Source organism: Panthera tigris, chromosome B4 (genome assembly GCF_018350195.1).
Source record: "Panthera tigris isolate Pti1 chromosome B4, P.tigris_Pti1_mat1.1, whole genome shotgun sequence".
Lineage (NCBI taxonomy): Eukaryota > Metazoa > Chordata > Mammalia > Carnivora > Felidae > Panthera > Panthera tigris.
This window is the reverse complement of record NC_056666.1, coordinates 121,895,965-122,040,143: the sequence shown is the minus strand read 5'-3', so window position 1 is coordinate 122,040,143 and position 144,179 is coordinate 121,895,965. Positions and strand designations below refer to the sequence as shown.

The window sequence follows — 144,179 nt, the reverse complement described above, 5'->3', positions numbered from 1 at the left end:
TGGCAAGCCTCCAGCACCACCTTTCTATCTGGTTCAGGAAGATAGGAGAAACGGTTATTGCAGTGACATTTCTTGTGCTGTCAGCTCTAAAGCCCTTACGTTTTCTATTTACCAAGAGAGGGTGTTATCCTCATTTTCCAGAAGAGCAAACTATAATTGACTTCTTTTGCCAACGCTCTGCTAAGTCATTCCTAGCTCAAAAAGATGAAGTGATTCTCCAAAGTTAGGTCCTGAACAGACCTAGGTCCACCTCTGACCTAAGAAGTTTCTTACTGACAGACCTACGAGTCCCTGGAAATCTTAAAATGAACACATCCTGGAGATCCTGTAGAATAACCAGTGTACCAGCCAAGGTCAACAGGACCGAATGGCACACTTGAAAAGGTAAATGAAAGGAGTTTAACGGGGAGACAGAGTTGTGGGTGGGACTAAGGGAAGCAAAACCGTGCAGCACCCTGAAGACTCCCAACAAGGGGGAGCCATTACCACCTCTGTGCCTGAAGGAGCAAGAGGAAGAAGCTGTTACTACATCCCAGCAAGATCTGCTGTCGTGGGAGAGAGGCCTCCTGACAAGAGCCGTGGCCTTAGACCAAGGAGCAGAGCCACGGCCAGAGCAACTGAGCCCACGCTGTGAGGAGCAGGTCTATAAACCTCCCAGCCTACCTCCCCTACTACCTCTCAATCTCCTCTTGGTGCCTCCCACTGGCCACACCCAGCAGAAAGCCGGAGGGCAAGGGAGCCCTCCTGAGGAAGTCCACAGCAACCAGCCTCCTCAAACACAAAGCACAGCAGAGAGGGGGAGGGGGGAGACTGGAGGAGGAAAGGAAGGTTAAGCAGCTCGGCTATGAATCCAACAGGGCAGACCATTCAGTCAGCAAATACCTATCTCCACAGCAGGGGCTGTGGAGATTCCAGTGCGCAAGACGGGTAAGGTCCCTGTCCTCATGGAGCTTACTGTCTAGCAGGGGGCGACTGACAGCAATCATATAAACAAAGATATAGCTTTCTCACATAGTAGTAAATGCCAGGAAGGAGAAATAGCGTAATGGGTAGAGAGTGACTAGGGCCAGCGGAGAGCTGCTTTAGATAGAGTGTTCAGGGAAACTTCTTGGAGGAGGTGGCATTTGAAGTAAGGTGACCCGAACTTCCCGGTAAAGCGGACCTTAACTGCATGTCGACTCCCAGACTTCTTTCTGTGTTATGGGTAAGCCTCAAATCTAGGCTGTGATTTACACGCATCAGCTGACCGTTCCTGTGGAAACTAGGGACAGGACTGGAAGTCAAGAATTCACAACCACAGGCTCTGCCATTTCCATATAGCTTGTAAACTCCCCCACAAGGCAAATGCTAACTGCTTTCCATTGTCTCCTCTTGCTGCTGTGGGGACCATCAACACCAGGTTACAAACAAGAATACTGAAACTCAGAAGGAATCGAATTGCCCTGGCTTCTGTGTTCTACCAGCCCCAGCCCTGCAAAAACAGCCAAGTGGGAATGCACAGCCACTCCTTTCTTATTACATCTCAGCCCTATTCCTTTGATGCTCTGTGCAGAGAACAGACCCATTTCTTCACTCTCCCTTGGGCCAGCCTAATGTGAACTAGAGATAAGTTCTCCACACACACACAGTCGTACTGCCAATTAAAAAAAAAAAATCTTTTTTAAGGCTTTGTTTGCCAGGGAGGTGCAAAGTGTGTCCCAGCAGCTCCAGCTCAGCCTATAACACTCGCGTTCAACAGTTCGGCCGCCAGCGAAAGTCTGCTTTTTTCTTTAGGTCCAGCACTTTGCACTCCTCCTCGTCAATTTCAGGCGTGCCTCCAGTCTTAACTCGGTGGTCTCCAGGCTATTCTTTGAATAGGTAAGATTTCTCAGTCAATAAAGTCAAGGCAGTTTTCTTCTCCAGTTACCCCTCTCCAAAAAAAAAAAAAAAAAAAAAAAGTGAGGTGGGGGCTAGGACGGGGGAGAGGCCGCGATTGCTAGTCGCTGGGGTCCACATTTTGTATTTCGCTGACAGCCCAGGGCCGCTGCAAAGCCCGCGGCGCAGCCAATGGGCAGCGGTGATTTATGGAGCTGACTAATGCTGGCTGAATGCGGCCTGTCAGAGCAGTGTGAATGGCTTCCCTTCCCCGCACAAGCCCCGGCTTTGTGTTGCTAAGCGATTAGAGCAGATGTAATGAGATTTTGCCCAATCCCCGCTTTGCCCTTTCCTAGCTTCGGCAAAATTGTGTGTGTTTTTGTGAATTTTTAGAGTTTGCCTTCGCATTGTGGCAAACAACGGCTAACTTTGCCTCGAGTTTAACGAGACTGGATATTTCCCATTCAGAAGTGAGTAAAAGAACACCTGTCTTCACGAGGAGAAGGGGGGAAAAATCCCCTTTGTGGGTGCTGAAACATTATCCTAATGTTATATTCATAGCCATAAATGACTTGCTACACTTTCTTTGCATACCTTATCTGGAAACTTGCAAAGGAGCTAAATTAAAAGAAAAAGAAATTGGGGGGGGGGAACCCCAGCTCTGGTCCTCCAAATGAGAAGATAAAAATAAAAGCAGGCATCACAAAGGCATTACTTCCCTCAAGTAAGCTCTAAATTGGCCCACTGCTGGCAGAAAGTCCGATTATTTATGGCGATGAGGAATTTACTGATTTTTTTTTCCCCTTAATTACGCTCATCTCTTTGAAAAGGACTGAAGCTTCAATGTGCATTCTATAGAGGGTCATTTACCAAAATGACATCAGACGCTGTGGCGTGCTCCGTGCATCGCGGCTTTAAAAAATGATTATTCTGTGCACTAAATGGTATAGATGTACCAACACAGACTAGATTTTTAACTCTGGAAGACATGCTGGCTCTCCGTTCTTTGTTGGGTTTTGTAAGATGCATTTTGCGCCTGGCTTTCCGCTTGGCTGGAGACACGCAAACTGAATCTGCAAGTAATGCAGGCAGCGAGCGAGGAGCCAACGAGAGAGGGGGTAGGATTCTGATCACGTCCTTGCTAACTGACAAGAAGCAAGCCAGCCAAAAACCCACCAATTTCTTTTTGAATCTTGGTAATTGGGTACTTTTACACGCAGCTCACGCTATTCGGATAGAGTCACAAACGTAGATAGGCCAGTGTCTCAAAGCGACCACACATTTCTAAGGCTTTTATTCATTTAAATCTAACTCCTTCTGCAAAGAATTCATATCATAGGTGCTCCTTACTTAAAATCAATATGGGAAGTGTGTGGAGTGGGGAAAAGGAACAGAAAATGTGTGCCTAGAAGTGAAGGAAGAACACACCCACCACTGGGAGCACAGCAAAGACTGCCTCCCCCCCCACCCCTGCCCTGCACAAGCTCCAGTACCAGCAGCTTTACGCCCACCCCTAATATCCATTATCTCATCCAGCTTTTCCATGGTTTCACAATGAGAAACTCTCCAAATGGGGCTAAGGGTTAGAAAGTGAAGGTGAGGATCCTCTCCTTCCAGTTCATTTTTCTGGGAGATTTTTTAAATATACAATCATTTCATCAAAAGACATTGCAGTCATTACTCACCACCTGTTCTCTCGGTGTGTGTGTGTGTGTGTGTGTGTGTGTGTGTGCACGCTTGCGAGTTTGCAGCATAAAAGTGGAAGAAAGTTGTCTTTACTTACCTATCTTTTCCCTCTACGTTTGTCGTAGAGTCACCTTGGGTAGGACTGGTTATAGCACTTATCTTTGTCAATTCTGCCACTTAGCATGCTGTATACCACCCTCTTCTCCCCCACCCACTCCTCCCCTTTGGCATTTCGAAAATAACTTGTGCAGGGACCGTGGAGTCAAGGAAGACGTGGAGGAGGCTGATTATTTTCATTTGTAAAAAAAGAAAAAAGTTTTATTACGAAACTAGTTTGTATAAAACAGGGTTATACACGTTTCTTGTAAGTCTGTAATAAAACAGTAAGGAAAAAAAAAAAAAAGGCAGTGATAGAAATTTCCCAAAAGGCAACCTATCAAAACCAACTGGCTGCCACTTTACGTTTGGACAGTAGCTGCATAAACTTTGTTCTTCTTGAACAGTATTTAATAACATCATTAATACATTAACAAAGTTTCTATAAAGTAAGACACATTGGTGCTGAAGTACATCTGGTGGCCTCTTGATCTCACCTGTGAGGAGAGTTCTTTACAAAACCACGTGGGGAAAATGGCAGTTGTAAGGTGAACTACACATCTAAGATAGGCAGAGGTAATAGCATTACATGTTAAAGTATCAAGATATACACATTTTAAACCATTTGTACAAAACTCTATAAATTTTTTCTCTCTTTCTCTCTTATGTACAAAAATATCTTAATATATCCCCAAACTGGTTAGGATAGATACAAATAGATTTTTCTTATAATAAAAAAATTCACAAAAGATTGGAAGCATTCTATGATGAAAATGGTAGAAAAGATGGTGTGAGGAAATGGGGTTTGGGGAGGCCCCCCCCCCCCGGGGAGGATCTGGGTTTCGAAGGACTGAGTATAGCATAATTTCACTGCAGACAAATGTCCACAGCATATTGGGATGGGGATAATGAGAAGAAAGACACCAACCCATTTCTACAGGGCTTAGAACTGCACTTTCAGAGAGGGCGGGGAGGTGAGGGCACCCTAGCAAGTGCTTTCAGTTCTGCCTGTTACTGGTGGGTGGGAGTTTTCTCTAGGGCTGTGCTGCTCCCTTCCGCCAGGAGCCCACTGCTTTTGCACGCAAGCTGCATTCTGCACTTTGACTCAGGTCCTAGTCACCCTTCATATCTCCGTAAAGAATTGGGAGTGCAAAGATAGAGTTCTGAGCGCATCCCTGTTTCGAGAGAGCCTTGCTTCTCAGGCATGCGCTGCTTAGTTGGTCTTGCGGTTGGTTGCCTGAATTTATTTTTTTCTTTCCTTCTTCTCTTCTTTTTTCTTTTTTTTTTTTCCTCCCTTCCAACATCGCTGACAAGAAAGCACTAAAGATGTAGGTTGTGCGGTGACCCTATAACTTGAGAAGAAGGGGAGAGGTTAGTATGAACTTGGAGGCTGGCAGTGGAGGAAAGTGGAGGTTTGAGGGAGGATCTGTCAGGTGCAACACCTCTTTTGACAGGTCCTAGTACTCGGTTCTCCATCGTTCGCAAAACGCCCCCCCCCCGTTATCCCCCCTCCAGCCACTCTTAGAGGCCAATACTGAAACTAACAGACCAGGGTTTGAAACCGACAAACTTTAAATTAATTTACAAATTCTTTAAATCAACCCCCTCCCCCCCATCTCCGTGGAGACAGTCCCCCTCCTACAGACACTAAGACGGAGGAAAAAGAATGAAGGTAAGAATATCACACCGTTCACTCCCAAATGCAACCTACCTGCTTCCAAAGTCCACTCGCACCGGGGCCAGGACAAGGCCGAGCCCCTCAGAACCAGTTGGTGAAGTCGAGCAGCTCTTGCTCCTCGGGGCTGAGTGGGTCGTAAGAGCCCTCGTCGGACGAGTAGGAGGAGACCGGCGAGCCGGCCATGGAGTTCATGTCGTTGGAGTAGTTGGGGGAGATGGTGGGCGACAGGACGCCAGCCTGGAAGGCGGCGCTCACCGCATCGTGTTCGTCCAGCAGCTGCTGTAGCGCGCGGATGTACTCGACCGCGGAGCGCAGCGTCTCCACCTTGCTCATCTTCTTGTTGGCCGCGCCGTTGGGGACGTGCTCCCGGAGCGTGGCAAAGCCCAGGTTGACCAGTTTGACGCGGTTGCGCTCGCGCTCGTTGCGGCGCGCCACGGCGGCCGGCTGCTGCTGCGGCAGGCTGTAGCCAAAGCCGCTGAAGTTGAGCCGGCGTTTGCAGCGCATCAGTTCGGGCGAGGACGAGCGCTGTCGCTTGACTTGCTTGGACGCTGACTTGTGACCGCCCCCTGAGGGCTGGCCGTCGGCCGCCGGGCTCAGCTGCGGCGCCTGCTGCTGCTGCTGCTGCTGCTGCTGCTGCTGCTGTTGCTGCTGCTGCTGTTGCTGCTGCTGCTGCTGTGCACTCTGCGCCGCTGCCGCCGCTGCCGCCGCCGCCGCCGCCGCGGCCGTGGCAAAGAAGCAGGCTGCGGGCGGCAGGAAGGGCTGCTGCGGCTGCGGCTGCGGCTGCGGCTGCTGGCCGACGCTGCCGCTCTCCATCTTGGCAGAGCTCTCCATGCGCAGCGGCCGCCAAAGAGTCGCCGAAGGGGAGCAAGCGGGGACGCGAGGTGCGGGCGCGCGAGGGGACACAGACAGGACTTGGGTGCACGAACAGAGAGGGAAAGAAGGGGAGAGATGAAGAGGCAGCCCGGAGGGAAGTTAAAAAAACAAAACAACAACAAAAAAAAAACCAAACAAAATCCCAGGGAGACTTCTTTGGGTGGGAGCAGCGAAGGTGCAAACGCTTTACCTCCTCCCTCCACTCCTCCTCCCTCCCCTCCTCCCTTCGCGGGTTGGCTTCAGGAGCCTCGCGTGGCGCTCGCGTGTGAGCCTGCCGCTCGCGCCTTCTTGTTTTTTTTGTTGTTGTTTTTTTTGTTTTGTTTTGTTTTGTTTTAAAGGCAGAAGGAGCAAAAGTCAGTGGTGAGCACGCTGTGCTGAGTCTCCCGTTCCTCGCCCCCTAGGGCTGCGCTCGCTTGCGCCGGGGTCTCGGTCTCTCCAGCCGTGGCTCAGGCTGTTTTTGTTTTGTTTTGTTTTTTTAAATTTTGTTAACTCCCTTTCTTTCTTATTTCCTTCTTGCCCTCGCCCTCCCTGGCCGGTGCCCTGTCGGTGCGCCTTCCACGTTCCCTGGCCAGAAGTGAGAGAGTGCTGGGCGGCCGGAGTGCGGCCGCCTTTTCAATGGGACACCCAGCCCCACGCGCAGCGCTGGCCCCGCCTCGCCCCCCACTCCCCGCTGCTGTAGCGAGCGGCTGCAGCCCCCACTCCCCCCTCCTCCTCCCTCCTCCTCCCACCCACTCCCTAAACTCTCCCTCCTCCTCTCCCCTCCCCCCGCCCGGTCCCTGCGCCGGCTCCTTGCAAACTCTCCATTCAGCCGGGTTTGTTGTTGCAGTGCGTGCGCCTGGCGCGTGCCGGACTCCCGGCTGAATAAACAGGCGGCGCGCTTAGGGCGGGCTGCAGCCGGGGGTGGCTCTAGAAAGGGGGGGCCGGCGTGTCTGGACGGGCAAATGGCCCTGGGAATTGGGGGTGTATGGGTGGAAAGGTTTGGGGTGAAGTGCCTCGGGATTCTCCTGAGAACTTGGAGCAAAGCTCAGGGAAGGCTTTGAGCAGAAAAAGTGCCACGAGGCGGTGTGCGGGTCGACGAGACTGGGGCTCCATTTTTCCTGCTTTCTTCTACCTACTGTCATTCTCTTGGGGAGGGGGTCTTCGCCTTTCTTGGGAGCTGAAGCAAATTTTGGATCGAAGGTTAGAAAGATGGGGAGAACTCCGTGGGAATTATTGGACTGCGAAAGTAAATAAAAGTACCGTTAAGGCTGGGTTCTAGTCCCAAAGCATCCTCTCGCTAGCTCTGTGGCCCTTGGTGAGTGGAATCCGCTCCGAGCCTCAGTTTCCTCGTCTGTAGCAACAGAAGTTTGGATTGGATGGTCTCTAATGTCCCATCCAGGTATAAAAACTAGGATATGCTCCTCACAACTGAACAACTGTGGAGGGGGCCGATAAAGACGGGAGGTGATCTCCTTGAGGGTTGGTTGGGATCAGAACTATACGTAGGTGTTTGGCCGCGATGCCCCCCAGGATGACCTCAGTGGCTTTATCCCAGAGGATGATTTCCGGACCGGCTGGGGGATGCATAAAGAGCGGGGCGCTCTGGGGTTTCCCAAAGTGGGTCTGAGAAAAGAGTTGGGGGTGGAGGTTGAGGGGCCAGAGGAGTTTCTCTGGTCGTTGGGCACCGCCGCAGTTACCTCGGCTGCCTTGGCGCAGCCTCCATCCCGCCCCAGGCGTGTGCCCGGCGGGCCGGTGGCAGGCGACTGGGAGCGGAGCCCGGCGGGGCCGCGTGCTGGCGCCGCGAGGGAGGGGGAGTCGCTTGCAGCCGTCGCTCGGCCGCTGGGACTGCGCCCACCCAGGCGCCCTTCCTGGGCCTCGGCCCTGGCGCTCTCCGGCCGGAGCCGGGTCCAGCTTCGGGGCGCCTTGGGAAGCGGCCCTTTGGAGAATGCGGACCCAGCCGCCGCTCCCATCTCTGCACCGCTCTGCTGGAGGCGGGGGAAGGAGGCTGGGGGCACGTCTCAGGTCGCGTCGTAGACAGAAGAAGAGGGAATCGTCCGGCTGATTTGTGCAGTAGAAATAGACAGTTTTGATCGGAGACCTGCAAGCAGGGACGATTGTGGAGAATTACCCAAATAATTGCTTCTCATTGGACTTCCCTTTGGGGAGATGGGTCTTTCTAAAGGATCTATGGGGGTGACCCAAAGAGCCACCTTTGGTTTGTGTGCCTAGCTTCCAGGGTTGCCAGAACAGTAGCGGTGGCGGTGATGGGCAGTGAGGACGAATGGCTCCGAGATGAAGCACCTGTCTTCTCTGCCTCAGTTTCCTCTTTGAAAACGTGTGGGTTTGGGAAGCACGGGACCTAACCGTGCCAACAGAGACCAGTTCTGTAACCCTCTTTCCCCACCCAGCCTCCTTCCTCACAGTAACCTGTGGCTTGTCGACCCCACAGGACTGATGGACTCGGTGGCATATACACTTCTGTCCTCTCCCCTCACCCCCAACCCCCGCCCCCCACCCCGGGAAAGGAGTTGAGAGGACTCCAAGATAACTTTTGTCTTCATTTCTGGGAAGTATAGGAGGCTGTGAGGCCTAAAACAGCCACATCACCAATTTGGTACCCGAAGAAGCCCCTGGTAGACCACCTGACGAAATAGCGGTTATTCAGGCGTGTCTCCCCACCCACACGCCTCGGCGGTGAGCCCCGGGTGCAGGCCGCTAGGAGGCGTCCACGAAAAGCCGCCTGTGCCCCATCCACTCCTCTTGAGCAAAATGAGCGGAGTCGCCAACACGGACCCATCGAAGTGCGTTTTCTTTCGCAGGCTGATTCAAGCGCCCTTCCAATTCAGACTCTATCACTCCTCATTTGACAAAGCCTGTGGTCCTGGCTCTAGCACTGTTTCTGCGTTTTAACCTAGAACAAGCTCCTCTTTCTCTGCGGCCCTCAGTTTCTCCATCAGTGCAAGAGCGGCGACCACCAGCCCATTTCCAGTGGTGTGCGGAAAAGTTGCCAATAGCCCGAGCGCGTCCTCGGTTTCTTTTTCGGGTGCGGACTTCACTCGTGCGCGGAGATCCTAATTGTCAGAGACTTCAAGGCCACAGCCTAAGCCCAACCCCCAGCCCCCCCCCCCACTCCATCACATGGGCTCCCGAATACTCCGACTAGTGAAGCCATGCATTGTAGTGGGTCCTGCGTGTTGGCCTCCGCCCAGGAGAAAAGACAGCGGGCGCTGGGATCCTTCCGGCCAAAGCCACCGGAACGTTTGTCCCTTTTCTCCCCGCTCCAGCCCAGAGCCAGCTCCCATTCTCAACCCGCCCCACTCCCGCATCCTCAGCCTGAGTCCTTACCGGCTTTGCAAAATCTCCAAAAACCCAGGCGTTCCCTTCTGCCTACTTGAGTGAGCGCAAAGCAGGCTCCTCCTGCCACCCACCCTTCCCAGCCGGGCAGTGTCCTCTCCATCTTCTCCGACCGCAAGGTTGAGTGGGCTAGCTTCCCTTTCGAGGGGCTTGGCCTCTGTCTTTGGGGGATTGTGCACCACCAGCAAGAGTTTGCCACGGAAATTGCCCTTCTGGTTGTTTCATCAGTTTGAAACAAACACTGAGGCTTAAAAGGCCATTGGAATCCTGCTTCTGACCCTGTGACCTAGATTAGGACCCACCCCTGCACACACACACACATATACACACACACACACCCCTGAGAGAACTGCCATATACTCTCTGAGGCCCAGGGAACCTAGACTTTGCACTGGCAGATAGAACAAATGGATTTGATTTGCTATCCAGGCTCTATTGCTTAACAGCTATGACTTTGAGCAAATAGCCTCTGTTCTAGTCCTCATAGCTAGGACTTGATATAGTCCTCACCTGCCCCATGCTCGGAGTTATGGTGCCTACTTCCAAGAGTTGTGAGGTTTCAACCAGATGTATGTGGAGCGCTCTGGGCCAGGGGTAAATAGGAAGGGATTAATGAGAATAGCCTTTCTAAAACTATGAGGAAGTCACTGCTCACACAGCCCATCCAGGAAAGGGATTGTGGGAGGATGCTTCCTGGTACCACGCTGTGATAATCGCTGTAGCCATTGTCCAGCCATCGGATCTTCATCACCACCCTGTCCCACTGTCCCAGCATCTGGAAATGGGTAATTCCTGTCATTTTAGAGGAATGGGGTGATGCTCAAAAATCAAGGTGGCACTGAACCCAACATTTTAACATAAAACAGAAGCAAGTGAGGTCAGATACGGACAAGCTTCACGGCTTGCGCATGTAGGGGCTTTAGCAGAACCACCGGCCCTGACCTCTAGCTTTCTGTGGCTCTCTTGGCAACCAGGGGGCCTGCCTCTGAGCAAGTCCCCTGGGCTTTACTTGACTAGGACACTCAAAATGCCATTTATCTAGATGCGGAGGGAGAAGAAAACTCACAAAAGGAGTGTTTAATACCTTCATCCATAAATGGAGTAGTGACACTTTCTTTGCTCATCTGTCAAGGCTGTCAGGAGAATTAAATCTGATGTTTGTGAATTCACTTTGTAAATCCCTCCACACATATCAGGGATTGCCATTCTTGTAATGGGGTGGCAGGACATTGACCGCCTTTGGTGTGTATTACCCAGAATATAGACATCCCAGAAAAATGGGAAGATTTCTCTTTCTCCTGCAAAACAATGAAAGCCGTTCTGTTCTAGCATTGCAGGCCCCTCTTCTATGTTAGGGAATCCTGGAACTGGACCATACTTTAGTTTAATCCTGGTCTGCTTTCAGCACTGGCATCTACATGGGGAGCGGCTTTCCTGGTGATACAGGAGGATCTGCTGCCCCGGAGACCTGAGGCCCTGGTACCCCAAGTCTGTTACCGTAATTTCCACTCACAGTTAAAGGCCAGACCAGTGCTGCCTTTGCTCACACACTCTCCTCAAGCTCCAGAATTGTGCACCTTCTCTCCATGGAAAGGAGATATGCCTTATGTCTTTTAAAAGGTTCCATCCATCCTTTTTGTTTGGGGGGAAGGGAGTTAACATTAAAAGTAAAACTAGATTTTCCATTGAACAGATCACTTAACAAAATTACATTTAAGTACAAAGATGAACACAGGCCTTGATTCTTGATTTGGAGACAATATTTTTAGCATAAACCTCAATTTCAGTGAGTGCTAAGTCCCAGAAGTCACAGATGCTTCAGGAAAAGTGGGTATACAGAGTATTCATGGCCTGTACTCGACACTGTCCTATCCAGGAAAAATGAAAAGTTTATTAGTGCTTAATCTGTTGTCTCCAAGCTCACCCTTCCCAAGGTAACTTCAGAAACTGTTGCTGCCCAGCCCCGAGTTAGGTCTGACCGGCCTGAGATGGCCTGGGGAAGTGGGGTGGTGGTGGGGGGGAGGGGGTGTGAGGCAGAATAGCATGAACCACAAATTTGGCTTGGCTTCTTGGTCACAGCAGCCAGGCCTGCACCTGCATTAAGGAATCCAGGCTTCAAACAAATCTATTTGCTTTTTCAATACGCCTTAAAAAGGAGAAAAAGAAAAGCTGGAAAAAAAACAAAACAATAAAAGCACAAACTATTATTTTATTGTGGCTTTTTGGTTAGGGAGGGGGGGTTTCGGGCGGGGTGAGGGAGTAATTTGCAGCCACTCTCACAAGTCCTTTTGAAGTTCTCCAAATAGGAGAACTAACGCTGCTAAGTCTTTATTTTTTCTAAAGCCCCATTTACATTATGATTAAATACCTTCCTGGGATAAGCATAAAGAAAGTCGTTAATCTATATAGCTCTCCAAAGAATCAATACATTCTAAACTTTTGTAGGATTTGTTACACTCTATTTTGTTACAGTAGGCCAGCTCCTCTCCGTCTAGGCACATGGCTCTCTGTCCCTCCCCCCCACCCCACCTCCTCCAAGAATGAAAATAAAGTAAAGGTCTTTCACGGTAAACAAAACCAGCTGATTCTTCACAGAGACCCCATGAATAGCTGCAGAAGAAAAAAAAAAACTTACAATAAATGGTGCATTTTTTTCTCTGCTGGGTATAGTATTCAAGGATCAGGGCAGTATTCAAACAGAGGTCCATTTTTTGCTCAGCAAGAGAGTTTAGAAAAGAAGCGTGGGGTCCATTCAGAGCTTTCCCCCTTCACAATCGCTGGGTTCTATGAAACCTATATTCCATGCCTTGTCGGAGTGTTTCTGGGGACCAATTATTGCTTTGTTGCACGGCTTCTTTGCTGAATCTTTGAGCAGCAAGAAAAAGAGCTCTCGAGTCTACCCTTATTTTGACCATTTCAGTCATTACTCAGTGTAATAATTAATATGACAACTGGACGCTTGAGTTTGTATAGAAACACCTCAGCTACAGGAGCGAGCGTGCAGTGGGTGGTAACGAGCCGCACATCAGCCAGGGAAGCCACACACACAAAAAAAGGAATGAATGGCCAAAGAGAAAGAGAAGGAATAAAGATAAAATAGTTGGCACAACGCAGAGGAACATAAAACAGACTCGAATGGAGGGCGGGAGGGGGAAGGGGGGACAATTAGAAGGGGAGAGGGGGGGACACCCTACCGAGGTTAACTTATTTTGAAACTGTTTTCTGAATAGAGCCCTGGACATGAGTGGCCGGCTTGCAGCCGGGCGCCTTTCCCCCCAATTTACCAACTCTCTCGGAACGCGGCGGGGGTAGCGGTGGGGGAGAGGGGGAAGAGGGCTCCCCCAACCTTCGGGTTCTCCCCAGGGTCCTTCTGGGCGGTGCACCCAACATACCACCCAACCCAAGCTCCAGCTCCTTGTTCTTTTGCAAAAATCCTGTTTCCTTCCCAACAACCTCGGTCTTTAGATTTGCTAATTCAGAGACCGGGCGCAAGTATAGACTCGAGAGGTGAGGGCTGCACCTCGTCACTGGGATGGATGCGGGGGGGGGGGGGTGCTTTCAGGTAGGCCCCAATAATTCTGCCGCGTTGCCCTGAGGAACAGCTCCCCGCGGGGCTCCTAGCAAGGAGGATCTCACCCTGGTAGCTTAGAGTCGCACTGGGCGCTGCGCCCCAGCGGCGCGCAGTGTCCGCCTCTGCGGGTCCCCGCAAGGGCGCCCCGGGGTTGCGACCTGCTCCGTGACGGCATAATAAATAATTAGAGGGTTTAAGCGCGTTCGCCACAGCTCATGCTAATGAGCCAGATAAGGGCTCACGCTAACCCGAAGTGACAGTTTGCATATAAGGAGGGAAGGAAAAAAAAAAAAGCCTTGCTATTTTTTTCCCAACTTGATCGCTCCTTCTCAAATTCATACGGCCTCCACTCCCATCCCCCCCTTCCTCTCGGTTGCCTCTCCTCCTATCCCTCCCCCCCTCCCCCCCACCTCCCACAACACCCTCTCCACCCTCTTTTGGCCTTTCCTCTGTCTTTCGCCCTGCCCGGCCGCGAGGAGGCGTCACCTAGTCCCTGGGTGCCGGCATCTGACACGCGGGGAAAGTTCGTTCCCAGCACGTCCTGGCCAGAATCAGCCCCAAGAGGAAATGGTCCTTGTGCCTGTCTTCACACAGTGTGCACCGCATCAAGGCTCCCGTGCTCCAGGAAAGGCTTTAAAGCTCAGGGTGAGGGGCCTCTCAGAGCTCTGGAGGGGGTGGGGGATGAGCGCCCTTGGGTGCTCTCTGCTCTCAACAGGGTGACACGAGCTACGGGCTGGGGCGAAGGACGCAGGCGCCCAGGGTTCCGGAGCTCCTGAAGCTTTCCTGCCGCTCTCCGAAAGCAGGGGCAGTTTGCCGAAGTGACTGAGGTCAGTCGTGTGTCCCCATTGTGTGGCCACGTGTCCTGTGTCCATCATCACCTCCCAAAGTCCGAGCTCAGCCCGACTCCTTGCGGCGCGGCCCGGGAATGCGCTGGCCTATAAATCAGCCAGGCGGCTGTGAGCCGTCTCCACCTCGGTGCAGACCTGGCCGTCTGCCCCAAGGGCCAAGGGCGTTTGCTCACTTGAGGTGAGGAAGGAGGCCACCGCCAGGGTCCCGGAGTCTATTTGGGAGACTGAGCCCCCAGGTGGGCCAGTTAACTCTTTCCTTTCCCCCCAACACTTTTCCCTATGCCCAGTATTGCAGGGTCTTTTGGGGGGGAGGAGGAGGGAGAGGAAGAGGGTGATTTCTGACACATGGATGTTTATTGACAGGGAACCTTAGAGAAACAGCAACAGAAACGAAATGAAATGAGTTAATATTTGTAACATTCTGAGAACAGTGCTTGGCACAGAGTGAACACTATATGCATTTGCTAAATAACTGTGAGCATACTGAGTACATAACAGGAGGAATATGCTATTCATCTAAGGTGTTAGAAAATGCCACTTTGATCCCAAAGTGATCAGGGTCGATATGCTCATTGATGCATCAACTAACTATAGAACATAGAAGTAACTAAGACAAAGCATTGTCTTCACTAAGCTTGTAGTTTAGCAGGCAGAAAAGGAGGTGTGTAAGAAAAGGAGGTCTATTAAAAAGTCAAGGTGGGACAACAATGGCGAGCCCTCTGACTCAAGTTCCATTAGTCTAGACTCTCACCCTCCCTCATCCGCCAGCCTACCCCCATTGGGTAAATACACAATCTAGTTAGGAAGGGGAGATTCTTCTTGGAATCCTAAAGTCAAACAGCTTCTCTTCCCCAACCAAATGGTCATCCCTAGCTTCTCCCATATGGCAAGTCATGAGCAGACACTGGTGAACTGCAGACACATGCATACCCGTAGTGTTAAGGACAGTGCAAAAGCAAGCCACTTGAATTCAAAGAGATAGACTCCAGGTTCTGGAACTTTCTAGCGCTGTGTCCTCAGGCAAATTGCTCACCTTCTTCCTAGACTGGTTTTCATCTACAAAATGAGGGACTGAGTAAGATACCTCCCTTCTGGCTCTGACTATATAGACAATACCGACATCACCACGTGACCCTTTCGTGGTCATGGCTCGCTTCTTTGAGCAGACAAACATCTTTTCCAGTTTTTTATGGAAAGAACCTTCAGGGGGCAAATGATCTCATCCACAACCTCATGATGTAGACCAGTACCTACTGATAGCAGTACCTGCCAGACCAGTACCTGCTGGCTCGTGGGGAAAGGGAAAGACGTGGGTGGGCCATTGCTCATCAGGAATCTGGTGTAAAGGGAAGTAACTCACCTTATCACTAACAGCTTTTCTTAGGAAACAGGATTCTTCTTTATAGGCCTGAGCAGTTTTTGATCAGGGATTTGGGGACCAGGAAAACTCACAGTCCTCCACTGCGGGTTGTGTGAGTCGCTCGCCACCTGCCGGTTGTTTCTAAATCTGCAGGGAGTACTGCGTGAAAAACCTTGGCAATTCGATTCATTCTACTGATTCTACTCTGTACAATTGACTTCCACCATAGAGTTCTGTGCGGCTTGTATCGGGTCCCCACAATACCCACATTAGAAACACACGAGGGGCGCCTGGGTGGCTCAGTAGGTTAAGCGTCCCACTCTTGATTTCCGCTCAGGTCATGATCTCACCGTTTGTGAGTTCGAGCCCTGAAATGGGCTCTGTGCTGACATTGCAGAATCTGCTTGGGATCCTCTCTCTCTATATATGTGTTCCTCCCCCACTTGTGCTCTCTCTCTCTCTCTTTCTGTCTCTCAAAGTAAATAAATGAACTTTAAAAAAAAAGAAACATACGCGGTGATTGTTAACGTTCAGATTCTGAAACTTCATTCCTGACCCATCAAGTTATAATCTGGGGCCAATTGGCCTTTTTAAAAAATGTTTATTTTTATTTTTTTTAGGGAGAGAGAGAGACAGAGAGAACAAGGGAGGGGCAGAGAGAGGGAGACATAGAATCCAACACGGTCAGCACAGAGTCCAACGTGGGACTCAAACTCAGGAACTGTGAGATCATGACCTCAGCTGAAATCAGGACTCTGGTGCTCAATTGACTGAGCCACCCAGGTGCCCTCCAACTGGCCTTTTTGACAAGTTATAGAGTGAAATTTTTGTACTCTGAAAATGGAGTACTCTAGAGGTATTCGAGATGATGAGACACAGTCCATTATTCAGAGCTGTGAAGAAGGAATCTCTTCTGGTAAAGAAATTACACTAGTCCCATAGATACACTCTCTTTGGGTAAAGGGGATGCCCTGGTGACTTCTGAAGGGGGTGGAGAGGTTTGGTAAGTTATTACAGAGATGGTCTTTGATGACGGCATGAAGAATGGTCAGAACTATTCAGTCTGAATAAAAGGGCCATGGGAACACCCAGTACCCAGCTTCCTTGACTTTTGAAACTCAAGCAAACTTCACTTCCCCTTTGGCCACTCCTTTTGAGGCTACATCTTGGACTTTGCACCCAGAACAGCTCCACCTTGGAAACCTTAGCTTTCCATTCTCCACTTTGATTCCTTCTCATCCTTATTCCTACTGGATGTCTCTCCAACCTCCTTTCCCAAGTTCTATTTCTTCCCAATCTGGTCTCTCCCCAGCTGAGTCTGGAAGGTGTGATTGATTATTTCATAAACCTGTAGCATAAAATGCTTACCTTCCCATCCTAAAAATCAGCCAACCCACTCCTTGATCTTATGACCACCCTAAGCTGTCAATCATATTTCTTAGAACAGTAGTCTACACCACAGTTCCATTTATTTAATTCCAACTGATGCTCTGAGGTTTGTCCCCAATATAGATGGGGAGCACCCAATTCACTGAAGGCCAGAATAGAACAAAAAGGGTAAGTAAGGGAGAGTTCCCCCCCACCCCCCTCTCTCGTACTCTCCCTGATTGTCTTCAAGCTAGAACATTGGTTTTCTCCTATCTCTAGACTTGGACTTGTACTGGAACTTACACCATTTGTTTTGCTAATTCTCAGGCCCTTGGATGCAGGCTGGAACTACCCCATTCTGTTCTCCTGGGTTTCTAGCTTGCTGACTGCAGGTTTGAGGACTTTTCAGCCTTCATAACCACTGACCAATTTCTTATAGTGTCTCTCTCTCTCTCTCTCTCTTTCAGTATTTACCTATCATCTATCTATCTATCTAATCTAATCTATCATCTATTTACTAGTGTAGATATAGATAGATACATATATAGATACAGATCTCTCCTACTGGTTCTGTTTCTCTGAAGAATACAGACTAACACACTCACCAGTACTCCACTTTGTTGAATGTAATAGCTACTTCCGGTCCTACATTACTTGGCTGTCCCAATGTCCTTGGCCTTGTTGATTGCTCACCTCTTCTTAGTGTTCTCTCCTCCTTTGGCTACCGTGATTCTTATCCCTTGGGTAATTTTTTCTCAGTACTAGTTTTTAGTTTCCCATCTCCAGTTTCCCAAGGACACATGTTATCTGTAGATTTGAGCTTCCACATCTTTTGCTGACGACTCTCAAATTCCTTTTAAACTTTTAAAAATATTTTTAATGTATGTTTATTTTTAAAATTTGTCTTTTTGAGAGAGAGAGAGAGAGAGAGAGCATGAGTGGGGAAGAATGGCAGAGGGAAAGAGGGAGAGAGAGAGAGAGAGAGAGAGAGAGAGAATCTTTTTTATTTTTTTAGGTGAATTCTACGAAACATTCATTTATTTTTTTCAGGTCTTTAGATTTTAACTTTTTTAATTTAACTAATCAATTAATCTTTAATTTTATTTTAAAATAAATAAAATTTATTTTTAATAAATAAATATAGTGTAATAATGGTTTCAGGAGTAGAATTTAGTGATTCATCATTTACATATAACACCCCGTGCTCATCCCAACAAGTGCCCTCCTTAATGCCCATCACCCATTTAGCCCATCCTCCACACCTAACACCCCTCCAGCAACCCTCAGTCTGTTCTCTGTATTTAAAAGACTCTTATGGTTTGGGGCACCTGAGTGGCTCAGTTGGTTAAGCTCCTGACTTGGCTCAGGTTATGATCTCACAGTTCCTGGGTTCAATCTCCACATCAGGCTCTGTGCTGATGGCTCAGAACCTGCAGCCTGCTTTGGATTCTGTCTCTCCCTCTCTCTCTGCTCCTCCCCTGCTTGCACTCTGTCTCTCTCTCAAAAATAAATAAACATTTAAAAAATGTTTAAAGAGACTCTTATGGTTTGCCCTCCTCTCTGTTTTTATCTTATTTTTCCTTCCCTTCCCCTATACTCATCTGTTTTATTTCCTAAATTCCACATATGAGTGAGATCATACGATATTTATCTTTCTCTGACTGACTTATTTCACTTAGCATAATATACTCTAGTTCCATCTATGTTATTGCAAATGGGAAGATTTCATTCTTTTTGACCCCTGAATAATATTCTGTTGTGTGTGTGTATATATATCTATATATCTATATATCTATATATCTATATATCTATATATCTATATCTATATATCTATATATCTATATCTATATATCTATATCTATATAGAGATATATATATATATATACCACATCTTTATCCATTCATCAGTCAATGGACATTTGAGCTCTTTCCATAATTTGCCTATTGTCAATAGCACTACTATAAACATGGGGGTGCATGTGCCCCTTCAAAACAGCACACCTGTATCCTTTGGATAAATACCTAGTAGTGCAATTGCTGGGTCATAAAGTAGCTCTATTTTTAATTTTTTGAGGAGACTCCATACTGTTTTCCAGAGCGGCTGCACCAGCTTGCATTCCCATCAGCGGTGCAAGAGGGTTCCTCTTTCTCCGCATCCTGACCCACATCTGTTGTTTCCTGAGTTGTTAATTTTAGCCATTCTGACAGGTGTGAGGCAGTAGAGAGAGAATCTTAAGCAGGCTTCACACGTGAAGCCTGACGCAGGGCTCAATCCCATGACCCTGGGATCATGACCTGCGCCGAAATCAAGAGTGTGACGCTCAACCAAGTGAGCCACCCAGGTGCCCTGACTCTCAAATTCTTATTTCTACCCTGGACCTCTCCCTGGGATCTCAAAGTGCGCCACCAACATGGCTACTGGGGTGTTCCCCTGGTGTATCCACTACAACACGTGTAACACTGGGCTCATCATTCCGACTCCCTCAAATCCTTACCTCCTTTTTGTTCCATAATTCAGGGCTTGGCATCATCCGTCCACGCACTCAAAACAAAATCATAGGAGTCGTCCTACATTCTCACTGCTCTCTCACGCCCTCTCCACAATGGCCAAGTCTTAACTATATATAACCTCTTTCATCGTCTGTTTGTATAATTTATATATCGTTATATCGATCAAGGTATATATTTAATTATGTATTTATATGGATTTAAAAATATATATTTATATAAATAAATATTTCCCTCCCGTCTAGTGCTAATATCATTGCCCTATGACGATAGTCTTCCAGTTGGTCAACCTGCTTCAGGTTTTTTCCTGCTTCCAGTATAATCTCCCTCAAACATCGTCACTGCTGCCAGAACGATATAAGTAGATGACACAGTCAAATGCATAAAAGGCATCAGAGTGCAAACAAATGGTACTTTATGTCGCAGCTCAGGCAAAGTAAGTTTTTCAAAGTGTAACGTAACCTATTGCTCCTCTATTCAAACCTTTCAATAGCCTCCCAATTTTCTTAGGACAAGAATCCACTGCCCTGACTGCTCCATAATAGTAGGGGTTCTGCTTGGCCTCCTTTTGCGTGCTCAGCATGGTATCTGGAACAAGGCAGGTGCTCAATAAATGCTTGTTGATTGAATGAATGGACTTGGTGGAACTAAAGCTGCTTGAATGTGTGCATCTGTGATACAGAGAGTGGCATGCAAAATGCTCTTAATGAAGAATTTAAAGGATTCAGAGAAACCATCCCCCTCCTTTGGGGTGTCTGTCCCCTCACTTCCACTTGCCCTAGGCTCCCTAGAGTCAGCAGTGATCTTTTATGTGAATAGCTTCCTCCCCTCTAGGAAAGCAATCAGATCTTCTCTCCAAGGAACACACAGAACCTGGTATTTAGCAGGTACTTAGGATTCAGCGTACTTGACATTGATGGGGTCACATAATGAGGGTTGTTAACGTGTCAGAACTCTTCGTGTCTGTTTTCACACACGTGTGAGCAGGGGAAGATAGGGAGGAGCGGGGGCCATGTTATGGTGAGTGGTAAGGGCTGGGTTGGGTTGGTTTGGGCAGGGTAGGCTGGGCTATGGGAAGCCTTGAATGACCGACTGATGGTCTAAGTGTGGTGGTCTGGTACATTTTAAAACAGGAGAGTGACACCATCATATCCATGGGGTCAGTCTGGAGCTAAGGAAGAGAGATGCGTGGGGACAGACTTTGATTAGCTCAGTTCCCTTTCCTAACATCTCTTTTAGTGAGCTGTTTTAACATACACACTACCATTCGTTCATTCTTTCAACAGACACTAGAATGTAGGCCCCAGGAGGGCAGGGATTTTGCCTGTTCCGTTTATTAGTGGGTTTTGGTGTCCAGAACAGGGCCTGACACATGACAGGGGCTGAATAAATATTATTTGCAAAAACATTTATTGAATACCTCCTCTATGCCAAGCATGTAGTATGCTCCAGGATGCAAAACTTGAAAAAAGACTCAGTTCCTGTGTTCTGAGAGCTCACGTAATATTCCTTTTTGCAAGAGGGCAAGCAAAAAGGCAGTTTTCAATGCAAGACCAGACCGAAGTAAGGGGCAGTTGACTCTCCTTGGTGAAGTTGGGCCAGGTAATTCAGGGAAGCAGTAAAGGAGGAGGAGCTCCCAAGCTATTTCGAGTCATCAAAGCTTTCATTAAAAGCCATTCATGAACCTTAGATCAGCTAGTGAAGATTTCATGTCACACTTATGTGAGCTCAGGCTCTTCTTTCTACCTAGGAAATTCTCACCTCACCTTGCTGCTTGGGTACCAGGGTATCCCCTTCCTTTCCTAACCATTCCCATGGACCGTAAACACGGTAGGGCGCTTCCGATGCTCTCCCACACCACTTGGCCTTCACCTAGCCTAACCTGTACTCACCTGCTGCTACTGCTTGTTTCATGGTCTATTTTCTCACTAGACTTTACGTTGGATCCAGGCAGGGCACTTTTTTTTCCTGTCTTAACCACGTAATTCCTATGCGGGGACAGATCCAGATTAGGGGACTCTGATGCATATAAAACTTTGGGGGCTCTATTTAGGAAAAAGATAAAAAAAATTATAAATATTATGTAGAAAAATGAATATACCTTTAGAGAATAAATATAAACAAATAACACATTACATAAAGCTAGCAAAATGCCACACAGTTCAGACAAATTAACATATTTTTATAAATTAAGTGCCTGATAAACTTCTACAACTTGTTCTATATTTTTGGTGAACACCCTTATCATCTCATCAAAATGTTTACTCTTACCTACAGAGCAAATGAAAAGATAAATCATTTTTTTTCTATAACATATGGTTGATGTTTGTTCTTTAGTTTTGATAGTTTGGAAGCTTAAAGCATATTACTTTACAAACTAAAGTTTACAGAACTGCTGTAGATTTGTGCCATAAAAACACGAGAAGTCTGATAAATTTATTTCACAAAATTCTTATTGAAAAAGGAAAAAATGATGTGTTAATAATTTTCATGCTTTACTGTCAAGTATATTCCTAATAAGGAAGGAAATTCTGATTTTTTTAAATTAGGGGAGGGGTTATCCAGGCATATGATATTTTTCTTCAGCTTTATTGAGGTATAATTGACAAATAAATACGGTGTATATTAAAAGTACACAACTTGATGCTTGGATATTTGTAACACCACAATCAAGTTAATTAACATACTCAACATGTCACATAGTTACCACTTTCTTTCTCTTTTGTGCTCCTTTTTTCTGTGTGTGTGTGTGTGAGAGAGAGAGAGAGAGAGAGAGAGAGAACACTTAAGATCTACCCTCTTAGTAAATTTCGTGTATACAACACAGTATTTCTAACTGTCGTCACGTTGTTGTATGTTAGATCTCCAGAAAGGAAATTGTTTTGACCAGGGTTGGAAGAAAACTGGACACTTAGAACATAGCCTCAAGACTTCTGTTCCCAAACCTTAAGACTCCCTGACTTAAGAGGGTGGACAGTGGGAGTGTTCCTGGAAACCCTTCTTATATCCAGACAACCAGCAATAAATCTCCATGAAAGCGACCACAAAGATAATAAATGCATCCACCAAATGCAGATAAAATGCACCTTCATCTTAACTTCTCCTTAGGTCGATCTCAAAGATGTCTGGACCACTGGACACAACAAGTGTGATACAGAGGATGTCAGAGTAGAAAGACAGGGCAGTCTTGTCTGACTGTGGTATAAGTATCTTTGGAAAGCTTTACAAAAATAGAAGCCCACTTATGGCCAGATGAAACTATTGCTAGGGTCCCTTCCAGGGCCATGGAGGGGTGTTTGTAGGTGCAGAGCCCCGATGGAGCTTTAGCGACATTAGCTCTGTGACAAATCTGCCTTTGGTGCCTGTGAGTAGGTGGTAAACATAGAGAATGAATGGCTGAAACAAAGTTTTAAAAGCATGGAATTTGGATTCAGATGGCCTGTGTGACTTTGAACAAATCACTTATATATTCAGGGTTGATTTCCTAAATTTTTAAAACAGGAAGAGTACTTCATATCTTACTGATAATGTGTGTGAAAGTACTCTATAAATAATAAAAGCAAAATACACATAGAAAACTTGTTTTTAGAAATACAGCAAGTAAAGGGAGATCTAGCTTCTCCACCTTTAATTTAATATCCCAATGAGTTCCATTTCCACAGGGATCTTCTCAGTGGCTAGCTAGAGAGTCCAACTCTGATAGATCTCCTTGGTCTGTCAAGAGCAGGGACACAACACCTCCAAGAATGGTACTATCTTGGTTGACTCGGCAGCTCAGGATTCATCTTTGACCTGTTACTCCCCTTCACTCCTCGTATCTAAGCTGACTCCTTTTTTCAATCTTCTGACTCTCAAATCCATCCCATTTTCTTCATCTCCGCCATCTGTCATCGATGCCACTTTAATCTGAGGAACCATGGCCATTTCTCACCTGGACAACTCTATTCATCTCTTAACTGCTCTTGTTGCCCTCCCTCCACTCTCCACACTGAAGCCAGAGTGGCCTTTTGACCACTTATGGTCAAATCTCAGAGAAGCACCTTCTAATTATATACCTTGCTGGCTTCCCAACTTTCTCAAGATGAAGGTTTTTAAAAAACCAAAAAAACATGGAGTTCCTCGGTGGTTCAGTTGGTTAAGCATCCGACGTTGGCTCAGGTAACGATCTCATGGTTTGTGAGTTCGAGCCCCACATCAGGCTCTCTGCTCTCAGCACAGAGCCTGCTTCAGATCCTCTGTCCCTCTCTCTTTCTGCCCCTCCCTTGCTCATTCTCTCTCTCTCTCTCTCTCTGTCTCAAAATAAATAAATAAATTTAAGACAAAAAACCCTCAACATGGTCTACAAAGCTGTCCCTAGTTCTCCAGTGGCATCTTCAACCATGAATCCTATCGTTTATACCACATGAATTTTGCATACACTGCTTATTTTGTCTGGAGGTGCCAGGCAGTTCCAGGTTCTTCTCTTTCCCTTTTGTTTGGGGATTTTCTACTTCCTAAGTTTAGACTGAGAGTACTTCCTGTGGTGAAGTTCTTACAACAGCATGCACATCTCTTTCATGCCATTCATTGCAGTTGTAAATTTAAATGTATTCCTATGGTTTGATTAATATCCATTCTAAAAGAGTATTCTAAAAAAGAATATAAATTCAGGGAGGCGGTTACATCCTTGAACCTAGAACAGTGTTTGTCTTATAGCACAAGCTTCATAGATATTTTTAGGTTGTATGGATGAATCTCACTTACTTCTAGTTCCCCAAATGTCTTCTCAATCTTAGAGTTCATCCACCTGCCCCCCTGATGAGACAGAGGCAGAAGAATCCAAGCTGCAGAGCACATATTTGTCTTATCAAGAAACCGAGCATTCCATGGTCTGGTGGATTGAGTGCCTCAGTAGATGTTTCCCAAAGTTATTACTCAATGAGTAGTGACAGCGGCCTCCAAGACTTAGATTTCAAATGGTCAAACCTACTGAGGAGGCTCCACAGGGGCCAGGAGTGTTTCAATGGACAGGGATGTTTATACCACCGTCTTCTTCTGCAGAGGAAGGATTCATGCAGGAGTCAGAGAGAAAGGATAGGAGGTAATTTTCCCAACCCTAACATCACCACCCCAGGTCTTTTGCCCCCTATCCCACAAGACCACAATATCCTCATTCATCCAGTGAGAATACTAAAAATCTATCTCATTGGATTGTAGAAAGCATTAAATAAGATGACCTCTGCAGTATGCCTGGTACTAAATAAATATTTAAGTGCTGAATAAATATTTATCCCTTTCTCTCCCCAGAGAGGATGAGATGGAAAGAATAATGCTGAGGGATGGCTAACTAGAAATCCAGTATGGCTTTGGGCAAATTCTTTAGGTAAGCTACTTTTTCTCTTTGCAACTTTTCTTCCATACAAATATAAATGTGAAAGCATAAAGATAACAAAAAAAACCTCTTTCCTAATCCTACAATCTAAAGAAAACACCTCTTTCCCCTCCTTTTTTGTGGTTGTATGCCTCTTTACATATTTGCACGATGGGAAATACAAGACTTTATATTTTATCAATCACCAATTGAATTGTGAGCATTTTGAGATACACAAATTTTTAATGATTTAAAAAATAATTTTTATGGCTGAATCTGAGAATGAACTGTAATTTAATTATTCCCTTACTGCTGAAGTTTTAATTTCTCCTTAAGCTTTTTTGTCCCAGACATTTTTGTGTATGTTTTTCTACATTTCTGATTAAACTAATATGAATTGGGTGCTTAGTATGCACTAAGCATCATGCTTAGTCTTGGAATTTGAAAAGACTAAGATTTGGTCTCTGGTCTGAGAGCTCTTTATCTAGAAGGAGGAGACAGAAAAGTGAAAATAAGACATGAAAGTTGATGAGTTTAGTTATAGTGGAAATTTCAAGATGCTGTCTGAGTTGACTGGGGGCAGTGACAGAGAAGGCTTTTTGGAAGAGGTCGTACTTGGGTTACGAATTGGAGTACTAATTACCTACTTGGTGTACTAAGCCTTCCTCCTGAGTCCCACCATTGAGGTGCCTTCCCTAACTTTGACTTTGGATTTTTCTTCAGACTGAATCTTACCCTGATCTTCTTAGATTTGATGGTGTTACTCCACTGACCGGTGACTGAGTTCATTCTGCCCTAAAATGTCTTCAATCACTGCGTGACATTGCTGTCCTGCCCTCTGAGGTATCTGGCTTCAATCCGGTTCTACTTGTGGTTTTGCTGCCATAGTTATGGTCAGTGGGATGTGGTAAATGTTTATTTAGCAAACCACTGACTCTACCCCTGATTTGTAGTGTTGGCTGATTTCCCTGGTGTAAATATTCCCGCTATGGCAGATTTCACGCTACCAATATGAACACGAAACTGAGAAGGGGTATGCAGTAGCATTTAATACAGTATTTCTACCACACAGATATCATAGGCATAAATAACCTTGAAAGCATGGACAATGAAATTGGTAAAATAATTGTGAAATAATGAATTTTGAGTATTTATTACCTCTGTTTTTAATACACTTCATTCAATTATAAGTTTACGTAATTTAGTTTTTAATCATGGGTATGTTTAGCAACAGGCTCACCAAACCTCTGAAAAATCAGCTCTCACAAGTCTGTATGAGCTGACCTTCGGACACCACTGGTCATAAATACAGGAACTGGTTCTGCCCCCTCTCCAAACTCAGTGCACACTTCTTTCCCCTCCATTCTTTCTACTTCGACCACTACTGGCCTCTGTCTGCCCTTCAAAGAAGTCCCACATGTTCAATATCTCAGAGATTTTGTACAGAAGTTCCCTCCACTGGGAGCCTCTTCCCCCAGATCTTTTTATTTAGAATGAAGCCTTCTCATCATTCAGTTCTCAGCTCCAACAATGCCTTCTTGAATAGGTCTTCCTTGTGCGTCCCGCTGAAATCAGCCTCTCCAAAACAGTCGATCTCTTTTACAATACCTCTTTTTAAAACTTTATTTCTACTCGGTGCATCTTGCTTTTTTTTTTTTTTTTTTAATACTGCTTGTTCACTGGTCATGTTCCCTAATAGAATCAATGAGAGCTTTGACTGTCGTGCTCGTTACTATGTGGAATGGTTTCTGACACCTAGTACATTCTCAACAGATATTTGTTGAATCAAGTGAACGTATGAATGACAACACTCAGTGACCTTATGCTGATGTTGCCAAGAAGGAAGGCTAATGTAATGACTTCAGAGTCTTCAGACTACACATTCATTCACACACACACACACACACACACACTAAACCTCTGATCAAATACACTTGATTTACCAGCTGATTTTATTATAATCTGAAGAAATATCTAAGTTTTCCTAAGAATTCCAGGAAGAGCCTGCTTTAAATTTTATTTTGGTTAAAACCACAACTTCACATGTTAATTGCATTTAGTTTGTGTGGGCACCGGTCGGCGGTGATCTTCAGATTTCTGGATCGTCTACGTGGGAAAAGCTAGACGAAGAAGAAGTGTGCCACAGAAACGAGGATCTGAAGAAGCTCACAGTTAACTGATTTTGCTGGGTGGGAATTTCCCAAGTTCTTCCAATGAGACATTGCATTGTTCTCTAAATTCTGATGACAAAAGAGTGGTTCTTGGACAGAGAAATCCATCTGAAGTATCATTTCCATGCTTCTCATATTCTTAGAATTAGATTTGGCTGTGAATGACAAAAATTTCAAAATAAAGGCTTGAACAAAACAGAAGTTAATTTTTTTCCTATATCAAATAAGTCAAAAGTCCAAGGCTGCCGGAGTGATGCTCCATGATGTCAAGAACCAGGCTTCTTTTACCCTTATCCTTCTCTCTTCTTACTCTGAAAAGCACAGCCCCCACTCCTACATTTACCTCATAATCCAACACGGCTGTTCCGATTCCAGTCAGCACTTCTGCCTTCCAACCTGCAAGAAGGAAACCATAGAAGGAGAAAGGCATGCCTCCTGCAGATACACCTCTCCAATGTTGCACAGACCTCTATTCCTTGCGTTTCTTTGGTCAGATATGAGACCTGCAGTACGTCTAGCTTCAGGGAAGGCTGGGAGGTGTGGGTTTTTATTTTGGGAAGTCTTGGGGCTGGCTAGCTAAAATTTAGAGCTTTTGTTTCCATGAGAGAGAAGGAAGGAAAATGCTAGCCATCATATGCCACATCTCTGTGCTTTCTCTGTCAAGTAGGTCAAGTGGTTCCTAAACATCAGTGTGACTGTTGGGATATTTGCCACACTTCCATGAAATTGGCCAGCAGGGGATAATGAGCCCAGTGGTTTAAACAGTTTATTGTTCAGAGCACAACAGACAACGTGTGCGTCATATTTACATGACTCGTTGCCCACGTCCTATGGATGTCAAAGCACAGTGGACCTGGTGAATGCTGAGCACCGACTGGATCTGTGTCACAGATGAGGAACACTGAGCTTAGGAAAGTTACATCTTCTCTGGGGCTGCTGGCAACTTCTACAACCTTCTCTCCAAAGAGAGGCGTTTTCTTTACTCTGGGATGTAAGCACATTTTCTTCAGGGAGAGGGGAAAGACTTTATTACCATGGGATATTTTGAGGGATGGATATCTTCTCTATCTTTCACACTGGTCAGGAACCAAATCTGCCCTTTGACCCAGAAGGAGATACCATCTCCTTCTTCCAAGGCTGTTTCTGTGCAAAGATCCTTGAAAAGATGGTCCAAGATGGGTACAAATGCCAGGGAAAGTATGTCTCAACTTTCACCTTCTCTAAATTCTGCATACATGCATAGACTTCGTTAAATATTTAAGGGAAAACCTCAAATTTAAAAACATCCATCAGTCCAGTTAATACTCCAATTATATGTTAAATGTGATTGTTTTGGAATATGAGACTTTCTATACAGGACATGGGGAAGCCCATTTTGCAATCCTTGGCTCAACACTTACTGTAAAGATTTATAAAAGGAGACTAAGACACTAACACAGATGACTGGAAAGAGAGAATTTTATTAAAGAGAGTTCTGTTAGTGTGCTGTGATATTTCTCTTTCCTTTCCAGAAATCCCTCTCCTTCCCACTAAAACCACTAAAACACTCGTGGTTTAGTGTATCTGATTTTGGGGGTGGAGGTTAGGGATGAAGCCTAGGCCAACGTGCCGCCTGATGATTTTAAAAATAAGTGGCAGGGATATAATCCAAGGTATAGGTGGTCCACGGAAAAGTAAACGCAAAGACAAACCTTGCTCAAAATAAAAGATATTGTAATGAAAAGTATAATGAGTTTTTTGTTCTCCAGATGGTCAGGGATTTAAACATTTGGTAAGTGCAGGAGCCTCATGACTGGTCTAAAGGCCACATGTCTGGGCATCTAACATTTGTTCTGGTCCCACAACAATAAATTCTTAAGTGTTCTTAGCTCAAGCAGTTTATGTTGTTAGTGTAAGGAGTTTGAATGTGATACATGGGAAATTGGTTCTGAGTTTTGTGCTATATATAGCCTCTCCATCAGCCTGTGGAATGTATGGCTGAGATTAATGAGTTATGTCTATTTTAGAAAAGACTCTGTCCAGAACTGCTTTAATCTCATGGCCATTAGTTGGGTATAAAGGTGGTGGTGGCGTTGAGCTTCCAGAAGGGGTGATACATCTCTCATTCCCTCCGGTGTTACCATCCACAAGTGTGTGCTCCTTGGTGAGAGTTATGGGCTGGAAACGTAGACTCCTGCTTGTCCCTAGATAATGTTGACGATCTTTTTGCTGTGACTGTTGACTCAGCAGGCTTGTTTGATTTGCCCAAGTGATATCTGGTCTTTTTGTGTATCTGAACCGATCTGTTGACCTTTCTTTTTTCTTTAAACAGAAAAGCACTACATACGCTTGTTGACATTTCTTAATACTGAGGTAAGCAACCTCCCATGGGGTGGAAACGTTATAAAGAAATAGAAGCTGTCACATTTTTGTTGTCGTGTGTAAATTGGCAGAACACGTGTGTATTGGGAGACCATCCATAACAGTTTGCCTGTGATAGTCCCAATTTATACCCGTTGTCTCACTATATATACCACGAGCGCTTCTTTTCACTCTCAAAAAACTCCAGTTTGGATACTAAATTATATGGGCCTCCTCTGGAGGATTATTTGTCAATATCTACTAAAGTGGTAAATGCCCATATCCTTCGACGCGGAAATTCTGATTACAGTATGTTTTCATACAGACATATCCTTCCATGTATATAAAATGTGCACACATGTGCACACATGAAATTATTCATCACAGCATTAGTCGTAATAGCAAAAGATGGGAAACAATAACATTAACAAGTACTGATTAAATTATGACAACCCATACAAAGAAATACAATGGAGCTATTAAAACAGGTCGAGGAAGATTTGCATGTAGCAAGCAGGTGATCTCAAGATATACAAATTAAAAGTTTGACGTGGCAAGGTACATAACCGTGGCTGCTATGCTGCCATTTGAAAGGGAGAGGAACACAGGCGCACAAACACGAACACAGATGTGCTTAAAAATCTCTGAAAGAAACTGATAGCACTCGTTGTCTTTGGGGAAGAGAATCGGGTGTCTGAAGGACAGGAAGTGTGAGAGAATTTTCACTATGTATGTTATAACTTTTTTCTTTTTGATTCATATGAGTATTTAACTCTTCAAAAATAAATAAATGACATAAAAATCATGTCTCACTTAAAAAATGAATAAAGACTTAGAGATAACCAGTTTCTTAAGCAGCGTGGGATGGCACGTTTAAACAACAAACATTTATTTCCCACAGTTGTGGAGGCCACCAAATCGGAGACTGAGTCGCTTGCAGATCCACCCTTTGGTGAGGGGCCCCCATCTGGTTGGCAGATGGCCATCTTCTTGTATCCTCAGGCAGAGAGAGAGGAAGAGCAGAGGGAGAGGAAGCAAGTTGTCTCTACTGGGAAGGGCACTAATCCCATTTATAAGGGCTCTGCCCTCATGACCTAATTACTTCCCAAAGTCCTCAAATACCATCACACTGGAGATTATACTTTCAACAGAGAAATTTGGTGGGGTCAGGGGACAAACATTTCAGTCCATCATGACCAGCAAAGGAATTAAAATAGAAAGGAGAACTTTCAAATCAGCAAAAGAAAACTTGACCTATTCCTCCAGTGGAAGGCTTAAAAAGAGAAAATGAAGCAAATGGAAGTGTGGGAAGTGGAAAATATGAAATAAAATGGCAGAAATATGTACTAGCATAAAAGTTTTTATAACAAAGTAATAGGCTAAACTTACCAGTAAAAAGAAACTATCAGATTGGATTAAAATACAAGTTATACACACACACACACACACACACACACACACACACATTTGTATCTGTATAAATGTATGTTCTGCAACTTTTTTCTCTGATTTATATATTAATTTATGAAATAGGGATTTTAAAATATAATAGATATATGTACACACACACACAGACACACACACACACCACATATATACCTTCAAGAAATAAAGAATACCCATTCTTTGCTAGTATACCTGAACATTTACACAAATGGACCATATGTGCCTGGTCACAAAGCTTTGATAAATTGCAAAGAGTAAAATCGTGAAGACTGGCTTTTTAACTATAATGTAATATAGTTAGAAGTTAAAAGAAAAAGAAAGAGAACCAACAATATCCCAAATACCTTGACTTTAAATAATACACTTTTAATAACTCTTGGGTTATTGAGAAAATTACATTCCATGTAATGTAATTCCAAAATTACATTAGAACTAAACAATGATAAAAACACTAACTGTATCAAATTTATGAGACACAGCCAAAATGGTACTAATAGTACTTAAAAAATATTTCATTTTAAATGTTTTCTTTAGGAAACAAAGAACTTTGAAAACAAATAAGCCAAGGGTTCAACTCAAGAAGTTGGGAGCAGTGCAGTAAATAAAGCAAGCTCAAGTAAGGAAATAATAAAGAAAACTGGGGAGAAACAATTCAGTAGAAAACAGCACAAACACTAAAGAAGATCAGTCTTATGAATGCTGAGTCTTCACGGACAAACATCTGGCAAATGGGGAAAGACACAAATAAAATATGGAACTAGAAAGAGAGAATAAAGCAGACAATATAACTTTTAAAAACAAGGAAAGAATGTTATGAACAGGAATATGTCCGTTTTGTTGAGACCTTGATGGACTGAATTAATTTTGGAAAAATATAGAATGAGAAGAAATAGAAAGCATAACTAGGTCAATAATAGTTAAGTAAATTGAAATATAATCTACTACTTTTCCTGGCCCTTCAAATTTTAGATCCATTGTATTTATAAAAAATATTACCAAATTTTCAAGAAACAAATAATTTGCATCTTCTGTAGTTGTTACCAAAATTATAAAAACAAGGAAATTTTTTTTTACAACTCCTTGTGTAAGGCTACTGTAATCTTGATTTCAAAATAAAATAATGATGGAACAAGTAGTAAAATGGTTTATCTTAGTATGCAAGGAGAGCTTAACATCCAAAAGTTTTGCCAGTATAATTTTCCATCTTAATAGACTAGAAGGAAGCCATCGCGTAATTTTCTCAGTAGATGCAGAAAAGGCACTTGCTAAGTTCAACACTTCGTGATGAAAACAAACAAACCTCAGCACATGAGGGACAGAGAGGATTTCATAAATTTAATGATGGTTCCGACACCAAAACCCTATAACACACATAATAGGAATGGAGAAACTTTGGCTGCATTCATAATAAGCTTTGGCTAGCATGTATGTCTGCTATTAATGCTATTATTTAACACAAGCATCCCCTGATGAAGCCAAATCAGAACCAAATTCAGAGCCAAATCAATAAAAATTTCAGCTGGAATATGGAAGAATAAATGTGCATAACAGATAAGTACACTTCGGGAAAAATAAGAGAAGAAGGGGGACTTGCCAACTTGATATTAAGATACATTACCAAACCATACTGTGATATTAATAAATGCAGCAGGATAATGACACAAAAGGAGGCATAATAGAATAAACCAATGGAATAAAAATTAAATCTCAGAGACAGACTCAAATATAAATGGCAATTTGGAAAACTGTACATGTGGTACCAAAAGTCAAAGGGGTGTCTCTTATTATGCATTTCTGAGAAGGAGTCATTTCATCTCAGCTGAGAAAGTTCTGACATAAAAAGTCAATGAAGAAAAGTCTTTGTCCATGTTGTTGAAAAACTGACTCATGACATGAAGAGAGGAGAGACAGAAAAACAAAAACAAAAACAACTCTGAGTCAGTACTCTATCCCACCCACAAAGAGATACAGATAGATTAAAGATCCAAATGTGAAAGATAAAACCAGTGATGATGAAAGGAGAGAATATTTTTGTAACTTAGAGATGAGGAAGGACTTCTTAAACAAGACACTAAGAGTACAAACCACAAAAATTTTAAAAGATCGATCTTTATTACATCAGAATTATTTTTTTTCTCAAGGAAGAACACCAGTTGACGACTGATGGTGATAGATTAGTGACTGAGAAAGGCATATGGCTGACATCTAGACTATACAAGTTATGCCTGCAAGTCAACATGGAAAGACAGGAGTCCTAGTAGAAAAATAGGCAAAGGATATAACGAACTATTGACAGCATGGGAAATCTAAGTGGCATAAGTGTCTAAAGAGATATTCAAACTCAGTGGTCACAAGAGAAATGCAAAATAAAAACAGCAAAGGCATACTTTTTTCAAACTGACCAGATTGACAAAGAATCAGACATTTAGAAGATGCCAGGTACTGGGGATGCTCAGCAACAGGAACTATTTGGCCCTTTTGGTAGGGTTGTGGGCTAGTACAAGCCTTTCTAGTGGGCAATCTGGCAGTAGTTTGTGCAGTTAAGAATGCATGTTCCTTAGGATCTAGGATCCCACCCCTCTATCCAAGACAAATTCTCACACAGGTCTCTAAGGGGACAAGGAGGAAGGTGTTTCTTGCAGAATTGTTTGGGGTGGAGGAAAGTTAGAGACAGCCGAGGTGTCCATCACTGGGGAATGGAGAAATCAAATATGGTGGAGTAGTCCACACCAGTTAGGAAAGCAAAGAACTAGATGTACATTCACAGCATGGTTAGATCCTAAGGATATGGTCAAAGGAAAAGTTAGAAACTGTGAAATCTATAGTCCATCTATGTTCTATAGTAATACTATACCACAACATCACTCATATCCACGAAAAGTACATACAAGCACCAATATTTCCATACATTCTAAAAATCCAAGGCTAGGGGTGCCTGGCTGGGTGGCTCAGTTGGTTAAGCGTCAGACTTCGGCTCAGGTCATGATCTTGAAGTTTGTGGGTTTGCCCCCCGAAAGTCAGGCTCTGTGCTGACAGCTCGGAGCCTGGATCCTGCTTCAGATTCTGTGTCTCCCTCTCTCTCTGCTCCTCCCTCACCCACGCTCTGTCTCTTTCAAAAATAAATAAACATTAAAAAATTAAAAAAAATAAAAATCCAAGGCTAAGTATTAAACACAAGGATGATACCTCCGGGGGAAGGGAGTAGAGGTAGGGAATGAAGATGAAAAAGAATGAATAAATTAAACAAGACAGGACCTTGTAGGTTTTGATTATGTGCCATGAATTCATAGATTATGATTAACTCAGCTCTCCGCATATGAGGTTAAATAAAAGAGATTGATAACCTGCAGTGGTTGGGAAATCTTCACCTTCCAAACCGGTGAAGGTCAGCTCTAAGTGTACCATATACACAACTTGCAACATGGTGGACCTTTCTGTGGCCATTCACAATATCTCAATGGTCTGCACACTGCATTCTTGGATGCTCCTTCTAGACCTGCACCGGGGTCCAAAGCAATTTTTTTTAGGACTCAGCACCACCCTTGTTATAAGAGCAACACATTATATTCCACACACATTTAACAAGAAGACAGCTTAAAAATCACCTACAAAATTTATATAACAACCATTGGGAGTTTTTATCTTAGTGCATAGAGAAATGTTCTCTTTTTTGCCAGAATAATATTTTTAAAAGAAGGCATTAGTGTTTTTCTCTGAAGTAACTGAAAATTAAGTGTGCTCTAAAACCCAGGTCTGGGGCATTTTTATGTGGGACTAGCTGTCATTGTTTGCTTTTATTTATGGCATGCCTGTTATATGGCAGTTGCCATCACATCCGTTGCTGTCCTTAGGATGCCAACAACATCAATGGATGAAATGATGCTTGTGACGCAGTCCTGGGGCTGAAGAAAACTCTTCATCTCATGTCTACCGTGCTAAAAAAAATATTGACATTAGATAAAGGATAGATTCTCCTGAGGGTGGAAGTCAGGGTTTGCCCTTTCAGGTTCAACAACATTGATCTTCCAGTTTACCGTAGGAAATTCCAATCAGACACTCAAAGACTCCTTTTGGACCGAAGTCACATTTAATTATGTCTATATTCTTAGCAGCCAGTAGAAAGCCTGGCACGTCATAGAGGCTCAAGGAACCCTAAACAACAACCCTTAAAACCCCCATTTTGAAGACGAAGAAACTGAGGCATGGATTTGTCCAAAGCTACATAGCATGGCTAATCAGTGATGGAACCAGGAGTTAGTCCATTTGTTTTGGATCTCAAATAGGAGATTTTTTTTTTTTTTTTTTTTTTTTTTTTTGGCCGATGTTTGATCATTCTGTCACAGCATGGTGGGATAGGAGGGGGTGGATCTCTAGCAACCTCTATTATTGGCTTGTTTTCTCTCCTGGGTAAATATTAGGCAGGCCCTCGAGGCCTTGTTGCCCCTGATTTTTTCACATCTCTTCTGAACCTCTGACGTGGCTGTGTCCTCGTTATTTTGTTTTCCCGCTGGCAACGAATGCTTCATCTCAGATTCCTGCTCTGAAAATATGGCAGTGAATGACATCTTCCTGCTCATTTGAAGGAGTCCAGTCTCCAGTACCCACCAGCTCTGTCCTAGCCCGTCTCCTTGTTTTATATTCTTCAGAAGGCTTAGCTCTGCCTAAATTTATTTATTAACGTATTCTCTGTCTGGCTCACAGAAAGGCAGCTTGGCCGGGGAGGCGGGGGGGCCTCTGTTTCATGCACTGCTTCACCCTCAGTGCGGAGAATACCTTCCCACACACAGTACAGGTGTTCGATGATTATTTGTGGTCACATACTTTTAAACAGGATCTTCCATTTATTGAGGGTTCAACTCTATGGCGAGAACTGTACTCAGTGCGTAATACGGTACCTCGTTCTCATTCTTACTCCTATTCTCACCGCATCCCGGCCAGGTGGCTCTCCCACTCTCCTTTGGGCGCTCCCGGCCCTTGCGTGAACAGCTCGAGGGCGTGCGAATGCATTTCTGAAGTCCCAGCACAGAAAGTCTTGCTTTCTGAAGTCCCAGCACAGAAAGATGGTTGGCTTAATGGTGAATAGAAAGGACCCCGCCCCCCACCAATGTAAATCTAAATTAAGATCCTGGCTGTGCTCCTATGGGGAGGGGGGTTGGGGAAGAAAGGATTATTTCTTGCAGGTTTTGTCATCAGGGGATCGCGGGGTTGTTCGCACTGCACAGAACCCGCTTCCCGTGCTCTTGCGTCCTGGAGGTGCCAACCCTGTCTCATCGCCAGCGCGGAGGCGGCCCCGCGCCCCACCGAGGGCCGGCAGCCAAGTCCTGCCTCCCCGCATCCGCCACACCCTCCCCTCTGGGCGGTCGGGCCAGGTGACCCGGAGCCCACTACGTCAGGACAACGCCCACCTGGGGCTTCACTGTGGCCGGTACGTGGCAGGGGACATCCTTGCAATCTCTCCTCTCCTCCTAACGCCAGGTTAAAAACCTCAGGAGCAGCACTTGCTGTTTGCGAAACCGCCTGCCACCGACGCCCCGGAGTTAGACGCCTCACTCGCACGGGGAGCCAGCATGTCGGCTGTGGTCCTGGAAAACCGAGGTTTTGGCAGGAAACTCTCTGACGGACAGGTGAGCCGGGGCTGGCCTCAGGGAGGGAGGGACGTCTGGTCCCCGGTAGGAAAGGGTCTGAGGAATGTTGTTCTTTCCTACTCTCTTAAGCTCACGGAGAATTTGAAGAATGATGGAAACGTCCAGGAAGGCAACAGATAACACGTGTCCTCAAGGACCGTTCCCTAGGGAAGGACATCTGTCCTGTGTGGCTTTCAGGGAAAGAGCACTGCTTTAGGAGATGGGGATCTGGCTTCCAGAGCTGCCCCCAGTAGCTGTGTGTCTTTTGACAAGTCACTGGCCCTCTCTGTTGCCTGCTTTCTCTTTCCTACAGTGAAGGGGCTGGTTCTCAATGATCCGGTATGGGAGATGGGATTCTTCTAGATCTGCTCTCCTGTGATGTTTATGTAGCGCTCTCAGCCAACTTTCAAAATGGCAACGTTGTAAGAAATTGTATTCTTTTTTTCACCTTTGGGAGAAAAGGAGGCATGAAGAAGTCTTGGACTTACTCAGACCTGGGGAAGGAGAAAAATTAAACAGAGAGGGAAATGAACAGGACTTAGCCTTGGACTTGGAATGTGAGAGAACCCTAAACGTGACTTGGGGATAATACTCAGGGTGCATTCTGTTCTTCGGGACCCGTTGCCTTTCTCTTGAGGTGAAAAATGGCAGCATACATTCTTGAATTGACTTATCACACTTGCAGACTCTGGGGTTCAGACGTAAAGCCCAGCCCTGGGAGATAACGTGAGCTTACAGACAGCTGTCATTTACAAGATCAATGAGACCCGTCTAGAGAACAGAAGCTGGAGGGGAGAGGATAGTTGATGTTTTAGCATAATTAGAGAGACCACAGAACTTTGGACTGACTTTTTTTTTTTTTTTTTTTTTTTTTTTGAGTCCAGTGAGAAAGACTTCCTTTGGAAAGGTAGCACTTGGGAGACAGTTTGTGTTGAGGAGGGACAGTGTGGTTGTCAGACGGATCACAGAATAGATTCTGGCCCGGTCATCATTCAGTCCTGGTGTTTCTGGCAGTGGGGCCCCTACAACCATGGGAGGAAGTTAGGGGCTATGATCTGGTTAGGGAGCCATGGGGGCTTAAAGCTTTCTTCATAGAACACTTAGAAGATTGAGAACCACAGATGATCGCTCTTGATGACTGGGGGGTAAAAAGTGAGAGTTTACAGCATGTCTTACCTTTGCATGGAAAGCAGGGTATTTAACTTTGCAAAGCTGCAGGTTTATTCATTTGAAAAATTAGGATAAAAATACCCATGTCCTAGGGTTAGGATGAGAATGAAATGAAATAGTGTCTGTCAAGCTTTTAGCACAGTTCCTGGAACACCGTGTCTAGCCAGAACCGACTGACGTGTTCCACAAACTGGGTATGGAACATTGGCAAGAGACACAGGCACTGAGTCAAGCACAGTGGTTGGTATGGCTACACCATGGAAGGATGCTGGACGTGGAGTCAGCGGACATGGGCTCTTGTCTTTGGTTTACTGAAGCTGTGTATCGGGGAAGTCGTCTAACTGGGGCAAAGAGGCTCAGTTTGGTATTTGTAAAACTGAGGGCGGGGCAGTTGGACCGCAATAGTCTCAAGCATTCCTTCCAGCTCTGAAAGTCTGCAAGAAAGACCTACTTTCTGCCCTCTCGAAGCTCCCGACCCAGATGAACAGCACGTGCTGGACGTAATGCTGACATAAGGCTGGAGAGCATGTGATGTGTGAAGTGCTCTACCCACGCCACAGGGACAACAACCCTGCAGGAGATGTTCGGCTCATTCATTCACCCAGTAGACCTATTGTGCACCTACTCTGTGCCAGGCGCAGTGGAATTTCTGCGCTAGTGAAACTTACATTCTAGTGGAGGACAAAAGTAATACGAAACTAACCAAATGAACAAATAATTTCGTGTAGGGGAAAGAGCTGTGAAGGAAAATAGAACAGGGCAGTGGAATACGGGATAAGAGGAACTCAGAAATCATAGCTCTGAATGGTGAAGCCAGTGTTCAAATGTAGATCACACTTCAACACCCTGGGCGCTCGCTGCCACACTTCTTCCTCCTGTAGAAACACGCTGGAATATGGGGTGTAGTGTGTCCATGGCAGGATGTCTGCATCCTTTTTTCTGGTTGTCTTACACTGTGCCTGTGTATACATATAATCACACTTGCAAATACAGGCCTCCTACCATGACACTAAGATTGAAGGTGCCCTTAGAATACCTTGCTAAAGAGTATTATTGTTTGCAATTTTGAAAAATGCTCTTTTCCAAGGAAAACGGAATGCATTTGTTAGATACAACCATAGGGAATATATTTCTGCTGTTAAATGTATTGCCCAGCGATCAAAACTCTTTCCATCCTGGGCGCTAGTAAAGTTCATTTTCCCTGCACTATTTCTTCCTATCTGGTGTCTGAGCTACTTTTCTCTACCTTTGCCCATCCCGGGTCTACATGCATTTCTAAGCCAACTCATATGCTTTTGGGAAACAAATAAGGCATGGATGATGAGCCAATACAAATATATTCTGGGAGAGACTTGCCCAAGGTCCCATGCTGGATCCACATAGTGATGTTGGAATCAGAATCTACCCAAGGCCACCTTATTTCACAAACTCCCTTGAGCTTCTTTTCATTTAAAGTCCCTCAAGTTTTGCAAAGGGAAGCTATATGTTGTCTCCCTCGGGTCTGTCACTGGGAGGCAGAATACGGATTTCGGAACTGTTGGACTCATGTTCAAATCCAGGCTCTGCCACCATTGGCGGGCTGTCCTTGGACAATCCACTTAAGCTGGCAGAGTCTGTGTCCTCCTTTGCAAAATAACATCACCCACCTCATGGGGCTATTGTGAAGACCAGATGAGCTACTACTTGTAGACTCTTATAACAGTACTAGCTGCTGGCAATGATGATGCTTATTAACTATAAAAATCACCAAGTATGGCTCCTGGCACATAGTGGGGGTTCATTCAATGCCACATCCTACTATTAATATTAATAACAATAAAGAGTAGTACCTTTCCATATGGAAAATGTGAATTTGCAGACATATTTGGGAAAAGTCATAATTAAAAAAATTGGGCTGTATATTTATCAGTGGTTTCAAAATCTTCCACGGTTAAGAATCATCTGGGACCTTTTGAAAATGCAGATTCTAAGATCCTACCCCACATACTCAGATGTGATGGGCTAGGGCAGGGCCCAGGAATCTGCATTTGAACAAAGACTCCCCAGGTAATTTTGGAATGGAGAAAAAAGGAACACTCATTGACAATCTGATCTAGAAAGTGAACCGGGGGAAAGAAGAAAGTGAAGGGGGCAGGTGTGGATTAGAATGGGCTGTCAGGAATGATATTGGATAACTGGTCTGCAAGACACAGAGGCCTTAATGTGGACATAATGCACATAGCAGAAGGAATTGTACAGAATGATACTTAGGAACCTGGGTTTTTGACCTGCTACCCACCACCTGTGTGACTTCAGAGGAGTCATACCTTTCTCTCTCTAGCCCATAGTTTCCCCATCTGCAAAATAAGGGGGTGGAACTAGATCAACTCTAAAGACAGGGCCAGCTCTGCCAGTCGAGTCCCACATGGACATCAGAAGCCAAATGGAACGCATAGGTCAAGGAGGGATTATTCACTTCAGCTGGGGAGGACAGAGGTCTTCCGACAGAAGTGAGACCCAAGAGGGCTTTAGAGGCAGACTTAGATATTTGAAAGGGGAGCGTGGAGACTGGGGTAGAGCATCTGTTCTAATGAGCTGAAAAGGCAAGAAGAAAGATGATTTGCTAGAGAGGCAGTTCCTGAGGGCGGCCTCGGGAGATAAGGTACCAAGGAACTCTTGAATATCAGAAAGAGGTATTTTCTCCTGCTGGCCTTTGGAGCCTTTGGGGAATTCTGAGTAGTAGAAGGACACAAGCAAAATTCTGTTAGAACCAGACTGATACAGATCACTAAGGCTGGATCACAGCGGTGGCAGTAGAACAAAAGAAGGACCTGACCCCAAGGGTCACTTCTAGAGGTCAGGTGGGACTTGGACATGTACAGGAGCGGGAAGGTGGTGGTGACAGAGTTTTGAGCCCAGGTGCCTTCAGGTCTGAATTGTCCCAGTTATGGGTGGCACCTGTTGAGATATATCTGGAATGTGTTATTTTCTTGGAGGCCAACAGAAGAGAACGTTGCCAAGTGAACCAGAAATGGAAATCTTTTGTCATTTCAAAGAAATCAGAAAAGACTAAGGACTCAGTGTTCTCTGGGAGGAAGAAGATGTATATCAGACACTCCTCTGCATGTCTGTGGCGGGGTTTAAAAGAGGGAGAGGCAGGATAGAGTCTTACAAGAAGCCGTGATTCATGGATGAATGCTGGGCTCAAATGGCGTGGGGTCTCACCCTGGCTCCATTGCTGACTGTATATCTCTGAGATTTCATTTTGTCATCAGTAAAAGCAGACACCTGCTGGATAATAAAACCTGCCTCCTAATGGTATCAAAATTAAATGAGATAATCCAAATCAAGTGCCTATTATAATGCCTGGGACATTACAGGCTCTTAATAAATGGTAGATTAACTCTACTGGAATTTTTTAAAAAGACAAAACAAATGTTTTTTAAGAAAGATAATATCATGGTCCATATAGGGATATATAACGGTTCAGTCTTACAGTTCATTTGAAGCCCTCTCTAATTACACCTGCTGATAATTTAGAGCCTGGGTTATTGACCTGCTACCCAACACCTGTGTGGCTTTAGAGGCATTGCACCTTTCTCTCTCTGGCCCACAGTTTCCCCATCTGCAAAATAAGGGGGTGGTTTCCCCACCTCTGTGAGGCTCTGGGAAAATCTGAAATTTCTGAATGAAAAGAATTTCATCCTAAAGGTCATCAATATTCATGCAAGGGTTATTATGCTGTCACTGGTAGAGTCTGCCCAACACAGCCGTCTCATTGAGATGATGTAACATCCATCCCACCAATTTCATTAACTTGCTTATAAGAGAGTAATTGTTCTGCATGGTTTTTCCTTCATAGTTTGGGGTATGTGCTATTTAGTGTCGGTACACATGGAGCTTTGTATATTATTATTGCAAAACTTTATAATTTTTAAAGGTTTCAGCTAACCCTGAGACGCCAACCCTAATCCCACATTAGTTTGCTGACATGTGCATGTAGAAAGTGCTAGATCCTTGAGAAGCTTTGCTATATAGTTTAGGACATCCCTCTTCTGGTAGGTTATTTGTGTTTCTTTTATGCATTTTGTGACTTTTTCAGTAATTGGATATCATAGATCCCAACATACAGGACAACGCTTTCCTGAGCATAATGCTTCCCTGGGATCTTTGCCAAGGCTAAAGAGTCATTCTTGTGTATTTACAATATTTCCATCATTAAAAAAATTTTATTGTTATTTATTTTATTTTAGAGAGAGTGTGTGTGAGAACAGAGTATAGGGGCAGAGGGAGAGGGAGAGGGAGAGAGAGAGAGAGAGAGAGAGAGAATCCCAAGCAGGCTCTGTGTTCAGCACGGAGCCTGACATGGGGCTTAATCCCATGACCCTGGGATCATGACCTGAGTTGAAATCAAGAGTTGGACGCTCAACCAACTGATCCACCCAGGTGCCCCGTATTTCCATCATTTTTATATGTAAACTGTTTTATCTTTTTTTTTCATCATGTGAATATTGCTTTGACAGGGTTTATTATTAGCATGATTTTCCAGATAAGGAAACTAAAAAGGCCAAGCTATTGCCCAAAGTGTTTCAGTTGATAACTGGAAGACAGAGGGCTCCAACCGAGGTCTTTGGTCTCAACCACCCATTTTTCGAACTTTCCACACCGTATTTTTCAGTGTTTTTCTGGACACTTTTTGAATTGTATTATACTACCTCTAAGGCTCTTTGTGTTATGTGTCTATTAAGCCAAATATAGAGCTCCTGAAGGATGGGAATTGTTTTATTCATTTTTGTATCTCAGAGCCCTAGTAGTGCCTGGCACTTGGTAGATGCTCATTAAAAGGTACTGGGTCTATAGGGTGACTGGTGATATCAGTGAATAATGAGAGTTTTCTAAAAGTGAATCCTGACCTAGGAGCATCATTGTAAATATCACTCCCCTTGACTTACATATTTTCTACCAGAAATCATATACTTACTGTGTAGAATATATGTAACTCATCGCATTCCAAGCCTTAACTAGAAGAGAGGGTTTATGCCGGCCTCTTGCTTGCAGATTTCATAGGAAAACATTTTAACCGGGAGCACTTCATCTTGTAGGAAACAAGCTATATTGAAGACAATTCCAATCAAGATGGTGCCATATCACTGATCTTCTCACTCAAGGAAGAAGTTGGTGCCCTGGCCAAGGTCTTGCGCTTGTTTGAGGTAAGTATTCATTTCCGCCTTGGATAATGCAGAGCAGCCTTCTGTGTTATTTCCTAGTTGGATGCAGCGAAAAGAACATGGGATCTGGAATTGGAAGACTTGCTTTTCAGCTCAGGCGCTCACGTTAACCAACTATGAGACCTTAGTGACGTCTTTCATTCTCCCTGGGCTTCAGTTTCTCCGTTCATAGTCAGAATCGTTCAGAATCACTGGTTGCACACACGGGAAGCTGGCCCTGATTTCAGACTTCTTTTACCGAGCTTTCCTTGAATGAATTACTATCTTCTCAGTGTTCCCAAAGCACTTTACTTTTAACCGCAGCACGTATTTGCCTGGTTATGCATGCACATTTTCTGTCCGGGCCTGTTTCTTCAGGCAGGGAACCTTGGCTCAGCCATCTTATATCCTCTACAGACCAGTGTTATATATATTAAATGTTCAATTAAGAGTGAAATTAAATTTAAATACAAGCAAAGTCAATTAGGCTTTATTTTTTTCTTAAAAATTTTTTTTGCCCTGGATTTTAAGAAGGAATGTTTTTGAACCAATTAAACTTTTACCCCAGGTAAATTTTATTCTTTAATAAAATTATATCTGGTGACTGAATACATAAGTAAATGGGGTACAGACACATGTCCATGCAGAAGATTTCAAATAATCTAAATAGATATTCTGTACTTACAGAAGAAGAGTATATGCACTCTTTAAATGTGAGTGGCACAGTGTGACTTTCTTCCAAACCAGATGGGATGGAAAGGGTGTGGGAAGCCCAACAAACAGTAGCTCAGCCAGGTAATCAAGGTCAATACCAGCAATGATGAGTCATGTAGATCGTATGAACCTCTGATACGACATGATGAAAATGACACTTTACCTCTGTGGTCTTCCTCCCCTAAAATCATAACCCAGTCTAGCTATGAGAAAAACGTCACACAACTCAGTTAAAGGACATCGTACAAAATACCTGACCCATACTTCTCAAAACTGTCAAGGTCATCAAAAATAAGAAGCGTCTGAGGAATTGTCACAATCAAGGGGAGCCTAGAGGAATGTAACATCTAAATGTAATGTGGTGTCTGGAATGAGATCCTACTGCAGAAAAAAGGACATTAGATACAAAGTAAAAAAATTCAAATACATTATGGTCTTTAGTTTATGAAAAGGCGTAAGTGTTGGGCGCCCGGGTGGCTCAGTTGGTTGAACGACCAACTTGGGCTCAGGTCATGATCTCATGGTTTGTGAGTTCGAGCCCTGCCTCGGGCTCTGTGCTGACAGCTCGGAGCCTGGAGGCTGCTTCGGATTCTGGGTCTCCCTCTCTCTCTCTGCCCCTCCCCCATTCATGCTCTGTCTCTCTCTCTCAGAAATAAATAAATGTAAAAAAAAAATTTTTTTTTAAAGAAAATGCATAAGTGTTAATGCATTAACTCTGACACATTCCACACTAACACAAGATGCTAATAATAGGGGGGTCTGGGTACAGAGTGTGTGGAAATTTTTCATACTATCCTTTCAATTTTTCTATAAATCTAAAATCTACCTAAAAAGTAGGGTCTATTTTTAAAAATACTGAACTTGGCTATCCAAAGGAGACAGGGGTGGGTTGGGGAGGGGAAGGTCTGCCTGAGTGAGAGCAAGAAATGAGAAAGAACAGAGAAGAGAGACTGAGTACTTTCTGAATGACAAACTGTTCACGAGAAAGAATGTATCTGTAAAATGCTCCTATGCAACATTTTAGCCTTTGTATTATATAGTTAATCAGCATTTTCCCCTTGAGAGGTCAGGCCTTAATCAGTTAATAAATTAAATAATAGCAAATTAACAGGATGTTTTCAACCTAATTAATAAACCACAAGTAACTAAATTACCAGGACTAGATAAAATACACCCAAAGGGTCTGTGTGTGTGTGTGTGTGTGTGTGTACTCTGGGTGAACTTTTTAAAGCATTATCCCAAGTCTCAACTTCCATGGTCAGTAAGTGGTATTATTCTACACATTCACAGAGGAGGAAACAGAGGTCTCTCTATCAGTGATTGGTGAAGGGTTTTTGTTGCTGTTATTGTTAGTGTGTGTTGATTTTTTTTCCCAAATATATTTCAGAAGCTGCTCTAGACATTGTATAGGCCAGCATGCCTTCTACCCTTCTTTTTTTTTTTTTTTAATTTTTTTTTTTAACATTTTATTTATTTTTGAGACAGGGAGAGACGGAGCATGAACAGGGGAGGGTCAGAGAGAGGGAGACACAGAATCTGAAACAGGCTCCAGGCTCTGAGCTGTCACCACAGAGCCCGACGCGGGGCTCGAACTCACGGACCGTGAGATCATGACCTGAGCCGAAGTCGGCTGCTTAACCGACTGAGCCACCCAGGCGCCCCGCCTTCTACCCTTAACAGCCTGGCAAAACGCACAGTTAAGTTAGAATCATTCAAAGTGTTGAGGGAAGATAGAAAGTCAAATTCTAGTGTCCGTGGAACCACAGTATGTGACAAACCAGACACGGAGCGGGCGGGATTTGGGTCCCATTCAATTTGGTGGAGGAGGTATTACTCCATTTTATGCATGGAGGAGCTGAGGTTCTGAGAGGCTAATTTGTTCAAGATCACGCAGCTAATGTGTAGTGATGATGGGAGACGGGATCCCGGTTTTCAAAGCCGTGAGCTTTCCCTAGAGCCCCACACCTCTGCCAAATACAGCTGTCCCTGCCATCTGAATACCTCTGGAGGGTTTTTTTAATGCAGATATCCTGGCGCCATCTATGGGGACAGGGATGCTTTCCTATTCTTTGGGGAAAGGGATCTGTCACCAAGTATTCTTTTTTTTTTTTTTTAATGTTTCTTATTTATTTTTGAGAGACAGTGAGAAAGCTCAAGCTGGGGAGGGGCAGAGAGAGGGGCCGGGGACAGAAGATCTGAAGCAGGCTCTGTGCTCATAGCAGAGAGCCCGATGTGGGGCTGGAACTCATGAACCTCGAGATCATGACCTGAGAGGAAGTTGGACGCTTAACTGACTGAGTCACCCAGGCGCCCCACCAAGTATTCTTTCTTTCTTTCAAATTGAACCATGTATCAAAGTGCAAAAAAAAAAAAAAAAAAATAAATAAATAAATAAATAACTATCCATATTGCCCTCATCTGTGTCAACCACTGTTAAAATTTTGCCAAGTTCATTTTCATTTTTTCATGTTTGATTATGGTTTCAAAAATTACAAATTAACATACTGTTTCTTAAAAAAAGAAATACAATGTTAAAGATACTGCTGTAGTCCTTTCTGATTTCTCCTCAATCCCGTCACGCTGCAAACTTCCTGGCCAAGGCAGCATGAAAATGAGTTTAGTATACTTCTTCCCATATTTCAGTCCTTTAAAAAATGATATTGATACTAACAGCTACTCCCCTGTGCACACGGTTTTGCAGCCTCTTTGGGTCAGGTGAGTAGAGCCGTCAAAAGCATGGACTCTGGAGAGACAGAGCTGTGACTCTGGGAAAGTCGCTTGACATGTCTGTGCTTTGGTTCCTCATAATAATGATAGTATCTGCTTGAAATAGTAGATCTGAGTATCAAACAACTTAATGCATGTAAAACCCTCAGAGTAGATACACATTAAGTGTCCAAGAAGAATTGCTACATATATTTTTTCTGAATGCAGTGTTTTCGAGATTTATACAAATTAAGTTAGAAACTTCTGAAGAGTTGTTCTTAAAATGCACGGACCATATTTTATTTATCCAGACCCTGATTTTTTACATCTATGGTGTTTCCTATTTTCTGAAGTCACAGACAATTCTGCAGTACTTTGTTCTCTTTCTTTTGTATGCAATGTGCAAATATTTCTCGAGGGTAGATAGCAAGAATTTTGATTGCTGGTCCTAGGTCATGGACATTTTTAGTTTTAAAAGAAACTACTAAGTCGTTCTCCAAATGTTCTTTAACAATTTATGCTCCCATTAGTTCACTGTGGGAATACTTACACTTCTAAAGTTATTCACGTATTATTGCTTTTTAATCATGGACAATATAATGGGTGGGATGTGGTGATTTATTTTTTAATTGTTTTTTTAATGTTTATTTATTTTTGAGAGAGAGAGAGACACAGAGTGTGAGTGGGGGAGGGGAGGAAAGAGAGGGAGACACAGAATCTGAAGCAGGCTCTAGGCTCTGAGCTGTCAGCACAGAGCCTGACGTGGGGCTCCAACTCACGAACGAGCCGTGAGATCACGACCTGAGCCAAAGTCGGGACGCTTAACTGACTGAGCCACCCAGGCACCCCGGGATGCGGTAATTTATTGTTTTAATTTTCGTTTCTCTGATTATGAATGAAATGATGGAGTGTCTTCATATTACATGACATTGGATTTTATTCTTTTGTAAATTGTGACATGTCCATTCAGGTTTTAATCTTTTTCTGCTACAAATTTATCTTTTTCTTACCAATTTCTTGACATTTTATATAATCTGAATACCATTGTTTGTGACAAATATTTTCTCCCTGTCTCTTTATGTTACTTGGGTTTATCATATTATTTGTCATACCGACCTTTCAAGTTCTACTGTGATTAATATTTTCAGTCATTTCCTTTATGAGTTTTGGATTTGTTTGTTTGTCTGTTTGTTCTTGAGTTTTCCTTAAATTCCACTGGTGACTCTGATGCCCAATCAGGAATGAGAACCACTGCTCTAAGCTGTTGCCGGGGAAGGAGTTCCTGCTGTCACCAGGGACTGTACCCTCTACTTTCCATGAAATAAATCATATTTAGTAGTCAGAATATTTTAATATTTTCCATAAATTAAATAACTTAGTAGAGATGAGTGATACCATACTCATTATAGAGACAAGGAAACTAAAGTTCAGGGGGCTCAATAGCTCGTCTCAGGTGAACACATAATGTGGTAGAACCTCAGAAATTGACTAGGATTCTAAAATGCCAGGCTTAACATTTTTATCAGAGTACAATCAGTTGTTTATGAGAAAGCAGAACAACTTAGCCTTTATCTTGCGTGTGTTCTTTTCAAGACAACGGTCTTTGAGCTGGGAACGCTGGAATAAAGTATTGAAAACCAAGAGAAACATGGCTGGGCTTTAGTATTTCAGGATCTGGGTCCATGGTGAAGTCACTTTATCCTATCATCCATCTGACACTTACAAATAGGTGGATTAGGGAACTTCCCGGGGCCAAGACTTTATGAGGATTCAAGGGATCACTCATTTGCCTTTAGATGAGATCCTATCTTTGGTTCTAAATAGCATACTAGCTACATGTTGTGATATAAGGCATATAAGGAGCAGCAGTTTTGCCCTGTGCAATTTAGATCCCAGATATCACTGACTTTGGCAGATAATTTAACATATGTGCCTGTGTTTATTCATCTATAAAGTGGGGCTAATGATCTATACCTCCAGGGGGCTATGAGATTTTACATGGTACATAAAATGTGTGATACAAGTTGAGCCTGCAGAAGATGCTCATACAATGTCTTTTCCTTTATCCCTTCCACATGTGATCTATGAACCCTATTAGAAATCTTGGAAAAGATATAATGATGGGGAGGCTGTTAGAAGACTAGAGGGAGTCAGAAGCCTTGATGTTTAATTTTTCTTTCCAAAACAAAGTGAAAAACCTAGAACGAATGACTTAATATAGCCTGTGAGCATTCACAGGCAAATGGCAATGAGTTGGGGCAGGGCCATTAAAGAAAGGCAGAGTAGCTTGGTAGAGCAGAGAGATTGTGGTGGCCAGAGAGTGTTTGTGTATTTATATCTCTCATCATATCTTTGTGAATGAGGCGTACGAGCAAGCATTAGGTGAAAATACAGACAAACCCCCTAAAGTGTGGCATTGACACTGAACCTCTGGACCATGTATAATGAAACCAAAGGTAATAAAAAAGAAAAGCCAAGGAAGGAATCTAAACTACACCTTATGCAGCGTTTCCTAAACAATAGTCTATCACATTCTACACATTAGTAGGTGTTTTATTAGAAAAGAGTTCTGAGAGGGACTATGTCTGGAAAATTCTACATTTAGATTTTGGAAATCCATTGTACACGTAAACATATTAAAGGCTCTGAGAAGCCCTGCAGAGAGGAAATTTATCCAATGTTATGTTGCTTGGTATTTCCCAAATGTATTTGGCCAGGAGGTATTGTTCAAGAAAGGCCTATTAACATTTTTGCAGGCATGAGCGTTCCACTAAGCTTATGCTGTTTCAGAGTTATGAGCTCCAGACCATCAGTTGTAACCTAAGTTTGGGGCCCTGAGGAGTAGAACAGGACTGGGTCAAGTGTACTGTTGGGAACCAAACTGAGTTCAACACCCTGTTGCACCACCTGTGAGCTGGATGGCCTTGAAAAAGTTATTTATCCCTTGGTAGCTTTGTTTCCTTATTTTTATTTATCTATTTTTAAACACAAGCTGTTTGTTTTAAGTTTCTTTATTTTGAGAGAGAGAGGGAAGGACAGAGAGAGAGAGAGAGGGAGAGAGAATCCCAATCAGGCTCCATGCTGACAGTGCACAGCCTGACGTAGGGCTTCATCTGACCAACTGAGAGATCATGACCTGAGCCGAAATCAAGAGTTGCACATGTAACCGACTGAGCCACCTAGGTGCCCCTTCTGTATATCCTGTTTCCTTATTTTTCAAATAAAGGAAATACTAAGCCTGTATTAGAGGGTTGCTGTGAGACAGGGATTAACACATGTAAAATATTTGTCACAGTGTCAGACACAGGGTAAGAGCTCTATTAACTGTCATTCTATGCACCACATTTTTAGAGTGCCTAGAACTTCAGGAACTCTTAAATTCTTAGCAATATGAAAAGGAGTTAAAGGATTAGAATTGTTTGCCTTGAAGAGGAAAGATGGGGCAATTAAATCTCTTTTTTTCCTCCCAAATATTCGAAGGACCATTATGGAAGAAAAACCCTGCTTACTTTCCATTACTTCAGACGTAAAAGGGCAAGGTGTTGCAATTACGATAAGCATATTTTAAATCAAGTAAAGGCAATATCTCTGTGGTAGAAGAGTGCTAGAAGGCACTAATTTCGAGCATTACTACTATGAAAACAGGCAGCAAAAGGCAGGGCAGAGTCAAAGCAGACATTATGGTGTAAACAAACCTACTTTCCCTTAATAGAGTCAAAGGATACAAATCTCTCCAGCTCCCCCAAGACTGGCAGTAGAAGGAGAACATTCCGTATGGGAGAATCACCTGTACCCTGTGAATCCTTCACTGCAGTTCCGTCCATGTTTAATGAGCGGGACCATCCTTTGACGCCTTGTAGCAGAGATACATCGGGGACTTTTAACTAAACCTTAATACGTGCTCAGAGTAATAAATGAAAGACTAACAGTCATGGGAGCCTAGCCCGTCTTACCCCCCCACCCTGGCCTGACTCCATATGGTGAAAACTTTCTTAACCCCCGAGCTACCAGGAGCACACACGGACATCCCAGCACAAGAAATGAGATCTGCAGAGTGAGCGCAGATTTGTCCCTGCATCGCCAGGCTTCATTCCTTGCCCAAGAGCCTGTTCTTTTCCTCAGGTGCTTAGCACCAAAGTCACCATTCCATTAAGATGTTACCGGGCAGTGGACGTGTGTCCTTGTAAACCTCAGCCAGGGACTACATCAGAATGTAACACAATCAGTTTGGTATTTATCATAAAGATACAGAAGAACTGTGTTTACGTATGTTGTCTGGGTGGTGAGACAGGGAAGCAGATGTTTTAGTAATTGGGGTCCAGCATCCCCTGTCCCCAGTTGTTCTAACTTTCAATTCTTTATGCATTTATTTAAGCATTTTCTGTAGCTCTCTATATTTTTAGCCTCTGCTGCTCATGTCTGTGCCTTCTTAGAAAAATAGTCTCCTGAGAGTCTTTGCTGCAAGTGGCTTAGTAATGGGCTATAAAATTAGATGCCAGCTCCCTGGGGAAGTTGCAAAGAGGTCTCCCTCCACCAGTCAGCATTCCACTAATCACCTTACCTGAGATCCTCTAGGGAAAAGAACAAGCAAATGCATGGGTATACAGAGTGCTGAAGTTCATGGGTATGCTCAATTAGCATCATTTAGTTGATGGAGACACAGAGGTTCTGACTAAGCAAGCTGCCCAAGGCTAGACGCTTAGAGCCAAAAGTGCCTCAGAGTTCACCCTCTGTATTCACAGTAGCCTGGGCTTTTGGAAACAAATGGAAAGGGCCAGTCAGTGTTTGTCATGTTCACGTCCTATGCTCTGCCTCTGCCCAGCTGACCCATGTCTTTTCCCCATCGGATATTCAGTGAGCTCATCCCCCCTCATTTACGTGTTCAATTAATATTTTTTGAGTATCTACCATTGTCAGACCCTATATGGGTGCTGGAGAGCCTGGGGTGAATCAGATAGTCATTCTCTGACTCTACAGTAATTAGAGAAGCTCAGGGCTCCGTGAAACAGAGTCAGCCAGGGAAGGCTTCTTGCAGATGGAATGCTCAAGCTGAAGCTTGAAAGAGGTGACCGGGGGAGAGGAAAGGGGAAGTTCATTCTAGAACAAAGAAACAAATGGCTTGACGTGAGTGAACAAACAAGTGGTCAGGTCACAGAATCCTGAAATCCTTTCTATCTCGCCACCTCAGCGTTCCTGGGGACAGAGGCTGGGTTGCAGAGGGGACATCTAAGCAGATATTCAATGTTTACTACTCTAAAGTTTGGACTTTAAGGTCGCGCCTGTGACCCCTGGGGCCTGGTGAGCGGGGCAGGATCTAGAATGACCCACAAGGGTTGCCTTAACCCCTCTGGGCTTAGGTCCGGAGCAGTCGTGAGCAGTACAGCGTTTCCTGGAACACTGCTTCTTTCATCAAAATAAGAAGAGCTTTGAGTTTCACCAGAAGAAAAAAAGTTCTTACAGCCAGGATGACTTTCAGAATTTTCTTTAAAACCCCTAATACAGATAATGATGTAAAGAACACCCATGGGGGCGCCTGGGTGGCTCAGTTGGTTAAGCGTCTGACTTCGGCTCAGGTCATGATCTCACAGTTTGTGAGTTCGAGCCCCGCATCGGGCTCTGTGCTGACAGCTCAGAGCCTGGAGCCTGCTTGGATTCTGTGTCTCCCTCTCTCTCTGACCCTCCCCCCGTTCATGCTCTGTCTCTGTCTCAAAAATAAATAAAAATTAAAAAAAAAAAAAAAAAGAACACCCATGTAACTCCTTGCTTAAGAAATGAAACCTTGCAAAGGGATCACTTCTATAGTTCGTTACTAGAGAAGTTTCTCTGAATGTGTAGAAATGAAACATGGCATAAATGACTGAAGCCCCTGGGGACCCTTCCCCATGAACTTCCTCTTCACGTGTAGCTGTTAATCTGAATTCGATGTTCCTCCCACTTATCTTTTTATGCTTTGCTGTGTAGAGCCACCCATTAATGATCTACGGCATAGTTTTGCAGACTTTGACTCTTCATAAAATTGGAATCATATTACAGCTCTCTTTTTGCAGTTTTCTTTCCCGATGACAGAGAGGCGAGCATTGTTTTTGAGGTTTGTCTGTGATGTCCTGGCTCATTCATTTCCTTCTCTGTATGTTCACTGGGTGACTATACGTTACCTCTCCTGTTGGTGGGATATTTAGGTCATGATCGTTGTTTACCCCAGGAATGGTGCCACACTAAACTTTTTGTGCAGCCAGATGACTGTATTGACTAGAAGAGCCTCTAATTGAAACTCAGTGCTATTTTTAGCTGTTAATAGTTTAGAGTTGGACGTTTTGGAGAATTAGCAACACAGAGCTTACGTTTTGAACTTTTATTATGAAGTTTATTATGAAGTGAAAATTTGAAGTGTGCCATGACCCCCTGATGGCACGTGAGTTTGGATTGCTCTTCAGTAGCTTGGACTGAAACAGGATACAGGGGCTTTTAGATCTTATGACTCTGGTGGCCAGAAAAGGGGTACAAAGAGGAACACACAGACAAAAAGGCTCTTTTCTCCAAAGCCTCGAAAAGAGCCTGGATTGAGCTGCTTCCCCAGTTATCCCCAGGCTGGGGTCTTCCCTGAGTTGGATGCAACCCCAATAAGTGGAGGGGAGGGTGGAGAAGAAATAATCCGACAAAGGGGGAAGGCTGAGGAAGAAAAGGTCCAGAGATCACAACAGAGACACTTCCAGAGGAGGCAAGAGTGTGTCCCAAAAGATGGCCTCCAGGGTATGAATCCTGCTTGAACCCATCCGAGAACGCTCTTCCAGAGCAGAGCTGGGAACAATCTGGAGCTCGCTCCAGGATTTAACTGTGCTGCCCGTACTTTCCTGAATGTTTTTGGTTTCCTGTTCACCCCAGTGGGTTTAATTTCTAGATTCTTGGTCAACCAAGGCCGTTCCTGGCCCCCTCACAAGAGGAGATCAGTAAAATATATAAGCAGCCTCGCCCGCGTCTCCATGAGACCTCTTCTCTAATCTTTTAACTGTCGTTTCTTACCCCAAATAGTGTAGCGGCCTCCAGACTGCTTCTGCCTTTGCCTCATATGGTCTATTCTTAAAACAGCTGCCAGAGCGGCCCCTTTTGAAACGTGAGTCAAAGACCATATCTTCTCTGCCTGATTACCTTCCATAGCTTCTTAATATCACTCTGCGTGAAAAGCTCAGTTCAGGTAATGGCCGATACGTCACGCTCGGTTACTGCTCTGCCTCAGTCCTGTTGCCCGACCTCTTGCTCATTCTGCTCCAGTCATGCCAGCCTGCTTGGGGTTCCTCAGTCATGTTGTACACTGTCTTGCCCCAGGACCCTTGCACTTGCTGTTCCCTCATGGCTTGCTCTCTCATTGACTTCAGGTCTGTGCTTAAATGTCACTTGTTTATTTTTTGAGAACTTCCTGACCACACCGTTTCAAATAGCACCTTCATGGCACCCCCGGGATATCCGATCCCTCTTTCTGGCTCTGTTTTTCTCCATTCCATCTGAAGACTGTAAATTCTACTTATTTTTCATAGTTACTGTTTGTCTCCTGCTTTGAGAATATAAGCTCCAGAAAGGCAGGGATTTTTCCCTCTCTGTTCACTGTTGTATCCCAGTACCTGGAACAGCGTTCGGCACATGGAAGGTGCTTCATTAAATAAGTGCTCGAAAGCTACTGTCTGTTTACTTGAGACCAATGATTTGGGGGCATTCTTTGTGAACATCTTTGATGTTGCCCCCAGAAATCTCTGAATAGGCCAGAACATAACTTCATTTAAGTTTATTCTAAGGCAACAGCACGGAGTTAGTCCAAAAGATCTTCCTTTTCCAACCTAGTACCATCTGAAAATACCCTCAGCTTTTCCTTCTCCTTTTTGAAACATGCTCTCAGGAAAGGACCTGAGAAAAATTTAAGGTAAAGCAAATATTAAAGGGTAAAATAACTCATAAAACATAATGTGTTTTGCCTCCCAGGAAAGTGTGTTTATCTATACCAAATTGAGAGAGGCAGAGTATGGTAAGTCCTTAGTGGGTCTCCAGCAGCAAAGCCAAAATCATATGAGGTGAATTTCCCTTTTTTGTTACTGAGATGCCATGTAATATGATTAGTTTTACTTTAAACACAAGCAAACAGAAGTTTAGAATGACCAACTAATGTATTCAAAGGTGGTGAGCAGCTGAACCAGACCTTGAGCTAAGATTGGCTCCAAAGCCCACACTCTCTTCACTATACCATTCTCCTTTTCTTGAGGAATGAAATTAAGATGCAAAGGATGGGCCCTAAGCCTGAAAAGATCCAGAAGGATAGATCCATTTTGCACCATTGTGAATTCTGTATCTGTAATTTTATTCACCAGTTGACCAAACCCCCTTTAGAAAGGTTTTCCTCAAGGGCGGGAACAGAAAGGGATTTCTGGCCAATCCCGATTGAAATAGGCTCTTCATTTCTATTTACTTTTCTCTGAGTCCTCAATCTCTGCTCAAGAGACCTGATTAATTAAGGTGTTACACGGCTGTCTTTTATGCATAAATTGGCTATTGGACAAGTTATGAAATTGTCTTCGAAATATTTAACTCTAAACCTTTCTTGCCTCTATCCAGATGTCCATGCGGAATAACAGGCAGAGTTCTTTGTCCCTCACCCAAAGATGTGGTGATGTTAGATGGGTCGATTTGTAAACCTACACAGACCCCTTGTTTAAAAATAAAAATTCATTTACTAAATGGTAATTATGATCATAATCAGGTTTAGAGGTTCATTTCTAAAGCCTCTCTTAGCAACCAAAATTAATGGTATCTAAGGATCCACACTGATAAGCTGGAAAAACTCCAATAAGGAAATTGCATGCCAAACTTGAGAGTTAATTATTAACAAATTGATTCAAAAGGGAGAGAAATGGTTTAGAGAATTTGGCTGAGTGTTCTTAGCCAAAAACTTCACTCACATTTTAAAAGATATATTTTTCTTTTCATTATGTGCATAATATTATTTTTAAATTATTTTTTAATTTTTTTAGAGCAAGACCAAAGGAGTGCAAGTGGGGGGAGAGGGGCAGAGGGAGAGAGAGAAAGAGAGAGAGAGAGAGAGGGGGAGAGAGAGAGGGAGAGGGAGAGAGAGAGGGAGAGGGAGAGGGGGAGGGAGAGAGACGGAGAGAGATAGCAAGAAGGAGAGAGGGAGAGGGAGGGTGAGGGAGTGGGAGGGAGAGAGAGGGAGAGAGAGGGGAGAGGGATAGGGAGGGAGAGAGAGGGAGAAAGGGAGAGGGAGGGAGAGGGAGGGAGAGGAAGAGGGAGAGAGAGAGAGAGAGAGAGAGAGAGAGAGAGAGAGAGAGAGAGAGAATGCCAACAGGCTCTGTGCTGGGCTTAATCCCATGACCCTGGGATCGTGACCTGAGCTGAAATCAAGAATCAGACCTTCTAGGTCCATCCATGTTATTGCAAATGGCCAGATTTTTTCTTTATTTTTTATGACTGAGTAACATTCCTATATATATTCCTACACACACACATATACATATACATATACACACATGCACACACACCCTATCTTCTTTAGCCATTCACCCATTGATGGACACAAGTTGCTGGCATATCTTGGCTCTTGTAAATAACACTACAATGAACATATGTGTGCATATATCTTTTCAAATTGATGTTTTTTTTTTCCAGATAAATACCTAGAGGTGGAATTGCTAGACTGTGTGGTAGTTCTATTTTTAATTTTTTGAGGAAACTCCATACTGTTTTCCATAGTGGTTGTACCAGTTTTCTTTCCCACCAATGCTATACAAGGGTTCTCTTTTCTCCACATCCTTGCCAACACTTACTTCTTATCTTTTTGATAATAGCCAATCTGACTGGTGTGAGGTGATACTTCATGGTGGTTTTGATTTGCATTCCCTTGAGGATTAACGCTGTTCAGCATCTTTTCATGTACCTGTTGGCCAACTGTATGTCTTCTTTGGAAACAGGTCCTTTCAAGTCCTCTGCTCATTTTTTAATTAGTGTTTGCTTTTTGACATTAAGTTGTGTAAGTTCTTTATATATTTTGGATATTAATCCCTTATTGGATATACGATTTGCAAATATCTCCTCCTATTCAGTTGCTTTTTTGTTTGGTTTCCTTTGCTATGCAAAAGCTTTCCAGTTTGACACAGTCCCATTTGTTTATTTTAGCTTTTGTTGAACTTGCCTTGAGGAGGCTGGTCCAAAAAATATTGCTAAGACCAAGGTCAAAGAGCTTACTGTCTATGTTTTCTTCTAGGAGATTTATGGTTTCAGATCCTACATTCAAGTCTTTAATCTATTTTGAATTTATTTTTGTGTATGGTGTAAGATAGTGGCCCAGTTTCATTCTTTTGCATGTGACTGTCCAGTTTTTCCCAGAACCATTTATGGAAGAGATTGTCCTTTCCCCCATTGTCTTCCTCCATATTCTTTCTCCATTGTCATAGATGAATTACTATATATCCATGGGTTTGTTTCTGGGCTCTCTGTTCTATTTCAGTGATCTGTGTGTCTATTTTTGTACCAGTACCATACTGTTTTGATTGCTACAGCTTTGTAGTGTAGTTTAAAATCAAGAAATATAATAGTTCCAGTTTTGTTCTTCTTTCTCAATTGCCCTGGCTACTTAGGGTGTTTTGTGGGTCCATACAAATTTTAGGATTTGTTGTTCTAGTTCTGTGAAGAATGACACTGGTATTTTGATGGGGATTTCATTTATTTAACCTGTTGATTGCTTTGGGTAGTGTGGACATTTTAACAATATTAATTCTTCCAATTCATGAATACAGTATAGCTCTCCATTTCTTTGATCAGTTTCTTTTATCAATGTCTTATAGTTTTCAGAGTACAGGTCTTTCACATCCTTGGTTAAATTTATTCCTAAGTATTTTATTCTGCTTGATGCAATTGTAAATGGGATTGTTTTCTTAATTTCTCTTCCTGACAGCTCATTATTAGCATATGGAAACTCAACTGATTTCTGAATGTTAATTTTATATTCCATAATTTTACTGAATATATTTATTTGTTCCAGTTGTTTCTGGGTGGAATCTTTAGAGTTTTCTTCATGTTGCATTATGTCATCTGAAAATGGTGATAGTTTTACTTCTTCATTTCCAATTTAGATGCCTTTTATTTTTTTTTCTTGCCTAATTGCTTGGCTAGGACTTCCATGTTTTGTTTTGTTCCAGATCTTACAGGAGAAGCTTTCAATTTTTCACTGTTGAGTAAGATGTTGGCCATATATGGGCTTTATTATGTGGAGTTATGTTCCTTCTGTACCCTACTTTGTTGAGAGTTCTTATGATAAATGGATATTGTATATTGTCATATGCTTTTTCTATGTCTATTGAGATGATTGCATGGTTTTATCCTTTGTTTTGTTAATGTGTTAATGGTGTACCATGCTGATTGACTTGTGATTGTTACTTGCTTTTCAATGGTTGCATAATCTCCACAGAGTGATTCCACTGCAATTCACCTAATCATTCTCCCATAGCAGGAGTTAGTTAGCTTATGGATTTTGGTGAAAATTTCCCCCATATGTTAGATCTCCAGAATTATAAAAACTGAGTCATGGCTATTGCGAAAGTGAGAGACTTCTCTCTGGAAGTGCTTTTGCTGAGGGTAGAGTGTGGGTGTTGAACATTAACAGCCTATAGTCTGTCTGCCAGCCCTCCCAGCCCCTTTTCCACCTCCCACCCCTTCCTAGCCCTCCCACCCCTGCTGTACTCTTGTAAATAAGCATGCCAGAGGTGTGTCCACTCTCAGTTCTTGGCTTTGATGTATTCTCTGGTCTACACAAGGCAGGAATTGGTTATCTTTTCTTTTAAACTTTCAACTTAGGCAAATACTAGATGAAACTTATCCCTTTTCTTTCTTTCTGAGCCAAGAGGATGACGTTGCTCTTTGCTTTGTTTAGGAAGTCACCTCTGTTTGTCTAGAAAGCTTCAGAGTGACCGCTATCTCTCTGACCTTCCCTCCTCTAAGCACTCTCTCTCTCTCTTTAGTTGGGGCCCTCAAATTGGGCTACCTGGCCATCACTGTTAGGGGTATATTTTCTGCAGCTGGTGCCCATAAACAATGGCTCCATCATGTGCCTTCGGGGATTATGAGGAAGAAAGTTCAGGAAGAGTACCTGTATGGGGTCACTTATTGCTGTGCTTGCTATTTCCAGAGGGTTTCATTTCTTGTGCTTGCCACACTAGTAGTAATAATGATAATAGCTAGTGCTTGCAGAATTCTCACTGTATCTGGCAGGAAAGGCAGTGTAGTCAGAACACCATGACTCCCAGGTTGGAAAAAAATGGTCCTCTCTCTCCAGCTGCTTTCGGCAAAGCACCATCATCTCTGATTTCACATATTACATCCCCCTTAACCTACTCAAAGGCTTGTTGGGAAGGTCATAGAACATAATTCTAAACTGTGAAGTAATACTCAAAATGGAAATGTTATTGGGTCACCTGGGTGGCTTGGTCAGTTAAGCTTCTGACTTTGGCTCAGGTCATGATCTTGTGATTCGTGGGTTCAAGTGCTGCATCAGGCTCTGTGCTGACAGCTCAGAGCCTGGAGCCTGCTTCACATTCTGTGTCTCCCTCTCTGTCTGCCCTTTCCCTGCTCACACTCTGTCTCTCTCTCTTTCTCAAAAATAAATAAACATTAAACAATTTTTTTTAAAAATTCAAAATGAAAAGGTATCATCATTGTAATTATCCATATTTTCTCTTCAACCCTATGCTACTAACAATCAAGGAGAAAGATACACTTCCCAAACTACAAGGGATTTAAACCCAATAAGCCTGACTCCCCTGGACCCTATTTAAAACCAGGCAATGTTGCTTCTGTATTGTTAATTTAATGAGATATTATTATTGAGATTCTACGGGATTTTATTTGGGAAAGGAGGTTTCCTTATGTAAACATTTTTGGCAACGCTGCTCTAGTCATTTGAACCAAACCAAAATCTTAGGTTTGCAACAGTAGGCTTTTAGCAGATTTCCATGTGATTAAATTCTGTCATTTGCACTGTTTCACCGACCTTTTGTTACTTGGTTTTGCGGAAGAAAAGTAAACAACTTTTGCTACTTGAAGGACTTGCTTCTACTCCAACGTGTGTAACAAAAGTCCTGTTCCTCCTCTCTCTGCGTTGTATCATGTTGTGTGTTTTGCTCTGTTTTGCAGGTTTTGTCTGTGTTAATTCCACTGACTGGCCCCTCGGCCCTCCTACTTCTCTCTTTTAGGAGAATGATATAAACCTGACCCACATTGAATCCAGACCTTCGCGCTTGAAGAAAGATGAGTATGAATTTTTTACCTATCTGGATCAACGTAGCATGCCTGTCCTGGCAAACATCATCAAGATCTTGAGGCATGACATCGGTGCCACCGTCCATGAACTTTCCCGGGACAAGAAGAAAGACACAGGTAACAAACAGAGGGATTTTGCAACACCAGCAGTTTGACGCTCTCTTCAAGAAACAGTGGCAAAAATACCATCCACTCTGGTAGACCATTGTGGGGGATTAATCTGGAAGGTGTACGTTAGGGACCTGGAGGAACCCCTGGATATTTTAGACATTGAGTAAATGTTAGTTCTTTCTTCACTTTCTCAAGATAGAGATTTCTTATATTAATAGTTTTCTTCCTCTTGCTGCAATTTTTTTATGTTCTAAATTTTGGTGATCACGAGTAAAGCTATTATAAACATTCGCGTGCAGGGTTTGTGTGGACGTGAGTCAAAAACTCATTTGGGTAAATACTTAGTGCGATTGCCGAGATGAACTATTTTTTCTCTTAAATAATCAAAACGCTTTTTCCTACCGTAAAATCAAAAGTTTTGCATTTGTTTTTGTTTTGTTTTGTTTTTGTTTTTTGCCAACACTGAAGAATTTAGGTCAGGAGGATTTCAAACGTTATTTTAAATAACAATTTGAATGGGCAGAGATGCTTTCAAATGAGACCCACCTCTTCGCAGAGGCCTTTGAAACATTTTCTAAAACATACCCCCAGGGCCTTCCTAGGAGACCTCTCTTGTTTTCCTGCCCCCATCCTTCTGTGGCTATCACCAGGACAAGGAAGTTTATTCCCAGATTCTGCCCCTGCGGAGCCCAGACGGCCGCGCACATGGGCTCAGGTCACCGAGGGGCGGCCACTTGGAATTCCTCCTCAGTTCAACCCTTTCTGCCCTCCTTCTCTTCCACCTCCCGAGCTGCTTCGCTGATGACCGCCTTCTCTTGCTTTTCCGGCCACCTGCTCCCGACAGGAGCTGCAGGCCCTCAGGACAAAGGGCCAGCCGGATCCTGGGGCTAACTGCCTGGCTTGGAGCAGGTGGAGGCTGGGCCGGCTGGAGCCCTGGGGTAAGAAATCAAAGCAATTGACAAGCAGGCAGGCAGCCCCTTGGGGAGCCAGGGAAAATGTATGTAGATCAGCTGTAGGGCTGGTAGCCTGAACTGGAGGCTCAGAAAGGAGGTTCTTAACGGGACGTGCAACACTAGTTAGGAGCCCAGACCCCTGAACCAGGGGTGACTTTGGGCAGATGACTGACCTTCACAATCTCCCGCTGCATCCAATGGGAGTAACAAGAGTGTCTGCCTCGTAGGGTTAATGAAACACCACCGGTGGAGCATCGAGAACAATGCAGAGCATGTTTAAGGGCTTAGTACCTGTTCTCTATTCTTATCCGTTATCATCACTGTTACTATAAATAATGGCCCCAGCGCAGGAGCCGTGAAAAGCCAGCCTGTACACAGCAACTTTTCCAGAGAATCTGAGACCTGGCAAATGACCTCAAAGGTCGTGCGGCCCAACAGACGTCTTCATTTTTCATTGGAAAAAACGGAGGCCATGACTCGCCTTAAGGCACAGAGTGAATTCTGTGCCGCTGTGGGTAAGCATGTGTCGCGCGCTTCTCTGCGCCAGGCCTGGTGATGCGAGCTGCAGGGAGAGAGGCCCAACACTACCCGTTCTTAAGGTGCTCACAGGCTGACCAGGGCGACAAGACACCCAGGTGAATACAGTCCAGGGACAGGTTCTGTAACGAGGACAAGGTGATGGAATCTGGCAGGGTGCTGACCTTTGAAACCGGGTTGACATCTGACCTGTGAAGACAATCCTGGAGGGACTAACCCTTGACAACAACACGTTTCATTTTATTTATTCATGTGGTCGGTCATCCCATCCCATACTGGCTGTCCCTACCTGACACAGTTTCCTGACCCCAATGTCCACATAACGGAAGGGCTGCTAAGGGTGCTGGTCCTGCTCGAACAGCACAGCCTCACCCCTGCAGGGAGGGGCGGCTCTTGGGTTTCTCGGTTTTGAGAATTGTAGTCTGGGCCCAGAAAGATTTTTTTTAGGGAAAACAACCCATCCCTTTGCAGAGTCGTTCTTGCCATGGAACTCAGTGGGAGAATGATTAGAGGGAGAAAGCCGTCGTGGTAGATCTGAATCTTTGATTCTGTCACTTGACAAAGTGCCCTTTCTTTTGAGGGGCTAAGATCTCAGGAGCGAGTCTGACAGCAGGTTGAAGTGGGAGATCTGAACCCCTCGAATCAATTAGGCTAAATCACTTTTCACTCTAGTTTTTAAGCCATTCAAAAGGCCATGTGGATGATAGAGAATGAAAGTTTCCAGTTTCTTAATTGCCAAAGTTCCCCACCCAAAACAGCTTAAGGGAAGGTTAATTATGGTGACATGTTAAAGAGACTCCAACCTTCTAAAATGCCTCCTGGAGGAGCTGATGTGACTTTAATAGGATTTTAATCCAGAGAGTCTTTTGAATACTTGAGATCTATTCTCTTGCTACCCTCTCTCCTGATGACCTCAAATCCTTCTTCAACCCAACATGAAAGAGCATTAATATCTTCCATCGATCAATCTACTAATCCTTTTACCTTTCCCTTTGAGTCTTCTGCATGACATTACATTTAGAGGGGGATGGAAAATTCCTACATGGAGGCAGATTGCAGCCAGGAGAAGCAGACGGACAGAATGTCTTGGCTAGACGGAGGTATAGGATTATCACCTTCCTAGAAATGTATCTGTTTGGGGTTATTTTCCAAGAGCAAATGGACATCTGGTGGATTTTGTTCAAGTTGTGGTAACGATGGGAATCCTGGTGTGGAAGCAGAGGGAGTCCAGACTTCCGGTACAACTGTATTTTCTGTGGGGAGTGGAAGGGCTATTTATATATTTATTCGTCTGTCTGTTTACCTGTTTCTATCTGTCTGGCCTGGGGGCATTTCTGATTTTGTCTTTTTTATTTGGATCAATGCCTGAAGCAATGATTTAAGGGAACATATGTTGTGAGAAGACAAGAGCAGCATTATTACTCAGTCCTACCCCGGACACTGCCCCTCCGCCCCCGCTCACAGCTCCGTCTTCGGGCCCCCTTGCTGCTCCAGTAGTGCTCCCCTGAGAAGCCTGAGGTCTCAGACCGATCGACAGTGGAGGAAGGATGGGACTCCTTGCAGGAGTCTGAAAAGCCCCTGGGATTGTGGGCAAGACGGTACACATACGTGTGCATGCATATTTTTCAAGAGTGATTTTCCAAGGGGTCGTGGTCCAGGAGTTAAGGACCCTTTGAGAGAAGCCAGTTTAGGGCTGGTGGGGGGTCCAGATGGCTGGAAGTTTCCCCATTCCCACTGCCCGTGGTAGCCTTTCCTTTCTCCCTTCCTTTGCTCTTCTGTGCTTCTGCCTTCCCTCTGTCTTCTTCCCCCTTCCAAATCATCTCTGGTGCATTTCCCTTCGCCCCAAAGGGCACATCTCAGGGCTATAGGTGCTTGTGGCCCTGGGTCTGCATGGGACCAAGGATCTTTATGTTTGTAAAAACACACAGGATTGATAGCCTTTTTCAGTCTACCTGGAAGCTTGCAGGATGCATTGATGTTGTCATAAGTCATGGCAGCTGGGGATGAGACTTTTATTCCAGCAAAATGCCTCATTGATACAAGCCGACACACCCCTAAGAGAGTAAGCAAAGCAGGGGGTGTGTACCAAGCCTTGAGCTGAAGCAGAAGCTCTTGGGGTTGTCAGCATAGGGCGGCTCCTTTGCAGTGGGTTAGAGGCAGCTCCATTCACCTGTGAGGGAAGGTCCAGGGCAAATGCTCTTTCTACAGCCCAGTCCATTTGCCAGGCTGGGAAATGCTAATGAAGATCAGAAATTTAGAAGCAGGCTCTCTTTCTAAGGTGGGATCCCTCATTTGCATGCCAAGTCCAGTGTTTTCAAAATTCTTTCCTATTAGGTTGTTTCAGTTAAGCTTTGCAACGGCCACCTCAGCTAGAGCAAACAGATGACATTATTGTCATTTTCCATATTAGGAGATGAGACGCAGTGCATCTTTCAGAACAATGAAGACTCCACACTCCAGGCAGCCATTCAAGTTTACCCTGTCAAATATCTTTCCTCTGGGTGGCAGGTGTGTTCCCTCGGTTGGAGGAGGTACTAAGAGAATATGAAATGATTGTAACAGTGTTGATTGGCCATTCATGTTGGACTGAGGGACCATGATAGCAACTCAGAAAAAGCCATGAATTTAGAGGCAAGAATTAGGATTTGGACTCCTATTCTGTACACTGCCTGCTAGATTTGACTCCCGTGTGACCCCCTGCCAGCTGGGTGGCCTCATTACCTCTTCTTTCTCATAGGTGAAGTAGAGCTGAGACCGACCTGGCCATTTTTTAGAACTTATGGGGAAGATCATGCAAGATACTTTGAAGGTTATGGTGTGCTATGGGTTGAACTTGCTTGAGTTGAATAGCCCCTGAGCTTAGACATCCTTAAGCCTCGGTAGGGAGGGGCTCTATGATCTACAACGCCAGCCTACTCTCGGGCTATTTGACACCCCCAGCTCCGTGGGTCTGGACACTGGCCAGGCTAATAATATATAGAGAGTTGGTGGCAGCCACCCCCTCGCTGGATCCAGCCTTACCTGGCAGCCAGGGAGACAACTTCATGTGTGAGATGATAGGAGGGGCGCTGGGAATGACCTCTCATTTCCAAGTATCACTTCCTATGAACGTGATTGTGATGCTTACCATAATCCACTTGGCTGTGTGTTATATTGGAAATGGCACTGTTCTAAGAGACAGAAGGCCAGCTTCTCATACAGGTTCCCTCCTTCTTCCCTCCCTCCCTCCCTCTCTTCTCCCTTCCTTCTTTTTTCTTCTCTTCTTCCTTACCATTCTAACAACACCCATTACCCAAACCAGTAGCCTCTTTTTTTGTTGTTTTCACTCCTTTTGAAACTTTTGTAGTGCTTGACCATGCTACCCCTGGCATTCTCTCTTTCCTTAGCATTTTGTAAATTATGTGGCTCTTACTTATTAAGATTCTGACTCTTGGGGTTTCCTTTCATATTCTTTTACTACTCTTTCTCAAAAATCACAGTCAGCTTTGCCACCTTCTCCTCTTTCATTCACATTTATGCCCTAATTCAGTTGATCATTCATTTGCGCAATTCATATTCATTGAGCCCCCATTCGGTGCCAGTCACAGGATGGGGAGGGTGGGAAAAAGGATACACACGGTGCTGAGACCCATGTATCTTATAATCTAGTAGGTGGTTCCTATGTGGCACGATGCGGGCAGGATTAGGAAAGTGTGGTTTGCAACAGGAGCACTTAAGAGGTGCACTGAAGCCAGTTTGGGGCGTGGTGGGGAGAAGGGGGAGCAGGGTCAGGGAGGGACACGTGGAGGGAGACAGACATACTGTGGAAGAGGCTTTAGATGTAGTCTGTTCGTCTCAAGGTAGGTCGGCCATAACCGCAGGGGTAGGTGGCAGGTGTGCAAGGAAGGCTCTCAGAAAACACGACTCGGTATCTGGGGACATAGTGGGCAACTCGCCAGTGGATATGTTTATAAGATACATGGAATCTTAGAGAGGATATTGCGAGGATAGTTCCAGCTTAAGGTGGAGATTGGAATAAAGGATTCTGCAGGCCGTTCTTTTATTTATTCATGATTTCACGCATATCCATTCACTCATTCCATCACTGATTTATTTGAACAGCCTTTCACCCCTTTTTGCCCCTTTGCTTCATGCCTGGGTCCTTTTATTTGCCTGGTTCTCATTCTCATTTTAACGTGGGGACGCAGAGGTCAGAAGCTTTGCCATCATGTCACCGATACAGGTGCACCCTGAGCCCTCCGCGCCTCCGCTCTGCCCAGGAGGACGCAGGAACTAACTCGGCACCGTCAGCCAGCATTTGGCTCACCCGTTCTTGCCAAGACCTTTCTGCGGGGCATTTCTTACCGGGAAAGAAAGTCGAAGCACCTTAAAAGAGAAAAAATAAAACCCTCCAAAGCCTTCATCCTGCAGGGTGTTGGCACTCTACCTTCTCCCTGTTGGGATCGGCACACCAACGCTTCTCTGTGAGGCTGGAGGCCATTGCCTCAGAGGAGACATCCAGGAGCCTGGGAAGAGGGAGTGAAAACACCCTTCTATTTTGGGCCCAGGAAAGGAGGATTTATTGCCCTCCCTGAGCTGGCTGGAGGCAGAAGTCTGGGGCAAGGCTGGGTGCCTCACTGGCTGGACCCTGGGGCTGGTGAACGTCTGGTGGACAGAGGGGGTTCGTGGGACTCAGCCTGCACCTTGAACTGCTATAAATTTAATAGGCCTCCTCTGACCCGTTGGCCAGGAAGCAGGCTCCCTCCAGGCCCGCGGGGGCCTGTTGCTCAGGAGTACTCCTGAGCCAGCCACCCCTTGGCGTCCGGGCTGAGCAGTTGACCCCGACTTAACGAGACCACGACGTGGGTGTCCAGGGCCGGCTCTCCTGCAGGCTGCTTCCCCTGGAGCCAAATCAATATTTATTAATGATCTGCGCCCCCTCCAGTGCCTCTGACTTCACAGAGGGCCTCTGTTGCACCAGCCTGCCCAAGTCATTCATTAACGCCGAGCCCAGCGGCCCGTGAGGCAGGCGAGGGGCCCTCAGAGGCCAGCCCACCACGGAGATATTTGCAAAGGTCATTAATGAGCTAATCTGATTTAACTTTTCAAGACGGAGACGTGGGTCGCTGGGGTCAGTCTCTATTCCCAGCACTGGCTGGGGTGGGGGAGAGGCCCGCCGCCGACCCTGAAGAAGAGAATGGAAAAGTGAAGGTGTCTTTGAGGAGCTGAGAACTTTGGTGTTAAAGAGTTCCTATCCCCAAATCCAGGGAGGTTTGGGATGGGAGATGGGGAGGACCTGAGGCTGTCCGAGGGATTTGCTTCAAGCGCTTTAGATTCCTGCTTTAGCTCGTTGCCCCCTTTCCCTCTCCAGGTAGAAGATCTGGAATCTAAGACACAGCACCCGCCCCCCTCCCCACCTTATTCTGAGCTTGCCCAGCACAGCGGGAGTTGCAGAGTCCTCATTTCCAGTGAGCTCCGTCATCTCGAAAAAGTCCCTTTCCCTCCGTGAGCCTCAGTTTGCTCATCAGTAAGGTGGAAATAATGTCTACCTCCTAGCATTGTTTTGAGGATGAAAACAGACAATGGAAGTGAAGCGCTTAGCACAGTATCTGGTGCAGACTCAGCTCTTAAAAAATTAACTTCGGGGGCACCTGGGTGGCTCAGTCGGTTGAGCGTCGGGCTCAGGTTATGGTCTCATGGTTTGTGAGTTCGAGCCCCAAAGAATCGGGCTCACTGCTGTCAGTACAGAGCCTGCTTTGGATCCTCTGTTTCCCTCTCTCCACCCCTCCCCTGCTCACGGGCTGTCTCTCAAGGATAAATAAACATTAAAAAAATTAACCTCAAAGGGAAAAATGTAGCTGTAACTTTTGGCTGGGAAAATCGGAAGATCCCAGGTGTAGAGGACAGGGGCACAGGTGTGAACTCTGACCCTCCCGCCAGCGGCCTGTGCGACCCTGCTTAACCAGACAGGTGTCTCTGGGTTCTGCTTGTGAATTCACGTGTAAGGGTGACAGATCGACCTACGGTGAGCCGGTTGCTTCTCCCCTCAACCGAAGAAGCCAGCCAGGGTTTGGCTGCCTTGCCCATTTCACAGATGAGAAGCCAGAGGCTTGGGAACCAAGTGACTTGCTCAGAGTCACAGAGCTTATGGGTGGGAGAGATGAAATTTGAACACAGACCTGCTGGCTTCAAGTCCAGGATGTGCACGCCCTTTGCACGGTATGCGATGTAGGCTTTCCGGCTGGGTTTGCAACCAGTCCGCCTTCCCTGGATCCTGACAGCCTCTCTGACTCCTGGGCCGGGTGAGTGTCATCAGCTATAGACAAGGGACCCCTGCTCCTGCAGGACACCTGCTTCATCAAGGTCGAGGCACTTAGACGTATAGACATGTAATGGCTCTGAACTCTGATACATACATAAATATATGTGACTTACGTATGTAAATATATATGTAACAGTGCAAGAAATAAACACAATAGACTATAAAAAGAAAAAGTGTAGGGGCGCCTGGGTAACTCAGTCGGTTAAGCGTCTGACTTCGGCTCAGGTCATGATGTCGCGGTTCCTAGGTTTGAGCCCTGTGTCAGGCGCTGTGCTGACAGCTCGGAGCCTAGAGCCTGTTTCGGATTCTGTGTCTCCCTCCCTCTCTCTGCCCCTCCCCCTTTCATGCTCTGTTTCTCTCTGTCTCAAAAGTAAATAAACAATTTTTTTTTTTTAATTGTAGGCTTCATATAAAAATGTAAAGGCTTGGTCCTGTTTTGTCTGGGGTCCGCTTTAGTCTCCTTTAGGACCTGGTGTCCCTCTGCCACACTGCTTGCTTCCGGCCTTGCTGAGTGGGCCTCTTCCCCAGGAAGTGAGCCATGTCAGAACCTTGCTTCCCCCATTCCCAACAGCTTGCACTCGCCTCTCTTGGGTCTCATTTCCTTAAACCTTGTCCTGCTCTCCAAGGTGGTGGCTGGTGAACTCCTCTTAGTTGTGAGGCCTGGCCTGTGTCTTCCTTCCACCTCAGATGACACATTGGCTGTACTGAGCGGCCTCTGGGAGGTGATGCTTTAACCTCACGTGGGACCTGGGGAGGGGACGGGGAACAGATTTAAAGGTAGGGCTGGGCTGCTGCCTGGAGAGAGACTGTACCGGACTTATCGCTCCTTGTCACTTGGCCTCCTACAATGATTATAATAAAACCAAATCCTTATAAAGCACTTGCTGTGTGCCAAGCCCGGTTCTGAGCACTATTCGTGCATTAGCTCATTTAATCCTCACACACTCTGAAGTGCATACATTTACTCTAGTCTTTTTACCAATGGGACACTGGAGGACTTTGCCGGAAGTCCCGAAGTTTCACAGTAGCAGAGGCCAGGTTTGGACCCAAGCAGTTTGGCTCTGAAGCCGATATGATTAGCCAACCGAGCTTTGCTGCTGCTCCAACCTGGCTGTGTCCTGGGCCTCTTCTGGGTGGTGACAAGGCCCAGAAGGTACCAGAGGCCCCTGGACATGGGTGAGCGCCCCACAGGCTCATGGCGCTGTCTGGGGGTCCCTCACAGTCTCTGTGACAAGGGCTTGGGGCCTGGTGGGTGGCTTCTGCCTTTGTCTTCTCTTGGCCAAACCTTGAATCCTTTGAGGTTTTGCCACCTTCTCAGGTTCTCTGATTATTTTTTCGTTTCGACCAAGAAGTCTGAACTGAGCCATGTGGTCCAACAAGTGTTCTCCCTTTGGAGGAGGGGTTGGGGGGGGGGGGGGAAGAAATCAGCCAGAGCTAAAAATATACTGATTCTGCTGCCCTCTGGCGTTCAGTGGGGAGCGTGCAGGCTCACACAGCTCTGAATCAAGGTAGGAAAAGGCTTCTGTGGAGTAGAACCTTGTTCTCTTGGTGAGAGGAGCAAGGGAAATGGGAGGTGCAATGCATTTTGGGAACCGTGGTTATGCTTCCAGAAGCAAGCAAGATTGACCCAGTAAGTCCCTGGAAGCGTGTCTCCATGTCCCCTCTCACCAGCCTCAGCCCTTCACCGGCATTCTGTGGGGCTGAAAACCCAAACCCAAAGAGGATTCCAGCAAGGATTCCAGAAGGGGAAACTGAGGCCCAAGATTAGAAAGCCTATTAATACTGGAGCTTGATTGCCAATGGGCTTCTGACTCCAGTTTCCCTTCTTTCCTCTTCCTCCTCCTCCTCTCCCTCCTTCCCTTCCCCCTCCTGCTCTTCTTCCTCCTTTTTCTTCCTTTTTATCATCATCATTAAAATCTCTGTCACCCTAATGGTTAATACAGATAAGCACTTGCTGTGGACCACTTAACTGTATCACATTGGCTGTAGTATTTAATGCAATAATATAGAAAGATGCTTCTAACCGATATGGTGGAATAAAAACTAAGGCTCCGAGAGATAAAATACTTGCACCATTACACAACAAAATAAGTGGCCTACTTTCTAGTCCTGCTGGAAGACTTTCAACTCTGCTCTCTGTGCTACGCTGAACTAAGGACAGAGTGTTAAAAAAATTCCTGGAGCTTGCAGGTGAACAATAATAGTATTTACTATGTGCCAGTACTGTGCTCAGTGAATCACGTATATTAACTCATTCAACCTTGTACCGTTCCTATAAAGTGGTACTTTATAGTGCTATTATTATCTCCATTTTACAGATAGGGAGACCGAGGCACAAAAAGATTTAATAATTTGTTCTGAGTGGCACAGATAGTAAGTAGAGTGACAACATTCCAGCCTAAGCTGTCTGGCTTTGTTGCCCAGGCCCCTGACGATTGCTAGACTGACTCTCCCTAAGTCAGACAGGGAGCCAGCTCTGAACTGACGACAGACTCTAGCTCTCCCAGATCCCCTTGAGCAATGGGAAGACGACATCAAGTTGCCAAGGCCCTCGTTCTGGGGTCTGGAGCCACAGGATGACATAGGAAGTAGTGTCCCCCTTCCTCTCCATCTCCTGAGTTCAGGAACTTCCTGGCATTGGTATCTATTTAAATTTCTTTATAATTTCTTTCTTGTCACCCATACCCACTAGAATGGAAGCACCACAGGAGTGAAGACTCCCTCAGTGTCTAGTGTCTGGTAGTAGTCGGTGCTGAACACATATTTGTAGAATCTACTTCGACGAGGTTAAGGGTGACCAGAGTCAGAAAGTGGGGGAGCAAGACAGGGCTGGCTTGTCCTGTCTCTGGGGCAACTGTGACCGCTGGAGCTATGGATGACTCCCAAGCAAGAGAGATAATGATGACATGGGGAAAAGATGCCTTGGGAGAGAGTTGATGGGACGGCAACATTCTGGGGAAGCAGGAATGGTCTCAGAGGGGATCCCGAGCCCTACAATAAGGTGTCCTTTCTGAAGTCCTTCCAAACCTGAGTAAGGGGTAGACCCCATTTTCAGTGCCAACAACAGAGATCCATTGTACAGGGGGAAGCAGTGGACTCAAGGAGAAAGGAAAGCCTGGAGAAAAGTTCAGGAGACAAAGTGGGAAGCCAGGTGCCATGCTGGGTGAGCCGCGCCTGGTGATGTCGTCCCAGACTCCAAAGTCCGGCAGTTGGGACTCAGAAGGTCTTATCCTCTGAGACTCTGGGACTCAGAGACTTATCCTCTCTGTTCCTCCTTGTCCTCATCTGTGAAATGGGGATAATAATAACGCCTACCTCTTGGGGTTATTATGCGGATTGGGTGAGGTGCTACATGTAGTGTGTCTAAGACAGCGCCTGGCACATAGCAAGTGCTGTATAAGCCTTAGCTCCTGGAATATTCCTGCAGTGTCTGTTCCTGTGCCTATCACCACAGAGAGCCACCCTTGAGCAGTGGGCTGGGCTGTAAGGGCATGGAAACCTCCAGCTGGGAAACTGAAAGGACAATCAGGCAGTCAGGCTCCGGAGGCCAGCTAACAATGTGCTCCCTGTAACTCCCCAAAGCGGCAGGATGGATTCATGGTCAGGACGGAAGGCACCAAGTCATCCAGGCCTGAGTTTGAATCCTGACCTCCTCTGTTTCCTGGCAGTTAGGTATTTGGGTTTGCCACTTAACCTCTCTGTACCTCAGTTTCCTCATTGGTAACGTGGGAGACTACCCGCCTCACAGGTTAAATATTTAGAATGGCACTCAGTGCTAGTTTTTATCACTACCATAGGCAGTAGAGAGCTTTGCACCTCTTATCTATGGAAACAGCTCTCTAAATGGATCTTTATGAATGCTGTTGAAGTAAGCGTCTTGTTTTGGTGGAATGTGGAAGATTCTTACCTGATGCTTCTATGTATACATCATGGCTGGCATTTCCCCAGGCTGGCCACTAGATGGCATGCATGCCCTTTCCCTCCTGACCTGAGCTGGGCCAGAATCAGAAAGAAGGTGCCAGAGATGGAAAGCTACCTTTTATGGGCTAGACACTGGGCCAGCCCTTTGCCTACATTCTTATTGACTCCTCACTGTAATACTCAGATTAAAAGAGATATTGAACCAAAATAGTAAGCATAGTGGATGCCACATGGTTAGGCCTCAAGAAACATCTTCTTCCTATTACTGTTGTTATTATTGCCATTTTTACAGTTAGGACTGAGGCACAGAGAGGAAAAGTAGGTAGATGGAGCCTGGATTCCAAGCCAGACCTTACTGACTACAAGTTCAGCATCTTTTCTCTAAACCTCATTTCAGGGGAAGCATTGGATGGCTGGACCTCACTTCACAGCTCTCCCTGCCTCCCATGTCCTCTTTGGCTCTGTTTTTCTGTCTCTTACTTCCTGTGTGGTCTTCAACTAGTTATTTGGACTTTCAGAGCTGTGCAGTCTGTACAATAGGGGTCACTGTGCCTTCCTTATTTTGGAGATACTTCAGAAATAGCAACTAGATCAGACTTGATGCTCCATGGATGACAGTTACTGTTGTGAGTTACCTTACAGGTTAGCACAACCAGGCTTCCTTCCTTCCTTCCTTCCTTCCTTCCTTCCTTCCTTTCTCCTTTCCTTCCTTCCTTCCTTTCTTCCTTCCTTTCCCTTCCTTCCTTCCTTCCTTCCTTCCTTCCTTCCTTCCTTCCTTCCTTTCTTCCTCCTTTCCTTCCTTCCATTCCTCCTTCCTTCCATCTTTCCTTCCTCCTGCCTCTACCGCTCCTTCCCTTTCTTTCTTCTTTTCTTCCTTGCTCTCTCCCTCCCTCCCTCATGACCTCCCTCTCCTCCATGCAGTTGAACTACAGTGCACTTATGGTTCCTACCCTCATGGACCTTACAATCCAAATGTCCTAGTCTCTGTTTATTCCCGGGGCAATTCCACCCCCAGGGGGTCTTCTCTGTAGACCACAAGCCCAGGCCTGATCTACTCCCCCACTAGGCTGCTCCAAAAGCAAGCCTGCAGATTCTCTAGGTACTATGAAGTGCTGTCCGATCCTAGACTGACTGACTCCATTCTGTTTCACCAGTGACTTTCAAATTGGCTTTGGCATCAAAAGATTCTGCCAGGATGCCTGGAAGTCTTTGTGAGGGAAGCATGTGTTAAGAAGATGGGGTCATGAGATAGGCTCCCTTGCTTAAGACAGAACAGCTCTGGTTTTATCTAATTTATATTCTGGGGTTACATGCAATATTCTGCCACTAAAGAAAACTATAAAAAACCACTCCCCTTTGCTATCAGAGGTAGGAGGGAGGCAAATTTTGAGGAAATTCAGAGAAAATCTCCAGGAAAGAGAATATGCTTGAGAATATGTTTTCAAATTATTTTTCCAAGGTGCTAAGTGAAATAAGTCAGAGAAACACAAATAATGCATGGTATCTCTTACGTATGGAACCTTTAAAAAAAAAGGCACGAAACTCATAGAAACAGACAACAGATTAGTGATTGCCAAGGGCTGGGGGCTGGGGAAAATAGGGAGAGGTTGGTAAAAGGGTTTATTTCAGCTATAAGGTAGATAAGGTCTGAGGACCTACTGTAAAACGTGGTGACTGTGGTTGATAACACTGTATTATATAACTGAAATTTGCTGAGAGAGTAGAGCTTAAATATTTGTACTAACCCCCAAAGGTAAATATGTGTGAGTTGACGGATATGTTAATTGACTAGATGGGGGAAATGCTTTCACAATGTATACCTATGTCAAATCACAACGATGTACACTTTAAATATCTTATAATTTTATCTGTCAGTTACACTTGAACAAGGCTGAAATTTTAAGAAATTAGTTTCCAAGGAAAATGGGAGTCAACTTTTGAATTATAGTAATTTGGGGAGCCCACTTGCCCCCTCACTGGTTTGTCTAATTGGGGCTGATCCCATGCTTCTGACCTTCGACCATGTCCTGCCAATCCCCTACTCAGGATGTTGCCCTCTCTGTGTTTCAGTGCCCTGGTTCCCAAGAACCATTCAAGAGCTCGACAGATTTGCCAACCAGATCCTCAGCTATGGAGCAGAACTGGATGCAGACCACCCTGTGAGTCCCCGTGTCTGTGGTCCTTCCCATGAGATCCTTTCAGCCCACCCCTCCCTGCCCCTACTCCCCTCCCTGATCCCCAGCAATGTGTCTTCATTTGTTTGCTTGTACTACAGACATCTGGAGGGTGTCTTCTTGTACATCATCAGCACCATCATTATCATGGTCATTTTTATTGTTGGAGCAAATATGGATCGGCCTCCAGAAGTTATTGTTTATGTATAATATATGGATGTAGGTGTGTGTTTGCGCACACACACACACACACACACACACATGTAAATCATCTTTCTGGCTTTGTACAATTAAAGAGGTTCAGTTCAAGTGTTTGGGAAACAGTAAACCACTAACAACTCTGCCAGGTACAGCAGGGCAGTGAGGAGAGGTGACATTGGAACTGGATCCCCCAAACTGAGTAGAAGATGCTGAGGGAACAGTATATGTGAAGGCTCAGAGTCCTGAAAGTATCTGGAATATTTTGGAATGGCTGACTGGTGCATGAGGTGTGAGGGTCAGATTTTAAAAGGTCTGATATACCAGACAAAGAAGTCAGACTGCATCCCATGTCCTGTGGGCAGGGGAGCAGGTTGTTCTTTACTGGTTTCTGAGAAAAGGCCCAGGGTGGGGGGACTTTATCACCATTTTTGTGTGTGGTGCAGGGGTTTGGGGAGGGGGAGCAGCTCAGGCTGCACTCAGGGTCAGGACCAGTTCTGACAGCCTCCATAGCTGAAAAGTGCCACAGTCATATCGTCTGTCACTTACTCTCTGCCCAGGTAGATGGCTCCTTAATCTTTAAATGACTTGGAAGCTGTTTCATTACAGTGGTTTAGTGGAACTCAGTGAGAGTGTCTGCATTTCAGCGGTTTTCTTACATCTCTGTGGGTCTTTACAGTTGAGTGAATCGTGAACTTGCTCTTCACAAAGGCTCTTTGCAGTAAGCAAAGCAGATGTTCCCATTTTACAGGTAGATTCATTGAGGCCCAGTGAGAGTAAATGACTTTTCCAAGGTCCCATGCTAAGCTTTGGGTTTTAAGATTCCTAATCCAGTCCTCATGGTGCCAAAGACAAAGGTCTAGCCAGTGGCAGAAACAGTGGTGCTTTCTCAGAGACAAAGAGAGACCTATTTCTGGAGTAGGCTGGCCTTTTCAAATATGATCAAGTGTTGCTTATTCTAACTCAAATAGTAAACCCCTGATAGTGGACTCAAAAATACAGAAAAGCATGAGAGGAAAATGAAGATCACCCATAATTCCAGTTATTTCCCTTTTCCTCTTGGTAGTATTCTGCATTTTTTTTTACAATGAGAAACTATTTTAGAAACAGAGGCGAGTTCCCTCCTGACACCCACACGTCAAAATTGAAAAAAATTATCCCCTATTGTCACACTGTCCAGAAACAATCAGTGTTAATTTTGGTGTGCTCCCTTTCTCTTCTCCACATCTCTTTCCCCCTCTCTTTCTATTATTTAGAAATTAATACATATTATTAAATTATATATATCATAAAATTATTATATATATAATTTTTGTGCATTGCCATAACTTACTAAGCAGCCCCCAATGGCAAGCATTTAGGAAGTTTCTAGTCTTTCCCTAGGACAATAATTTGCTTGCCTGGGTATCTTGATGTGGGCTCTCCATAGCTTCCTTGATGCTTCCTTGTGAAACTACTTAGTCTAGGGATAGAAATTGTAGTTCAGTCTCCTAATATATATACTTCAGTACCTTATGCCCCCCAAAATAAAGCTGGATCCCCATTCACCTTCCTGGGGATGGTGCAGCCTTCTCCTGTGGCTCCTGGGGGCGGCAGACCTGAGCCAAGAGAGGTTCTAGATCCCCACTGACAGGTCTTCGGCCGTGGGCCTTGGGAGCAAAGCATCTGCAAAGATATTGTTCCCCTGGAAGACCTGTCTGGCCACCTTGACCCAGTCAATGGAAAATTAGCCCATCTTACCAGCCTCCATACCTCCTGCCATGACCCAAGACCCTTCTGCTGGTCACACTCACTGCTCACTTGGGGGAACGAGTATGGCCAGGAAAGAGGGAAGAGGTCACAGACATGGACATTTCCCTCCCTTTATCCTTGTGTCTCCTCAGGTAGATAAGCTGGTCTTAGAATTCTCTAGAATTCATTTCTCCTTACAGACCCAGCCCCTATCTTTGTTTCCCTGGCCTCTCACTGTGATGAATTTTATCATAAAAAAAAACCCATCTGTCTGGTACACGGTCCTCCCGATGAGGAGGCCAGGCTCTCTCTGTTCCTTCTTGTGGCTTTTCATCAGATCCTGGGAACTGATGGGCCAAGGACAGAGTAAACCCTCCAGAGTGCTCACAGGCCCTGGCTGCCATGTGTGAGGAGTGGCGGTGTTCTTCCCGAAAGGACCCTCTGTTCCGCTCTGTACCAGGTTCGCAGCATGCTCCCCTGCCCTTGGCAGTGTGCACTGACGTTTGACCCAATATCTCACTTCAAGGCCTCCAAAACAGCCACTCTGAAGAATGCGGCCAAGGAAGGATTGTTCCTGCCCCAGAGGGTAAAGGGCATCTGCCTGTGTGCGTTGGCCAAGTGGGAAAATAAATTAAGAGCTGCATTCCACCCCGTGCACACTGCCTTCTTTCCTTTGTTGCCTGTGTCTCCCCTTTCTTCCTTCCCCAGGCATTTACTAAGCGAGTGACATTCATAGCAAATGTTTCTTGAGCGTGGACTGTGTGCCGGCACTGTGCTAAATGCTCTCCCTGCATTTTTAAAATTTCGGTGTTATAACCATCCATCCTGGGAGGGTTGCGCTTTCCGATTTTCAGAGAAGTCTCAGACAGAGACGGCCGTGTGGCCTCACGTATACGTGAGCCGCCTCCCAGGCTATGTAAAGGAAAGGGGGCTGAAATGATTAATACGGCATGACCTCTGCCCTCCTGGGGCCTCCAGTTGTGGGGTGGAGGGAAAAGGGGTGTCCGCTCTTCCCAAAGGGGTGCCAGAGGTGACGGGGATACAACTGTAAGCTTGGTAGACAGAATCCAAGTGGTCTGTTTGATTTCCGTTCTCAAACGGACTCTTTCTCTGCCTGTTCCCCAGCGTCTGTGGTCCTGTCCCTGTTGTCTCCTTCACCTGGGGTAATTTTCCTTATCCTCTCACCTGTTCTTGCCCTGCTGGCAAACCTCTATTCGTTTTCTACGGCCTAGCTCATATGCTGGCCTCCCTGAAGACGTCGCTTCCACTGGCCCCTTCCCCAGGCTAAGTTTTCTGACACTGATGTCATAGAACTGTGTGTGCTGTGCTTTATACTTTGAGCACAGACTGTCAGAGAAAAATAAATTCACTTCCTCATGACTTGTAAAGGCATAAGACAGATACACGTGCGCACACACACATACACACACACACACACACGTGAAAGGGGCATATGCATGTTTCCCAAACTATAATCTATGAGAAAATTTTTTCCATGATCAAAGGGAGAAACAGTATATGCTAGAGCCCCATTTGAAGCATATGCAAGTCCCGTGATCTCATTAGGGATGTTGGAAAGTCCCGTAAACATGAACTCGTTCAACCTAATGTTTCTCAAACTTTTTTTTACTGATGGAACCCCTTTTTAATGGAATACCTAGCGATATTATCTAAAATGGTAGTGTTCCATGGAACGCAGTTCGGGTAATATTTAGTTTAAATCATAACACACAAAAAGTAGACGATTAAACACCAGGTTTAATGAGTCAGATGGCATGTACTATCACTGTGGACCGGAATGGTTAGGGAGGACTTCTGGAAAGAGGGAGAGGTGAGTGGAGTCTTCTAACAACTAGGGTAGGCTAACCGCTGATCAAACAATTCCCAAATCACCATGGATTAACTGAAGGTGTATTTCCAGCGTAAGCCAGTAGGGAGATTTCTCCGCACAGTCTTGCAGAGACTAAGCCCCTTCCACTTCAGGGCCATACCTTCCTCCAAGTCTTAGACCCTTTTATTTTTCTGCCAGCACCTGGGAAAAGTGAGACAATTGCTCCCAGGAGGTTTCTGTGGGCCATGTCTGGAGGTGACTCACATCCTTCACTCAAATTTCATTGACTGCAGCCCAGTCACATAGCCGCTAGGAACTTCAAAGAAGACTGAGAAATGTGGGTTAGCAATGTTCTCTGAAAGAGGGATGAGACACAGACCTTCGGAGCACCAGCAGCCTTGGCCACACAGATCCTAACCCCAGAGCTCCCTATGCCAGCTCCACTGGCACCTACACCAGTGTCTAGACTGAAGATTCACATGAGGGGGTGCTTTCTGGTGGAGAAAATATCAATCAGCAGTACTGTGCATCTGTGTTATTTCTTCTACTATCCAAAGGTCTCAAACTGTTTTTCAGTCTTTCAGATGTAGGTACGGAGTTTCTCTTCTCTCCAGAAAGAGCCTTGCTCTTCCCTGAGTGGAGGGCTATCATTCTAGTACTCCTCTCCTCTTCCTTTCTGCCAATTAAAATCCTCCACCCGAAGGCCCCATTAAAGTCTATTCTAAAGATGCCGGCCAGTTATCAAAGACTTGTGGCCCTCCTACTAAGTTGCTCTGTCCAAACATAATTTTCAAAAAAGTAAAAACAACTGTCATGCAGGTATGTAGTCCACATCGGTCAAAAATCTATTAGCTCAGCAGCGAGGGAACCAGCAAGATGACGATGTTGGTGCAAAGGAAGCTATAAGAGAGTAAATTATGGATGGTCATTGAAAAATTGAGTTCTGGAGCAAGACCACGGAGGTGGAGACACAAGTGATTAATGCTCTCAAAGGCAAGAAAGCCATAACTGTGAGTGCTTTTATCTACTGGACATAAATCATTTGCAACTTGATCATAAAATAAATCTTCTGCTACTTGCCCATCTTGTGTAAGTTGGCATCTAACCCTGAAGAATCTGGGCCTTACTAAGTAGTAAATTGCCCATCAGACAGATATACATGCCTCTAGAGCTTACCGTGAACTTGTTAGGCAATGATCTAATGTGACTTTGGAAAGGCACATGGTAATTTTTTTGCGTAATTTTTTAGCAGCTCCTACCCAGAAGTACGCTGAGTTATGCCATGCACTTAAAATCTAGTGATAAGTAAGACTAACAGAGTCCTGAGTTTAATGATATTAACAAGTATAATGATTGTGTGAAAGGAGAAACACTCAGGTTGTTGAGAAAGTGTATTGTAGGGGAAAATCAATAAGTTTGGAAAAAAGCAAAGAAGGTCTATAAACTGCAATTGAACCAGATGGAAAGGCCAATTAGTAGCTTATTGGTCTAGAAGAATGGGGAAGGGTATTTCAATAACAGGGAACAGCATGTGTAAAGGCCTTGATGTGGCAAAAAGCCTGGTGGGTTTAAAGAATAAAAATAAAACCAACTGGGACAAATTTGGGACATAGTATGCAGGACTACCACTGTAGTTCAACACAGAATTGGAAATGTAGGAAAAGCCAGATTGCATAACGCCTTGTGGACTGGGTTAAAAATTTTGGACTTTACCCTTAAATTGATGAGAAGCCATTGAGAGTTTTTAAAGATGAGAGTGACTGCACCAGATCTGTACATTGCAAATCTACCGGGGCTGCATGAGGGGGGAGGTATGGAAAGGACACAAAGAAAGTCCACTTGGAAAGCAGTTGTGCTAGCCCAGGCAAGAAGTGATGGGGTCCTGAACGAAGGGACAGCAGTGAGGATAAAGTAAAAAGGACAGACTTAAGATATTTGGAAGGAAGAATGGACAAAGATTGGTTATGGGATGTGAAGGAAGAGAGGAGGAGAGAAGTAAAACAATGACTCTCAGGTTATTGGCTTGGGCAACCAGGTATCTGAATCCTTTCCAAAACAGACTTTGTGGCTTTATAGGTGGTAGGCACGGCCAGCAACAGAGAGTGGGCAAGGGGCGGGGCTGTTGTTGGTGCTGCCCTGGTCTATTGGTTTGCACGTCTCTGGGCGGGGTCTGCAGGATGGCAATGGCAGTTACTAAACCACTTTGAGACTCTTGTCTCCTGTGTACCATCCTTTCTCCACTTGGTGTGGGGCTGATGGAATGCAAAAAGTCTCTCATTGTTGGCATAGATGGAATATAAATAGGAAAGAAAGAATTGTACAGATGCTGTTTAGAAGGCCCAACCTTCTAGCCCTGGGTGATGGGGCTCAATGACCCTTTCCAGACTCTATCCTTTTTATGTTCTGAACCAGACTTCTCAGCTTTTGAATTTTCCACCATTTTGTACAAATGTGTCATTTTTTGATTGTCTCCTTTGTGTTCAGAGTTTTACTTAGTGCCCTGCGTACCTTACCTACTCTAACCCAGCCAACACCACGAGGGAACTGGAGCTAACAGTCTCACTTTACTGATGAAGAAACGTAGGCTCTGAGAATCGAACTGGCCAACCTCAAGCCAAGCTCCTAGTGACTGGGGTTAGTAATCCACCCAGCCTGCCTGACTTGAAAACCCCTGTTCTTGCTAGTCTAAAGATGGCATTTCTGAGATTTAACCTCAGCCATGATATCAAGAAAGGGTAACATGAAAAGCTCAGTATGAAATACCCAGAAGACTTTTCCATACGGTTACCTGTTCCCTGAAATCCCCGCAAAAACAGAACCACACACGTCAACACCCAAGTCACAAAAATGCTGAGATTTAGGAAAGTGATTGCATGTAGACTGCCTCCTGTAGAATTCCCTCCACTTTGTCCCTTCCACGCCTCCCCCCCCTTCCCCACTCCTCCTTCACCAACAATATATTTTCCTGTCAAAACATACTTGGTTACACGCAGTGCAACCAAAATTGCTGCTATTAGCTTAATTGAGACAGGGTGATTATAAATAAATTACATGCAGTGCTACTGAAATTGCTGCTATTAGCTTAATTGAGACAGGATGATTAGTCATCATCAACTGAAGCTTAATTCAGAGTGTACTGTGCATGGCTGCAGAGATCCTGTGGTCATCTGGCTGCCCAAAGGATCAAGACCAAACCGCCAACAGATGGACTTCAGGGCCACAGCTCCCTTTCCCTGGCAACCGAGAGAACAAAAGTCCTTGCAGCCTGGTTGGTGGTGGTGGTGGTGGCGGGGGGGGGGGGGGGGGGTCTTGACGGCTGATAATGAACTTCTTAGGCACTTTGAGCTGGAAGGGACTGTGGTTAGAAACGTTCCCTGTGGAAAATCTGTGTAGAAAAGTATATATGTACGTGTATCGATGTATCTCAGCATGTGAATCTTCTGTCGCTTCCTCACAATGATTTGAGATGGGATTTCTAATGCTATTTTACTTTTTTTACTAATTATAAAAGAAATCCATACTCACAGTACAAAACCTCAAAAGCATAAATAGTATAGAAAAATCAAAGTTACTCTCTCATTTTTGTAAGGTTTGTTAGGCCCTGGTGTACTTTTTCCATCACTTCATTTGTACATTCCCTCCATCATAGTTGATACCTCCTGGATATGCAATTTTATATTAAGCTTTTTTTTCACTGATGAAAATATCTTCAAACTACCTAGACAACGTACATTACAGATCAAAGATAAAGAGCCGAATAGGGCAGAGAGATTGTCATGGGCTTCTCACTCCTGGAGGCAGCATGATGAAGTGAAAATCCACTGGTTAAGGGAGATCTTCCCTCATCCCCCTGGTTTCCTGCCTCAACCCTCAAACCTCAGCTCGTCAGCCAAGGGTGCAAACAGAAAACTCCCATGGAGGTGCTCCGTGGGCTTCATTTTTCTCATATCTTGATCAATATATAGAAATATTCTCCAAGACGGCTTATAGGTGCAAAAGTCTATGCTGTATACTTAAGGGCTGGGGAGAGCCATTTATTACAGACTGTTATTTTTTTAAATTCTTTTTTATGTTTATTTATTTCTCAGACAGAGAGAGACAGCATGAGTGGGGGAGGGGCAGAGAGAGAGGGAGACACAGAATCAGAAGCAGGCTCCAGACTGTGAGCTGTCAGCACAGAGCCTGACGTGGGGCTCGAACTCACAAACCGTGAGATCATGACCTGAGCCGAAGTCGGTTGCTCAACCGACTGAGCCACCCAGGTGCCCCTATTACAGACTGTTAAATAAGACTTGTAGGTGAGGATGACTGTGGTCCACCAAACCTTAATGATTGGCAAGTATTAAGTTCATATTTTGAGTCCTAACTATGGAGATGTGTTCTTCCTTTAGCCTGGTAGGCAGGCTCCTAAAGGGATGCATTCAGTGCTGCTTGGAAATCAAATCATGGTGCCCAGTTTACTTACTGCATCATCCCAAGGCAACTTATCTTCATCCAATAGAAGGGCACCAAGGGTAGTTTTAAGCTTTCAGATTCCTAAGCCTTCCTTCCTGTAATTAATGACTCCAAACCATTCAGCCCTGTGAGGAAAACCTAAGAGCTGTATTTTGTAATAACTGTGTCATGGAATGTTTTCCAAACTGAATAATCACTTAATTTACTTGGGATTTGAATTTGGAATAAGGATACGTAGTAATTTTAATTTTCTGCTGTGAAACATTTAGATTTCTCTTTCTCAAAATATATCTTAAGAAGCAAACTAAGAAATTCTTTCTTCCCTCCCTCCCTCTGATCATCCCTTCCTCCTTCCTTCTTTGCCTCTTTCAACAAGTGTTTGTAGTTCTTTCTGTGTGGCAGACTCTATGCTACAGACCCTCAGATTACATATATATATGGACCCTGGTTCTTTGGAACTGCTGGCAGACGGATTGAAACCAATGACGACAACAACAACAAAATAACCAACCAACCAGCCAATCAGACAAGACAAAACAAGAAAACAATATCTAAAAATCAGGGAGTACTTATCCTTTAAAAATACTTCTCTAAATATGACACTCTGTGATGCAAGCCCTTGTTTATGATTCATCAACACCTTGGTTTGAAGGGAAGGTGGGGCAGGTGGTAGAGGTCCTCCCTTATTGGGAAATTCTTGGAATGAACAAAGTAAGTTCTAGTGGTGATGCTAGTCTCTTGTTTTTCTAAAATTCAGATACTATCATTTTTTTGGTAAAATACCCCCCCCCTCCCTTTCCAGGTTTATTAAGTATAATTGACACATAACATTGTGTAACTTTAAAGTGTATAACATGATGATTTGATACACATATATATCGCAAAATGATTATAACAGTAAGGTTAGTTAACACCTCTGTCGCTTCACATGATTGCCATTTGTGTGTGTGTGTGTGTGTGTGTGCGTGTGTGTGTGTGTGATGAGAATATTTAAGATCTACTCTGTTACCAACTTCCAAGTATATAATACAGTATTATTAATTATAGCTACTATGCTGTACATTACATTTCCAGAACTTACTCATCTTACAGTTGCAAGTCTGTACCCTTTGACCAACATCTGCTCATTTCTCCCACCCCAGCCCCTGGCAACCACCATTCGACTTTGCTTCTATGAATTCAGCTTTTTTTCAATTTTACATAGAAGTAAGATAATGCAGTATTTGTATTTCTCTGTCTGACTTACTTAGCATAATAACTTCACAAGTCATCCATGTTGTCAGAAGTGGCAGGATTTCCTTCTTTTATGGTTGAGTGGTAGGATATATATCTGTATGATATTACTATACTATATATTATATATTATAATACATGTGATATATATGGGTACATCTTCTTCATCCTTTCGTCTATTGACAGACACTTAGGTTGTTTCCATATGTTGGCTATTGTGAGAAATGCTACAGTGAACATGGAATATAGACATCTCTTCAAGATCTTATTTTCATTTCCTCTAGATGGAAACCCAGAAGTGAGACTGCTGGTTCATACGGTAGTTCTGTATTTAATTTTTTGAGGAACCTTCATACTGTTTTCCATAGTGGCTACACCAATATACATTCCCATATGCCGTACGTGAGGGTTCCCTTTCTTCCATATCCTCACTCATTCTCTCTTGTCTTTATGATGATAGCCATTCTAAAAGGTGTCAGGTGGTATCTCATTGTGGTTTAGATTTACATTTCCCTGAAGATGAGTGTTGGGCGTCTTCTCAGGTACTTACTGACTACGTGTATTTCGTCTTTAGAAAATGTCTATTCGGTTCTATGGCTTATTTTTTAAATGGAAAACTTAGGGCTGCATTGTATGAGTTACTTATATATTTTAGGTATTTACCTTATATTAGATATACGGTTTGCAATATTTTTTTCACGTTCCGTTGGTTGCCTTTTCATTTGGTTGGTTGTTTCTTTTACAGTGCAAAAGTATTAGTTTGACATAGTCCTACTGGTTGACTTTTACTTTGTTGCTTGTACTTCTGGAGTTATATCCAGAAAAATTATTGTCAAGAAGCAGTCCTTCTTGAGAAAGAAGAACAAAGGTGGAGGTGTCACATGTCTTGATTTCAAATTATATTACAAAGCTATACAAATCAAAACAGTATGGTACCGGCATAAATTGACCAATGGAACACAGTTGAGAGCCCAGAAGTAAAGCCATGCATATGCAGACAGCTAATAGTTGACAAGGGAGCCAAGAATACTCAATGGGGAATGGATGATAGTCTCTTCAGTAAATGGAGTTGGGAAAACCAGATGTTCACATGCAAAAGAATGAAATTAGATGCCTATCTGACACCCCTTGCAAAAATTAACTTGAAATGGATTAAAGACTTAAGTGCAAGACCTTAAACCATAGGACTCCTAGAAGAAAGTGCAGGGAAAATGCCCTTTTAATTAATTGGGCTCATCTCTGACTAAGGTATATGCCCCACCAACACTGAAAGACACCCTTGGCTTCTTTCCACTCTTCAGAAATATGCTGCTTATGGGGGTGCCCGGGTGATTCAGTCAGTTGAGCATCTGACTCTTGACCTTGGCTCCAGTCATGATCTCACGGTTTGTGGGATCGAGCCCCGCGTCAGGCTCCGTGCTGAGTGTGGAGCCCGCTTGAGAGTCTCTCTCTCTTCCTCTCTCTCTGCCCCTCCCCCACTCACATGCCCCCCCTCAAATAAATTTTATATATATATATATATATATATATATATATATATATATATATATATATATGAAACATGCTGCTTATGATTGTTGGGGGAAAGGCTGCCTGCCGGTGGGTGAGCCTCAAAGGAGAAATGATTATCTTCATTTTTCTATATTGAGATTGATTTCTCAGGTGAGCCCCTGCTGCGGGATAAAGGTTGACCCTGAACTGTAATGAAAACAGCATGAAACTGGGTGCTTCAAACCCTCGTCTCATCTTTGCCTGACTCCTTTTCCTGGGCCACTGTTTATGCTGGATGCATGAGGATAATCATACTGAGCTACCATGCAAGATTTTTGTGGGACTTACAGATAAAGTAAGTCCCTAGCACACATAGACAGGCATATAATAAAGACCCAATAAATACTATTTTAAAAAATTGCAGTAGCAGCAAGCACGTACCTGTTTGTTTATCAAGAAGCTGAGGAAGGAGAGCGGGGCTGTCAGAGCTCACGAGCCCCCATTCAAATCCCGCAGGGACATGCTAGGCCTCTCTGCCCAAGCCTTGAGAAGTCAAGTGTCTCCTCTTTCCTAGGGTTTTAAGGATCCTGTGTATCGAGCAAGACGGAAGCAGTTTGCTGACATTGCCTACAGCTACCGACAGTAAGTCCACTTTGCTGGTCTTGGGGAAGAGAGAAGCACACGCTCCTGGCTTACCTTTTCCTTGCCCAAGTTTGGAAAATACCAGCATAGAGAGTCCTGCCTTCGGCGTGTGTGTGTATGTGTGTGTGTGTGTGTGTGTGTGTGTGTGTGTGTGTGTGTGTGTGTGCGCGCGCGCATGTGTGTTTAAACCCTCCCTTTAATAACACATGTTTCAAAAAAAAATTGCTGCTAGACAAAACAAAATTACCCACCGTGCCGGCCGGCCTTCTCCCCAGCTTTGTTGTGTCCTTATGCGCTAACGTCTGAAGTAATTACAAAAGGCCTCGGCCCTGAATAACACAGCCTCTGGTATTCTCCACATTAAACAGGGAAGAAGGAAAAAGAGAATCATTTACATTCAAGGAGGAGTTGGCTGCTTTACTGAAATAATGAATCATTTGAGGTTTTAGATGAGCCGTGCCTCAGCGTTCTTCTTTGATCTGATCTGACCCAGCTGCGAAGGGCAATTTTCAGAGGAGTTTATTGTTTTCTGCTGGGATTCTACCCTATTTTAGCCAAAGGAAAATGCAAATATCAAAGATGTCAGTTTGGGAAGGGAGCTGTTTTTGCTGTTTTGAGCCCTCAGGAACTACAGAAATGCTACCATGGGGAAACTTAGCGTTTGAGGCCTGAGCTCCATTCCTGAGTTAAGACGTGAGAAAAGACATGCTCAAGATGAGACGTAAATGTTGACCAGGATCCGGGACACCTGGGTGGCTCAGTCGGTTAAGCATCTGACTATTGATTTCAGCTTAGGCCATGACTTCATGGTTCGTGGGTTTGAGCCCCATGTCAGGCTCTGCGCTGGAGCCTGCTTGGGATCCTCTCTCTCTCTCTCTCTCTCTCTCTCTCTCTCTCTCTCTCTCTCTCTCATTCTCTCTCCGCCGCCCCCCAACCCGCCCATCTCATCTCTCTCTAAATAAATAAATAAAAATTTTTAAAAAGTTGACCAGAACCCTGAGGGATGGTACTTTAACAGCTTTGATAGATTCTGAGGGCGATGAAAATAATAGGGCTCTGTTGACTGAATACAAAGTTACCGTCCAGATGGAAAGACCTCCGGAGAAAATAAGACAATTCCCTTCTCTGAATGACTCCCGGCAGTGGAAAGATCCAGAACTTTGGTTAAACCTGATTTTGGTTAAACCTAGGCCCATTTGGGTTTGGGGCCTTGGCTTGTGACAAACAGGAACCACAGAACATGGCAACCTCTCCCCACTTTGCCTTTGCCCTAACATGGTCAGGTGAACACCATCAAATCGGGTACAGACAGGAGCCTTTTTCAGGTAGCCAATAATAATAACTTAAATTTATGATCTCCTTGCTCTGTCTGGGGCTTTGCTAAATGCTTTGCTTACATTATTTCATTATCTTATTTAGTCTTAATAATAATTCCCTGGTTTTCAGATGGGAAAAGTAATGCTCAATACAGTTAAGTAACCTACCAAGGTCATAATATAACTAGTAGGTGGCATCATCCCCTTTTGAATTCAGATTTCTCTAACTCCAAAGTCATTCTTACCCACTTCCCTGAGCGCCAGGATTCTCAGCGTCAAGAGACCACACTTCTCCATATAATCCAGGAGCTGGAGCTGCTTAGGAAGGACATTCACTTACTGCCTGGCTCTTGCGATTTGAGGGGAGAAACTGATCCCCTAACCTCCTTTCCATAAAAATGTTAAACCTGGGCCACCTGGGTGGCTCAGTCAGTTAAACGTCTGACATCAGCTCAGGTCATAATCTCACAGTTTGTGAGTTCAAGCACCACATCTGGCCACGTCTGCTGTCAGCGCAGAGCCCGCTTCAGATTCTCCGTCCACCTCCCTCTGTCTGTCCCTCTCCTGCTCACGCTTTCTCTCTCTCAAACATAAGTAAACATTTAAAAAAAAATAAATAAAAATGTGAAACCTAATGGAGAAGCCTGGAATGGATTGAATGCCTCACCATTCTCCATGTTTATCAAGTAAGTTAAATTGATTATTGAAAACCATCCATGGATGCCTGGCTCTCTGAGAATCGTTAGAGATCTTCTAGTCAATTTCCCCATTTTTACAAATGAATCTCAGATGGTTAAGTGATGTGGCCAAGGTCATGTGGCTAGTAGGGCTGAACTTGTTCTCAAATTCAAAGCCTATTTCAGAACTCATTTTAGCTCCTCTCTTTTAAACTTTTGACCCTGTTTACCATCCCTTTCTTCTTTGAAATGGTCTCTTAGCTCAGTATCTGGCACAGTGGATTTTCATTATTCGAGGATTACTTGCTTCATTTATTTGAGACCTCCAATTCAATTCTTGTGACACTTTTGCAATCATTCCCAGACATGCACGGAGTGGGGGAAGATTGGAGTTGCCTGATGCACGAGGTCTCAGACTGAACAAGGTGACACTGCCTTCTTATTTCAGCTTCTATACTATAAACAACTATTCTTATTGAAGTCTATTTAGATTAGAGACCCGGTTGCCGAATTTTTGCATTTTTTTGTTGATCATTTTCCTGTTTAAAATGCCCCCCTCCCCCCAGCACAGTGGTAAAGTGCCGTCTAGGGTTCCTAAGTGTGAGAAGGCTGTAATGTGTTTATGGAGAAAATGCGTGTGTTAGATAAGCTTCGTTCAGGCAGGAGTTATAGTGCTGTTGAGATCAACATTAATGAATCAGCCGTATATATTAAATAAGATTTCTTTATACAGAAGCCCACACAAAACGAAGTTAGGTGTTATCAGTTGATGAAAATGTGACGAGAGCTCATGGGACCCTAGTCCTGTATTTTCTTCTGGACCAGTGGTTCTGCGTTCAGAGTCCAGCTCAGAGCTCATGGTGACCTTATGTAGCACAACTACCAATATAAAGAGAATCAAATGTATTCTACTCTCTACTGATTTCCCTCCCTCCTTTCTGAGGTTTGTTCCCAGTTCTCCCTGGCCTGTTCATCTCACCCCAGAGCTTGTAATGTCTTTCAGACTCAACTTTGGCCCTCTTCCTTGGTTTCTGCCACCCTCCGTACCAATAGCCCCCACATTCAGATCTCTGGCACTTTCCGCATGGGGAATGAGGCCCAAGCTCCTGCGTTATGAGTCATGGAACCACAGGATATTGATCACGTGACAGAATGTATCTACTAAGTTCCAGGGCCCACCCCAAGAGCAAGACCCACAGAGCCCATGCCCTCTGGGGAATACGGGGAAGGCAGTGACAAAAGTAACAGTAAACGAGATAGGTGTTCCCAAAGTTAAAACTTGGCTGTCCCGAGGCCGTATAATTAGGAGTTGGAATGTAGATTGGGCAACTAGGTCAGCAGGAAGTAAAGTTTAGGCTGAGAATTAAAGATTGAGCTGGAGTTTACAGCCAAAGAGAATGGGAGTAGTGAAGGAGAGAGGGTGGCCCGTTTAGCTACAGGGCTTTTGTTTTGAGATGTGAATATTGGGGGCCAGAGTCAATTCCTATAGAGAGTAAAGAAGCAACTAACCCCCACCACTGCTAACTAATGACCTCTTCTCCGCCCATCTGCCGTGTGGTGCTCCGACTCTCCTGCCCAAGAACATTTAATGAAAGTCTTAAAACATCAGATTGAAGAGGCGCTGAAAAATGGCAGTTGCAGTTCTGAGGCACCAAATTATTTTTCTTGTAATAATTACCTATGTGGGAAGATCTGGTGTAAAATAAGACTCCAAGGAGAGGGAAGGCTATGCCAGGTGCTGGAGTATCTTGAATGCCGTATTTGGTTGGTGAAATAATTCAGAAACAACGTCGTCTACTTAAAACACTTTTTTGAAGAAGGATCCTAATTGGCTTAACTAGATATCTCTTCCTTATTTCAAACTAAATGGACACTCTACCTAAAATGTCTTAGTTTAGTTTACTTAATGAGACCATGACTTGATGAGAATAATTGACAATTTCTTCAAAGATCAAGGATCTTATGAAACCTCAGGTCTCTTGATGGAAGTGGAAGATGGAATAAAATATGCTGTGTTTACTTTCTAAGTAAACCATGGAAGTTAGTGTGTACGTATGAGACAGAGAGAGAAAATATATTCTGAAATGTTTACTACATCCAGACAGCACTTCAGAGATGACTTATTTGATTCTTATTACAACATTACAAGATGGATTTGACTGTCCTTATGTTGAATATATATATGGCTCAGAAAGTGGCAATAACTTGCTCAAGTTGCCACACGCTTCTGTCCCTCCCACCCTCCCTCCCTCTCTCTGACTCTGGAGTCCTCTGCATTGGCCCTGCTCTCTGGCCATCAGTGGCGTCTCTCTTGGAGGTGGGCCCAGCACCAACCAGGCTGACGTCTCTCTTGGAGGTGGGCCCAGCACCAACCAGGCTGACACCTCAACACAATTAGAGGTTCTATCTCCTTCCAACAGGTTCCACAAAAGTTTTCTCTGTGAGTCTCATTGGCTCTGATTAGAACATGGGCCCGTCTCTCAGCCACTGTCTATGACCAGGGAAATGAGATGCTCTAAATAGCCAGGCCTGGTCACATGCCCAGGTAAGAGTGGTGGAGTCTCCTCCCACCTGAACCTGAGGCTGGGAGGGGAGGAGGCTGCTTTACTGGAAGAATGGGGAAGGGACATGGCACACCCTGGAAAGGTAACTATTAACCAAAGGGACATCATGGTACCCAGGATGTTACTATCTTTTTATTAAAAAAATTTTTTTAGCGTTTATTTATTTTTGAGACAGAGAGAGACAGAACATGAACAGGGGAGGGGCAGAGAGAGAGGGAGACACAGAATCTGAAATAGGCTCCAGGCTCTGAGCTGTCAGCACAGAGCCCGACACGGGGCTCGAACTCACGGACCATGAGATCATGACCTGAGCCAAAGTTGGATGCTTAACCGACCGAGCCACCCAGGCACCCCTGTTACTATCTCTTAAAATTGTATTACCAAATAGCAAATCACCTTTATTTTAAATAAGACTCAGTTATGATAATTATCCATTACCCAGTGGTATTATTATTTGTCAGCACCAATATTTGGTACTTTGTACATAGTGTTTCACCTAATTCTCCTCTATACCTCCCAAATAGTTACTTATCAGCCTATGTACCAGCGGCACAGACTAGATTTAGAGAGGTTTACTAAATTGCCCTAGCAGTTATTCAGCTAGGAACTTGTAGAGCCAAGTAGTGAACCCTTCTCTGTCCATGTTCGAAGCCTGCTTTTTCCCTCCATCAGCACTTAGCCCGGAAATAATGGTGCATCCTCAGGCAGGGGCTTGCCTGATGTTTTCTTTTCACAAACCCTGCTGGCCATTATAGGGTCTTCTGAGTTTGTGTTGCTTCCAATGCATCAGCAAAAATCTGCCCTAATCTCTGCCCACCTTTCTGTGGAACATAACACTGACTTTACTTTAATGGCCTTGGATGAGCTACAGCTTTGAAAGGGCAGGAGAAACCTAGTTTGGAGCCTGAGGATGATCCAGCCTGAGAATGATCCAGATTCTTAAGCAAAAAGTTCTGCCTCGTCCTAGACACTGTGTACCCTGTTAGGAAACAGGTCTGTAGTGCAAAGAACAGTCGTTAGATTTTTAAAAGTCAGGCTCTGTTTGATTTTCATTTGTTTTTACTCTTGAGAACACAGCTCATTCTTAGATGTTTTTCAAAAGAACCTTTTGAACTACTGACTCTCAAACTATAGTGTATCCCCTGGAAGCTTATTGCAGTCCAGATGCCTGGGCTTTCTCCTCCCCCACAGATTCAGGATCTATGGGACAGGGTCCAACATATGTATTTTAACCAGCTCCCTGTAGCTCTGTTATGTCATAACAGAAGATGCTACAAAAGCAGATCTTATACCTGGCATGGGTTTAAATACCTAAGGTCAGAAATATCAAATCTAGGGGCACCTGAGTGGCTCAGTCTGTTAAGCGTCCAGCTTCGGCTCAGCTCATAATCTCACGGTTCATGAGTTTGAGCCTCGTGTCGGACTCTGTGCTGACAGCTCAGAGCCTGGAGCTTGTTTCAGATTCTGTCTGTCTGTCTGTCTGTCTGTCTCTCTGCCCCTCCCCCACTCATGCTCTGTCTGTCTCTCTCTCTCAAAAATAAATAAAACATTAAAAAAATTAAAAAAAAGAAATATCAAATCTAGCAAGTGCATGCCCACTAAACAAGGGTCTCAGGCTCACAGTCCATATATTAAATCCACTTTAGACCGCAGATATAATTGCGTTAGTTGACATAATGCAAAACACGATATTGCTTTACTTGAACTTGTATGCCTTTGTTTAGAAAGAGGATGTGTCTTTCAGTTGTCTTGGCTGCCACCCTCCACTGTCCATACCCACTACTTTGCCCATTTATGTTACCCGCTGGGCCCTTGCAGTTAAGTGAATTTCCACTCTGGGTAAACAATTGGAGAGAGAGAAGAGCAGAAAGGCCAAGTGATTTTCCAAAGTGAGAACAAATCTCTGGTGTGGTTGGTGAGTTGACAGCTTGTATCGTGGCTTAGCCAAATTGCATGAATGTTTCCTATATCAAGAAGTGGAACTTTCTTCTTTCGAATAACTTAAGAAACCCCCTGTAGTCTGTGACAGTTCACAGGTTCTGGACCTCCCTCCCTCTGCTAATGCTCCTTCTTCCTCTGCTTTACACCTGCCTTTCTGGAGACAAATCTTTCATGCCTGTATTCCAGTGGGCAGCCCATCCCTCGAGTGGAATACACAGAGGAAGAAAAGAAAACCTGGGGGACGGTGTTCAGGACCCTGAAGTCCTTGTATAAAACTCATGCTTGCTATGAGCACAATCACATCTTCCCGCTTCTGGAAAAGTACTGTGGCTTCCGCGAAGATAACATTCCCCAGCTGGAAGAGGTTTCTCAATTTCTGCAGAGTAAGTCTACTTCAGGGACAAAAGTGGGGGGAGCAGGAGGGAAGGGAAAGGGAAGAAAGTAAATCACGGCTAGTACCAGGGTATGTGTGGTGATGCAGGCAGGTTGATGGTCGGAAAAACAAATCTCACTGCTGGGCTCTGCCTCACCACCAGCTTCCACTGTTAATCCACTCTCATCCAAGACAAGGCATCGTGTGTGGGTTTTGCCGTATCCCTGTCCCTGAAAACCTTTTTTTTCCCATTCTTAAAGTCCCAGGTGCCCAGGCAGGGTTCTCCTTGCAGTTCCCGCTGGGTTATAGATGGCTGCAGTGTGCTTTGCGTACGAAATGTGTTATTTGTGGCAGTACCAAGAGCCCTGAGCTCTAAGTCCATGCCTCTGACTAGTAGGAATCTTGCTTTGACCCCATCTAGTTGGGGGAACCTGCCTCAGTTTGCTCACCTGTCAAATAGAGACCGTCTCGTAGGGAAATTGTGGGAATGAAAAAAGATGTAGTAAGTAAAAACACCCAGCATGGTGCTACATATACAGGGGGTACTCAGTGAATTTGGGCTGAATTGGAATCTGAGTAACTCTTGGGGGGAAAACATTATTGGGATGCCTGGCCTCTGCACATCATTTCCAAGTGAGGTAAGTATTTTCCTTTCTGCCTGGAGACATTAATTTGGCAAAACCAAGATAAGACCCACCAGCTAACGCATACTGAACACCTAGTATGTGGCAGGTAGAATGAGAGAAAGTAGGAGGACAGACCACAGGTTTACAGAAATGAAGAAGTTTCTATGGCTCTGAGCTGTGTGGAAATGGTATGGCCAGCTCTGGGGCAAGGAGCCAGGGAAATTATGTGGCAGGGAAGGAAGTGGCAGCTGGGATAGACTGGGGATGAGCTAGATGAGCTTTGGGTCCCTTCTATCTAGAGGGTCTCTACTTGCCAGTTGAAGAGGGAAATGAGAGGCCAAGCAGAGTGAATTTCAGCCTGCAGGTCCAAGGAACATAGGCAGATGGACAGCAGGTCCTAAAGGCATGCTCTGGCTAAATATCCATTTTGCCATGACCAATAGTGAGATAATAAAGTGGTAACACTAGCAGCTGGGGAGTTACAGAGAAGTCATTCAGAGAACAGACTTTGGAGCCAGACTGACTGTAGATGTAACCTTGGACAAGAAATTAAACTTCTCTGTGTCTCAGCTTTCCCATCTGTAAAGTGGGAATAATACAAGTATCTACCTCGTAGGGTTATTAGGAGGATTAGTTAGTAGATATAAAGTGCTTAGAACAGTATGGCGGGTAGTATATGGTGCTAGCTATCATTACCATCATCATCGTCGTCGTCATCATCATCATCATCACCATCATCACTGATTATTATTCTCCTTCCAAGTTTGAAACAAATTGGGAGACAGATAATTGGAACCAGAGAGAGGATCAAAATGTCAACTTTATTACTGATAAAAGCTACTTAGAGAATGCGGTGTGGATGTACAAACAAAATGAACTTCCTAATATTTCACCTCTGAATTATGTAAACTTATCTACCAATTCATGGTCAAGTGTATATTCCATTGCATGGCCAAGAGCAGACCAGAATGTGCACCTCTGTGAGCAGACAGGCGAGAAAGGACCAAAGAGGTCACACAGGGAGCATTCGTTTTCTCTTCCCAAAGGCTCCAATCAGACAAGTCCTTGCTCTTTGGGGGGGTGTATGTGTGAAGGGCAGTAAAGAAGCTGGAAGTATTCCTTTCATCCTTTTCCCTTCTGGAAGTGGAGTGAAAAGTCCCTTTCAACTCTAGAGACATGAGAAATAGGGAATAAGTGTTTCATCCTAATAAACAAGAATGAAAGCTAAATTTATTAAATGTCTCCAATGTGCTAAGGACTTTATATTTACTAGCTCATTTGATTCTTGGAATAAAGCTAGTAAACATCTATCTACATTTTACAGATGAGGAAATGAGGCTCAGAGAAATGAAGTTACTTGATGCAAATCGCCCAGCTACAAAGCGTAGGGACAGAGCTGTGAAGCCAAGTCTACTTGGCATCGGCGTCTATTCTCCTCGACAGTTGGGTCTACTGCTCCCTTGCCTAAAGCTTTTCAGGCTCCTCTGCCTCTGCCATGATGGGCGTTGAGTTTTCTTTCTCTTTTGCTTCCCAGCTTGCACTGGATTCCGCCTCCGACCTGTGGCTGGCCTGCTTTCCTCTCGGGATTTCTTGGGTGGCCTGGCCTTCCGAGTCTTCCACTGCACTCAATACATCAGACATGGGTCCAAGCCCATGTACACGCCTGAACCGTGAGTATTCGCCTCCTGCTACCAGTATCCAGCCACCGTGAGTGCCATTGATCCCTGCTCCAGGACTGAGGTTTGGGTTCATCGTGGGCTGATCCACAGGACTAGTTTTCTGGATTGATTGATGGTAGTACAAAGAGAGAGATTCATCTTTTCTGGGGATTTTCTCTGTCCAGATAGACCTTACTGATTGGAGATTTGGGCATCTTATGAATCACATATTCAGATCTTCTCTGGCTGTGGGAATAAGAGGTCACAGTCAACCTCCAAAGGGATTGTAGGAATCAGAGCTATGAAGCTCCAAATGTGAACAGGAGCAAGTGGTGGCCAGGTGATCTCAGCACCTCCTGAATACACATCTGGATGATTCTGATCTTTCTATGTCTAGATGTGTTTGTATGGATGTAGAGAATGACCTTACTTTGACAGTTAGCCATCTTCTTAATCAAATCAAATAGAACGTATGCAATTTATACAAAAAGTAGGACACCTGGGGCACCTGGGTGGCTCAGTCAGTTTAGTGTCTGACTTTGGCTCAGGGCATGATCTCACAGTTGGTGGGTTCGAGCCCCGTGTTGGGCTCTGTGCTGACAGCTTGGAGCCTGGAGCCTGCGTTGAATTCTGTGTCTCCTTTTCTCTTTGCCCCTCCCCTGCTCATGCTTTGTCTCTGTCTCCGTCTCTCTCAAAAATGAAGTAAAAAAAAATGTTTTTTAATAGGACACCCAAAATATTTTTTGCCTGTCCACAAAGTTTATAACTACAAATCCGAAAAGACCTATTTCTAATGGGCCTGGCACATTAAGTGTTAAATAAATGTAAATTTTCTCCTCTGAATGACTTTTGCCCCTCTCTTGAATAAATAAGCAAAGAACAGCACTATTTTTTAAATTTAACTTTTATTTCTCATGGGGAATAACTGAACACATTGCATTTGCCCATGATGTCACTACCAAGATGAAGACTTGGGACGGGAAGTGTTTGTGACCTACAGCTCACTCAGGTGTATGGGAGGAGGTCCATGGGAATATTGGCTCTTCTGTTCTGCACCCCACTGAGGATATATCTAAGGCCCTCTGGCGTTTGTTCCCTGATTTGCTCCTTACTTTTCTTTTCCCTTCTTCCTTTTCTCTTGTATCTTGCCTCATTTGATGCCAAGCTTTGCATGCCACTAATGCTTGGGAGTGAGGTCATAAACCTGAATGGCTTACCTCCTTTCTACCTGCCTATTTCTCATGTAGAAAGAATGCATCTGGCTTGACTTATAACCTTCCTCACTTCCAAGCTCTGTCCTTTGTGTCTTTCAGTGACATCTGCCATGAGCTCCTGGGACATGTGCCCTTGTTTTCAGATCGCAGCTTTGCCCAGTTTTCCCAGGTGAGGAGTGAATCTTTTTGGCCTTTTAATTATAGAATGAGATCTGGATTGCTCAATGAATTGAACATATGGAGGGGTCCTTGTGTCCTCTGCAAGGGTGGAAAGCAGACACAGTTCTGTGATCCCACTAGAGATGGGCATATGGTCTCATGGAGATGGCTAAATACCCTTTCAGGGACCCCAGCATGGGGTTGATAAATCCCTCATCCTTGGAATTATATATGTGCTGTTGAATTTGCTAATCTCATTCATCCTACCAGGTTTAGCTTAAGGGTCTTTTTGTCCATGAAATCTTGCCTGATCCTCACAGAGAAGTAACCTTACCTTCTTCCAAGTTCTCCTGGTACCTTTCCCCTCCTCTAGGGGCTTGTCACTTCCAGGCAGCCATTTTTGTATATGCTTTAATTAGATCAGATAATATTTGCTAATAATCCAATGCTAGTAGCCCAACTCATAGTTGGCAAAACTAACTAACTAAATAAATAAATAAAGTGCCAAATGTCTTGCCATTATAATAAAAGCTGTAGTCTAGGCCTTGATTCATCTATCACTGTAGTGAGCTTTCTAGATGAGTGACAGGATCCTAGTAATAGCTTCAGGGCACTGAGAGGATAAACTGGTTGGGGAGAATTGAGTGATGCACCCACATGTCCCACCCTGACTCTAACCAGCAATGTGACCTGTGTGCCTCAGTCTCCACAAATGTGAACCAATACAAAGCTTTGCCTGCCAATCTTCTTCCTCACAGGGAAGAATAAAGATCAACTGGAATAAAGATAAACTCGAGATCACATACTGCAGCAAATGTGAATTATGGGTTTGTGTGTATTGGGATTGTGTGTAAATTTCATTAAGTTTTCCCTCAGCTGGAAGAAATAAATATTTCTATTGTGGATTGAAGAGGCGATCACTTAATACCTGAAACAAACAAACAAACAAACAAACAAACAAACAAAAAAGCTGAATTAACCGCCTGCTAGGTAAGGGAGAACTGCACTTGTAAGACACAATCTCTCTAAACAAAGAAAACTATTGCTTTTATGTGGGGTTTGGGAGCTGTGGTGTTCAAAGATTGTTGGACTTTTGTAAATGGAAGTGTTTGAGGATTAGCTAAACTTTAATTCACAAGTGTCACCATTGGATTGAGGCTATTGTTGACCAGCTGACCTTCAGAAAAATCGTTCCTGCTGTCAAGTTGTCATTGATTGCTTTGGACAGCTTTAAAACTGGGTTTTGTTCTTATGGCCAAAGAAAAATCAGTTTCTTCCTTAGAACATAGGAACTTTTTATTCTCACTACCAGAAGCTATTCTGCCCAGTCAGAGGCTAAGTGACAATCCTCCATATGCCATTACCAGAGGAGTGAACAATTACTTGAGTTGATAGATGGATGCTACTGGGCCATCAGTGTCACATGCCCCAACCTATGCCTGGATAGTCCCAAGGCAGGGTGTCATTTTGAAAGTTCCCTGAGCACATTCTTTTTGGATCTAAAAGGAGGACTTACTTTCCACTTCAATGTAAACACCAGGAGGTCCAGATCTTGTACACTGCCATCCACACAGAAGGCATTCAATAAACATTTTGGAATAAATAAATGCATATAGTAGAGAAGGCAGCATATACCTTTATAGTATCTACACTGTCTGATACAAGACAGGCTGGAGCTCTGATGAGAAGTGGTCCATAGCATTTCAGACTCTCCAGCTATGTATTTACCTGGGTGGCTGTCAAGCACTTCTCTGCAGTTCTCCTGTGGTATCTTCAGGGTACATGACTAAGACACTCCTCTTGTATTCCATACATGTTCCACTTGAGCTATGGGGGGATAATCACTGAGCTGGAATCAAGGAATGAAGCTTCATACACAACTTACTGTGTGAATTTGAGTAGATCACCTCCCTTCTCTGTGCCTCAGTTTTCTTATTTGTAAAGTAAATACAAAGGGCCAAGTGATGAAGTAAGGTTTCCCTGCTCTTGAGGTCTGTGATTGTATGATGTGTGCCTAGGGAAGACTTGAAAGAATAATCAGGGTCTATCTGAGCCGTTGTGAAGGCATGTTGTCAGCCGTCACCTTCCTGTGGTCAAGTACAAGGTTGGAGCTGAGGGTGAAAGTTGAAGATAGGCAGACCCCAGCCATGCCAGTGACTCTGTTTCTCTATAATTACAGGAAATTGGCCTTGCCTCTCTGGGTGCGCCTGATGAGTACATTGAGAAACTGGCCACGGTAAGTCCCCTCTCTCCCTGGCAGGTAGTGGGAGTGCTATAGACTATAGCCCTCAGATCTTCAAAGCTTTGATCCTCCCACGCCAATTGGGGGAAATATCAGAATGTGCTGACTTACATGAACACAAATGAAATTTCACATTTTGATTTTTCCTTAGTGGTTTGATTTTGAAATCAGCAGCATGCAAATATTTACATGTGATTTTAAACAAAGAATCTTAAACACAAATAGGCTGTAATGACAGCACTTGAGAACCTTTGGGCATAAAGTGTGGGGGGGGAAATAGCTTGGATTCATGGCTTTGAAGAGGAAATATTTACTATCTACCTTTGCACTGGAGCCAGCGTGAGGATCTTTCCTTTATTAGATAGGAGGTGGAAGTGGGGGTGGGCTTTCCTCTTCTTGTCAAGCACTTCTCCCTCCCCAGTGAATGTGATAACACTCATCCATTGAAGCATGGAATCCATGACTCTGTACAGCAGGGGGTTTTCTTCCTACAGACTTCTTTCCAACTTGAGTGCATCCCTCCCCAGCCTCTGAGTCACATTTCTTATAACTTTCTCAGCCTGGAAGATGAAAAAGAAAGCTTTGTAAGGATATTAGAACACGAATGAATGCAAATTTATCATTAAGCTATATCAGTTTAGTAGTTTATTCTCTAGGGTAATAAACCGACTTAACTAGTAACCCACCCTTAATTCTCCAAGACCATGACTGTCTCCAGCAGCTAACTGGGACCTGGGTTCCTCTTGGCCCTGGTCAGTAGGGTTATGCCAGAATTCCAGGACCATCTTTCCCAGGCCAGGCATCTAGGACATGTTGGGCTTGGCTATTTGGAGAGGATAGGTGCAGTGGTTGGCGGTACATCAGAAACCGCCCCCCCCCAAGTTTTAGCACAATGATGGGATACCCCCTCAATGATTTTATCACTACTGATCTCCTACCTCCCATGACTGATGGGATTGTTGGCAAGTCTGACCAACTAAAGGGAACATCTCACTGCAGTCATGCCACAGAGAAGAAAGCAAAAGGGGTTGAGGAGTTCCTGTCCAATAGACTTACTGTTGGGGGTATCTTCTTTGGGCTTCCTCAGTACTCCCTCACTGCTTCCCAACACATCTTGCATTCAGCCAACTCTTGATTCAGCCAGTGACTGGATAGGGTGGGACATAGGACACAGAGAAGCGACCCCAGGTCATGGTGATTCAGAGAAGAGACCTGCACAAACTCCCACCTGGGAAGTCCTGTCTTTAGCCCTGGGGCATTTGCTGCTTTTCCCCTCCTTGGGGTGTGCTCTCAACTTGACTTTCCATTCCAGATTTATTGGTTTACTGTGGAGTTTGGCCTCTGCAAACAAGGAGACTCCATAAAGGCATATGGTGCTGGGCTCCTGTCATCCTTTGGTGAATTACAGGTAAGACTCCACTTATATCCATTTTGAGATTCAACCCAGGGGTTAATCCTCAAGTGTACACCTGTGTTTACATTGGTATGTAAACCCCAGGAGGTCCAGGATCTTTATCCATCTTGTACACTGCCATCCACACAGAAGTCATCCAATAAACATTTTGGAATAAATAAATGCATATAGTAGAGAAGGCAGTATATACCTTTATAGTATCTACACTGTGTCTGATACCAGACAGGCTGGAGCTCTGATGAGAAGTGGTCCATAGTATTTCAGACTCTCCAGCTACATATTGACCTGGATGGCTGTCAAACACTTCTCTGCAGTTCTCCTGTGGATACATGATTTCTTCAGGGCACATGATTAAGGCGCTCCTCTTGTATCCTCAAGTGATTGGTACCTTAGCAGCTATGATTTGTTCATGACTTTGGGTATTAGATATTAACTTGAACTGCAAGTACACGGGTCTCCAGGACAGAGGGGCCTCCCGATCCCAAGGCTGAATTGTGCACACAGATGTATGGAAATACATGCCAAAAAATGTGGTTGGCTTTCATATCCTCTATTGATCATCTCACATGAAAATGGCTAGTGTGAATTCCTCCTTTCTACCTTGACTACAGATTTTAGACGGGCTTTGAAGGGTAGGATCTTCTATATGCAAAATAACTCAGTTCACTGCATTTGGGCTGGGGTGTGGAAGGAATCAGGGCGAGATGACAGAAGGTATACAGACAGCCTGGCCCTGATTTAACTGTGAACATTTTCCACTCGGGGCCCGCAGTACTGCTTGTCGGGCGAGCCAAAGCTCCTCCCCCTGGAGCTGGAGAAGACAGCCGTCCAGGAGTACACTGTCACGGAGTTCCAGCCCCTCTATTACGTGGCTGAGAGTTTTAATGATGCCAAGGAGAAAGTGAGGTGAGGTGGTGACTAAGGTGGGTCAGCGGCTCTTGGGGCCTCCTGATTTGTCTGGTGCCGCTGATCTGTGGGTGGTTGGCCAGAAGAGTGGATTCCAGTGCTTACAACAACAGTGTGCAGCAGACGGAGTCTCCCCACCTTTGTCCCTTTCACTCTCCGTTTTGGAGAGGTTCCTTAGTGGGACCCCATTTCACAGCTAATTGTCTGGATATGCTGACCCCTGCAGAAACTCTGCCACTGGATCCTTGCTTGAATGTAGCCACCAAGTCCAGGTACTGAACTCTTCTGTGTACATAGTAGCCGCAGAAGGCCCCCAACAAATCATTCCAGAAATCTTCTAACCTGGGGGAATCCCTTGTTCACTTTATTCTCCCAACACCTGCATCATTCACTTGCTCAACTCCTTCAAGTCTTTTTGACCTTTTTGACCCTTTGACCTTTTGATCTTTTAACCTTCTCTGTGTGTCTTTCTCTAACCAATTTACTTTGTTTGCTTGTTTGTTTGTTTGTTTGTTTGAGAGAGAAGGTGTGCAAGTGGAGGAGAGCGGCAGAGAGAGAGAGAGAGAGAGAGAGAGAAAATCTTAAGCAGGCTTGATCCCAGAGTTGTGGGATCTGAGCCAAAATCAAGAGTCAGACATTCAACTGATTGAGCCACCCAGGCACCCCATAACAAACTTATTTAAAATTCCCACACAGGGGCACCTGGGTGGCTCAGTTGCTTAAACCTTGATTTGAACTCAGGTCATGATCTCACGGTCTGTGAGTTCAAGCCCTGCGTTGGGCTCTGTGCTGACAGCTCAGAGCCTGGAGCCTGCTTCAGATTCTGTGTCTCCCTCTCTTTCTGCCCCTCCCCTGCTCTCTCTCTCTGTCTCTCTCAAAATGAATAAACTTAAAATTTTTTTTTTAAACTGGACTCTGTTGTTTTCTTTTCACTGTCCTTCCTTCATAGAAATGGGAAAGGAGAGAGGGACAGATATGTCTGCTTCCCAAGCAGATTCCTTTGCCATATTTGCAAAATCAAAAGTCTTTTTTGGTACACATTGGCATGGCTAGAAGCCTTGATTTATGTGACATCAGATTTCCTTCAGGAGGGAGACCCCTATGTGGCTCTCACCTAAGACCTTTATGGGCAATTCTTGGACCAAGTGACTTATTAAGAAAGCCTCTGGGGGGGGGGGGGAGGGGCTGGGTGGTTCAGTCAGTTAAGCATCCAACTTTAGCTCAGGTCATGATCTCACAGTCCGTGGGTTCAAGGTCTGCGTCTTGGGCTGTGTGCTGACAGCTCAGAGCCTGGAGCCTGCTTCAGATTCTGTGTCTCCCTCTCTCTCTGCCCCTCCCCTGCTCATGCTCTGTCTCTCTCTGTCTCAAAAATAAATAAAAACATTAAAAAAATTTTTTTAAAGACAGCCTCTGGGGGCACCTGGGTGGCTTAGTTGGTTAAGCGTACGACTTTGGCTCAGGTCATGATCTCATGGTTCGTGGGAGCCCATGATCTCATGGGCTCATGATCTCATGAGCCCCACTTCGGGCTCTGCTGACATCTCAGAGCCTGGAACCTGCTTCAGATTCTGTGTCTCCTTCTCTCTCTGCCCCTCCCTGCTTGTGCTCTCTCTCTCTCTCAAAAATAAATAAACATTAAAAAAATTTTTTTAAATCCCTACCCAGCCCCACCTCACATCCTTACCCCTTTCTGCAGTTTGTTTTTCTGCTTACCGCTTGCTAATGTTTAATACACCAAATGATCTAAGCTCCATTTCCATAGGAATTTTTGTCCTTTCTGTTTTCCTGTTCTCTCCCCCAGCTCTAGAACAGTGCCTGATACATAGTGAACATGCAATAAGTAATGGGCAAATGCATCTGTCTCAGAGGCAATTCAGCAAGAGGCTGACGGTGATGGAAAGGTAGCAAGACTCAGGCTCAGCCTTCTGAGCTGACCGCCCTGTCTATAATCTGCTTGAGTGTCTCTCCTCCCAGCAGGAGACAGGCTGGGCAGAGGCCTCCCTGGACGTGGCTATCCTGATACTCAGTGTTTGTTACCACCTCTTGTTTTATATCTGATGAGTGAGGGGTGATAGACATGGATACAGAAGTTTCTGGGACCCTATGAAGCTGAGTGTGCAGCTTCCACTGCGTTGAACTTAGATGATAGATGGTAAAACGTTGGCTCCTGGGTCCACATGGTTTGGCCTAAGATGACTTCCTTCCTCCTATCTCTCCAGGGCCTTCAGGTTTTTTCAGTTACTCCTTTCTAGTTATTTCTTAAATCTCCACCCCTCCCTGGGAGCCTAGCCTTCCCCTAGCCCCTAAAGGCTATACTCTGCCATTTTTGGGACCTTTTGCAAGTTATGGATTTCAGTGGATTAGTGTATTACCCCACTTGGGTAATAATAATGATAATAATAATAATAATAATAATAATAATAAGCAAGTTAGATGTCTAATATCTATTATGTACCAAACACTGTTCTAAGTGCTTTTCATGTATTAATTTATTCAAGCTTCAAATAAAACTACAAAGTTTGAGGGTGGGGGTTAGAAGCACAGAGGTGGTTAGTAACTCACCCAGGGTCATACAGCTAGTAAGGGACTGACCCAGGGTTTGGATTCAGGTGTGGGGCTCAGAACCAGTACTCATAACCATTCTGTCAAACCAGGGTCACATTTAAATGGGTCCCTCCTGGTGGTGAGTTTCTAACCCAAGAAGTGACCTGCTCCAGACCAGCAGGAAGAGCTTGCCAGAACCTGGGTTTCTCAGGCCTTTGAAATCCCACCCATTTTGTCAGTGCCCTCCGCCCAGAGGGGACACCCACAAAAACTCCATTCTGTTGAGAGGTGACTCGGGGTCAAAGGGAATGCTGAAGAACAGCGTTCAGAGAAGGAAGGGATGTCCTCAGAGCATCCCAGCTAAGAGAAATCAACTTTGACCATTTTCAGCGTCAAGAGTCAAGCTCTAGGCAGAAAGAAACAATGCCGAGTGTGGTCACGTGCCCATTCTCTCTGTCTGTCTGTCTGTCTGTCTCTCTTTCTCTCACTCACTATGTATCAGGCACTGTTCTCTGGCTAGAGGAGGGATGGCCCCAAGACTGACTGCCTAACTGAAGCATTTCTAGTGGTGTGGAGGCAGATTGCCCAGAGCAAAGATGAGGTAAACTATGTAAGAGGGACGAGGTGCAGAGCAGGCCACATCACAGATATGCGCTCTATGCATCATGTCACCAGCAGGGCTGAGAAAGCTCTCTTCAGAGAAATAGAGGTGGAGAGACATACTTAACCACTTGTTCCTCTTGAGTCCCCGGTCGCTGATGAAAGAGAACAGCTATCGCACATGTAGCACTTTACTCTATTTTATAACAGCGTTGGCTACGACCCTGTGAAGTAGCACTGCTCTCGTTCCAGTTTTATAGAGGAATGAGGACACCAAGGTGGGGCCCACAAGGGCTGTCACTAGCAGAGGCAGGATTTGAGTCCAGGCGGCCTGGCTCTGGAACTTGGGTTTCCAGCCACTATAATCTACCGCTCTTGCCGAACTTGGAAAACCCACTAGTTTCCCTTAGAGTTTGTCTTCTTGGGATGGCAGCTTTGACTCTTACCAGCAGCCAACTTAGAAGTATCATTTGTGATGCCGTTGCAATCTATAGGCCATTTTTGGAGTATCTTGTTCATTACATCGCTTGAAGTTCTTCATAAGGCCCTCCTGGTACTTTCCCAGATCCGGGAGTAATGCATCAAGAAGGCAAAGCAGTGAAGGGCACAGGCCAAAGTCAGACTACCTGGGTCCCTTCTCAGCTGCACGATTTATTGCCAGTGTGACCTTGGTATTCACTGAAACTTCCCAAGCCTCAGTTTTCTCATCGGTAAAATAGGGATAGTAATAGTACCTTCCTCCTAAGGTTTTCATGAAGACTAAATTAGGAATGATAGTTGTAAAGCGTATACAACAATTGGGATTTCATATAGTTCTTGGTACATGGGAGGCACTCAATCCATGTTAAATTTCATTAATAGCATGGTGTTTTCTTCCACTCTTGAGAGAGGTGCTTCCCTTTCTGCATTGATTGTCAAGCATCTCGGAACTTCTTTTATTCTATAGCATTCTTTGGCTAGATTTATTTACTCTTTTGGTTTTATTTGATGGCAAGAATTTTGGCCTTAATGTATTCTGTGCTTTTACCATAAGCTACCTCTCTCTTTTTGGAGGTAGGTAACTAAATAAATATGTGCCTACATGTGTTTGTATATACACCTCAGCACATACACAGCACACAAAAGCTGCCCAACAGGATCCCACTAAAACTCCATTTCCCTTCTCAGTCTGCTTTCTAAATCCCCGGTTCTAGTAAGATTGAAGTGAAATGCCACCGGGAAATCTTTTAGAATGATTTTTCCCCAAATGGTGCCCTTCACTGAGCTCTGTGGATTTGGTTTCAGGAATTTTGCTGCTACAATCCCACGGCCCTTCTCAGTTCGTTATGATCCATACACCCAAAGGATTGAGGTCTTGGACAATACCCAGCAACTTAAGATTTTGGCTGACTCCATCAACAGTAAGTAACTTACACCTCAAGAGGCCACTCCGTTTACTAGAAAGAGAGAGTTGGATTTTCTTACCTTCACCATAGGAACAATAAGAAATTTATTAAATATTGAATTAGGGAGAAACGTATCTCCAGGTAAGCTATTTGTTTGTTGAATGAGGAAAACTTGGCAAAAAGGCCACAGTTGCCTTGAGTGTCTTTTCTTCTTTGACTTTCCTAGATTCCACCCTACCTCCTCCCATCATAACATCCTGGCTTGTCACTGCCGTGTTCCTCTTCCTCCTTTGCCTCTCCACTCTGTTTCCTCTAAGTGTCCAATGCATATTTCTATGCCTGGGCTTTCAACCCCTACAAGACAGATTCTCACTATTTTAATAGCCATCTACTAGCTCATCTGTGGGCCTTCTACCCTTCCAGGACAATGACGATATTATAACAGTTGCTCATAAAAATGTCACAGTGTTACATTGTTCTTCACTGGACTCCCTCTCCAGTGCTTCAGGCTCCCCTCCAGCGACACTGGCCAGCTTTTAGTTCCCACACTTCCTCCTGGCTTCTGGCCTTTGCTCATGCAGTTCTTTATGTTTAAAATATTCTCATTCCCGCTCTCATTTAGAAGTCCCCAACTCTAGCTCATCTTTTAAGTCTTTCATAGACATCTCTTCTTGTAGGAAGACTCGTCCGGGTGTCCTTCCTATGTCTTGGCATCCACACAGATCCCTCTCCCAGAGCATGTACCACTATATTGTTTTGTAATTATTTACTTGTCTGACTCCCCAACAAGACATGAGCAGAGGGCCAGGTTGGGTTCACCGTCAAATCCCTAGGGGTTAGCCCTAGTCCTAAAAAAGTATATTAGGTGCTCAAGAGTTGTCAAATGGATGGATGAAACTACTGAAGGGGTGAGCAGCCTAAACAGAGGAATTCTAGACCAGGTGGAGGCTCCTACCTCACGTAACGCTAACAAAGGCCAAAAATGAAGGTAGGCTTGAAGTATCCCTCTAATACCCCACTGATGTTGCCTGAGGCCACATCCAGTAGTAGAGCTGTCCCTAGCCATTATAGTCATTCTTCATTAGGTATGGCCACCTGTGACCAGACATTTTGAAATAGTTCAAGGTTGATTCCCCACCCCTGCCCCATAGACTCCATTTTGGATACTCAGCTGGAATAGATCTGTTCACGAAAAAGGCCAGCCAACTGCTCCAGAGGCTGGGATGTAAGACAGAGGGGTCAGCCCATAACTTTTTTTGTCTCTCTTATTTACCTTTGAAAGGCAAGAGTAACTCTTGTTTTTAAGAGAGTTTTTTAAATCACAGAATAACAGATTTAGGAATTGAAGGGTCCTTAGAGCAATGTGACTTTATGTAAGACTCCATCACCTCTCTATACTTGTTTCCTCAGGATCTAGGAGAGCAAGGCTTGTCCATCTCCAAGATTCCTTCCACTTCTCTGAAATGTCTATGTTCCTGTGGCCTCTTGGCATGTGAGAACATGGCATGAATGGGAGTGGACTCCGTCATAGTCCAGTGGTCTAGCAATCTAGGCTGAGTTATCTGCTCAAACCAGGCATTCTCATGAATCAGAATGAGTACATCAGAATCATTGGAGAGCTGGTTAAAAACGAACAGTCCTGAGTCATAACCCCAAACTAAATTTGCTAAATTTGTGGTAAGGCTGAGAAGTTTGTATTTGTAATAAGGCCCTAGGTGATGTTGACACAGGAGGTTTGTGTGAACCACATTTTTAGGTTTCATGGCTTAGATCCTTGCAAGCATGTATAGATGTCCCTATAAAAGAAAAAAAAAGAAAACGAACTCTTTCTATGGAAAGGTGAAGCTAACTACATTAAAACTTGTAAGTCCCTATGCTATAACTGCCCAAATACTATCACCATAACTATTCTGTAAGCTCCTTGAAGGTTGGGGTGGTGCCCAGAATATCCATACATCCCACGCATCCTCTAACATGTTGCACATTGTAGACATTTAAAGGGTATTTTCTTAAGATATGTGTGGCTTTTTTTTTTTTTTTTTAATTTGTAGGTGAAGTTGGAATCCTTTGTAGTGCCCTTCAGAAAATAAAGTGAAGCCATGGACAAAACCTGTCAACTGAGAATCTGTTGATGGAAATCCAACTACTTTCATTTCATCTGAAAAAGTCTGAAAAGCAAACCTTAATTTGAATTGAGAGCCTTAAATCCTTTTTTGGAACAAGATGGAGCACAAACAAATAAATCAAACTAAGCTGAAATGACAGTGTATTAAGACACACCCAAAAGCCTAATCTTTTGGGGTCCTCTTTGATTTAAAGATGGTAATCCCATACCCTCAATTCAGTTAAAATCAATAGTATGTCACATTTCATCAGTTAATTAAAATTTGGGACCTGATTTATTCAAGCTTCTATATGTCACTCGATGTAAAACACAAGCCTGTCATTAGAATTGAATTTGTTGATTTAATCTAAATCTTCACCTACGCAAGTAATTTTTTATTTCAGTGAACTATGATTCTACTATTGCTGTGTTTTACCCATGTAGATTTCCTTTAATTCAAGAGCCCATTAAAATACTTATAAAGGTTGAAGTTCATAGCATAATATCGAAGCATTTCTTATATTTTATTGTAATCGTACATACTACTGTGGAAAGTAGTAGAAGTTCTCACCTGACTCCCACAACTTTGAAGCTCATCTTCCAGTTAATTGTCAAGTCCGTTTTGGGAGATATTTTGCAGACATGTGTGATGCAACAGATGTTGACTGAAGACCTGGCTGGTAGATATTCAGTAAATATTCATTCAAAGAATAAGGGAATACATTATTAACTAGCAAATCCTCAACAAAAATGAGAATTTTAGTTATGTTAAAAAAAAGTCTAGTGGTTATAAAATTTTGCAGTTTCAACTTCATTCTTGGAATGAAATATTCCTCTCCATTCCCCTAGAAATACATTAACTGGATAATCTTGTGACATGAAAAAAATGATCAAAGATTTCCAACCCATTATAGGAGCGCATTGTGATGATGCTATGTCTGGATAGTCAACAGATTTTGACTTCTTATTGCTTGTGCGTTTTGCACAAACACATGAAAATCCAGGAAATGGTGGGGAAAATAACAGTGTCTTCAAAGCTATGCTTTGAAATTCTCAACCACTTTAACACTTTATTTTGGAAATAGTTCAGTGTTAAAGAACTTGCATAATATGTCTTCACATGTGATTCTCAGGCCAGCTGTATCATCATCAATGATAAATCCTGGGCACATCCCAGCTCTATCCAACTAGAATCTCTGGGTATGGGGCCACTGAGACTTGCATTTTTAAGTACCCCAGCTGATTTTTTTTAATGCCCAGCCAAATCTATCAGGTACGTTAAATTTGAGAAAACCTGACTTCCGGTGGCCAGTTCTGCCACTTATCAATTATGTCACTTTGTATAATTCACTTTGGATCTCGGTTTTACTTGAACAATGAAGGAGTTTAACTGGAGGAATCAAGGTTTCTTCCAGCCTGGAAATACAATTCAAATGCTACCATGTGTCTTTAAACAGATGTCCCTGATCCACCAATAGTGTGTAATAATACCAGCCCAAGTATGCTAGCCAGGTGGGAACAGCAATTTGGTCTGATTGTGTCTGAGATCTCATTGCTTTGGAGTTGGGTTTTCACGTCTGTATTTAGTTCCTCATGGCTCTGTAGAACCCACTGACAAACGCTGATTCTAAAAGTGACAATGTTCTTTTTTTCTGTTTCTTTAGGCCCCAAATACTCTGCAAAGGGACTTTTTTTTGGTAAATGTTTCTTTACACTAAATGTAAATCCGAGAATCTCTTGATTTGGGAACTAAAATGTTTTATAGTACTTTAGACTGGGTATTTTATTTTATAGTGATTTTTAGTCTAACTGAAAGTAGTTTTGTGCGTTTGAAGTTAAATCTTAGGTTTAGGTTGCAATTTTGCAGCAAGAAATTACATACTGAAAGATGATCTTTAAGTGTTTAGTAATGTGTTACTCAGCACTTAGCTCTTTTTATCTGGATGTAAAAGCCCAACCTACAGCAATGGATTCAACATGTTTTCATGGGTTAGTATTATTATCTGCCTAATAATTAATAAATGAGCTGTTTTTTAAAAAAACAATAGTAATGCTTTACGGATAGCTATCCTGTTGTATCCAAAAAAGAGAGATAAATGTAAGAACATTACAAATTTTTATTATTAGTGTTCAATAAGTTTCTAAAAGGATGAATCTAAATTTCAATTATAGTTTCCTAAGTTATATAGTTTAACTGTATCAAATAATCTACCACTAAAATGTCAACTTCATCAAAATGTGAACCTTGCCTATCTTCACCTCTAAAAGCCTTAGCATATAATACATAGTAGGTGCTTCATAATCTTTAAAAAAATTCTGAGTGAGTTGAATCACAGGGAGTGTAGTGAAGATTGTCTCTCACACATAAGCTATTTTTCAAGAAAAACTTGGGAAACAACTAAATCTGCAATTTTCCGTTTTAAATTCTGTTGAAAATGTTGCATCTTAATCTAAATTATGACCTTACTTTAAAAATATATGTTATTAGCCCTTTAGACTAGATTATGGCTAGGTAGTTTGTATTTATACTGCTTTGATAATAACTGACATATGAAAGTGCTTAATAAATGTTTGTTAATTAATAAAGGAAGCAAAATGGCATCAATGAAATGTCTCAGTTATCCATGGTGGGGCTGAAATGGTCAGAGAGCATTACCTATGACCAGAGGGTCAGAGAGGCTTACCCTGACCAGAGAGGTCAGAATGGCTTACCTAACAACTGCAAAAAATGACAGAGGAGACAAAATAGGAAAGGCTATAAATATGGACTCCGCAAAAGGAAGAGAAAAATAGTGATCAAAGCTTCTTCTCTTCAGTAGAGTGTGTACCCACCTCCCTGCCCCCACACAACATCCCTGCCTTCTAATAGGTTTCTTGTGCAGTTTCAAAAACTATAAACAGTAGTAGATTTGTTATGTGCTAGTAACGGCTCTAACAGTTTGTGTGCTGTGAATTTTCTCATTTATAATCTTAAGTTCTGCTAGTTCCAAGGTACAGTTTACCTTCTCATATATATTAAGCTTAAAGAATAAGCTCAGAGAGATAAGCAATAGCAGAGAAGACTGAATCTAACCCTCCAGCGTATATATACAACTCTTCTTACAATATAATTCATAGTTGTTCAGGGTTGCTCTTCAACAGTACTTCTTTTGTATGTTTCTTGCATTTTGTTTGTTTTATGACACCAATCTCTAAATAATAGAACATTAATGGAAAAAAAGACAAGAAGATGTACCTCCCTGAGATATGGATAGACTTCTTACGTCTCTTAGTAGATGATGTTGCTGCAGAAAACGTAGCACCGCTTATTTTCAGTTTGCCCAAATGGATAAAAAAAATAAATGATTATAGCTTGAACTGCAGCCTTTATTTTTTTTCAGACCATTCTTTGGAAAAAGGTGATGCCAAAAGAAAGTAAGTGTATCAGTATTCCTTATTGAAATTATAAAAATTGGTGCATACTTTGATGTTTATGATTTATTCTTCCCAGAAGTGAATTAAGGAATATCTACTTAAAAAGAAAGAGCCTTGGTCTTCCCTGAGATGTCTTTATTCCTAAAGGTTCTCAAAGAAATGTCAGTTGCATCCTGTCCTTTTGTGCAATAACCTTGCAAGTGGAGATGTTTGTGTGGCAAAGGGCTGATTTCTACTATTCCTTGTGTCGTTGAGTTTTTCCCTTATGTCTCTCCCTTCAAAAGTGTGGGTTTCTTTGAGAAGTCACTCATCCAGTCACACACACACACACACACACACACACACACACACGCACACATGCACAAACCATCCCTTTGACCTCTAAGAGGACATAAGATGATTTGGGAATGAGTTGAGGGCTCTGGCAACAAGGATAGAGAGGCTGGCCTTTCCCATAAACCTCTACTGACCCTGTTTGAGAATAATGCAGTTTGAAGCCATTCTTTGGAAGGCCTTCCACGATTGGCACCACCCAGAAGTAGAGAATCAGCCTGGAACAACAGCATTACTTGCAAAGGGTAACTGTTGGACCATGAAGGCTTTTAAGCTCCTCCAGGGTCCTAATACTCCTCTCCACCACCATCCCTGATGCTGTGGTGTCCGAAGAGCTCTGTTTCCTTGGCCTAACAAAAAGTCAGACTTGGGAGTAAGGAAGGAGAAAACAGAATCTTTCCAAAACTTTCAATTCCCTGGATGTCCTTGGGAAAGCCGGAGAAACAAAAGTCTCCCTGCAGAGTCTCTCTTGGGAAAAAGAAAGTTTCCTACAGTGGTGGGCAGTCTGGGACTAAACAATCATGGTTTTATGACTTGGCTCCTCAGAAGAGAGTGTGCTGAGGCTGGAGAGCAATGAGAGGATAAGACCATTTGAGCCTTTCAGAGCAGAGTTTCTTAGCATTGCCGACAGTTCCCATGACCAGCAAGGTGTTGTGGGCACAGAGGGGAGTGGTAAAACCCCAAAGCCTATCCTTTTATAGAACAAAAGTCAGAATGGCATAAGGCCATGAAGAAGTTAGTACCCAGACCAGGAAACACGATTCTGATGATTTTCTCTGCTCACTGCAGACTTTGAATACATTTTGGCTGAATAACGGAAAGACAGAATAGATAAGTGTGATATTTATTCCCTTGGTGGTAATGACCAGTTTTTTGCACTTTATACAGAGGAAAGCCAGGTGATTTTCTTTCTTTTCTTTTTTTCTTTTTTCTTTCTTTCTCTCTCTTTTTTTTTTTTTTTTTAGTGATGCACTCCCACATGATACTGTTTGAAATGGAAGGAGTAACATGTCTCAGTAACACTGCTCTGGAGATCCTGATTCAAATGCCAGTTTTTCCATCAAGCTGAACCTCTCCCTGAGCCTCAGTTTCCTCCTCTGTAATATGGGGAAGATGCATGCCTACCTCATAAGATTGTCACAAAGATCAAGCAGCATATTGTGTGTATAGAAGCCTCTCAATTACTTTCAGCTGCATCTAGCAATTTTAGATGTTTATTATTCTGTTACAAAGCACAAATGGGCTCCCATAAGAATTGGTTATTACTTGTTTTTTGGTCGTCTTGGCCCAGCAACATGATCTCAGATGGCCCCTCTTTCAAAAAAAGAAAGAAATAAGAAAGAAAGAAAGAAAGAAAGAAAGAAAGAAAGAAAGAAAGAAAAAGAAAGAAAGAAAGAAAGAAAAAAAGAAAAAAGACAGTTGTTGGAGTGTCCTACATAAAGAGTTTGTCTTCCACTTGAGAAAAGAGTTTGACCAAAGCAAAATTTAAACCTTTCAACACAGCCCAAATCTAGATGTACACATAAATTAATGTTGTGAGCAATAAAAAGGAAATTTGCATCAATTTGAAGTTAAAATTGTATCATGAAAAAGACAACTTTGGAGATTGAAATGGAAATGTCCTGTTTGAAGCTAAAGGCAATAGAACTCCACTTTATACCTTCATTTCTGACATTAACACACCATTAGGCATTTCCCTTCTTCCTGAGCTCTACCATTATCAGTAAAGTTTTAAATCATAATATCCAGAAAGCCAGCATTTGCTCTGCTGCTAAGGACACTATTTTTCAGCAGAAAATATCATGTGTGCTCACTTTATGAAATAGTTAACATAAACAAGATTGATTTACAAACCGATCATTCTCCATACATGTTGTTTTGCTGAGGAACTAATATATGAAAACATGGCTTCACTTTGCTGCCTAATTTTAAGGTCACCTTAGGAAATGAGGTTTGGGAAGGTATTTGTCTTTCCGGAGGCAGGAAGTGAATACCAACTTTAAAAATTAAAGTCGTTGGAACTGTGGTCAAGCCATTTCCCCCTCTGAGCACTTTGCTCCAAAGCTAGCCCTATAAAACGCCAATGTATAAGGCAAAGTGTAAATAAAGACTCTTGCAAAATGGGGTGGGACAAATTAGCCCTTCAAATAAGGGGATGTGATAAGGAATTTTGCTCCTCTAAGAGTATTATTCCATTCCCATTCATTACAAGAGGGTAGAATAAATACCACCAGAAATCTGCCATCAGCTGTATAGTTTGGGGAAAGAGAAGCAATTAAAATGATTAAAATAGCAATTTCTTTCTTTTTTTTTTTTGTTTTTGGATTAATTCAACAAGTACTTGTTTGACTGTCTATTTCCTGCTTAGCCTGAGAACAGGAACATTGAAACGTTTACTGTGAGGGCGACCCAGCAGCTCCTCTGTGGCCCCACTGCACAGAGTTGATTTAGCAGATCTATATCTCCACCTATACACCACCTCATCCTTCAACCTTCTTTTTCCTTCCCTCACCTGGAACTCTGAACTAAAAAGGGGGCAACTTCCATCTTTCAGTCCTAGTTCAGAATCAGCTCAGATGAAACTGCAAGGACACAATCCATTTAAGGAGGTTTAAACCTCATCGTTCCAAAGACCCAGTTTCTATTTGACGACATTAAAGTTCCATCATCTTCACAAACAGGCCAGGTTAGTGCGTTTTAAGCCAATCCCGGCCTCAGTCTGCCCTGAAATGATCAGTATCAACTTGATGTCTTGGGGATCCGGAGTGAAGATGAAATGAGCACGTGGCTCCGCAGTCTTCACCTCTTGCTTTTCCACCTAGTTCCAGAGGTGGGCCAGGGGAGGGAGCTGGAGGAGGAATAGATTCCGGGAAAGGGGAGAGTGAGAGGATGGGAGGCATCAAAAGAGTTAAAGTCTTTAAACCCAAAAGGTCTGGCACTGAAAGGAAACGTGAAAAGAAACTTTCAGATTTGCCCAATGACTTACTCTCCGGAGGGTGCTGAAACGCGACTCTCAGACTCTCAGACCTTGCATGCGTGGGGTTCATGAAAACCAATTCCAGCCTCACAGTCCAGGACTCCATCCTCTGTACTGTATGATGGGCGGGCTGCTCTTTGCCTTAAATATCCACGCGTTGACGTAGGGCAGGACCACGGACAGCTCCCGCCCCGAGGTCTCGGCCTCTCCAGTTCCACCCGCGACAACAGGGAGTGCGGCTGCCCGAATCGGCCTCCTCTGGCTCTGCTCCCTCCACAGCCATCCCTGGGTGTCTTCTAGGAGCCCGGAATTTCTTCTTGAGCTAGGGGCCCACAAAGGGCCAAAGCCCGAGAACCAAGAAAGGGGCGCCGCATGAAGACCGAGGTCCGCAGCTTTCTGGGAGCTTAGGCTCATCTCCCGAGAGGCAGCGCCCAGGAAGATGACTTCGGGGAGAAGGCGGCTGCGGGGCCCCGGGAGACGACAGGGAGGAGGTGACCTTGCTTTTTCTCCCCGTGGGAGGCTGGCTCCTCCAAGCCAGCCCAAGTCATCGAGGTACCGCTTTGCTTTAGGTCCGTTTTCGCTTCCAAGTTGAGGGAAAGGGGAGACGTGTCAGAAGCCTCTCTGCACAGTGGAGCTGAGATTTCCCAGGGCGAAAAGCTCAGTCACCCTCTGCTTCCCCCTCCACCCCTAGCCTCCAGCCCTTCCTCACCTGGCTCTTTGGGGGGAGGGGCTGGCCAGATGTGTAATGCTCTCACTCCTAGTCTCCCTTTCCAGTGGCCCAGATTCACCAACCACTGGGTGGTCTCCACACGCCCCACCTCCCTTCTTCCAGATCTGGCAATCTCGAGGTCCTGTGGAAACTGCTGAGAGGAAGGTCGGTGACCAAACCAGGCTGGGGCTGAGGCCCGGGGATTCTTGCCTTCTGCTGAAAACTGGGGAAAGAATGTGAGCAGTCTTCTCTGCTGGCTTCCACTGTAAATGCAGAGGCAGAGTGCAAGGAAATAAAAGGTCTTCCTGTTTCTCCCAGACTGGAGAACCGTTTCACAGATACAGCCTTTGTTCAAGGAACTGGACCTTTTGTGGGGGCAAAGTGGGGATGGAGAGAGGCATGGAAAGCATGTTTCAATACAACGGAGCAATAGCTTTCAAGGCTGGAATCCAAAAAGACTTAGGGCTAGTCCTGTCGACAGCGGTCAGGATGGAAGCCTGGGAGATGAAGGACGGAAGATGGAGGAAGGAAGAGGGAAGGTGCCTGCTAGGTTTTCTTCTTGGCTGGATATTGGAATGGGAATGCAGACACACAATTAATTGCCTTTAAGAATTCTTAATTTAAATCATTGTTACTGGTGGTAGGAGTTAAACTAGAACCAGAAGCAGGAAGTATTAATAGAAGGGAGTTGGGAATCAGAAAACCAAATACCCAGTTAGACTACTTAGTTAGTTCAAAGGGGAAAATTCCCCACCATCTGACATCTTTCATGCTGAATGGTCTAAAAAGACACCAGCTGGGCAGTGTAGGAAGATACACCAAGATGGTCTTTGCAGCACTTTTTGTATCAGCAAACAAGTCAAATGTCCATCAGTAAGAGGTTGTTTAGATAAATTATAATCTGTGTAATGAAATATTGTGCAGGAGCTAAAAAAATGAGGTGAAACTGTAAACTATAAATACTGAAGATCAATGAAGTCTAGGAGGTATTGTTAAATGAGAAAAATCATGATCACATTTTTTTAAAGCTGTCAGTCGTGCATATGTATGGCCTGTAGGTGTATTTCTATAATCACAGAAGAAAGATAAAAGACTAGGGCTGGAGCGGGGGGTTGGAGGTTACTCTCACTCTTTACCTTACTTATGTTGTAAAGAGAAGAAAAATGATGTGATTAAAAATAATTTGAACTTTGTTTTTCCACTGTTCTTTTCCTTGTTTCAATATGTTCTGTTACAAACAAATGCTACTAAAATCAGAAATAAACCAAGTACATGAAAGTGTCAATTACTGATCTTTCTCTTTTAGTCCTTTTTTAAAAAATATTTTTAAAAAACGTTTTTCTTTATTTTTGAGAGAAAGAGAGAGACAGAGCATGCGTCGGGGAGAGGCAGAGAGAGAGAGAGGGAGACACAGAATCTGAAGCAGGCTCCAGGCTCTGATCTGTCAGCACAGATCATGACCTGAGCCAAAGTCAGACACTTAACTGAGCCACGCAGGCGCCCCTCCCTTTTAGTCCTTTGAAACAAAGCTCCACCATCTATCATCCAGATCTGCTCCCCTTGGCCCAGCTGGAAATTTACATAAATATAACATTTCTAAGTCCAGTATTAGCCTGGTTATTGATACCTTAAAACAAGGGTTCAGAGATGTGGATGTTTACCCAGAAGAATTTTCCTATTCAGACTTTGTAAATCAAAACTGACTAGGGAGATTCTGCTATTTCCCTGAATTTGTTACGTTCGTTAACCTTGTTTCCTTTTAAAGGTAGTTCCTGGAATTGCCAACACCACCATCTACTCAAAACTTTGTTCTTTTAAATCTTTCTGATGAAGGAGACAGCACAACATAGTGATCAAGCAAGGGAACTGAAATCGGACTGAACCTCGGTTTTCCCACTCACTGAGTAAACGGCCTCATGCAAGTTCTTTACCACCTTGTGCTTCTGCTGCCTCATCCTTAATGTGGGGATATAATAGTACCTACTGCATAGGTCTGGTAAGAGCATTAACTAAGATAAACCCATACAAAAACTTAGAAGAGTGTGAAATGTCAGCAGTTATTATCACTAATTTCTGTCTAGAAAATGCAATCAAGGGGTAATGGAGACCTGTTAAAGCAACTTAGATCTTTTCTGGAAAAAACTACTGTGGGCAAGAGCGATACATTTGGAGAATGAGAACAGCCTCAGGAGCTTGAATCTACAGTCCGCATGCTTACATGGAAGACAATGATAAGTTTCAAGAGTCAGACCCCCTGGATTCAATGCCTGACTTTATCATTTCCCAGATATTTGAACATAAACAATGATGTTACTTTTTGTTTGCTTGTTTTAAATGTTTGTTTGTTTATTTTGAGGGAGAGAAGACACACACACGTGCACAGGTGTGCAAGGGCGTGCAAACATGAATGGGGGGTGGGGCAGAGAGCAAGGGTGAGAGAGAATCGCAAGCAGACTCCACGCTGTCAGTGCAGAGCCCAATGAGGGGCTTGAACCCACGAAATGTGAATCATGACCTAAGCTGAGACCAAAATTTGGCCTTTAACCAACTAAGCCCCCCAGGTGCCCCTGTTTACTTTCTGTTAACTACAAAGTGCCAACAATAATAGTGCCCAGTTTATATGGTGGCTGTGATAATTAAATTAATTCCAAGCACTCAGTATATGCTAGCTTCTGTTGGTCTCTTGCCCTCTGAAAGCAAAACTGCTGTAGATGCTGTCAGTAACACAACCTATCCCTTTACCTTTTCTACTTTGGGGCAGAAAGCTAACTTCCAACTGCCAGCTCCTGCGTGTTTCTTTCGAAAGCTTTATCTGGGTTCTAAGGTACTTTGCATGCCCTTACGGTAGGCCAAAAGTGTCTGGAAATTAACAGCCTCCCATCAGTCTTCTGCCAAGACACTAGCTCCCAGAGTGTCCTCACTGGGATTAAGCTCAGTTGCCCACAGTGATAGCTGCTTGACAACACTCCCTTTAATTATTGCCTTTCCTTCTCCGTTCCTTTTTCCTGCTTTTCTAACTTCAGCTCTTAGGCTAGCACCCAAAGTAGGACAGAGGTACATGGCGTTTTGTGATGATCATGGCAGCGTCTGTTGCTCATAGAAGCTTCTGCGTTATTTCCTTCCAAGGCTGTCATTCAGAATCCAATATCTTAACGCAGATGTCTTCACTGCGCTTTCTTACAGTTCCCTGGTTTCCAAGAAAAAAGACAAGCTCTTGACCGCTGCCGCCATCTGGTAACCAAGAACAGACCCAATTTGGACCACCATTACCCTGAAAGTGAAATGCCCTTGTTTATACGAATTCCATTCTATGACTTACTATTTATACTCTCCAAAAGTTCAAAAGAGGCTTTTCATCTGCACTGAAAAAAAATACCATCGCTGTCACTGTCACCGCAGGAATCTGAGAGGCAAACTTCTATCTTTTCAAGGAATATGGCTGGAAATCTGAATGTGGACTTAGGCTAGTATACATGTTGCACTGCAAGAATTCTGACTCCAATACACCAACAAAGGTAAATTGAACTCTCCTGTTCGTGAGTACTGTGGGCAGAGCAATTGCCCACGGTAGAGCGGGCAGCCCAGGTTAGACAAGCTGGGCTCTCATCCTGGCTCTGCCACTATTAACTGTGTAACCTTTAGAAACGGCATTCGGGGCGCCTGGGCGGCTCAGTCGGTTGAGCCTCCGACTTCGGCTCAGGTCATGATCTCGAGGTTTGTGGGTTCGAGCGCCGCGTCGGGCTCTGTGCTGACAGCTCAGAGCCTGGAGCTTGCTTCGGATTCTATGTCTCCTCCTCTCTCTGCCCCTCCCATGCTCATGCTTTGTCTCTCTGTGTCTCTCAATAATAAATAAACGTTAAGAAAAAAACAATTAGAAATGGCATTTAATCTCTTTAAACTGGTTTTCTTATTCACAAATTGGGGACGAAAATACATTCATACATACACATACATATACCTACCTCACGGGCTTTTTCTTCCTAGGGATTTAGTATATGCTACTGTATAGTAAGCACTTAATACAACAGCATATAGTATAAGTTCAAGGAAAATCGTCCCTCTTTTTCCCTATTGATAATAACAACAACATTTTATAAAGGAAACATAAGGGCTATATAGTATGCACTGAATTTGTAGATTCTGGAAGCTGAAAAGAGATCATAGACACCTTGCAGGACAGCTATCCTCTAACCAAGGTAAGGCGAGGTGACATTCTGCAGAATACACCATCGTTTTCAGCAAAGCAAACGCAATCATTGTTCACTACATGTTAGATACGATTGTTAGAATTGGTGCTGCCATTGGAACTACAGGCAAACGGACAGCTAGTTGTTGGGAGGCTTTAAGGTTATACGTCAGTGCAGAGCTTACTCATTGTTACCTAGAACATGGCCACGGGTTACACCTAACACGATAGGGGACCATTTCTCTCCTCCAAACCAAGAATGTGGACAGGGACCTACCCACCTTGGAAGAAGAGGTGGGACTTCCTGGATACGGTTTCCCAGAGGGAAGAATGGGTTTTATTAGTATGACACTGAGATGGAAGTCCATAGAGACAGAGAAAGGAGCATGACTTCTGCCTAGATACTCGCAGTGGGTTGATATCTTGATGGTCCAGTTAACCAGTTCTCAGGGTAGAATGAGTATTCACAGTCTGCAGGTCACATTGCTGCTGGGGGCACACACTGTGGCATTTGCCTTGGAAATTTCTGCCACGCCCACATTGGAGGCCTTATCCTGAGTGAACTGCTGGAACTTTTTCAGAGATTTTAACCTAAACAAAGCTGTACCCCTTGTGGCCTAGCTCATCACAATATTCCTTTCTAAAGAAACAAAGCATTTTTGAGCAATAATTCTTTACTGGAATCTTTGGAAGGGGGAAATTCCACTTCATTACAGCAAAATATTCTGATACTGTGCAAATTTGTCTTCTTTCTCTTACCCGTACTTTCTATCTCAAACTTTCAGCCAGTGAAGCTTTTCTTTCTTTCTTTCATACTTACCTTCTTATCTCCTGACTTTTTTGGTTCTAAAAATAACATCATGATGTGGTTCAGAGCATGTTTTCTGGAATCAAATTGATGAGTTTTGAACCTAGCATTGCTCCTGTTTGCTTGTGGCCTTGGAAAGGTTGCCTAATATGAGTGGACACGTATTGACCTCTACCTTGTGCCAGAAATGTATTAAGTAACTTGTCCAAAGTCACTAGCTAACTGGTGATAGAACCAGGACTCGAGCTCAGGCAGCTTGACTCCAAAGTACACACTGTTGGTGGTGATACTATTCTGTCATGCTATGCCTCAGTTTTCTCATCTTTAAAATGGGGATTATAATGCCTCCCCATGGCAGGAAAGGCAATATACTGTTAAGTGGTAAGACCGTAAATATAGTAATTTCCTCCTGACATCAAATGGCCTGAAATGGTTCCATTTTACTGAGTTCACTGAAGTTCAGAGAAGTCAAGTTACTTTCCTATAGTCACACTAGTAAATTGCTAAAGCAGGCTGGATTTAAATTCAAGTCTATCCTACTTCTAGAGTAGGTAGATATTCAAACATATACTCCGCCACCTGCTAATATCACTGGGCATATTTGTCTATCTCCCTGGGCCTCAGTTTCCTCGTCATTAAATTAAGGGATGACAATACCTGTCCTGCCCTCTTCACAAAGCTGAGGTAAGAATAAAAACAAAATATGTAAATGTAATTCGCAAGCTTTCAAATGGCATGGAGCTGTAAATTAAGGTACCGCTGCAGATTTCTTTTTTTTTTTTAATTTTTTTTTAACATTTATTTATTTTTGAGACAGAGAGAGACAGAGCATGAACAGGGGAGGGGCAGAGAGAGAGGGAGACACAGAATCTGAAACAGGCTCCAGGCTCTAAGCTGTCAGCACAGAGCCCGACGCGGGGCTCGAACTCACGGACCGTGAGATCATGACCTGAGCCGAAGTCGGACGCTTAACCAACCAAGCCACCCAGGCGCCCCTACCGCTGCAGATTTCTATAAGCTTCCTCTTATGTTGCACACAGCTAAGGAATGAGCAAAGTTTGATAGAGACACTAGACACACGAAAACTACCCAGGGGCACCATAGATGGTCATTCAGTCTGCTGGACATCTATTAAGAGATCCTAGTGAAGGGAGGACAGAGGGATGGCCACCAAGATACCTGGGACCAGAGGTATCTTGGAACCATTTAAGGCCATTTGATGTCAGGAGGAAATTACTATATTTACAGTCTTAGAGGTATAGGAGAGCCGGGGAGAATCCCCTGCTACATATTTTAGGGATGGAAGAAGAATCTATGTTCTACTGAGACAAGAGTGTACTTCGATTCATGGAGAAAAAAAGGAAGCTCGACAGTTGAGCTCATGGAGAATCCAGTCACCTCCACATCCAATCTTCCTTCCTTGTCCTTGCCCTAACAGCATCACTAGGATTACCTTCCGTCTGGGGGCAGGTGGCCTCAGTCATTTGTTTAACAAATATTTGTTAATAGCCTATTATGTGCCAGACACTATTCCAAACAATAGAAGTAAATTTCCTGTTTTGTGAAGCCTGCATCCTGGTATATGGGTAGGGGGACAGGAAAGGAGACACAAAATAAAGAACTCAAGAAAAATAATTATTTTGTGTGATAAGTGCTGTGAAGAAAACAAACATCTGCTCACTAAAATAATTTCTGATGATAGATATATACTTTTGTCAAATAATCTGAAGGTGTTCAAGGAGTCAAATGACATTACTATAATAAACCTTATATTCTCATTTCCCTATTTATGTCAATAAGGTTTCTCAGCACCTACAACTATAAAACATTAAAAATCACCCACAGAAGTAGAATCAATAAATCAATATTAGTTCCTATCTTATTCTAGCTATAAATAAATCCATTATGAACTAATAGAGGTTAAAGAATATATATCTAATCAAAAAATACATTTGCAATTGAAATATACTTTTTTGGTTAATAATTACTTCTAAATTGTATACTAATGATATTTGTACATTTTACCAAGTCCAAAAGAAATACTTTAACCTTTAGGACATTATGGTCATAGGAAATTTTTTTTAAAAAACTTACTTTTAATTTATATTTTTATTGTCAAGATAAATAAATCGCTTTTAGAAATAAAATATATTGCATTGGGGTAAAATTCTGTTTGCAGTTTGTAACATAAATAGGATTTAAGAAAATAGGAAGACATAAAATTATAAAGTTTCTAACTATTATCAAAGTGGTTATTCACATATTTTGAATGGATTATGGTGGATATCATACTGAAGTGGAATTCAGATTCCATTGGCTACCTACAGAATGATCTACAGTTTTATTTTAAGAGTCTATATTTTAATACACCAGGAATTACATTCTTTGCAACCTACGATAACAAAATATATAAGGTATATATATATAATTTTTTATAAAATTGTTTTAGGGAGTGTATGAGATATGTTTGAATAATACCATGTGTTGTCTGTATGCTGCAACCACGTTTAGTGGCCCCTAGAGGGAGTCATTTCTCACACATTGTCTCAGTCCCACTTCAAGGACAATTTGGAGGGGTAAAGAATTCTTACTTGCATTGATTGCTCCATAAACTATTAGAAAGGCCCTAGATGGGAAGCCTAGTGACAGGGAAATGTGGCATAGTGGAAATAGCACTAACAGGGAAATAGATAATAGATCTAATGTGAGTCCTGGGTTTTCTATCACTTTAGCTCTCTGAACAGTGGCTTCCCCACTTGGAAAATGGGCATAAGAAAACCTACCCTTTCTAATCCACATGCAGTAGAACATAGTGATAAAGAACAAAGACTATGGAATTTGATTGCATGGATTCAAAGTCCAACTTTTCCATTTAACAGCTGGGTGACCTGATGTATATTTTTGATTTCTCTCTGCCCTCTGTCGTCTAATAATAGCTGTAATGTGTATAATAATAGTACCTACTGAATAGAGTTGTTGTGGTGATTAACCAAATTAATATTTATAGACAAAATGCTTTGAAAGGTGCATGGCACATAGCTATTATTATTACTTAGTACCTTAGCTATCACTATTACAATCATTTCACATGGTTATTGAAAAAATCAAATAAAACAATATATGGGAAATGCTTTAAAATCTATGGCTGCTATACAAATAAAAGAAATGCTGGTAAAATTATATTGGTTGTGGTGCTTTCAGTAGCAAATTACAGAAAAACAAAACCAAAACCCAACTAAAATTGGCTTAACCTATAAGGAGATTTACTATTCCCCATAACAGTAAGTCTATACATGTGATAGTTGGGGTCCCTGTGCCATTACACCGGGCTCTGCCCTGTGAATGTGCTCAGTGTTCATAGTGACTTTCCTCATGATCACAGGATGGCTACTGGCAGGAAATGAGGTTAGGTGCTTCCCTTCCGCTGTGGTCTGAATGTTTGCATCTCCCCAAAATTCATACGTTGAAACCCTCACACCCGAAGATGATGGTATTAGGCCATGACACCTTTGGGAGTTTCTTGGGTCATGAAGATGGGGCCCTCAGGAATGGGATCAGTGCCCTCATAAAAGACACCTCAAAGAGATTCATCTCCCTTCCACATGTGAAGACAATGAGAAAATGCCAGCTATGAACCAGGAAGAGGGCCTTCACCAGATTTCAAACATGCTGGTGCCTTGACACTAAAACTTCCCAGCCTCCAGAACTGTGAAAAATAAATTATTGTTTATAAACTACCCAGTCTGTGGTATTTTGTTATTATAGCCTGAAAGGACTAGGGTATCCTCCACCTAACTGGCCAGCTTAAGTCGGGTGCCCATCTCTGGATCAAAAACATTTCTTAAGGGAATACCATGCACTGATTGCCTTAGTGCTGGCTGTCTGAACTGATTACTGGTGGCAAATGGGATACTGTGACTAGACTACACGATCAGGATCCAGCCCTTGAAACTGGGGATGTGAGTCTTAGGATGTCTTAGGATCCCAGCAGGAAGTGATAATAGATTAAAACTAAATAGGAAAATTTAATAAAGCGATTATTTTTGAAGTTGTAGGCAATGTTAGGAACTCAATAGTGGAGGGGTGCCCAAGAGCTAGCAACAACAAGGAGCCATTACTACTCCCCAGGCCAAGGATAGTGTTGCCCAAAAGGATCTTTGCCCATTCCTAGAGAAATGCTATCAATCTGCAACTGCTTAACAATGGAAAATACCAGTGGAATAAATACCCCAACTGTTGTGCCACTTGCTGAAAGCCACAGTGCACGGGAGCCATTGATGCCAGTGTGCACGCCCATCATCAGGTCAAGCACCCAGGCCCTCGGTCAGACTAGAGAAAGATAAAGATGTATTTGGAGGAGCACATGAGATAGCGAGCACAAGTGAATATTGAGCACACAGGGCTGCACAGAACAGGGGAGTGATGTCTAAAAAGATCATGCCTTGGAAAGGGGAGGGGGGAAGCTGGATAGCTATCTCACAGGATTCCTATAGGCATCCTTGTTCAAAATAAAATTGTTCTGTCTCCTTTTTCAAATGTAAACTATCTAAAATTGCAGACATCTCTTATTTGTAAGCAGAATTCATCCTCAAGGGAGCTGCACAAGAAGATAACAAAAGGCTGAGCTGCCGCTACTTGATGAAGAATTCAGGGAAAGGGGGATGTCCTGACCTTTCAGGGAAAAGTGAAGAAATCCATTCCCAGAAGGGGGATTGCAAAGGGAAGTGGCTGTTCCCTTAATAAAGCCAAAGAGGGCAAGCCTAATGAGGCCTAAGCCAGTTACATGGTGTAATTTACTGAATGGTGTTGGCTGTCTTGCAATATTTTAAGGCGATTTTTTGGTAATACATGATTAGTAGGAAAAGATTTGGATGTTGCCATTTTCCAAAGGAAACTTGACTACTCTTAGTAATAGAGAAGAATGTTCTCCTTGGAAAGTCTCATATTTCAATGCAAAGTGGTGTCCCAAGTCAGAATTTACACAATTTATTATTGCCTAGCATATGAGGATCATCTAATTAGCTCTGAACTAAATGTCAAGATAAACAAACCCAATCTCTAAGGGACTCCGAGAAGCTCTATGACTAAGTGGCACCATCAAGTGCCCACCAAGGGTGAGGAGAGTCTACACCAGCGGTTCTCAACATTGGCTGCACATTAGAACTACCTGGGGAGCTTTAAAAAATTTTTCATACCCAGACTCCACCCCGGAGTAATTAAGAAACTTTTAGTGAGGTCCAGACATTGGTACTTTTTGAAAACCTCTCTAAGCGATTCTAATATTCCACCATAGTTGAGAATTTCTGGTCTACAATTCACTTATTGATAGACGTTGCATGCCCAAATCAAGCAAGCGGTTGGTTAACTCACCAGTATAGTTCAAACAGCTGTTCCCGCATGTGGAATGTGTGGGTCTCTTGCCTTTCGGCCAGATATTGAGGCAGTACAATAGATGGATTAGGAACGAGGTCTCTGTGATCAGGCTGTCTGGATCAGAAGTCTGAGCCTGCGTGACTTTGAGAAAGTCACTTAACCCTTTGGAACCCTTAGTTTCATAATCTCCAAAATGGGGGCCACAGTAGAAATTATGACTGTAATAATTCCGAGGATCAATTTAGAAAACATGTATAGATGTTTTAGTGCAGGGTCTGACATAGATTGAACTCTTAATAAATGCAAACTATTATTATGTGTCCAGATCTAAGCCAGCTGGAAGTCTCAGAAGGATCATTCCATACATGTTGACCTCCCTGGGGCACAGAACATGGTATATAGGGTGGAGAAAGGACTGGAGGGGCAACCAGAAAATATTCAGCGCATATCTGATCTTGGGCCAATCAACTCCTCTCTCTCTCTAGAGTTTGAGATTGGAAACAGAAAGCCACATAAACTGTCATTAGAAACTGTTCATGGTTTGTGACAGAATGTCCATGAATTTCTGCTGCTGAGGAATCTTGAGCTTTCTGCTTCCATCCCTTCTACACACTGGTTGCTCAGCTCCCTGGGTTGTTTCTGGTAAGTTCCTTACCTCTGCTTAACCCAAGCAAAGTCACTTTTGGTTGTTTGTAACCCGAGGGTCCCTAACTCAACAATGCCCAAGAGTCTTCTTCAGCATTACTATTTAGATCACTGCATTTATATCTATAATTCCCACTATATTCAACAAAACCTCCTATTGGAGAAGGAGAAGGAGAAGGAGAAGGAGAAGGGGAAGAGGAACAGAGTGGGAAAGGAGGAGGACAAGAGTAAGGGATTTTCAAAACTTTGCAAGTAAGATCACATCTTTGACATGATCCTGTTGAGAATCATTGGTCCCACCTTCCACTTGCTTATGCTGCTGTTCCAGAGAAAAGCTTAATTATAGGATTGCAATTTTTTTAATGGATTTAGCTATTCTGGTTAATTAAATTTGCTATTTAACCATTCAGACCTTTGAATTTTAATTCTAGTTGGCATCTTTGTTAAAATGTTATTAGCTTACTTTCCCTCTTTAGTGAATACTGAATCATCCATCCCTGAGAAAAAGTTCCAAGCCATATTACCTGGAATTTTACGTCCATCTGCAGCAGTTTTCTTGAGTTCCCTAAAAAGGGGATTGGAAAGACCACAGTCACTCAAATTTCCTGTCCCTCTTTGTAGAAAAACCAATCAGCCACTCATTAATTCTGCAAATGTATGTTGACCACCCATGTTGTACCTGTCCGGGCAGTGTTATAATCAGGGAATATAAAAATGCAAAGACAATGTCTTTCCACAGGGGGCAACTTAAAGCCTTAGCTCTTGCTGTTCCTTCTGCCTGGTAATATTTAGTTTTATACTTAGTATTTTAATTAAAAGCTCTTCTTCAAACTATTTAAAAATACATCTTAGCAGAAAAACAGGTTGTTTGTCTTACTGTTCTTAACTGCACCTGTGAAGAACTTGGCTCTTCAGACTTTAGGTTTCTGGCCAAGACCTTTCAATCCACCTGGGGGCAGCATATCCTTACATAGAAAAGCACCTTGAAGGAAATGACAGGCTTTCTGAGCTCCTAGTTTTTAAACACAAGCTTTTAGAGTAGTGTTTCCCGAATGATTGATCCCATAAATATTAATTCTGAAGAATTGTACTTGAATGAAAGGTTCCATAATCAAATAAGTTCTGGGTAACTCTGGCTTAAGCAAAGTTAAAACTTGTTCTCCCTGCAGGACTCCTCAGAACCTTTAATATGCTTTTGTGGTACGAATCAACACTAGGATATGCTCACACTGTGCCTGGCACTGTGCTAAGTGCTTCATCTATAATTGACCTATTTAATCCTCAGAATAACCCTATGAGGGAAGCATTAATACAATTCTTCATCTTACAAATGAAGAAAGCAGAGGTACAGAGATCCCGAGCGGTGGCTGAGTTTCAAACCCAAGCCATCTAGCTACAGACCTTTCATATCTGACCACTACACTATAATGCTTTACAATGTGAGACTCCAAGAGGGGCGATTTAATAGTCAGTGTTTCCTGAATTTATTTGGCGTTGAAACTCTTTTCTTCCCTCTGATCATCACAGAGGACTAGTGTTTAATAGAACACATTGTGAGAAATGCTTCCTTCCATCATGTGATGACTAATGTTATCCCTCTTTAAAATTTAACTGGAAATATAAATCCACAGGCCCATTATGTAATTGAATGGTTAACATTCAGTTGAATTTTGATTTGATGGGAAGGCTCCTTGCAGGTTCATCTCTGCTCTCAAAGCTAGTGTCACTGAATCCAGACTATTTCCTTTATTTAATGTCAAACACCAGTCAGAATTGGGTCTTCAGGAAGAGAAGAAGGTGTGGGGTGGAAAGGTATGACTAAAAAGACACAGGATGTGGCAGGGAAGCCAACTATAGTGGGGAATGTTCTGGGAACTTGAGGAAATGCGGGCTTTTTCGTGGGAATCCAAAAATAAGATTCTAAATAACGTTGGAGAATTACAGCTGGAACCAAAGTGGTACCTCTGACCAGAACAAGGCCTTTCTGGAATAAAGTTAAAAGAGTTAAGGGATAATCTACCAGATGTTAAGTTTTAAAATATATGGTTTTAAAATATAATTATACTTTTTCTACTATATAAATTTAAAAATCAGTAATTGCCTGTGTTCCATCTAAAGTGGCATGCGTACCAGTCTACGGAAACGCTTTTCTAAAGGACAAAAAACCTGCCAGCGTTGCGAAAAAAGAAAATGGTAGAACTGAGACTCAGGTAAAGGTAAAAGTAAATTTGAAGAATAAGACTAAAGGTGAGTGATGAAGTCTATCGCCACTTTGACATCACAACTTCAAATTCTTTTATAGTGTGTTTTAAAATTATTGATTGCTTACTATTAATTATTTTAATAAATTATTAAAATTATTGTTCTTTTGCTTGTATTTTAATACAGTGATTGAATAAATAGATGATCTTTTCCTCGGTTCTAATAACTGCAACAAAAATATCAAATATAATTCATATAAATTGCCAAATCAAAAAAAAATCTACATTGCATGCAGTATTTTATTTATGAAAATCTGCATTGAAGTTTCGTGTTAACATTAGCTTTATGGTTGTTTAGTAATCGATCTTGGATTTTTAAAAACTCATCTTTTGCTTCTAACAAGTACAAGATATATTAAAATACTACAAAGTTCACTTCATCAAACAACATTTCATCAATGTATAGATAACCCAAGGCACCAAATATTTTCTCATATAGGTACTTGACACAGAAATTAAAACTCAGCAAGTTAAGACGGCTCCAACAAAATATGACACAGCAAATTATTTGATAAAAACAAGAGATATTCCCTATAGCAATACTATCCAACAAAACTTTCTATGATGATGGAAAAGTTATGTATCTGCAGGTGCAACAAGTAGCTATTGAATTGGAAATGACATAGTTTGATGTAACCATGACTAAAGCACGAACAATGATAGTCACATACACGTCACATAATGCCAAACCAAAAATCTACCTGAATAACCTATTTTATGTCTGGACCCCAGATCTATAGAGCAAATGCCAACCTGATTTGGTCAGAATTATATATGTGTCTCTGTTGGTGATGTTATTTTCATATTTCCAGGTGATGGCTTAAAAAGTATTTATTTTCTTTATTGCCACTTGGTAACAGTATAAATATTGCAAAAGCAACTCGAATTTATTCATTTGATAAACATTTATTGCAAGCTTACTATTGGCAAGATCCTGGAGATGTAGTACTAAACAAGACAGACATGATTCCTGCCTTCATGGAATTTAAATTCTAGCTGGGTGAGGCTTGTTGGGACCAGTAATCTTCACCAGTGAGCAAACAACCTCATGAGAGCATTGCCCAGATAATCCAGGAACTAAGGTGCACAGAACTCCTTAGACATGTCCACTAAATTCCAGTATCCGTATGAGAGGAAACTAAATCAGAAAGTGAGAATCTATTTACAAAGTGTGTTTTCCCTTTCTCCCTACTTTCCAAGTGATGACCCTTTTCCAGGAGTGAATTATGTACCCCAGGAGATTTCAACTTGGTGAACAGACCCCATTTTTTTATATTCTTTTTTTCCTTCCTCTCTCCCTCCTTCTTTCCCTCCCTCCCTTTTTCCCTTCCTTCCTTCCTTCCCTCCCTCCTTCCTTTATCATTATCTTTCTTCATTCCTTTATTTATAGATATTTATTCCTTTTGTTTATAGATACAGGATTTATAGATTCCTTTATTCATGAAGAGAGTTTCTGAAATCATCATGAACATATTAGTTGTATAATTTTTTATTGATAATTCTGCCATGCAGGTATGGAGAATTCATTGCTCTAGATGTCAATCCCCTTGGCATTTTTAAGCAAGTGAGTAGGGAAGTTAAGGCTTGGCTCTAGCCAAACATTCACTCTCTATCACAAATAGAAAATCTTAAATAATCAAAGAGAGCCAACTGTATTCCTCAGATCTATGGCCGATTTATGTTTCAGAGCTATGGTTTGTAGGCAGGGAATTACAATTTATGAAATAACAAGAATTGGGGCTGGAAGGCATGTTAAAATTTTTCTCATGAAAGATAATGAGTAACAACTCCAAGGCCAGGTAGATAATACAAATGTGTGAAATGAATGGTATGTGAGACCCAGAGGCTAAGCAGCTTGTATTCCTACCAAGTTAGCTCCTGGCCAGTTTTATTGCTTGTTAAAACACCTATTGGCCAAAAGAAATTAGAGTAGTTTCATCTATTAGGTATTTCTGAAGACTCAATTTCTAGATCCCAAGTTTTTTAGAGCCTATCAATATATATGTATGTATGTGTGTGTGTGTGTGTGTGTGTGTGTGTATGCTTCAAAATATAAAAAGAAAATATCAAAATCAAAATTAACATTTAATTAGATACCTATACAATGTAACATTCCTACTCAGCAACAAACTTTAATTCAATTGTTTTGTAGCTAAATCACATTTCCATTTGGAATGTGGAATATGATTGATTTTAACATGCTTGATAGATTTGATGGGCCTACAAGAATAGGAGTATTTAGAGCTCTGACAAAATGCCAATACAAAACTTTTTTGGATGCCATATTGAGTCCCCAATTTGCCAGTTTACAAGCCCTGAATTATGTGCTCATTGTCCAGTGAAGAAAGTCATGTCCAGGGAGATTAAATGAATTGGATAAGTTCTCACAGCTACACAGACACATGTCCTCAACTAGAACTTTTATCTTTTTTGACTTCTACATTGGGGCTTTTGTACCCAATGTCATCTGTATTGGATTGACCAGGATGCTGGTGAAAATGCATATTCACAGGCTCTACTGCAGTTTTATTGAATTAGAACCTCTGGGGCTCAAACCCATGCATCTGCATTTTGCCTTATACAATGCCGCCTTCATTTTACCCCTTTCCATTTAGCTATTTAGCTAGTCAGCTCTGGTCAGGTCATTGAACCAATTTGTTACCAGTGAGATGAATTATATTCAGTTGACCTGTTGGTAAGGCAGACATAAGTCTAAAAGTGGTTTCCTTTTTTTTTTTTTTTTAATGACCCTAGAATGCAGAAATAATAATGCTTAGGTTTTAGCAAAGCTCTCTTGGGAGAAGAACCTTGGACCTCCTGGTCAAAATGCTAGGAGATATCTGTGAAGGAGGAGAACTGAAAACAGAGATGCTTATGCTGACTCACTAAATGCTCAGGGCTAACCACTGCAGCCACTCAACCTTTTGGTCTCTCTGCGTCTTGACTTCTTTGTTTTTCTAAATACATTAGTTTAAAATGGTGGATGTATGGATGTTCCATGTATGTAAGTGCCAAGCACTGTCCTAGGTGCTGAGGGATCCATGATGAGCAAGTCAGACACAGTCCTTACCTTAAATTTGTTTATAGTCTAGCCAGAATAGGACAAACAAAAATTTAATTCTAGCCCTGCCACTAAAAAGCTACATGACCTTGGATAAGACAATTTTCCACCATCTGATTTTAACTTCTAGTTCAGCATTGCCCCTTTAGGAGCACCAGTAACCTTAGAGAGCGGTGGGCTACCATCTACATTGGTATTTCACCAGGGCTTGTGCCTCTGTCTTCCTGCCAGTCAATTATTGTTTAATTCCAAGTTAAGCCATGCCAGCCCCGTGAAAAGGCTGTCTTCTCCACATGGCCCCACCCAAGGACCCTTGGGGCCAATTACCTCAACTCTTTCTCGAAATTTGCTCTCCAAATTAGCTCTTATGTGCTCTGGCTATGTGAGACGGTCACATCCATTACCTCATGGATGTGATGACTCCAGCAAAGCCCCCAGGGAGCTGTGCAGCCCACTGCAACCTCCTCCAAGGGCTTTCAGAGGAGTGGCGGCAGGATGCTTTCCCTCTGTAGTGTCACTGGTCCATAAAAAAGGAAAAAAATAATCCCAGAGTCAAAAGATTCCCTTCCAAAACAGCCCCAGGGCTAAAACAAACAGTGGTGGCAGACTGGTGGGAAGGAGATAGAATGATACCCATGGGAAGACAGTGACATTTGTGGATAAGGGAAACTATGCATCTTCTGATTACAAGCCTAACCATGTCTGGCAAGTTCTGATGGGGGCATTTTTATTAATGTTTAGTTTTAATCTGGGCTCCCTATTACTAAGTTAGCCCAGAATATACATTCGGGGTAACATATAGGGTGTAATAGTAAGGCATAATTACTGTTGATTTAACTTATATTGAGCAATATTGACATCATTGTGCACTGGGACCCATGTATGAACGAAACATCTTTGCCCTCATGGTACATGCATTCTAGTTACAGAAGACAAAATAAAAACAGATTTTACATATGTGTGTGTGTGTGTGTGTGTGTGTGTGTGTGTGTATGAAACACAATTTCAGTTAAAGATAAGTGCTTTGAAGGAAAAGGAAGCAGGGAAGGGGGTAGAGAATGAAGAAAAAAAGGACTGCTCATTAGCCTGGGGGTCAGGGAAGACTTCTTAACCGAAGTGATATAAATGAAAGAAGGGGGTGATCTAGGCAGATATCTGGGGAAAGAACATTCTACACAAAGGAAAGAGCCCTATCAAATGTCTGGCCGGCTGCTATGTATTTTACACCCTTTATAAATACTTGCCGAACTAGTTCATAAAATATCAGACAGGTATTTTTAGGGACATTTGAGAAACTGAGGTTCAGAGAGGTTAAGTGATATGTCCAGAGCCACACAGCAAGTTAAGTGGCAGAGCTGGAAGGTGATTCTACCTAAGTGCTCTTCATTCTTATGCTGAATTGTTCCTCAAACTGATCATTCCTAAACTTCACTTGGGTCTGATTCTCTGTTCCCTCCACCTAAGGCATACTCTCCCAGCATCCTAAGTTTCTACCAAGCTTTGTCTCTAGGGGTTTGCATCAAATTCCAGAACTCAGAGCTGACAGAAGCTCTGTCTCATGTGCCCAAAGATGTCTGGGTCTACAAGCATCTAGAAGCATTGTTAGAATTTGTTCTTGTTGTGCCATGAGGAGGCCAGCCTCTCCCGGGCGCTCGGTTAGGCTGCTGACTCCGTTTCCTTCTTTCTGGGGACAACTTGGTGTGGAGGGGGTGTCAGTCACACCCGCCCTAAGGAAATGCGCAGAATGGAAAGACAGCCATTACCCCCGGCTGGCTATCGCCTCCTTAGCAACAATAGCTGTGTACACATTCACACACAAACACTGCACCAAAACAAGCAAAGGTCACTCTCTCTGGGCACTTCCAAGAATGATCTCAATTTTTCATAAAACAATGTTTATAAATTAGATGGAACCCCGGAGCAGTCCGGGAATAGAAGTAACCATTTTATGAGGCTTCCTGCCATTACATTACTGCTTATTTGCTTTGAATGAGCAAAATACAGTGTGCAGCCCGCCCCTTCCAGAGCCAAGCAAAGACCTCTTTACAAAAACCCCAGCCAAGCAAGCCCAAAGGGGAAGGTATCCTTGGTTCTCGTAGGGACTTCCATTCATGGCCTTTTGACTAGGAACATCTCAAAGGCAGAGTGTTTCATCCTAGCACTAAGCACAGTTCTAGCACACATGAGCATTTAAGAAATGATTGTTGAATGAGTGAATATGTGACTGAATCAATGAGTGGAAGAAGAAATGAATAATCTGACCTCCCAGGGCTTGTGCTAAAGAAAGTGAGATAGATACCCAATAAGACTACGAACACTTCTGAGCCCTTGTTACATGTCACAGCTTTATATGTGATGATGTTGAAGAAGCGTCTCATGTTCTTCAACCTGCTTCCTGCTCTTACTGGCTTTTCTTCAGTTCCTCCGGGCCTCCATACTGCTTGCTACAGCCCTTGTCCCAGGCTGCTCTCCAACCCCAACTCCAGGATTTACTTTCCCTCTTTACCTATAAAAAAGTCCTACTATCACAGTCCCTTGATGTAACTGGCTGGCATGAAGAAAAGAATTTGAAAAACTAAGTGCCTTGGTTGAGTTCCCTCAGAAGCAGAGCCTGAGGCAAGAATTCAAGTTCATGTGATTTATTTGGGAAGGGAAGCTGGAAGGGAAGACAGCCAATAAAGGGTATATTCTCAAGTGAGTTACCAGCATGGGCAACCGGACTTTAGCTCCATGTGGAAACTCTGAAAAATTATGTGAGAAATATGCTACCTTAACTCCAAGGCATCCCACTCAGGGCAAAGAGCTGGGATATTTATACACCATCTTGTCAGTCACTGGTTGAGAGGTATTAATTTTCACTTCCAGGCTTCCTTGCATACGGGCAATTGGCTTTTCTCTGTTTTAGAGAAAGCACTCAGGGAAAGAAATGCTGATACCTACATCTGAAAATAACTTGGGCACATTGCAGGGGTAAAGGTGAAGGGTTGTGGTGGGGCACTGACAGCATTGGCCACCCTAACTCTTAAGGGTGAAATGGCTGATGGCGTTTATCACAAATACCCTAAAGATCGGACTTTCTAAAGAAGAGCTTGGATGGAATAATGCCTTAACTCAAATGACTGCCTCTTATATTTAGGTTGGAAGATAAGAGAGGAAGTTGAGATTTGTGTAAATGAAAGGAAGGAGCAAATGAGCTTCGTTTAGATATGGCAGATCGTGAGCTTTTCTTGGGATCTTGGGTGAGGTGAGCTCCACTTTCATAAAGGAGTGATAACGCAACTAGTATTCTTTCCAGGAGAGAAGTCTGTATCACACACTGAGTTGTCTGTATCAAACCCATGCCTGTAAGCAAGTTTGCCTCTCAGCTACTGGAAAATTCAGTGGCTACTCAGAGGACCATATCCCTCACCTGCAGGACATGTTTAGACGCTTTTGAGAGAGGGACAAGCTTCCCTTGCCTTCACCCCTGTGCTCACAAACGCATGAGAGCGAACTTATAGTTTCGAGGAGTTTCACTGATGTTAAAATCAGAAGGAATCCGGGCGGTTATATCCTCCAAACCCTTTATTTTTTTCAGAGCAGAAGCTGACACCCAGAATGGCAAAGTCACCTGTCACAATCACACAAGTGTTGAGTGGCAGGCTGGTTTCATCAGGCAGAATTCAGAAAAGAAAAGAAAATCCTCTAGATTTAAATACTTTAAAAAAGTATTTACCATGAGGAAATAAGCACTTACAAAACCATTTAAGGCTAAAAGGGCAAGAGTCAGGAGGACTGCCACTAGCTTTTAAGTTGTGGTTTCAAGAGTCATAGAACTTTGGAAGCTGTCCAGAGCTTGGAAACCAATTTCTTCCCATGCCTGAGGCATGTAAATTTCAAGAGACCACTACAAAACCTTCCATCTGCATGGCATCACACGCTGCTCCTTCCAGAAGAAAATGATGGCTACAAACCTCTTTTCTACCTTCCACATCTTATGCCAGTGGATCTCACTAGCAAGCTGGAAATCGCATTTAAACTGGAAATCACATTTAGATAACACTAAAGGCAAGGGAGTCTGGGAAATGTAGTTCTCTGGCTCCCAGCTGTTGAGATTCACAGGAGAGCATAAAACTAGTAACAACGAACGCTGATGGTCCCAAACGAAACAAAACAATATCTAGAACTATGGTGAGCCCCAGTTTGTAGGTATAGGTGTGAACAGGGGTAATAAAAGGGACATCCGCTTCATGGTGTATGGTTCTCCCAAAGAGTAAGTGGGGAACAGGAACAGGAAAGAGGACCAGCACAGACCAGAATTCTGTGCCTGGTCCTGCCCCTGGCAGCAGTTATAGAGATCCTGCTGAAGAATCATTTCCAACGTCATTTTTCAGTCCATCGTGTTCATTATCTTTGTTTTGCTGCCTCCCCCACAACCGTCCGTCTATCATGCCACACCATGAATATGTAGTGACAGACCTCAGGGGGAAACTGGGGGTCCTCAGGGTCTGTGTGACTACACAGAGAGCAACAAGATACAAGCATTCAGAAAACTCCCATTTGTGGAATCTGCTGAGGTTCCTCAACAACTCTTATTTGTGCTTCATTGCTGTATATGAGTTTGGAGAAAAGTGACTGGTTATTATCCAACCCTTTGGAGCAAGTCGGTTGGGGTTATGGCTCTTACACTGATCTGATGTATGAATTTGCGCAAATTACCTGAGATTCTTCATCTCTAGGGCAAATGTTGTTGGGCTGTATTATGTGTGTTCTCAGTCCTGACAGTCTAGTATCTTTACATCAAAGCATCTTAATTGTAACGTTGCAACATCGTCCTCAACTCTAGAGTATGGCAAAGTTTCATTAGGATCTGGGACTTTCTATCCTAAGGGAGAAATTTCTATTTAGGCAATTCCCTCCTTATCCTCTCTCCATTAACCAGAATTAGGACTGACCTGTTGAGGCCAACAAGATCACTATAGTGTCTGGGTCACAGACAAATGTGTAAGTTATAGTGCGCAACGAAATTGTGAGTTTTCCATTAGAAAACACCCCAGGGCCCTGAATCCTGTGCCCAGAGAAACCCTGGTGCCAAACTCTGAGACAAGGCATTTTGGAGGACAAGGTTTCTATCTCCTCTTAGGCTTCCTGGGCCTTCCTATTGCTCCCCTGATTCAAGCTCTCCTGGTGTGGAAGCATTCCATGTTGCTCACCTGTCTCTTACTAATCAACATTTGTCCAGCGTCACTCCTTCCTAGGCCATTGCTCTCTGTTTTGAGATGAGAACAGCATTAATCAGATAATATCCCTGAACTAATGTGCTATCTCAGCGAATTTATCGAATATTCGAATCAGTTGGAAATGTGACATTCATGGTGTATTTATTAGGAGTACTATTATCATTATTATTACCAGATAACACTTAAATATTTTATTTATTTATTTAGAGAGTGTGAGTGGGAGAGGGGCTGAAGGGGGGGGGGAGAGAGAGAGAGAGAAAGAGAGAGAGAGAGAGAATGGTAAGCAGGCCCCACATCCAGCATGGACCCCACGTTCTGCGGGGCTCGATCTCAGGACCAACTGTAAGATCATGACCTGAGCAAAATAGAGTCAGATGCTTAACTGACCAAGCCATCCAGGTGCCTTAAATATTTTAAACATAATTTGGTGATAATAATTATTATTGATGATAATGATAATGTTGATAGTGGCAGCACTTTATCCTCCCAGAAAGTTTTGTGATCTTCAAATTGTTTTGTTATTAATTTTCTAAGGATGGAACTGAGACTCAGATAAGTGAAGAGATTTTCCCAGGATCACCCAAATGATTGGTGGTACAGCTGGAAATAAAAACCAAGTCTCTTGGCTTCCAGTTCATGCTCTTTTTACCGCATCTTTCATTGTTGGAAAGAAAAGCCTTACAGAAGTCCCAGAGTAAGGATGATTGAGGAGGCTGGGTGAGCCAAGTAAAGAGACTGATGTTGTGTTGTGTCCCACTGTGTCCTTAGACAGATTCTCAGTCCTTCACAACAAAATACCCTTCCAGACCGAGCAGCAGGCACACGTGATGTTCTGATTTCCAAGCTTCAGAGTTGGTAAAACACCTATTTCTAAATATATCAGTTTGACTTCCTGCCTTAGGAAGCGCAGCCAGGCTGCCATGGGTAGTGTGTAGGTTGGACACTGCACAACCCCTGGGAGTACCACTGACGTGATAGGCACTATATATTTATATACTTGCTATTAAACATTTGCAGAAGATGATAGTAAATTGTTTAGTCCTATCGAAATCAATGCACTATGACAATTTTTTGAGAGTTGGAGGTGAAGTATCTTGAGGAGGTGAGCTCTTTCAAATTCACTCAAAGCCTGATAGGTGAGTGAGTATCAACGGCTGTAATCCAGGGTCCAGATCAATGGAAGAGAAATTCGGCTTTCATTTATGTACTGATTGATTGAATGATTGATTGAGTCATTCATTCATATATTGTGCATTCCTTTAGAAAGTATACTTTGGGGTCTAGTCTGGTAGACATTGTGTCTGACCCTGGGATGCTTAAGACCAAATTACTGCTGTCAGGGTACTCAGTCTGATGGCAGAATCAGACAAGTAAATAAAATATCTTAGAGTAGTGTAGGGTTTCATGCAGACCCAGAGACAGGAAATAACCCAGGCTTATAGGAACAGACAAGGTGGGAGAGTCAGCAAAAGTCACTTTTCTGCCCAGATGGCATGAGGGTGTTTCAGGCCGAAAGAGCAGCATGTTCATAACCCTGGAGGTCATAGGCTATGTCCTCCGCACTTAACATGTATGTCTTCATTTAAACCTCCTAACCACCCTATCAGACAGGCTCTATTGTACCCATTTAACAGATGAGGAAACAAGGCACGGAGAGATTAAATAACTTGCTCAAAGTTACACAGCTGGTAAAAAATCGACTTAGCATTTGAACCCAGAGAACCCAGCTACTGAGTTTATACTTGTTCCCTCCGCTTCTTTCTTGAGAGAATGGGTGCTTTAAGAAAACCCAACTGAGTAGAGGCTCAGCACCGGGGTTGGAGATAATGAGACACAAGGTTGCAGAAGCCCGTGGGTGCGAGTTAAAAAGGAGCTTTCATGCCTGGGATGATCTGATTCAGGGCTGGTTGTAAGAGCACAAGCCTTGTCTCTTGGTTAGTTCCAGCTGGTGACTCCACCTTTTCTTCTGGCTGCTTCCCGGAATCACTGCCCCAATCCCCCAAGGGGAATATACCTAACAAACTGTGGGGACCCCAGGAAATTACTCATCTTCCCCTTTCCTTGTCTGTACTGACTCAAGAGACATTTTCCAGAAGTTGCTTTGTCAATTTTTAAACTAAATTTCCATCTGCTTATTTTGTTGCTATGAGGCTCTTTTCCCTACATGTTGAGGGATGGGAAAGGGGACCTGAAAGCTGAATTTCAGCCCATGAGAGGGCTGATTCCAGCTTAATTGTGAGTTGACTCTGTTGTGTTAGTATATTATTTAAGTTCCAAAAATGCTAAGAAGATTGCATACATGTCAAAGTATCTGTTATTTGCTCTCCTAAGAACTTTTGCTCATTTTGGGAAGAGTCAAAATTTATCCTTGAGAGATCATTAAGAAAAAAATTAAAATTTTACTGAAAAAATTAACTTCTTCTGTATCTGATGTATGTGTAATGGCACATTGAAATCACTATGCAAGTTCTTGCCACTGTCCACAGTGTTTGATCAAATGAGCAGAGAGCTTTTTTTTTCTCTATCTTGGATTTGATGACAAAAATACTCAACTTTGAAAATACCAGATCATTGCACACACAAGTTACAAAATATGTTTTAGCAAACACCGGAGTATTTCCATGCAAGACATAGCAAAAAGATCTTAATCAAATGTCCCTTCTGCAAACCAGGTCGATGTGGGTGTTTTGTTATTGATCATGGAAAGCAAAGCCTTGTCTATCATTTTGGCCTGTTTATGTGTGGATGACCCCCCAAGCCGGGGCAGCAGCCATATTTTTAGCAGAAAGGGTACTGGCCTCAGAGTCAGGGGCCTGGGGAAGGGGACTCAATGCTAATCCCACCTCAACCATTACCTAACCCTGAATGAGCCCCTTCACTTTGGGAACCTTGGTTTTTTTCATCTAAAATGGATTAAACTCTGTGATCTCTGAAGACACTCGTTCCCCCAATTCTATGGTAAAATAAAGCCACAGCTTTGATACTGATATAGACAGACAAGCCTCAAGCAGCCTTACATTTTGTTTAAGCAGGGCTCCACAATCTTTTTCTGTAAAGGACCAGGTGGGGAATATATTGGACTTCACGGATCATATTCTCTCTGTCAGTTGCATAGTTATTCAACTCCAAGGTAGCAGGAAAGCAGCCACAGACAGTACCTTAGCGACAGTACAGGACACTCTATTGACAAACACAGTCAACAGGCAAACTGCAAAATTTGGCCAGCAGCCTCCTGATTGAGATGGCGGCTGTAATAGGGTCGGGGGTACGTAGTGAGGAACCTAACTGGCATGGGGGAGCTACATGCACCTGCTTCAGGCCCACCTTGGGAAGGCCACCAGAGCCTCTCAGCCCATGCCACGTCTAAGGACCAAAGAACAGACCTGAGTGTCTCTCCCACAGGGATGAAAGAGTTAAGGAGACAGGGGCAGACACAGTTGTTTCTTTCTAGGGAAACTATTCGGACTTGGGAATTTGCTCTGCCACACAGCTGGAACTCATTACTGCTGAAGTTTTTTAAGTTAAAAAGTTTTATTTAGGCCCCTGCAAAGGTTTTCTTAGGCCAAGAGTGAAACCCTGTGCTCACACTGCAAGCTCTCCCCAGCCAAGTGCTTCAGTCAGCCCTCCCATCATTCTCTTGCCCTCCTTGCCTTCCTGCTGACCCTGCCACCTTGCCTCGTCGCTCTTTCTTTCTTCTAGGCTCCTTCATCAATTACCGGTCCACACGGATCCTCTCTGGCAAGCAGGACTTGCCTGTTTCAGCAATATGGAAAATTGCATAGCTGAACAATAGTAACATTCACCTTCTTGTTAGCTCGGATCCAACAATGCTAAAGTTTCGGTGGCCTCCAGGATCTCTCACCCAGAGCCTTGGGTGCAGACACAAAGGGCGGGGTCCACAGACCATCGGAAGGCAGATCAACACACACTGAAAATCGAGTGAAGAAAGTAGACTCTTCTCTCTTCATTAAGGTTGATTCAGACAAAGAAGGCAAAGCGGTGATTTGCCTGGTGTGAGTGGTAAACCTTAGCTAACCAAAACCTAATAAGCAATAGCCCTTAGTTAACTAAACACCTCTTTTCTTCTTGTTTCTTTACTTTTAGGCTAAAGAAGTAAGGATGAGAAGGTAGCTGGTGTCAGGGCTTGATAAATAGGATGTTTACAGTTAACTTCCTTGTGTCATTGTTTCTGGAATCCTCTATACAGCCCAGAGTAGCGACAGTGAACACAACTGGTGATAAATAATTCAGGTTCACGGTAACCCCTTTTAGCGCTGTCTGTAGGTTCAGAATCACTGCAATTCAACTGCACTCCCCCTCCTGTGGATCATCAAAGGCCGGTACCCCCAGACTCCTGATAGGATCGTCTGTAAGTCTGGACAGAGGGTTTCTCTGATGAAGCCCTTAATTCATCAGAAACCTTGTAAGAGGAGCAGCTCTTTTCCCAAGCACTGTGTTAAAGATCTACTAACTTTAGGTAACCGAGTAACCCCGGTCAGGTCAGTCAACATTTTGGAAGTTGGGTAGCAGAGCTGACTGTGGCTGGAGTAGAAAGAGGACATAGAGGGAAGCCTGGGTGGCTCAGTCAGTTGGGCGTGGGACTTCAGCTGAGGTCATGGTCTCCCAGCTTGTGCGTTTGGGCCCCGCATTGGGCTCTGTGCTGACAGCTCAGAGCCTGGAGCCTGCTTCGCATTCTGCGTCTCCCTCTCTCTCTCTCTCTGCCCCTCCCGTGCTTGTGTTCTCTCTCTTTCTCTCTCAAAAATAAATAAATAAACTAAAAAAAAAAAGAAAAGAAAAGAAATAGGATACAGAGGTTTGAGACGCAAAGATTTGGGTCCGAATCCTCACCAAATAAATTCAGCATTTAGTATGTAAATTTGGAGTAGCCAAACAAAATATTCTGGAGTTGAAATAGATCATAATAGCAGTCATATTAGAGAAGACTAATGTTTGCTGAATCCTTACAACGTGCTAAGTGCTTTCCAAGCATTATGTGAGGCAGATATAGCTGCTCCCATTTTACAGGCCAGAAAACTGAGGCGCAGAGGTAGAATGGCTTTCTCAGTGACGCTGGGCTACCTCACAGCTGAACCAGGATGTGGGCCGAGGGCTGGCTAGTTGAAGTGCCCAGGAGGAAGGCACCTAAATTGTACCTGCAACTTGCATTCTAGTGGAGGGTCCGCCTGTGGTCGGGTAAACAATGTAGCCAGGTGCCAGGGCAGCTGCCGTGAGTGAGACAGGTCCCTCCACGCCTGGAGCTTCCTTGCTTATGGAGCGACAAGCGACAAACACAAAACACCCACGTGAATACGAGAGCAGTAGAGAGCCGTGTGTGCAATGCAGAAATGAAAATACAGTTAAAGAATAACTGGGGGAGGGGACTTGAAGTTCAAGCTCTTCGACTATGGCCTCTCTGAGGAGGGATATTTAGAGTGAGACATTTATTAGGAGCCAGCCAGACGAAGATGTGGTGAGCTGGAAGTCAGGGAGCAGGGGCACTCGGCAAGTCCCAGTGATGCCAGAGCCCAGGGGCGGAGCACGTACATAACAGCCTTGGGGCCCCAGGGCCTCAAGGCCTGCAGGGGAGAGGTGGCATTTACTTGGGCTATGTCTTAGAGGGTGCATTAAGTTCACCAGGAAGAGGCCCTGAGGGACAGAGAGAGGGAGAGAGAATCCCAAGCAGACTCAGCACTGTCGACACAGAGCCCAACGTGGGGCTTGAACTCATGAACCGTGAGATCGTGACCTGAGCTGAAGTCCACGCCCAACTGACTAAGCCACCCAGGCACCCTTCTACATCCTCTTTCTACTCCAGCCACAGGTAGCTCTGCTACCCAACTTCCAAAAGGGTGGCTGACCTGACCAGGGTTACCCACGGTTACCTAAAGTTAGCACATCTTTAATACAGTGCTTGGGAAAACAACTGCTGCTTTTAGAAGCTTTCTGATGAGCCCGATGCGGGGCTTGAACTCATGAACTGTGAGATCATGACCTGAGCAGAAGCCAAGAGTCCAATGCTTGACTGACTGAGCCACCGAGGTGGGGGGGGAGGAAGGGGCGCCCCAAAGCACTTTTTGATAATGGACAACTGTCTGGAGCATTTTGTGGTGTTTGGGGTGGGGGTTGGGAGAAGGTCATGAGAAGCTAGACAAGAAAGCAGAGGCCAGAGGCAAGGTAACTAAATGACCCTCCTTCCAAGCCATCCTGTGTGTCCCAGCACAGGCCTGCTGCAGCCGGGGAGGCCATTCTGCACACGGCTGTGTCTTATCCGACATCCTTGGAGGCTCATGACGGGACTCAACCCCATGTCCTGAGGCGTTGAAGAGTCCACGGTTCTCCCCTCTGTGAGGTCTCTTGGAAATCACTTTCAATGCCCTCCTTCTGCAGAAGCGAGGACCGAAGCTCAGAGAGGTGAAGCAACTCACCCAAGATCACACGCCCAGCACCCGGTCTCCCCCAACACTGCCCACGTCAGCCCTCATATTCCTTCAAGCTGCTTATTATCCAAACCACAGGTTCATTGTCTAAAGCAGTTGTTCCAAATTTGTTTCCTGCCAAAGCACACGTGGTGGGTGTCACTTGAGTTTCTGACAGATGCCCTGAGATGTGCCAAGATCAAACACTGTGAAATAGATGAGCTCCATTGTGGGGCATGTATAATGTGTGTGCAATTCACGGCCGAGACCCAGACACCACCCCTTCCACACTCCAGAAAGCACATTGCTATGCAAATGAGCGAGAGGGAGGCTATTACAAAAGCGGCCAATTTCGAAAATCATTAATGTGTTTTTTCTTTGCATTCTAATTGCAGCATTCCTAATTTCTCCCCTCTGCAGATGGATCTGCTGAGCCATGTACAGAAAAGCAAGAGTATAAAGCACATTATTATTTTCAAAATATTACGCGACTTCACTCCCTCCTTGGTAAACCTTGGCATACTCATAGATAATTTTTACTTACGTGTAGGGGCCACCTTCTTCTTCAGGTCTGTTTTGAAAATCTGTTTTTCTCTCCATCCTCCAAGCTCTCCAATGCTGCCTTGGTAAACCCTGGTGTTGATGATATCTTACCTCCTACCACTAGGGGTCACTCCTCAAACCCTGAAGAGGTTTGGCTCTCCCCTTGGCGTTGACCCCATGACTCCCCCAAGTTGCTCATCACTGGAGCAGATAGAGTATACTTAGCGGAACTAAACCATAGCGGGTCCAATAGTATTGGGAGTAGCTTGTTTGTTGTAGCAAGTATGGGCTGATAATTCAACCCAATCGTCCATCACGTTCCCCTCCCAACCTCCTTGAATGATCCAGGCTCCTGCTTGCCTGGCTTGAGAGAGGAAGTGGTACTAGACGACTAGCCTTTGCAAGGTCCATGTGACTGTCACTCTGCCTCCCAGGGATTTCTTAAACGGGTCCTGGTGTTTATATTACTACCTGCATTCTTTCTGACCTTGTTATGGAGTCCCATCCTTTTCTCCAATGTCTCAGAAGTCCCAAGCCAGTGACTTAGTGGTCTGAGCTCAGGTGGAATTGGAATTGTTTCTTTGCTTGTTTGTGGAATAAAAATTAGTCTTCCAGGGTTTTTTCAGAATTGAAGGAAGAGCTTCATGATAACTTATCTTGTTCCTTCCATCTGCTGATTATTCTACATCTGTCTCTGACCTAATCTTTAATCTTCCTAAAATGTAGACATAAGATGTCCACAGACCCTTGAAACCCTAGTTGATTTCAGCACTACCCCCCCCCCCCCCCCCCCGCCTCATGGAGCTGGCCATAATTTACTCATCCAACAACTCAAATGTGTAAGGATAATGCAACTTTATTTCTTTATCTGTAACTAATTCCAGCCTATTTCTGATAGCAGGGGGTGGGGGTGGGGGTGGATAAGTTTCCGTCCTAGCTACTTGAAACTTTAACAACATCTGTTTACTAAAATAGTCCCTTTAGATAGTGCTCAGTGTCTCAGAGTTTTTGGTTTTCTGATCATCTCTCTGATTCTTCTGCAAGAGGAATCTGGGTGTACAGAGGGCAAGGGGTGGCTCATATGACCTTGTGCAGTAGGGGGAAAGCTGGCCTCCAATACAAAGTATTCTTTGACCTGGGCAGTGCTCTTAGGGAGGGTCATTCATTCTCTTCTTTGCTAACTTGGCTTCTTCTTATTTCCTTGTATAAAGGCCCACCTAGCATCTGTTGCAGGGTCATTTCACTCACCAGCCATGGAAAGGACCCCACCACAGTCCTCCTGGCTCTCAATGCCATATTTACCCCAAATGGGAACAAAAGGTAGCCTAAAAAAAATTTCAACTCAAGGCCACCTTCAGCCTGACCACACTGTCTCTCAAGCCTATTTTGTTGCAGCTATGTCTCAGGATGCCATGGGAATGCCTGTGATTTGACACCTTCCCAGAGCCTCAAAAGGGGAGTGAAAGATCAGAGATCCCCTCTTTCTTCAGGGTTATCTCCATCTTCCTAATGTACCTTCCCTTTTCCAAGCCAAAGTTAGGGGGAAGAGAATATCAGGGCACATAGTCTATCTGCTTTGCTTTCTGTCTCTACTTTCTTTTTTTCCTGAGATTGGTGCCTTGGTGTATTGGGAGAGGTATATGACTTTTATTTGGACCTTTTTATCATACTCTATTACTATGAATTCCAAGTTCTATAACATATAGAAGAGGCATATTCACCACCCTTCAGGAGATATCTTAG

General features: G+C 43.7%; 2 protein-coding genes and 2 long non-coding RNA genes across 5 annotated transcripts; 1 reads left to right on the top strand and 3 right to left on the bottom strand.

Moving 5' to 3' along the window:
- Positions 1-3,920: 3,920 nt before the first annotated feature.
- On the bottom strand, positions 3,921-6,145 carry ASCL1 (achaete-scute family bHLH transcription factor 1). Its single transcript, XM_015539058.2, has 2 exons — positions 5,348-6,145; positions 3,921-4,988 (listed from the first exon to the last, which is right to left on the bottom strand). The coding sequence occupies exon 1, from the start codon at positions 6,143-6,145 to the stop codon at positions 5,396-5,398; it is 750 nt and encodes a 249-aa protein (XP_015394544.2). The 3' UTR covers positions 3,921-4,988; positions 5,348-5,395.
- Positions 6,146-36,049: 29,904 nt separating this feature from the next.
- Positions 36,050-106,789, top strand: PAH (phenylalanine hydroxylase). The gene is made up of 13 exons (XM_007085673.3): positions 36,050-36,106; positions 42,358-42,465; positions 59,124-59,307; positions 73,084-73,172; positions 84,701-84,768; positions 91,453-91,649; positions 93,800-93,935; positions 95,237-95,306; positions 97,476-97,532; positions 98,851-98,946; positions 99,725-99,858; positions 104,287-104,402; positions 106,439-106,789. The coding sequence occupies exons 1-13, from the start codon at positions 36,050-36,052 to the stop codon at positions 106,480-106,482; spliced, it is 1,356 nt and encodes a 451-aa protein (XP_007085735.1). The 3' UTR covers positions 106,483-106,789.
- LOC122240443 lies at positions 67,530-85,095 on the bottom strand. Its single transcript, XR_006220187.1, has 3 exons — positions 85,020-85,095; positions 84,568-84,713; positions 67,530-67,839 (listed from the first exon to the last, which is right to left on the bottom strand). It is a non-coding gene; the product is annotated as an uncharacterized LOC122240443 (long non-coding RNA).
- LOC122240442 lies at positions 93,819-113,377 on the bottom strand. 2 transcript variants are annotated; one of them, XR_006220186.1, is made up of 5 exons: positions 113,225-113,377; positions 107,063-107,168; positions 98,595-98,685; positions 97,860-98,098; positions 93,819-94,169 (listed from the first exon to the last, which is right to left on the bottom strand). It is a non-coding gene; the product is annotated as an uncharacterized LOC122240442 (long non-coding RNA). The 2 variants fall into 2 exon arrangements; XR_006220185.1 differs by lacking the exon at positions 93,819-94,169 and adding an exon at positions 97,016-97,123.
- Positions 113,378-144,179: the final 30,802 nt, after the last annotated feature.

Bases quoted from the DNA above. Each gene is read 5' to 3' on its own strand.
- PAH (XM_007085673.3), top strand. From the start codon at position 36,050: ATGTCGGCTGTGGTCCTGGAAAACCGAGGTTTTGGCAGGAAACTCTCT. The intron at 42,466-59,123 runs GTAAGTATTCAT...TCTCTCTTTTAG, and splicing joins AGGTCTTGCGCTTGTTTGAG to GAGAATGATATAAACCTGAC. The intron at 93,936-95,236 runs GTGAGTATTCGC...TGTGTCTTTCAG, and splicing joins CCCATGTACACGCCTGAACC to TGACATCTGCCATGAGCTCC.
- ASCL1 (XM_015539058.2), bottom strand. From the start codon at position 6,145: ATGGAGAGCTCTGCCAAGATGGAGAGCGGCAGCGTCGGCCAGCAGCCG.